The sequence below is a fragment of the Mobula birostris genome, chromosome 23 (genome assembly GCF_030028105.1).
Source record: "Mobula birostris isolate sMobBir1 chromosome 23, sMobBir1.hap1, whole genome shotgun sequence".
Taxonomy (NCBI): Eukaryota; Metazoa; Chordata; class Chondrichthyes; order Myliobatiformes; family Myliobatidae; genus Mobula; species Mobula birostris.
This window is the reverse complement of record NC_092392.1, coordinates 60,119,731-60,242,641: the sequence shown is the minus strand read 5'-3', so window position 1 is coordinate 60,242,641 and position 122,911 is coordinate 60,119,731. Positions and strand designations below refer to the sequence as shown.

Here is a 122,911-nt window from a genome sequence, read left to right as displayed (position 1 = left end):
GGGCAAAAAGGTGGCAGATGGAATACAGTGTTGGGAAATATATGATAATGCATTTCAGTAAAAGGAACAATAGTGCAGACTATTATCTAAATGGGGAGAAGATTCAAACATCAGAGGTGCAGAGGGACCTCATGCGAGACTCCCAGAGGGTTAATTTACAGGTTGAGTTTGTGGTAAAGAAGGGACATGCAATGATGTAATTTATTTCAAAGGGAATAGAATATAAAAGCAGAGAGATAGTGCTGAGGCTTTATAAGTCACTAGTCAGGCTGCACTTGGAGTATTGTCAACAGTTTTGGGCCCCATATCTCAGTAAGGATGTGTTGTCATTGGAGAGTCCAGAGGAGGCTCACAAGGATGATACCAGGAATGAAGGGGTTAACATATGAGGAGCATTAGGCAGCTTTGGGCACCACTGGAATTTAGGGGATCTCATTGACGGCTACCGAATGTTGAAAGGACTAGATAAGGTGGATGTGGAGAAGACGTTTCCTTCTGTGGGGGTATCCAGAACTAGAGGGCACAGCCTCAGAATTTAAGGGTGACCCTTTAGAACAGAGGTAAGGAGGTTTTTTTTTTAGCCAGAGGGTAGTAAATCTATGGAATGCTCTGCCACAGACTATGGTAGAGGCTAAGTCCATGTGTATATTTAAGGCAGAAGTTGATTATTTCCTGATTGGTCAGGGCATCAAAGGATATGGTGAGAAGGCAGATGTACAGAGTTGAATGGGATTTGGGATCAGCCATGATGGAATAGCGGAGCAGACTCGATGGGCTGAATGGCCAAATTCTGCTATGTCTTATGGTCTATAAGGAATTTGGTCGTTCTCCCATGACCATGTGGGTTTCTTCCAGGTGCACCAGTATCTTCTCATATTCCAAAGATCTACAGTTTGTGTTTAAGTTTTGGGCATACTATGTAGGCACCGGAAGCATGGGTTGTCACTGATCTGACTTGACACTAACCCACAAACCCAACTCTATGTTTTGAAGTATGTGTGACAAACATTCCTAATTTTTATGATCTTTATAAAAAGCCCAGCAGTGGACTATCTGTGCAGAGAGAAACAAAGTTAATATCTAAGTTTATGAACTTTCACTGAAAGCATTCCAATTTTCTTTGCACCTCTGAAGATTTAGCACCCTTTCTAAAGCTGGGTGCCCGGCATCAAGCACAATAATCTAATCAAGCCCTAAAGGATTTCTGGCGTTGTACTCCATTAAGACAACCCCCAACAGAGTTTTGATATTTGGATTTTCCAAAATTTCTCTGCACATACCTTCAATTTTCTATTGTCCTTTAAAATAACCACTCTTGATTAATATTATGTTATTTTTCTTTTTGAAATAAATCCCTTCTACCTCCTTCAGTGTAATCATTATCTGCCCGTTTCTATGTGGTTTACGCCTTTTCTCTAGCCTCTGAGCTCTGTATCGTTTGCAGGGTTTTACATTATGCCATGCAGGTATATCCAAATTCAGGTTATTAAAGAAAAAGTGCGCTGGTTTTAATAGTCATCCCCAGGGAAGTAAAATCGAGAAGTGGTGGCGTTGCGCCGGCCGAGAAGGAAACGGAGCCGGGCAGCTGCTCACCACAGGCGCTTCCGGGCCCACCCGTGACGTAAGCCACAGGTGGGAGCGCGGCCGATGACGCCATTGATCCCGCGGTTGACGCGGCTGGCGCGCGCGCGCGCGCGCGGGTTCCCTGTGAAAGATGGCGGCGTTGTGAGAGGAAGGTGGGTCGGGTTCTCACGGGGATTGGGAATTGCGTGGCTCGGGGGCTTGCGGCTAAGGAACGGCGGGGAGCTGGGCTTGGTGGCGGTCGTGGTCGGAGACAAGCGTGAGGAAAGGCTGTCCCTTCTCCTCCGCTTCCACCACCACCTTCTTCCGTGGGCCGTGGCACGCTGCTCGGGTCGTTGCCTCTTCTCCCACCCGTCGTGGGGCGATGAGAGGGATGGTGGGGAGGAGGCATGCAGTGATGGAGATGTTGGGCTTGGGGGTGTAGAGCTGGACCTACTTGCTCCGTGCGGGAATCCGGTCCAACCTTCCTCCCGCTGAAATCGGTTCCCGATTGTGTCTTGTGGTACTCCCGGCCCTACCAGCTCACTCTGTTTCATCGCCCCCTTCAACACTTGTTTATTCTCTCCCGCCTCTCCTACTAATCCCACACCGACCCCTCCACCGGTTCCCTATTCTCTCTTTGCACCTCTCCCTCACGGACATATTCTCTTCACCTCTCTCCCATCCACCTGATCAATCCTTCCCCATCGCCCTTCCACCTGCTGAATCTCCGTCTCCCACCCACCACCTCCGCACTGCCCCCGCAATCTCCCGCACCCCTACACTGGCTCATTTTCCTTACCCCACTGCACCAACTATTTCTCACCACCTGCCCCAAGGGATGAGTATGAGGACCATTTTGGGCTATTGTAACGGCTGGATATACCTGCATGGCAAAATTTAAAAGCCTGCACACTAAGAGGTGCAACAGCACGCTACTTTAAGGCTGGGGTTTAAGTCCTGCTGCTGTTGCTAAGAAGTTTATGCCCTGTTTGACCTGCTGCTGTCCAGCAAAAGGTTCAGGACACTAAAAGCCAGAATAAATAGACTGATGAACAGCTTCTATCCCAGAGCTGTGGCCTCCATCACACCACTCCCACAGAACAATGACTGAAACTGTGAGCACACACAAGGACTCAAATACTTGCACTAACGGCACTTTGTGCATTACTGTGATATTCTGGCGCTGCTGCAACTTATTTTCTGCTACTTATCTATTTAATACTGTTTTTCTATTACTGTCTTGTTTTTATCTACCGCTTTATTTAATTGCTTGAGAGGAAGCCAAACAGTTTCATTGTACGTAGTATAATGACAATAAAGATCATTCAATTTAATTGACTGGGTAGGCTTCCTCTGGCTGATCTGGTTTCCACCCACGTACCAAAGACGTGGTTAAAGTTGGTGAGTTGTGAGCATGCTGTGTTGGTACCAGAAGCATTGTGATACTTGAGAGCTGCCCAGAACAAACTGAATTGATGCAAAGGATGCATGCTTTGATGTTCGTGTGACAAATAAAGCTAATTATTTGTCTTTGCAAAAAGGATCAACTGGACGGATGAAATTTATGCTTTAAAGAATGTGACGTGATTTATTTAAAAACTACTAGTATAATATTAAATGGTACAATTTTAAAGTGGCTAAAGATGCACATAATAGAGGGCATCTGCACAGAAATCTGGGAAAATCCAAATGACAAAATATTACTTAAGGTTCTTAGCTTTATTAAACTGTGCTAGATTCTGGGAACCTAGCTTTAGGGGTATATTAAATCTTCAGAGTTCAGGGCCCACTCTAGACATACATTTGAAGCTGACTTCCCTGACTACTGGGGGAGTAGCCCGATCAGAGGTGCTGAGTTTGGACAGTATTGAAGTCACACTTGCTGTACTTTTTCAGTTGATTCCAGGGCACCTTTTAAAGTGTAGTAAAGTTCTGATCTTCCGCAGTACCAACCCTGTGACCAATATTGTCATGTCTTCAAGTGTTATTTGTGGAGTCTTGCCAAATGCAAATTGACCACTGTGCTTCTTTTCATTATAACTGATTTCACTTTGAAAATGCAATTGTTGAGCATAGCATTTTCACATGTTATGGTCTTGAAGTTCGTTAAATAAGCATTTACTGTCCCACATATTCCCACCACACACACACAATATTGCTGCAGTCACAATTTTACTGCATGAAGCAACTTCTCGATAACGTGCTGATTGTTGGTCAGTGTCTGTCATCAAGACATTTTTATTTGTCATTTCTCATTGCATTGCATAATAGCAATGTGTAGCCAAGTTTCCATCAAACTCAATATATAATTTTGCTGATGACACCACAATTGTAGGCTGTATCTCGGGTAATGATGAGTTTGAGTACAGAGAGGAAATTAAGAACCTGGTGGCATGGTGCGAAGACAATAACCTATCCCTGAACGTCAGTAAGACAAAGGAATTGGTTGTTGACTTCAGAAGGAGTAGCGGACCGCACGACCCAATTTACATCGGTGGTGCGCAAGTGGAAGAGGTCAAAAGCTTTAAGTTCCTCGGGGTCAATATCACAAATGACCTGTCTTGGTCCAACCAAGCAGAGTTTACTGCCAAGAAGGCCCACCAGCGCCTTTACTTCCTGAGAAAACTAAAGAAATTTGACTTGTCCCCTAAAACCCTCACTAATTTTTATAGATGCACCGTAGAAAGCATTCTTCTAGGGTGCATCACAACCTGGTATGAAAGTTGTCCTGTCCAAGACCGAAAGAAGCTGCAGAAGATCGTGAACATGGCGCAGCACATCACACAAACCAATCTTCCGTCCTTGGACTCACTTTACACCGCACGCTGTCAGAGCAGTGCTGCCAGGATAATCAAGGACACGACCCATCCAGCCACACACTTTTCGTCCCTCTTCCCTCCGGGAGAAGGCTCAGGAGCTTGAAGACTCGTACGGCCAGATTTGGGAACAGCTTCTTTCCAACTGTGATAAGACTGCTGAACAGATCCTGACCCAGATCTGGGCCGTATCCTCCAAATATCCAGAACTGCCTCTGGAATTTTTTTGCACTACCTTACTTTCCATTTTTCTATTTTCTATTTATTATTTATAATTTAATTTTTTAATATTCACTAATTTTTATTATTAATAATATTTTAAATATTTAATATTTGTAATCCAGGGAGCGGAAAGTGTAGAATCAAATATCGCTGTGATGATTGTACGTTCTAGTATCAATTGTTTGGTGACAATTAAGTATAAAGTATACCACAGAATGTGTATTTCATTTCCAAACTTGAAAATATTAACCTTTTTCAATTGAAAGCAAGTAGATCCTCTTGCCATAGGGGGATATAATTGGACATGTAACTGACCCAGTCAAACCTTACTAGCTTTTGTGTTATTTTGACCCACAAGCAATGATTTTTCTCAGTGCCTTATCTCAGTGTGATTTGCTTTTATCATATGACATTCCTTTTTACTTGTAACCTTTAAACTTTGTAGTGTTCTGGACAGTTTAACACAGCCTGTGAATTGTCATGATACTCTGTCAATCCCGAATGATCACTGAAGATCTTGAATTGGAAAAATTGGAAAAAATATATATAATTTTTTTTTCCCCAGTTTTTGCCTTGTTTTGAGATAAATAAAAGCACCTCAATTTATTTTTGCAACTCAAGCCATCTGGTTATTTTTCTTAAACAATTGACCCACAGTTTTTTGTAACAGTCCTGAATAATGGGAAGTTCACATCTACAGATGTGCTGGGCTGTCTGCATCACTGTCTGTAGAGTCCTGCGATTGAGGGAAGTACAGTACCCATACCAGACAGTGATGCAGCCAATTGTGTCCCCGTAGAAAGTTCGTAGAATTTGGGGGCCCATACCAAACTTCTTCAACCGTCTGAAGTGAAGCGTGCACTGTTGTGCTTTTCTCACCACACAGCCAGTATGTACAGACGATGTGAGATCCTCGGTGATGTGTATACTAAGGAACATAAAGTTGTTCACCCTCTCAGCCCCAGATCCAATAGGGGTTAGCCTGTCCCCATTCCTCCTGGAGTCCACGACCAGCTCCTTTGTTTTTGCAACATTGAGGGAGAGGTTTTTTTGACACCACTGTGTCAGGGTGATGACTTCTCTGTAAGCTGCCTTGTTATTGTTTGAGATTAGGCTAATCAGTGTAGTATCATCAGCGAATTTAATTAGCAGATTGGAACTGTGGATGGCAACACAGTCATGGGTATACAGGGAGTAAAGGAGGGAGCCTTGAGGGGCAGAGGTAAAGGAGTCCACTCTTACTACCTGCTGGCGATCTGACAGGAAGTCCAGGATCCAGCTGCACAAGGCAGGGTGAAGGCCGAGGTCTCTGAGCTTCTTGTTGAGCCTGGAGGGAATTGTGCCGAACTGTAGTCCAAGAACAGCATTCTTACATATGTGTAAGGAAGTAGATTGCCAGACTGCCCAGCTGGGTTTGAAGTCCAGTGCTGATGCCATTACACTACGAGCTTACCCATATGTAATGTCTTTAAAATAGTTGGCAGCCATGGGAATTCAGACTGGTTTAACATTTTGATGTTGAATCAAAAGGAATGAGTAGATCAGTGATCAAAGCTTTGTAAAGTTTAAGATTCTTTAATTGGAGAGCTGTGGAGATTTAGATAAGCGGTTTCGATGCTTGGGGCTGAGTGAGAAAAGGCATAGTTGATAGCACACACAAAATGCTGGAGGAATATCAGGACAGTCCTGCTGAAGGGTCTCAGCCCGAAGCATACTCTTTTTTTTTCCATAATGCTGCCTGGCCTGCTGAGTTCCTCCAGCATTTTGTGTTTGTGTGTTGCTTGGATTTCCAGCATCTGCAGATTTTCTTTTACTCATAGTTGTTAACAGTTGAGCTCTTGTTTTTAATTGAGAGTGTAGGGAAGTGGGAAGACAAAATTGGGGAAGTGCAGATGTCTCTGAGAGTATTTGGCCTGGAGGAGATTATGAAATCAGTATGAAACTATTTGATTGAGTCTATAAAAATCACTATTGTAGGTTACTAACACAGTAGATGAATGAATGTTACTTGGTGTGACAAGGACTGAGGTGGCAGCACTTTATGCTGTGGGTAACTGAAAGTGCACTGTGGGAGACCAAATGAGTACGTGAATGATATCTCTGGCTTCAGACTTATCATTCACCTTCTCATTTGGGACGTGAATAAATCTGGCTTCAGACTTTTATCTTGCAAGCATTGTGAAGTTATTTGGATCTGGGTATTGCTTACCTTTGCACTAAAGTCACAAATGTATTCTGAAAATTACTTAATTTCATAGATTCCTGGTTTCAAGTTCATTCATTCTTTTTTTGGTACACTTTGCGACCTGTTGATTCCCTTCTTTCTGCTCTGTCAGAAGGCGTACATTTTCATACTGCTGACATTTTTCCATGCAGTCTGAACTGACTGTCATTAGTTGGCTCGGAAAAAAGCACTCAATAAAGTGGCCTGGTTCACTCCTATCATTCTTTTGAATCCATTATCCACAGACAGTCTTGTGGTGCCAGTCAAACCAATTTTATTTGTTGCTGCTGTGGAAACTCCATCATATAACAATTATCTACCATTTCACTAACCTTGAATAAAATCAGTATTATTATACTCTTTGTTTACTTATTCTAGGCAAAGGAGTGTACCACAAATGTGTTTTGAATTTAATGTTAATTTTTAAGGATATCAAGGTAAACAAGGGAGCATAAGAAGGAGCCCACTATATCATTCAGTCAGCCATCATATCAAAAGTAGTCATTTCAATTAGTTCATCTCATCCAATGTTGGTAGTTTGTTAATATTAGGTCCACATAGACCTGAGTAAATAATCTCAGATGACACTTGGACATTCTGGTGAATACTGGTGAGATTAATAAAATTCCTGTCCAGTAATTTCAGCAATTCTTTCCTTGCCTGGATTATCTCCATATAACTGGTAGGCTTTGACTGTGCTGAAAGGAGTATTCCTCCCTTGATAGTAAGTCATCTGAGAACTGCTCACACTGGGGTGCCAGTTTAAAGCTACTGCAGGAATTAATTACAGAAAATCCAATGCTTGCTTAATTGACAGTACAATGGTGTCATCATATTTGTTAATAAATTATAATACATGCAAACAATCTATTAGTATGGGACTTTTTTCCACCTATCTTGACAGCTTTGCTAAAATAGCAAACAAATGAACCCAATGTGACGACACTGAAGCATTCATCTCGAAATGGTAGGTGTGTTTTCTGTTCAATGCTGTTTAACCATACTGCACAGGTGGGCAGCATTAACTAACATTTTAAGCATAAAAGTATTACAGGATTGTTTTCTGTTCAAAGCAGAGTTCAAAAGATTTTTCTGGAAAAAAAAACACATTTTATCTCAGTCAGCATGAACGTGGGGAGTGCAGTCAAACATGTGACAGCATTTAGTCGATGTACACACGTAGTGCTACATATTATGGAATGTTACTTTGCTATTAGTGTGAAGTTCTACATGTTACATCTTTTTGAGATGGTCCAAAGTGTAAGCAATTGGTTCTGTTGAGGAGAACACATTGAAAAGACTGAGCTCATCAGGCCACTTAATTTAGTGGATCTGGGTAGCATTGTATCTGATGCATTTATGGAAAAGGTGGAGTGGATCAGAGTATGGAGTGATTCCTTCAGAGTGCATAGAGGGAATTGAGATTAGATATGATACTATGCAGTAACTGGAATGCAGTTTGTTGGTCAGGAGGATGAGTGTAGTTATAGTAAAATGCCTTTATCTGGAGGCTGTGAATGAAGTTGAAGTAAATTGTTCTTTGTAAGAGCAAATCCATTCATGGACAGGGTATGATGATATGCTCAGGAAATCCCTGTGGTGCAGCATGGATGTAATAAAGGGATTTGACTATTAAATAAGGAAATTTGACACTTTTAAAATTGTAGTAAAATTAAATTTATTATCAAAGCATGTACATGTCACCATATACTGTAGATTTCAATTGGGACATATGGGGACCAGTATGTTTTAGTCCAATAAAGTGGCTGTCCCGATTAGCCATAGATTCATAGAAATAGTTAAAAAGGTATAAAAGAATAAACTACCATTTAACTAAGTAACAAATTATTTATTTAAATGAAATGAGGAACAAATTAGAACACTCCTAATACTACAGTACTATAAAATTGTGTTTTAGTTCCTAATAGTTAGGATTGCATCCTCTAAATCTTCACTTTCATTGTAACATTCAACATAGTTGTCAACCCTCAAATCCTTCGTAGTTCCTAACTTGAAGTAGCAATATCATTTTGACTCCCAGCCGTTTCTGGCATCTCCAAGCCCGAATGCTTGAAACCACGGTGAGCAAAACAGTTCTGAATTGTTGTACAGCTTGTTTCTTACCAACTACCAGTAACAAAAATCACGACTTTTTGAAAACAAACACATGCTCTGAGCATAGTGTTGTGCCTATCGGCCACACAAGTACACATGGCTAGTTAGAAACTGGCAAATGTCCTGCCCCAATTAGGCATCCTAGTGTCCCAAATGAATGAAGGGAATCCTGGCTATTTTCTCAATCAGTTTTTGTTCTTTAAGAGTTGGCCCAAATAAACAGCTGCCCTAATTAACCAGAATCCACTGTACTACCTTGAGATTCATTTGATTGCAGGCATTTACAGGAAAATAAAGGCATGAGTTGTAGAATCTGATGGTTGAAGGTTAATAATAGTTGCTAAACCTTGTGTTGTGGGACATAAGGCTCCTGTACCTCAGGTCCGATTGTAGTAGTGAGAAGAGGGCATGAACAACAGAAAATCTGCAGGGTGCTGGAAATCTAAGCAACACATGCAAAGTGCTGGAGGAGCTCAGCAGGCCAGGCAGCATCTATGGAAAAAAGTACAGTTGACATTTTGGGCCGAGACTCTTCAGCATCTGCAGATTTTCTCTTGTTTGTGAGAAGAAGATATGGCCTGGATAGTGAGACACCTTACTAATGGATGCTGCTTTCTTGTGGCTGTACTCCTTGTAAATACATGATTGTGTAGGGAGGAGAAGGTGGCGACACGACACAGTGTGCGCGGCCGTTCCGAATGATATCACGTGTAACTAGGGGCTGTGCACAATCCGGATTTGATGGAGACAGCTGTGAGAAGCGCAGAGGAACATCTGGAGTAACTTCTGAAATGCCTGCTTTGCTACCGCTGCTACTGTGCGATCGAGAATCTCCGGAGACGAAGACCCCAAATCCTCGGCTTTGCTTATCGCCTGTTGCCGGGGCCGGGGTCAAAGCGCTCAGCAGAGATGGTGCTCGGTACTCGGTGTCAAATAGGTGGTTTGAGGCTCGGAGTTTTTCGGACAGTTTTGGAGTCGGATGCTCCTGGGATGTTGCATCGGCAAGTTGGCGGCGCTGGAGGTTTACTGTCTGCGTGAGATGATGGGACTTTCGAGAGACTTTGAGACTTTTACTGTGCCATGGTCTGTTCTTATCAAATTACGGTATTACTTTGCACCGTTGTAACTATATGTTATAATTATGTGTTTTTTGTTTTTTAAGTCAGTTTGCCATGGGTTTTTCATGATATCATTCTGGAAAAACATTTTATCATTTCCTAATGCATGCATTACTAGATAACTATAAAAGGGGACTGCGTGTCCTCATAATCACAATAATAATGTGGGGAGGGTTTTGTCTCTGTTGGACTGGGCTGTATCCACCACTTTCAGTAGACTTTTCCATTCTTGGACATTGGTGTTTCCGTACCTCACCATGATACGACCGGTTATGATACTCTCCACTGTGCATCTATAGAAATTTGTCAGTTTTAGGTGATATGCTGAATCTACGCAAACTTTTAAAAGTAGATGCACTGCCGTGCTTTCTTGGTGATGTGCTTGTGTGCTGGTCTCAGGACAGATTCTCTGAAATTTTAAAGCCAAGGAATTTAAATTTACTGACTCCCTCCACCTCCATTCCCCTAATGAGGGCTAGCTCTTGAACCTCTGGTTTCCTCTTCCTGTAGTGGCTGCTCAGTTGTACTGATGTTGAGTGAGAGGTTGTTGTTATGGCACCAATGAACCAATGTCCAGTCTCCCTCCTGTATGCCGATTCATCATTATCTTTAATTCAGCCAACAACAGTGGTGTCATCAGCAAATTTAAATATGGAATTGGAGCTGTGCTTAGCCAGACCAAGCTAAAAGCTAGAGGAGTAGGACAGACTGTTACAGATGTCAGTGTGAATCAACTGGACTACACAGCAAAATAGATAAAGGACAGCAGTTCCATGGAGCAGGAAAAAGAATCGAGTGTATCAGTACCCTCCTTTTGGATGTTGGGAAGATAGAAACAAGTGGGAAATGGTTGGCTGGCATCTAGTTCTGGTCTACCAGATGGTAACAGAATTGGCTTTCTGCTTCTGCACAAAAGTTTTATTTCCTCAATAACAACAACTCCATCCTTGGTACCAGTTTAATGGCAGCTCACGATGAAACTGAAGGCTACGTTCAAAGAAATATATTTTAGAGGAAGTAAGCCAGGTAAAATTGTTCAGACAACTGTCTACATAGCAGTAAAAATATTTGAAAAGGTTGAGTCCAAAAGGAGATAATTGTGGAATGTGGTTTCTAAAGGTGGAACATATTCCAGTGCATAGAAATCCAAACTTTAAAATAGTCCCATGAAACACTCCTAATTCACAAATATCACTGGCATTGGACAGAGCTGGAGAAGAGAAGAGAAGATGGTGGCAGAATGGTACATTACCAAATTAAAAGAAAGAGATGATGAGCCTTTTTATTTTGTTGCATCTCTGAATTGAAGTTCTTTTGAAAGGGTGACAGTTCTTTTTCTCCAAATGCTACTTGATATTTCCTCTGATTTGAAAAGCAGTAGATTTCATTAGCAAAATGTTCAGATGATGATGAAAAAATGAACTAGGTTCCCAGAATTGTAGGTTTCCTGCCACATTTCCCAAATTTGTGGCATCTTGAAGTTGATTGCTTAGTTTACCAGTTTGGTAGTTGTGCTTTCCATTATTTGTTGCATTCCTATGTATAGCTATTGATGCACTGTAGAAAATCGTGATCATTTACTTTATACTAAGGAAAATCTAGTAAATTTAACATTGTTTTCTGTGTCCATATTTCTTGCTCTTAGGCATTGGTTTCCTGATCTGATGTAAGTTTTGGAAAGTAGTAGATAAAAGATCTTGGGATGTGGACATTATAATCATGTATAATTTATCCAGGGAATTCTTCAGTTTGTGTTTGGAAAGTTGATGGAAAAATGTTTAATAAAAGCAAGCTTACTTGTATTCCTTTATCACTTTTTAACTTCCAAAGTGATTAAGCTTAATTTCCAGTATGGTATTATAAAGTGCTTCTGTAAACACATTTAAAATTTTAGAGAATAAAATTAACTTTGAGTAGCAAAATAATAATTGGTTGCAATCTGTATTTTTATGCACTTTGACCCTTTTTATGCTTTTCTGGTGATCAAAATGACCACAAGATGATCAAAAATGTGTAGAACTTTTGACATTATTTCAGTTGGCCATGTTTAGTTGAATGAGGAAACTTGTAGATATGTGCCTAGTCGTTAAGCAGTGTCATTCTGGCCTTGCAGCTTTGCATGTATCTGAATTTGGTAAATGTTTATCTTTATCTGAAATATGATCTTTCCTCTTGCCTGGAATTGTAAATATTAATATCCCACATTGAACTGCACATTATGTTACATATCCTGCTTATTTGAAAGTTAATTTAATTTCATGTATGTTTTATGATTGTTACTCACGCTCAGCTTTTTGTGTATCTTTTGCAGTTTATCGTGTTGGATGTTTATCGTCGAACTTCCAGAATGGTGTTGCCTGTAATTGATGGATAAGTGCAAGCATGTAGGGCGGCTACGGCTTGCCCAGGATCATTCAATTTTAAATCCTCAAAAATGGCACTGTGTGGAATGCAATACCACAGAATCGATGTGGGCATGTCTCAGCTGTTCAAATGTTGCTTGTGGACGATACAATGAAGAACATGCACTCAAACATTTTCAGGAAAGTAAACACCCCGTGGCCTTGGAAGTAAATGAACTGTATGTGTTTTGTTATATATGTGATGACTATGTGTTAAATGATAATGCCACAGGTGATCTAAAATTATTGAGGAGCACATTAAGTGCAATTAAGAGCCAAAATTATGACCGTACAACTAGAAGTGGTAGGACTTTGCGGTCAATGGCAGGCGGCGATGACTCTTACCTTTCTCGGGGATGTACACAAGCACAGCTGCGAAATGAAGATAGGATGTTCACAGCACTTTGGCATCGGCGTAGATCGCTTTTGTCTAAAATTTTCCAGTCTTGGTTTGCGCTGACACCCACAGGCAAACTGAGACTTGTAGAAGAGCGACTAAAGGAGGAGGCTGAAATTAAAAGAGCAGATGCCAGAAAAAGACGACAAGAGCTGAAACGACGGCTGTGTGAAAAGTTTTCAAATTTGCCACCATGTAAGAGTTCACGTATAAAAGAACCCCCTCGTTCCAATGGCCAGTCAACTGAATATGCATCTGCAAAATCTCCAGCAGTAACAGCTGGCCTTCCTTCAGGTACAGTCAGATTGAAAAAAATTGGTGATTCTCCCATTAAACGGAGGCCAACCGTCACACCAGGTGTGACAGGACTGAGGAATTTGGGTAATACTTGCTATATGAACTCCATTCTACAGGTGCTTAGTCATCTGCAAGTGTTCTGTGAATGTTTCTTGGATCTTGATTTAAGTCATTCCCAAGACTTGCTGGCTGGTACAGCAAATGGGAAAACCAGGTCTTCTAGCAAGCAATATTTTGGTGACGTAAGTTCAAGTTCATCTCTGGATATGGAAAAGAGTCTGAGGCGACCCAGTTTTTCTGAAGGCTTAAGTGGGGGAGCATCTCAGAGCCAAAGTAGAGAGCTCATTCAACGAAAAGAGCCTAACTCAAAGCATATTTCTCTCTGCCATGAGCTCCATACACTTTTTCTGGTCATGTGGTCTGGCAAATGGGCATTGGTATCTCCCTTTTCTATGCTGCACTGTGTCTGGCGGCTTATTCCAACATTCCGTGGATATGCCCAGCAGGATGCTCAGGAGTTCCTCTGCGAGCTGTTGGATAAGGTTCAGCAGGAGTTGGAAGCTTCAAGAACAGTGTATACACCAACGATTCCTATATCACAGCGAAAACTAATCAAAAGAGTTCTGAATGTGATTAACACCATTTTCCATGGACAGCTACTCAGTCAGGTATTGATCATGTTAAGCTAAACTTTGTGTTGCTTTCTGAATATTTATTGGTAATATGGTGGTGCATTACCAAATAGATCAAAGCTATAATCTAAATTCTCTTTCCATTTTGGTTTCAGATTGAAGAAGATATTTTAATTTGCTATATTTTTTTTAGAGAGACCAAGATACACATGGTATTAACGTAATAAAGAGCTTAAGATCTTATGCATTTATCTTGTAATATTTGTGATTCATTGCATAATTACATTAGGAAGTTGAAATAACTCTAACTAAAACATGAAGTCCTGAGTAGCTAAGTGAGCTTAGCCACTTATTGCCCAGAGCTAATTGGAGCCTAGAAAACGTAGATTAATCCACTGTTATTGCTGAGTTGGGCAAGATTGGAATGAGCTTTGATGAAAACATCAGCCAGAGTTAGGCTCTGTATCATTGTCTAGTGACTGTGTGTTCTCGTCCCACTTACCTTTGCTCCCATCAGCAAAGGGCAACATTTAGGTGAAGTCTGAGGCTATACAATGCAGCATGATCAAATAACCTAGGAAGCTTTCTATTAAAGTTCAAGGATTATCTAAGGTGTGGCTGAAGTACTTGAGCATTAAGTATGAACACTTATAGAAGTCTTGGTATTTCAATTTTCTAAGTATGGAAAGTATTCTATAAGTAAAGATTATTGTTATTAATAATCTCTGCATTTGCCCTGTCCCTTCAGGGGGACAGACCCACCAGAAGGGATAACATGATAGTATATCAGCAGTAGACAGTAGTCCTGTGAATCTAGTATAGGGAAGTGCATGGACATGCACTTTGGTAGAAGGAATAAAGGCAAAGACTATTTTCTAAATGGGGAACAAATTCAGAAATCAGAGGTGCAGAGGGACTTGGAGTCTTCGTGCAGGATTCCCTAAAGGTTGGTTTGCAGGTTGAGTCTGGGTAGAGGAGGCAAATGCAATGTTAACACTCATTTCAAGAGCACTAGAATATAAAAAGATGAATCTCATTAAAACCCTTCGAATTTTGAAAGGCTATGATAGAGTGGATGTGGAGAGTATGTTTCTTATATTGGAGTTTAGGACCAGAGGACATAGAACAGGATATCCCTTTAGAACAGAGTTGAGGAAGAATTTCTTTAGCTAGAGGGTGCTGAATGTAAGTCATTCATTTCCACAGACAGCTCTGTAGGCCATGTCACTGGGTATATTTAAAGTGGAGGTTGATAGGTTTATATCAAAGGCAGGAGAATGGGATTGAGAGCAATTAATAAACCAGCCATGATGGAATGGCAGAACATCCACAATGGGCTGAAATCTGTTCCTATGTCTAATTTATTCTCCAAAGCTGCTTCTCGATTGGCTTGGGTCTCATGAAAGACTCAGTCCAGTTTGGGTATTGAGTCCATCAGATTTCTTCCTTGCATCCTTTTTTAGTGCCTCTCTATGCTGGTCAAAGTTTGGAGCAATACTGAACAAAGCAGGACCAGATGGGGTACATTGATGTCCAGTCAACAGGCTAGGTCAGGCACTGTTGACTAAGTCGCAAGGACTGTGGCCAGACTTGATTTGAGGAAGGTAGTGAATAAGCAAATCCTACTCTTCCAGTTTACCTGTGATAGATGCAACTGTTCATAATAATATTGTCAGAAGCAATGACTGCAGTCACAGGGGAGAACAAGCCCTTTTGCATTTATGGCACCTTCTGTCATATTATGTGGCACTATAAAAGTACTTAATAGGGTAGATTTAAAACAATCCAGAACTTAAAATCAGACTTTCCTGCTGTGGAGACAATCATATCTGGTAGCAGTAGTGTACGCACAGTCTGTAACCTTATGGATTGGCATGTTCCTCTGTCTTACAATGCTTATATGCCAGGTTTGATTAAGAAGTATTGAAAGGTATACTGGGAACCCTACCTGCAAACAGCTTTGAATTGTGAAGGAAGCTTAAACAGCTAAAGAGAGCAGGAAGTTCCAAAACCAGTGCTACCTCTGAAGGTGAAGTCTAGACATGAATATTAATGAAAAGGTTGAAACATTCATAAATTTGTTCAGCCATAGGTGTTGAGTACATCACCTCCAGAAATTTCCCTTAGTCTCTGAGGGAAAACAATAGGGCTGAGGCACTGTAGATCTGTCCTCTAGAGCTAATGGTATCTCGACCAGTAATTACAACACCAGCATCTACCTAACCAGATGGCACACTTCTCTGGAATGTCCTGTTCACTAAAAGCAGGGTGATTTCAATCTGGTTAATTACTATCCAGTCATTCTATTTTCACTTATCACTGAAGAAATGGAAACTGTCCTCAGTGCCATTGAAGGGCTCTTACTCGCCAGTGCCCTGTTTGGGTTTCACCAGCACCACTTGGCTCCAGGTGACATCACAGTCTTAGTACTACAGAACTATGTAAAAGTCTTAGCCACCCTAGCTATCTAAGACTTTTTGCACAGTGTTATATTTGTCAATGAGTTTGTAAATCTAGTGGGAGCAAAGATGCTGGGAATGGGGAGGGTGGATGCGGTGGGAAGGATGAGGAACAAGTGGTAGAGAAGTAGTGCCGGGGCAGGGAGTGGCATGGGTACAGACACAACCAGCCCTGAGACATTCTGCAAGGTCAGTTGGTTTATTGATCATTACAGAGTGTCTCTCTGGTGCTTCCTGCTCCTTCCCTGTTTCCCAACCATGATTCTTCCCACTCTCAGTCCATAATAGAGACTGTGTGTGTGTGTGTGTGTGTATATGTGTATATATATATATAGCACAGTACTGTATCTTGGAATTAAAAAAAAACAATTCCAGTGGTGTTAGTTAGTTTTGACATCAGGGCAGCATTTGACAGTTTGACTTTATGTAATTCTGGCATAACTGAAATTGGTGAGTATCCTGGAAAAGCACTACATTAGTTGAATTTGCACCTTGCACAAAAGGCAGCAGTTGTGGTTATTGGAAGTCAATCATTCCAGCCCTAAGACATCGCTGTAGGAATCACTGGTGCATTGTCCTGGACCTGACAGTTTTTGGGCTACTGCTTCAGGGCTCCTTATTCTTTCATTCATAGTGTCTGAAGGGGGATGTGCAGTTCTCGAGGAAATTCAGTTCTAAAGCAGTGTATGCCTGTTTGCAGCAAAGTGTAAACGTTATTCAGTCATGGACTAATACCATTTGTGACAAGAAAGTTCCAGGCAATGAAATCTAGGAACTTGTACTTGAGATTTTATAATAATAACAATGAACAACAGTGGTGAAAATGATAAAGCTTTTTGGCTACAATGAAGTGTACGTGGTGGGATACTGATATTAAAGATGGAAGAAAAAGAGGGACACTTCATGATCAAGTAACATTAATATGAGCTTAATGTGCTGAATGATCGGTGGATGCCCATGCTGATTGAGAAACCAATCTCACTCTTCTCCAGCAATCAATATCCAAGCTCAGTCAGGATGGCTGTTGCTACCAGCCCATTAGCAGGAGGACTGGGGGTCGGAAACACTGTCAGGGTGGCTTTGAAGGATCTCAGCCATGGGAGCCCTTTTAACAGGGACCACTTCGTTGGGAGTTCCTACTGGGGTGTTGCAGGTTTGAAGTGAAGGACATCTGCATCCCAGAATTCACCAGTAACCACTTCTTTGACCTCACCTGTAAGAATGCGTTGGATGGCAGAAGTTCTCAGCGCCGAACTGGCTTTGTGGTTGTGGACTCTGCTGTTAATGTTCTGTGTGTTATTTGTTTACTTTTTTATTGTTTGCATGATCTGTTCTTTCACATATTAGGTGTTTGATGGTCTTTGCTGTGTGTTTTTTAAATAGGTTCTGCTGTATTTCTTTGCTTTTTGGCTGCCTGCAAGAAGACAAATCTCATACACATTTTGATAATAAATGTACTTTAAACTTTGAAGTTGTTGATATCCAGGGAAATGCCATATCCCAGCAACAGTGCAAAGGCTGCTTCCAAGACAAACAGATTTGGACTGAGAAAAGGTCTCGAGCTCCAACAGCCATAAGAGCCCCTTCACAAGACTAGGGAGGGTAGGCTGAGGGCCAAGAAGAGGAATGATATGTGGTGAAAAGGAGTCCCTGAAGATACCATCCAAGAGACAATGGGTGTGGAGAGTGAAAGAAATGGGAAGTAAAAAGCAGAACAGCAGTCAGACGCTAGCATCCTCTCCTTGTTGGAGAATTAAGCGAACATGGGAAGCTGGCAAAGCAGGCAGGGGGAACACCAAACTGGAGAGCACATCCGCACAGGGCTGTTGATGAAAGCAGCATTCATCATCAAGAACCCCCACCACCCAGGCCATGCTCTCACTGCTGCCATCAGGAACAGGGTACAGGAGTCTCGGAACTCACACCAGCAGGTTCAGGAACAGTTATCCCTCGTTCCTTTTGGTTCAAGAACCTGATGGTTAACTTTACTCAACTTCACTTGCCCTATCTATGGACTCACTTTCAAGGACTCTTCATCTCATGTTCTCTATTTATTATTATTATTAATTTCTTTGTGCAGTTTGTTGTCTTTTGCACATCGGTTATTTGTCCACTCTGGTGTGGTTAATCTTGTGTTTCTTGGATTTACTGTATATGTCTGCAAGAAAATGAATCTCAGGGTTGTATATGGTGACACATATGTACTTACATAATAAATTTATTTTGAACCTTGACGCACTGCAGACTGAGAGTAAGACAGGAGCTATTAGGAATCCAGGAGCATAACAGTGTGCGATGCACTGCTGCTCAGAGAAGTGGAGGGTGCAGGTCGTCCAGAGGAAGACACTGGATCAGGAGCACAAACCAACCTCCTCCCCAGACACACCACCAATGTCACAACACTCAAGGGAGGACCACTCTCTGATCCCTCAAATAGTGAGGTAATTTACTAAGACTGGACATGATGGATTAGACTAACAATGGACAAGAACTGAGATTCCAGAATTCAGTTTTGGAAATAAAACTGGCATCCTTAAATATGCACAGTGTGAAGAGTGATATGTCAATGCCTTGCAATACCTTGTCAAGGTCAAGGCTAATGTGACCTTCTTAGAGGAGTGCAGGCTATCACTCCTCTGCAACTATCAGAGATGGTCATGATGGTGGTGTATCGAAAGTCTCCACACTGGCTACTTCATGTGCATGTCTTGCCCATGCAGAGTGAGTGGGTAGCCATCCTTGAGCAGTTCCCACTGCTGCTGGTGATATCCCAGCTGGTCATTTTGGTTAGTGACTTCAACTGCATCATTGATGTGGCTGGATGATCCACAGTGCCAGCACCAGACTGGACAGCATGTCCAGATTCCTGATGGAAATGCTGCACAACACCAACTCCCCTGCAGGAGGAGCACAGCTGAAAACCAGCTGAGGAGGAATTTCTTTTGTCAGGGGTGGTGAATCTGTGGAATTCATTGCCACAGGCAACTGTGGGACCAAGTCATTGGGTATATTTAAAGCGGAGGTTGGTAGGTTCTTTATTAGCTGGGTATCAAAGATTACATGGAGAAGGTAGGAGAATATTGTTGAGACGGATAATAAAGCAGCCATAATGGAGTGGCGAGTAGACGAGGGCCTAATTCTGCTTCTATGTCTTTTGGTTTTATGGTCACCATTAGACAAGTCAGCCCAGTCCTGGATCAACATTTTCATGATGTCAGATTCATCAATGCCATGCTGCTGTTCATATGACCACCGCCTCCTTCAAGCCTCCTGTCACTTAAAGAAGGACCAGATAGCAGGCAAGGAGTTGTGGAAGTTGAATGTCAAGCTGCTATCCCAGAGAATGATCATTTACTAAAGAGGGGGTACTCAGGTTGGAGAGTCCTGAAACTTCTCTTTGTTTCCCCTGTGCACTGGTGGGAAGCAGCTAAGGAGAATAGGTTCTTCATCTGCAGAGGGGTTCAGAAAGCAAGGCAGGGTGTGAGGGAACTGCCTAAACTCCACACAGAGTAGTAGCAACTCCTCCTGCAGTCGAAGGGGTTGGAAGTGAGGGACGAGTTATGAGATGTGACATTTTCACACCTCTTTTCAGAAGTTTCACTGGGGGAGCTCTGATTCATAACCTTAAAGAAGAGGACTTCTAAGTAGCATCCTCACAGGTTGATTAGTTCCCCCCCTCCCCCCCCTCCGCTCTTCTTGCTTTGGCTGTGACTAAGCTCCAATGCCATATTCAGATTTGCTGATAACACCACTATTGTAGGCCGAATCAAAGGTGGTGATGAGTCAGCATGTCGGAGGGAGATTAAAAATCTGGCTGAGTGCTGCTATAACAACCTCTTACTCAATGTCAGCAAAACCAAGGAGTTGATTATTGATTTCAGGAGAGGGAAACCGGAGGTCTGTGAGTCAGTCCTCATCCGAGGTGAAGAGGATCAGCAACTCTAAATTCCTTGATGTTCTCATTTTGGAGGACCTGTCCTGGGCCCAGCATCTAAGCACAATTACAATGAAAGCATGGCAGCGCCTCTATTCCTTAGCAGTTTGCAAAGATTTGGCATGATAAATAAAACTTTGACAAACTTCTATAGGTGTGTAGTGGAGGGTATATTGCCTACCTGCATCACAGCCTGGTATGGAAACACCAATGCCCTTGCATGGAAAATTCTACAAAAAGTCATGGATATGGCCCGGTCACCATGGGTAAAGCCCTCCCCACCACTGAGCACATCTATATGGCGCACTGTCACAGGAAAGCAGCATCCATCATCAGGGACCCCCATCACCCAGGACATGCTCTCTTATCACTGCTGCCATCAGGAACAGTTACTTACCCCTCAACCATCAGGCTCTTGAGCCATTCAATTTCACTTGTGGCATCATAGAAATGTTCCCACAACCAGTGGACTTACTTTCAAGGACTCATCTTGTATTCATTAATTGCTTATTTATTTATTATCATTATTTCTTTTGTTTTGTATTTGCAGTTTCTTGCCTTTTGCACACTAGTTGAATGCCCAAGTTGGTGCAGTCTTTCATTGATTCTATTATGGTTATTATTCTATAGATTTATTGGAGTATGCTCAAAGAAAATGAATCTCAGGGTTGTATACGGTGACATATATGTACTTTCATGATAGATTTATTTTGATCTTTGAATTTTTGAACTGGCCTGACTGGTCCATCAGGTCTGATTATGTGAAGGGGCTGGAGATCTGGTTCGGAGGGAACAAGACATGTAGCAGGAATAGGCTGGAACAGATTGGGAAGGAATTGGGGCTATGAGGACTGGATGTTACCTCTAAATGGGAACAATCTGCTGTTCAGGTGTATGGTGCCCAATTACCCAATGCCACCCTCACCTTGATAATCACCTTCATGTGTGGCTGCATCATGCTCTACATGGAACCTGGGTATGTGGCACCAAGTACCAGTACATGCTCAGGTTCTATCTATCCCCTCTGTTGCAAAGTACAAGTCTGGCTGTGTTGCCAAGCTGGACATTGCTGCACTATCTGCCCTTCATGGAAAAGTTCTTCCAGCCCAACACGTTTAACCACAAGTTCGTCAGGCAGTGGCTAGCATAGAAAATGCTGCAGACACTAGGAAAAGAGGTCAATGGATACAACAGGTTGTTTCTCTGAGCAGACTGCCCAGACCATCTGGCAGAATGCCTCATCACCAGATCTCACCAACAGGCACCAAGACCTGGCTAGCTGTGACAGACCCAGTGAGATCCTTCCTGCACGCTTGGAACATCACTCCCGCTGTGCGCTGCTTCTAAAATGACTGTAGTGTGGACATTTTCTTTGTGGACTGGGTTTGCTAAGAGATTGAGACAGATGCAAGTGTCTGTGTCATGGTTTATCCTGATAAAAAGCATGACAGAGTATTCTCTGATCTCAGACTGCAACTTAAGACATAGAGAAATGGACATCAGGTGTTGATGGAAGATCATCAACTCGGTGAAAGACGCCCTTTGGTCGAACAGAGACCTGTTGGTCTGCCAGCACATTGAGATATCCACGAAGGAAATCTGCCAACTGTCACATTCCAGGCTACAAGAGTATGTGCTGAGGGACTGTCACGAAACCTGTGATGGGTCAAAGATCCTGCAGAAATGGAAAACACTTTGGAGTCTGGTATTGCTATTCACTAATATTATTTATTAGTAACTGCGCAATACAGTAATGTAATGTCAGATATATTAAACAGGTTAACAAAGATTATATGTATATAAGTGTGGAAATATATGAAAACCAAGCTTCTTCAAGCCTAGGCGTAAATAGATAGTCTTACAATGATGAGTAAAGTTCAGTTCAGTTTGTGGTATTGAGTTGAGTAGTGATGGAGAGAGAGAGAGAGAGGTTTGAGTCTTCAGGTGAGCTGAGCCGTCGGTCTGGCAGTGTCCTTGCAAAAGTATAAACATGCTGTAGAGAAACCATAATACCATCTCAAAGCAGTCTTCGCCTCTCTCTCTTAATAACAAGGTGCTTGTATTGAACAACTCTCACTCTCTCCTTTTAAAGGTATAGTCCATTTAAAAAAATGACCCCTGGGGGTACATAACAGGACACAGTGAAGTTTGGCACAGCCACCGCAAGGGCTGGGTGGGGAGGGACCATTCTGTAGGGTTCTTCTGCCACTGGACAGGGAGGAGGCCATTTGAGTGAGGAAGCACCTCAGTTATTGTAGTAGTGTACCACCCCAGGCTGGTTTTGAGAAAAGTAATTGAACGTTAATGCATAATGCAAGAATGAAAATGATTTGCATGGTTGCATAATTTTTTTTTATCGTAAACAAACTTTATTTTGATTAAACTAACATGGACCATGCTATAAAAAGCTGGTTACATATTTATATGTCCTGAGTTCTTTAACCATAACTTGTAATAATCACTTTTAAAATAGCATGTTAGGGCACTGTTAAGTTTTGTTTCTTTTCTTGTGCTTCTCTCCAATTTGTGCTCAGAACACAGATTTCTTTCAGAAAATGGTTCCTTGTGGTGGTTGATGCTTATGCTCAGAGTACTTGTTATCATTTAAATAGTTTGGCTGGAAAGGAAGCAAGTCTGATTTAGAAAGAATATTAGAATACTTGCAAAATCTAATTTAAATGACTTGCATTTGCATGGGATATTTTATATAAACATCACAAGATGTGTAACACAATATACTACACAATCTTGTTACCTTGGTCAAAAAGCATACTTGAAGCATCAGACACTGAGATTGTTATTGATGTGGCTGGGGAATAAGATTTGTGATAGGGCTTCAGAAGAATTGGCTTTGATCTGTCTAGTAATCATTTGATTAAAGAAAAAATGGAGCTGAGGAAATACTGAGTTATGTTGGTACCTTGTCCCGGTTGGTGTTTTTTGATCATGTTGGTAGGGATTATCAGGAAACATGGAAGAAGGAAAAGCTATTTGAGATCCCAAGGGACAGGAAAAGAAAATGTTTTTACACCTTATTATATCTTGTATATTATATTATACAAAATGGAGGCTCCATCTAAATGGGTAGGAAGGAAGTTAAGTGAGGAAAGCTATGCTTCAAGCATGCTTTTTGACCAGAGTAATATGTTTATAGAGAAGATACCATGGTAAATAATCTATTTAAAGGGCATAAGGCAGGGGTCGGCAACCTTTTTGTCTCTGTGGGCCGGATCGCATATTAATAAGCAGATGGTGGGCCAGATAAATGCCTTAAAAAAAAGTGAAATATTGGAATTATCCATTTAAATATATCTGGTTATGTTTTGCCTCAAATTAATGAATAACATATGCTAGAAAATCATTTGTGCTTAAGGTTGACTACCCTGGCATAGTGTTAGGAGTTGGGACATTATGTTGCAGTTGTATAATTCATTGGTGAAACTGCCACACTTGGAGTACTGGAAAGAGTACGATACCAAGACTAGAGGGCTTGAGTCATGGGGAGAAGTTGACCAGGCTAAGCCTTTATTCTTTGGAACATGAGAGAATAAGGGGAGATCTTATAAAAGTATTTAAAATTGAGATAAAACAGATGGTAACAGTCTTCCCCGGGGTAGGGGAGTGCAAAACTAAGGGGCATAGACAAAGCCAGAGGAGAAAAATTTAAAGGGATCTGAGGGGTAACTTTTTTACTCTGAGGGTGGAGAGTTTATGGAAAGAGTTGCCAGAGGAAGGGGTTGAATCAAGCACAGAAGTATCATTTCAGAAGCACTTGGACGGGTACATGGAGGGATACAGACTGAATGCAGGAAATTGGAACTAGCTGGTTGGGCACCATGGTTGACGGCTGATTGGGCCAAAGGGCCTGTACCTGTGCTGTTGTATGTTAAGACTTTGTATCCATTCCAGCTGGAAACAGGAAAGACATTGTCCCTGTCTCTATTTTGGTAATGCCTGTTTCTGGCATAATAGGAATGGAAATGAGCCTGGAGTTAAGCAAAAAATGTACTACAAAGAATCAAATCTGTTTAAAATTTATGTAAAAGTATGATTTCCAGATTGTTTCCAAGGCAATTGTCTGTTATTGCAAAACTAAACATTGAATTTCTAAACAATTAAAATGGTGCACATAAATAGGAATGATGTGACCAATGGCAATGTCTTTCAGACATTTCACAGAACTACTTTTACTTTTTCTTTCAAATATGATTCCACTTCTAAGCTGGGTGCAATTAGAACCTGTGATTTACGTTTTGGTGTGTTTTTGGGCTGATTGAGCATCCTGGCGCTTTGCTGTCTTCGAGGGAGTTCGGTTGAGGTTTGAAGCAGAGTGTGCGGACTGGAGGTGGTTTGTGAGCCCATGATCAACTCCATTTCTCACCAATTGAAGTGTTGAGCACATTGAATTCAATGAGAATGAGAGTGGAAGGCGAGCAGGTACTCAGCACCATCTGCCTGTGTTTGACCGGTCTCTCCTTCTCGCTGGTCTTGGGCAAGGTTTAATCGATGAAGTCTATGCGCTGGACCCTACTATATCTTTGGTTGTCGTGTTTTATTCAATGCTTATTGCCAATTCTGACCTGATTTGTGGCCTAATATGGTTAGTTTATTATGTATGTATTTACTTTTTTCAAACTGTTTATTGACATCAAGGAAATTATAAAATAATCCTGGGGAACTACAGTATTAATCAATTATCATTTTTTCTCTGCCTAAACTGACATCATTGCTGCTTGTTTCCCTTTTTGATTGGCTATTATTGTGTATGGAAATTAGGATGCTGATTCCCTGCTTTATTCTTTTATGCTGCAGGGAGGCCACGACTAAATCATTCTTTTAAGCTCCATTGCTTAATCACTTCAGAGGTTTCAATCTGAGAGACTGTCTGTCATATAAATGAAGTACAAAGAAACATTTTGTTAAGCAAATTGCCTTATCGTGTCTGAGTTGTCAAAAGTTACAGTGCCATTTCAATCTGTAAACAGAACCAGGACTGATACCACAATGAAGGTTAAGACATGTGCTTAAGTCACATTGATTACAATAATAATGCTTGAGGCAGTATTAAGCCAAGTAATAACATTTGTCTGATATCCTTGTTTGATTGGCTTAAGTAGAATTCTTAATATTAATGTGTCAGTGTTGCATAAATTTGTGTGGTCAAGCCACAAAAATTCTGAAATAAAGAAATGAATAGAAGTGTAATTTTGTTTGTAATTCATCCAACATTTAAATTTAGCCTTTTATAGAATGGGAATTTTGATGGAATTTTGATGGCACTTGTCCATTCTGCAGATGTGCAACTTGACATGTAGGTTTCAAAACTCTTTTAACTTAGAACCTGTAAAATGTAAGTGGAGTTGCTTAAATAATGTAGTATAAAAAAACTTGTTACATCGAGCATTCTAATCAATAATTTTTCCTCAGCAGGATATCTTGTGGACCAATTGAGATTATTTTGTCATGTTCCCCTTTTCTGTTAAGAGTACCCCTGGCATTGTTTTACATTCTGTCATTGTATGAGAAATTGTCATTAAATTGTTATTTTATTTAGTGGCAATAAAATGTGAGCATAGCAGATCAAAAATCTAAGGGCGAAAGAATTTGTAATAGTTTACTACTGTGGAAAATTATATTGTTAAACAAATGGACAATAAAATGGCAAATGGAGAATAAAGTTGTTGTGTACCTTAGAAAGAATAAATACAGAATTTGTAAACTGAGAAAGAAATAATTATAATAGATAAAAGTGGCGTTCCTTAGTATGATTCGTTAAATACAGTGTAGATGCAAATACAGTAAACACTTAGGAAGACAAATGATGATCGGATGACAAAGATAACAAAGTTTTAGTGTTGTCTTAGCAAGGCACTACAACTTGGAGTAGCATATGTAGTGTTTTGCTTTAGTCCTTAAAGAAGATGTTTACCTTGGGAGTTGGTGCATTTTAGGCTTGCCAGATTGAGTTCTAGCATGAGGCACTGTCCCACATGGTGAGAGCAAAATGAATCTATACTGAATATTATTTTATAGAATAGCAGTTAATCTTATTGAAAAATAAGATTGAGAGTGAATCATTGGAGAGAGAACAAAAGACTACTTCCTCCAGCTGGTGCTGCACGATTAGAGGGTTAGTCATTTAGATTTGTGATGAAAGAAATTTCTTTGTATAGAGTTACAAATTTACGCTGCAACATAATTGTTTTCGATGTTCAGGAAATTGGACTTAGTGAATTGGGTTGCACTATGGTTAACGTGATGCTATTACAGCTCTGAAGTTTAGAGTTCAGTTCCCGCATCATCTCCTTGTGGAATCCATGGGTTTTCTCTCTCAGTCCGAAGATGTATCGGGTAGGTTAATTGGTCATTGTAAATTGTCCCATGATTAGGTTAGGGTTTACTCAGATTTATCAGGAGTTGCAGAGATGGCGTGGCTCAAAGAGCCTACTCTGCTCTGCATTGCTAAGATTGATCATGTTAGGGAATTGTAAATCATGCTCAAGAACCTTCAGTTTATTCTTGCTGTATTGTAAGAAAGTAGTGCAGTGTAGGCTTTTTCTCTGCACCAGTACTGCAAACTTTAGGTGTTTGGGAATTTTCATTTATTCAATATTTTCCTGTTTTCTGCATGCATTGATGTGTAGAAAAGTTCCCTCTGCTTTAAAAAAAACTTCCAAATTATAAATCTGAATCCCATAGAGACATGTAGATTCTCGTTAGTTTTTTTTCAATGATTACTCTAATCACTTAAGTTTATTGAGGCTGACTTCACTGATAAGTTACTTTGTTAGTAGGGTTTTCTATATATTCCAAGTGACTGGCTTTCAATTTAAAAATGGAGAAAATTTAAACTGCAAGAAATGCTCTCCTTTGTGTGACAGGAACTATGATGTGACAGATAAGAAATGTGCACATGTACCACTTCATTTGCCAGTCTCCTGAGTCTCTGCTTGGGTGAGTCTGTGAATATTACCTTGTATTGACAATTTCATCTGGGCATTTCCCAGCAGAAGGTACCATTTCTAGTGGAAAAGCTGTTCTTTCTTTTGATTAAGATGCAATTTTATGTACGGTGATTGGGGGGGTGGAGTGACTGGCGGTAGATTCACTGGAAATGCCAATATCAGAGCAAGCTTACTGATTCACCCAGTCTCTATTTCAGTATGCATACCTAAATGGTTTAATTTAACATCAGAGAATGTATACTGTATACAACCTGAATTTCTTACTCTTCAGACATCCACAAAACTTAAATTTCTATGTGTTGCGCTTGGATCAAAACCCGGGGCTAACCTCTATCAAAGTCTATCCAAATTTTCCTGAACTTATCCTACTTTCTTTATAGATAATCCTTATCGATGACTTGCTTGGCTGTAGCAAGCTGTCTATGGTCTTGGCTTTTAAGTTGAGGTAAATTTTTAAAGATGTGATCAGTTATAGTTCGTGCTGAATGATGAATTATTGTTGAATTATTTCAAACATTTTTCAGTTTGGCAGTTCAATAATTGAATTATTATTGAACTGCTGAGCTGAAAATGTTTGAAGCTTGTATTAAAATAAAGTGGAGGCTTCCAGGGTTTTGCTGAGAAAAGATAACAAAAAAGGCAGTTATTTTGTCTCTTGGATTCTGCTTTGCAACAAGAGCAACTAAACTGATCGCCTTTATTTTCCTTATAAGCAATTAGTTTTGGTCTTTGAGTCAGTTTCTTTGAAAGTGGCTTCCTTCCTTAAAAAGAAAACACCATTTTAGCAACACAGTAGTAGAACTATATATTGTAACTGTATGAGCTTTTACAAATTTAATATAAGAAAGTAATTTAAAATTTAGAAAATTGTTTTGTGGTTTTAAGTGTTTGTTTGTGATCAAGTATACAAGAATCGTTAGAGATCTGAGTTTTTGCTATCAACAGGTATTGATCCAGGCCTTAATCTTGAATTTCATTTTATAAAGCATAAACCATAAACCATAAAAGTCAGTAAATTGTTTCCCACCAACTCAGATGGGAGCAAGATCAACTATTGTTAGGAAAGCATCTTTGGTGTATGTAAGTTAACATTAACAATTGAGTTGGTTGGACATAGGGCAGCATTGAAATGGGGCCCATTGGTCTATGCGAGTCTATGATTAACCATCAAGCACCAATCCCATTTTATTTTCCCCATATTTCCTTTCACCCTTCCCAGATTCTACCAGTAGCACACTTAAGACAATTTACAGTAGCCAGTAAACCTTTGGAATATGGGAGGAAAATCATGTGACCAGAGGACACCCTGCAACACTACTCGGATGGCATTGGGTACCAGGATTGAATCAGAGTGGCTGAAGTTTTAAGGCAGCAGCTCTCTGAGTTGCGTCACTGCATTGGAAACAGGGTCAGATATAATTACATCAAAGTTGCTGGTGAACGCAGCAGGCCAGGCAGCATCTGTAGGAAGAGGTGCAGTCGACGTTTCAGGCTGAGACCCTTCGTCAGGACTAACTGAAGGAAGAGTGAGTAAGGGATTTGAAAGTTGGAGGGGGAGGGGGAGATCCAAAATGATAGGAGAAGACAGGAGTGGGAGGGATAGAGCCAAGAGCTGGACAGGTGATAGGCAAAAGGGGATACGAGAGGATCATGGAACAGGAGGTTCGGGAAGAAAGACGGGGGGGGGGGACCCAGAGAATGGGCAAGAGGTATATTCAGAGGGACAGAGGGAGAAAAAGGAGAGTGAGAGAAAGAATGTGTGCATAAAAATAAGTAACAGATGGGGTACGAGGGGGAGGTGGAGCCTTAGCGGAAGTTAGAGAAGTTGATGTTCATGCCATCAGGTTGGAGGCTACCCAGACGGAATATAAGGTGTTGTTCCTCCAACCTGAGTGTGGCTTCATCTTTACAGTAGAGGAGGCCATGGATAGACATGTCAGAATGGGAGTGGGATGTGGAATTAAAATGTGTGGCCACTGGGAGATCCTGCTTTCTCTGGCGGACCTCGACTTTCTCGACTGCACCTCTTCCTACAGATGCTGCCTGGTCTGCTGCGTTCACCAGCAACTTTGATCTGTGTTGCTTGAATTTCCAGCATCTGCAGAATTCCTGTTGTTTTCGGATATGATTACTACTGTTTTAAGGACTTAGTGATTGTCGCAGTGCATATGTTCACATAGTCATGACAGGCACAGAAGCAGACACTTCAGCCCACCAGGTCTGTGCTTGCTATCAACTACCTAGCTGTACTCATCCAGCCTTCTGTGTGGTGCTCATCTAAGTACAGGCTGAGTGCCTCTTATCCAAAATTCCAAAATTCGAAAACCTCCAAAATCTGAAATTTTTTTTTAGCACTGACATGATGTCACAAATGGAAGTTTTCACAAGCTGCTGGGAAGTTTCCCCGTCAATGCACGGGGCTCTGTGCACCACGGATAGTTCTGAGAAATGACCTCGTTTGTAATGAACAGAAGTTAATGACAATTAGAAAAAAAACACTACATAAAATGAGAAATGAAAATCTTCATGTGTTGAAAGAATGGATTCATCAACGTTGGAGTGGGCATGTTGCTTAACAGTATGCTGATCATGAAAAACAGCAAAGATATCACAATGAACTGGAAAATTGAAGGGAATTGTGAATATTCTGCAGAAATGTAACAAAAGGCATGACATTTAATTTTTAAAGAATTGTGGTGACAAAGCAACTGCTTATCATGAAGCAACAGAAAAATTCATTGAGTTTGCCAAGATTGTCACTAAATAGTTACAATTCTATCTCCTTTACCATAGCATTGGAGAAGGATAGGAACAGACAAGTTAGGAAAGTGTTTAATTGGCTATCAGGCAGGAACTTGGAAGCATAAATTGGGAACAGATGTTCTTAGGGAAACGTACAGAAGAAATGTGGGAAATGTTCAGGGGATATTTGTGTGGAGTTCTGCATAGGTACGTTCCAATGAGACAGGGAAAGGTTGGTAGGGTACGGGAACCGTGGTGTACAAAGGCTGTTGTAAATCTGGTCAAGAAGAAAAGAGTTTACAAAAGGTTCAAAAAAACTAGGCAATGATAGAGATCTAGAAGATTATAAGGCGAGCAGGAAGGAGTTTAAGAAAGAAATTAGGAGAGCCAGAAGGGGCCATGAGAAGGCCTTGGCGGACAGGATTAAGGAAAACCCCAAGCCATTCTACAAGTATGTGAAGAGCAAGAGGATAAGACGTGAGAGAATAGGACCAATCAAGTGTGACAGTGGAAAAGTGCGTATGGAACCAGAGGAGATAGCAGAGATACTCAATGAGTACTTTGCTTCAGTATTCACTATGGAAAAGGTTCTTGGCGATTGTAGGGATGACTTACAGCGGACTGAAAAGCTTGAACATGTAGACATCAAGAAAGAGGATGTTGCTGGAGCTTTTGGAAAGCATCAAGTTGGATAAGTCACCGGGACCGGACAAGATGTACCCCAGGCTACTGTGGGAGGTGAGGGAGGAGATTGCTGAGCCTCTGACGATGATCTTTGCATCATCAATGGGGATGGGAGAGGTTCTGGAGGATTGGAGGACTGTGGATGTTGTTTCATTATTCAGGAAAGGGAGTAGAGATAGCCCAGGAAATTATAGACCAGTGAGTCTTACTTCAGTGATTGTTAAGTTGATGGAGAAGATCCTGAGAGGCAGGATTTATGAACATTTGGAGAGGTATAATATGATTAGAAATAGCATGGCTTTGTCAAGGGCAGGTCATACCTTAAGAACCTGATTGAATTTTTTGAGGATGTGACTAAACACATTGATGAAGGTAGAGCAGTAGATGTCGTTTATATGGATTTCAGCAAGGCACTTGGCAAGGTACCCCAGGCAAGGCTTATTGAGAAAGTAAGGAGGCATGGGATCCAAGGGGACATTGTGGGTCCAGAACTGGCTTGCCCATAGAAGGCAGAGTGGTTGTAGATGGGTCATAGTCTGCAATGACCAGTGGTTTGCCTCAAGGTTCTGTTCTGGGACCCCTACTCTTTGTGATTTTTATAAATGACCTGGATGGAGGGCTGGGTTATTAAATTTGCTGATGACACAAAGGTTGGGGGGTGTTGTAGACAGTGTGGAGGGCTGTCAGAAGTTACAGCGGGACATTGATAGGGATGCAAAACTGGGCTGAGAAGTGGCAGATGGAGTTCAACCCAGATAAGTGTGAGGTGGTGCATTGTGGTAGGTCAAATATGATGACAGACTATAGTATTAATGGCAAGACTCTTGGCAGTGTGGAGGATCAGAGGGATCTTGGGGTCCGAATCCATAGGACACTCAAAACTGCTGTGCAGGTTGACTCTGTGGTTAAGAAAGCATACTGTGAAGAAAGGGTGCAGAGGAGATTTACAACAATGTTGCCTGGATTGGGGAGCATGCCTTATGAGAATAGGTTGAGTGAACTCGGCCTTTTTGCCTTGGAGTGACGGAGGATGAGAGGTGACCTGATAGAGGTGTATACAATGATGAGAGGCGATGATCGTGTAGATAGTCAGAGGCTTTTTCCCAGGGCTGAAATGGTTAGAATGAGAGAGCACAGTTTTAAGGTGCTTGGAAGTAGATACAGAGGAGATGTCAGGGTATGTTTTTTATGCAGAGAGTGGAGAGTGCGTGGAATGGGCTGCTGGCGACGGTGGTGGAGGTGGATACGATAGGGTCTTTTAAGCGACTTCTGGATGTGTACATGGAGCTCAGAAAAATAGACGACTATGGGTAACCCTAAGTAATTTCTAAGGTAAGGACATGTTCAGCACAGCTTTGTGGGCCTAAGGGTCTGTATCGTGCCGTAGGTTTTCTATGTTTCTATAAAAATCTTAACACGCTGCATAGCTGCATCAGTACATGAGTAACAAACAAGTGTAAGACAAAGCCTTCTTACCAGTAGCACATAAGTTCAAAGTCAGAAGTGACAGCAATCCCGAACTATCTCATATGTTCTAAAATCCCTAGCATTTCCTGTCGTAAACTTCTTTCGATCTACCCAATGCAAAGACACCACGTACTACGGTGATTGTAACTTTAACTCTTTATTAGCAAGTTACCAGAGAGAACCCTCCTTAAGCAATCTCTTGGACTGCTCCGGTGGTCTCTGGCTTCTGAAGCAAATACAGTGCTTTTTTTTTTTGATTATGAAGACACGCAGTCCTCTTTTATTGTCATTTAGTAATGCATGCATTAAGAAATTATACAATATTTCATACATATGTAATCACATACATAGATACAGGTGGGTTCACGCCCTTAGTTTCTGGACAGATGAGTATTGTTTTACTTATCAGCCATAAGTTGTTCGTGTAACAGCTTAACTACCCTTATGTCTGGGAACAGCCAGGCATAAGCTTACCCCTCAGAGCTTCCCACCCTTGAAACAGGCATTCCTTATAATGCTTATCTAGCAAGCGCTATGTTTCTTACAGCAGTTAATCAAACAATGGTACAAGTTGTTCTTAAGCAAGGACTGAAGTTACATGAGTCGCATACCAAGAATAATATCACCTGCTCAGCTTATCTTGTGAGAAACACTTGTGCTTCTATGATTTTTGTTAAGCTATGACCCTTACAAAATAGCCAGGGTGACAAGAGGCCTGTGAGATGCTAACTTCTTAACATTGTTATATTCCAACCCCAAGCATTTTGGATGAGCGGTACTCAACCTGTATTTTTTTTTAAATATTGCAGGGGTACCTGCTCTCATCACCTCAGGCAACTTGTTCTAGATTACGAAAAATTATTTATCAAACCTCTAAAATTCACTGCCCCTTAACTTGAACTCTGACTTTGCCCTTCACCATTATCAGAAAATAGCAGTTCTTTTTTGAATGACTCCCACTGAATCCCTGTAGACTTACCTGCAAGTGACCGCTCCAAGTTCCCTTCTAACAGGTCTTGTCATTTTATTACTGGAACAACATTTCAGCGTCCTGATTCAGGATATTCATTTCCAGTCCATCCTTGATCTTCTCCATGCTGACAACAAAATTTGAAGTGTATGGTCACCATCTCCAAAATGCTTACACTCCCTCCATTTGCCTACATGCCAAAAGGTTAGATCCAGTGCTGCCCCTTCCCTTTGAGCCATCTGAATTGGCTCAAAGCTTTCTTGCATGTGTTTTAACTAATCTGTCATAGTAAACTTTTCCCACCAAGGTAATCCCACATAATTTCGGGCAAGTTGAAAACACCTGTTATTAATTTTTAAGCACATGTACGGAAAGCTTACAAGTGAATGACAGTTTATAAAACTGTATCTTAACAACATAAGAATAGATTGCGAGCTCTTAAACTCTTCACAATTATTTCAAATATAAAGTTGCAGTTTATCAAAGGACCTGTAGTGAGCACTAATTGTGTACATACATTTGAAAATTGTCCTGTTTTAAGGAGGTTCATTAGAAAGTCAAATACTTGAGTATAGCAGTATTTTTAAGAGTAAAATAAAATTTCTATAAATTACATTACTTCATATCTTACAAAGTAAGGTTTGTCTTTTAAAGGTGAAGTGACATGTCATTGTAAGGCTGGAACATACAATGGATCATAAAAATTACACATCTTCATACTACTTGATGAAGGTGAAAAGCAATTGCTTTAAACCAAGGGAGGTGAATCAATGGAAATCAGAATCACTTTATTGCCAGCATATGAAACATACCAGGATTGGTTGTGGTTTGGTGTCAAGCATAAACACAGGAGTATTTCATAACAGACAACACAATAGCAACCAACAATTTCCAGGACGGTAGTGCAAACAGCCATGAGTGATGAACAATTAGCAGAACAGTCATGTGCAAATGTCAGTATTCAAACTTAAATGTGAACCTCTGAACAGACTCAATTATCAACTGAACAGGAAGAGCAGGAAAGGCCATTTTACAGATGCTGTGCAGGGACAGTTAAGATATTACACCTGAGTGAGTTTTGGTGATCAGACGAACACCTACGGGAAACAAGTTTTGGAGGTTACGTGTAGACCTGGTGGTGATAGACTTGTGGCAATTTTGTGGAGAAGTGACTGGTACGGTGGGTGGAGTCAGCAGTAATTTTCTCCACTCTTCTTCTCTCTGGCAATGAACGGGTCTTTTATTGTCAGTAGCTGACAGCCAAAGATCTTTACTGAGTGGATCACTTGCTGCAACCTGGACTTTGAGAGGGAGGAGACAGCAGGAAAAACGGTGATAGAAGTGGTCACAACACTCTCAGTGAGGGCTGAGTATAAATTCATCAGGATATGCCCTGAGATGTTATGTTTCCAAAGCTGGCGTAGGGAAAACAATCTCTGCTGGGCTTTCCTAGTGATGAGTGTAATGAGCTTGACCCACCTCAGTGTATTGATAATAATAGTTTGTTGGAATTTGAATGACTCAACCACAGACACAGCCTGACCATCATTTTCCAGCAGGGGACAGGTTGGGGGCTGTCGGCGGATGTCAATCCTAGTGTGCATTGTCTAGGTAGCATTAAGCTGCAAGCTGTTACAAGCACACCATGCTACAAGACTGTCTACCCCTCTCTGATAGCAGGTCACATCATTATTAGAGACGTGACCAACTACAGTTATGTCATCTGATTGTAATGGATTTGTCTGTGAAGATGGTCATTTGTATAATGTGAGAACAGGAGGGGTGTACGAACATAGCCCTGGAGATTCTGTGCTTATAGACACTGGATCAGACAAGTAGGAGTTCAGCCTTGTGTACTGCTTCTTTCCTGTCGGGAAATTCGTAATCCATTGGCATACTGTAGTGTACAGCTAGCATTGCCACAGCTGGGGAGACAAAGTTGTTGGGTACATTTAAAGCACAGTTTTTGATTAGTAAGGATGTTAAAGATTATGCGGAGAAGGCAGGACAATGGGGTTGAGAAGGGTAATAAATCAGCCAGGATGAAATGGTGGAACAGACTCGATGGGCCACGTGGCCTAATTCTGCTCCAATTCATTGTGGTCTGATGGTCTTTATTCACTTTGTCAAAGTTTGCAAATAGCAGCAATTAGTGAATATGCAGAAGCATTGGTTGAAGAAAATGAGTGAAACCAGTTTGAAAGTGCCTGTCACTTGTACATCCATTAACTGCACTTTGACGAATCTTTCAAATAATCCTCTTGGTATGCTGAAAGGAGAAAGTGTTCTTTATTCTAAAGCTCAGCCTGCCCCTGAGAGTTACGCATGTCCAGTTAACTGCAGTAGATGAAGCAAGTCTGCAGACAGGCCCCTCACCAGCCGTGGTATCAGTTTCCCATAGTGTTTTTTTACTGTGCTGAGGTATGCTAATGTGGTTGGGATTATTGGTATGGCCGTTCTGGTAGTATTCCTACAGATCTGTGCAGTAATGCCTACGGAACTTCTTGATGGTCTTTCTCATCCTGTAAAACATTAAAGTTACTTGAGGGTGTTTACACTGTCATGCAGCAGGGTGGTAAATAATGACTTGCTAAAGGGCACTGCTTTTTTTTCTTTAAGGCATTCCCTGTAATAGAATAAAGCGTATTCCATTACAGAGGCTCCCCTGGTATATTTACACGTATATCTTTAAGGAATTTCCTGTTACACACAACAGCTCAAGCAATAGCTGCTATTGATTTCCTTGTATGAATATAGGTACCACTACTTGTCATTATTTTAAGTATTTTCTATGCAGTCAACCCATAAATATTTTAAGTTTTTAACATCAGTTAGTTTCCTACATTTTCAAAACTGGGAAATATGTTGTCATTTCAGATATTAACCATAAAAAAATTATCTTTTGCCATTTTTAATTTACGTTCAGCCAGCTTCATGGTAATACTCTTTAAATGGATGGACTGCCAAGTTTCTGTTGACGCAAAATTTATTTCATCCATTTGGGATCCTCTTTTACTTAATTAACTGGGAGTGAATCAAGTGAGGTTGAAGTTGCCAATTAAATAATTAACTCATATCCTTTGAAACAGGTTACATGCCTTACTTGCGACAACAAATCCAACACAATTGAATCCTTCTGGGACCTTTCTCTAGAATTTCCTGAAAGATACCACTGCAATGGAAAAGAAGATGCTTCCCAATATCCTTGCTTGTTGACAGAAATGTTAGCAAAATTCACAGAGACTGAGGCCTTGGAAGGGAAAATTTATGCCTGTGACCAATGCAACAGTAAGTAAAGAATTGCAATGTGATTGCACATTGCACAAGGATTTAAGCATTGATTTAATATTAAAGAACAATGATTTTCTTTTAAATTTGCACCTCACTTGTATAAAAAATTGTTAATACACTCAGACTCCGCTTAATGCTGAGGATGCGGTCCTCAGAGGTGGAGTGCTATGTAAATCAGCGCTAAATGAGGTCATTATAATATTGCGTACATGGCCATGTGTGCCTCAAACCCAAGATGTATGATGTATTGTTTTATGTATACACAGTAACTCGTGGAGTAACAAACATGCATATAGGCCTAACCTGTGTATCAGTGGAGTAGCAAAATATCGCAGCAGCAGAGGGAAGTGGGTGGTGGTTACATCTTGGAGGAGGGATCAGGCTGGAGGTCTTCCTCTAACTTGGCTTCTTCTTCAAGTAAGCATCGAGATTTGAATGTTTTTTTCTTAAGTTTCCTCTCATGAAGCAGTTATCAGAAGCAGGAAATCACGTCGAGAACACTTCTCTTTGCCTTATTGCCTCACTCCCAGTCAGGGTCATTATCGATGATAATTGCAAATTTCAAAGAGGCAGCAACATCAACCTGACACTCACCAGCTTCCAAATGCCATATCACTTGCAGTTTCACATCCATGCTAATTTTTTTCTTGGACATCTTTGATGTACAACTCTCACTGGAAGTTGCAGGCTGTCTTCCAGACATCATGGGTAAAAAAAAAATTGGCAAGGAGCAAGAATGCTTACACACAAGGGAGAGGCAGAGCGTGAACTAATGTGATGGGCTGTGAGTGGCTTAGAGTGTATGTAAAGCGCTGCCATTGGTTGATTGAATGTTTACTGTAATGGCAGCCACTCGAAAAATTTTAAGTATTGTTTGGAATGAATTTTTGTCATTTTTAAAAATTTCAATAAAGAATTGGTTAACTGTGTTGCAATGAATCAGCACTATGCGGGGTATCGTTATGCTGGGTTTCTGTGTCTATGCCAAGAGCATTTTTTAAGCTTTGAACTTTGTTTAATTTACATTCTGATTTCTCTTATATTCCTCTTGCCTACCTGACTTTGTTGAAAAGCTGTCAAAATCTCGGATTTTCATTCTGATTGACAGTCTAATTGAAGGAAGTTACTGTTCAATAGTATAGTTGTCAACCCAATGTTGCTTGCATATCAAAGAATGTTTCACAGAAACTGAGTAAAAAGACCAACTGTCCATGTCTGTACTTCTACTCCTGCCTAATTCTTTCAAAATAATCCTATTTCTTATTCCCTTGTTTACTTATCCAAGCTTACTATTAAATTCATTCATACTCAGGTTTCACATTATACTGCAGTCTGTGTTTCTTTCTATTGATTCCTTGAAGGTATCTTCCATTCTCAGTTTTTGCACGCACTTGCTCCATTGAAACATGAACTAATTTTAAAGATCTCTTCAGGACAGCTCTCTGCCTTCTTTCTCCAACAGAATAGTGACCCAGGTTGTTTATATTGTTTTGTGCATGCATTTAATAAAACTATATTTGGAGGTTCTGGGTATAAAGACCAGCATTTATTGTTCATTCAGCCTGTTGTGTTTGCTCCACTATTAGGTCATGGCTGATTCTTTTCTTTCCCTCTCAACTCCGTTGTCCTTCCGTCTTCCTGTAATGTTTTGACACTTTTATTAGTCAAGAAATTATCAACCTTTGCTTTAAATATAGTAATGACATCTATGTCAATAAATCCAGTCATCTATGGCAATAAATTCCACAGATTCACCACCCTCTGGATAAAGAAATTACTCCTCATCTGTTCTAAAGGGTTGTCCTTCTATTTTGAGCCTGTGCCCTCTGGTCTTAGACTCTGCCACTATAGGAAACATCCTTTCCATGCCCACTCTATCTAGGCCTTGATTTGGTAGGTTTCAATGACATTTCTATGACATTTTTTTCCTTCTCTTCTCTCTCCCGCCCCCCCATTTCCGCTAAACTCCAGCGAGTACTGGGCCAGAACTATCAAACTGTCCTCCTACGTTAACCCCTTTGATTTCTGGGATCATTCTCATGAACCTCCTGGATGATCTCCAATTCCAGCACATCCTTTCTTAGATATGGAGCTCAAAACTGTTCACATTACTCCGAGTTGGTCTGACCTGTGCTTATAAAGTCTCAGCATTACATTCTTGCCTTTATATTCTCATCCTTTGCAATCAAATGCTAATTTACTTTCCTTACTACTGTCTAAATCTGTAAACTAACATTTAAGAAATCATGCCCTAGGACTCCCAAGTTCTTTTGCACTTCAGATTTCTGAATTTTCTCCCAGCTTCGAATATAGTCTACGCCTTTATTCCCTCTACCATATACTTTCCTCAACTGCATTTCATCTGCCTTTTCTTTTTGCCCGTTCTCCTTATCTGCCCAAGACTCTGTGCTTCATCAGCACTACCTGGCCCTTTCAGCTACCATTGTCTGCAGATTTGTTCACAAAGCCATCAATTCCGTCATCCAGATCATTAATATATAACCCGAAAACTCTGACCCCTGCAGAACACCACTAGTCCCCAGCAGCCAGCCAGAATAAGCCCTTTATTCCCACTCATTACTTTCTGCCAATCAGCCAACCTTCTATCCATCTAATATCTTTCTTGTAATAGCACTGGCTCTTGTTTAACTGCCTCATGTGCAGCATCTTGTCAAAGGCCTGTGAAAATTCAAGTAACCAACATCCACTGATTCTCTTGTTTATTTTGGTTGTTCTTTCCTCAAAGAATTCCAACAGATTTGTCAGACAAGGTTTCCCCTTTAAGGAAACTATGCTGACTTTAGTCTATTTTATTGTGTGCCTTGAAGTACCTCACAACCTTATCCTTCAGAATACATTTTCTTGCAAACATATTCAGTAAATCCAAGAACTATAATAGAATCAATGAAACAAGGCGGACAGACAACTATTGTGCAAAAGACAACAAACTGCAAATACAAAAGGGAGAAAAAAAGTAAGAAGTCAATATGGCAAACATGCGATGAAGAATCCTTGAAAGTGAGTCCATAGGTTGTGGTAACGGTTCAGTGTTGGAGCAAGTGAAATTCAATGAAGTTATCCCCACTGCTTCCAAAGCCTGATTTTTGAGGGATAGTAACTGTTCCTGAACCAGACAGTGAGAGTCCTGAGGCTTCTGTCCTTTCTTCCTGATGGCAGCAGCGAGAAGAGAACATCACCCTGGTGGTGGGGATCCCTGAATATGGATGCTGCTTTCCTGTGATAGTGCTCCATATAGCTGTGCTCAGTGGAGGGGAGGGCATTACCTGTGATGAACTGGCCCATATCCACTACATTTTGTAGAACACCCTCCACCATTGGTCCCCCAATGAAGACTGAATTATGCACCTCTGGTTTCGTCCTTCTGAAATCAATAATCAGCTCCTTGGTGTTGCTGACATTGAGTAAGAGGTTGTTGTTATGATACCACTCAGCCAACTTTTCATTCTCCCTCCTTTATGCTGATTCGTTGGCCAAATCAAAGGTGCTGACAAGAGTCAGAAAGTAAGCAAACTTAAATATAGCATTGGAGTTGTTCTTAGCCAAATGGTCATCAATATAAAGTGATTAGAGCAGGGGGCTAAATACGCAACCGTGTGCACTTGTACTGATAGAAATTGTGGAAGAGATTTTGTTGCCAATGCAAACTGTCTGGGGTTTGCAAGTAAGGAAATCGAGGATCCAATTGCACAAGGAGGTATTGAGGCCAAGGTCCCCCTTTAAATGTCACTCCACTCTTTAAGAAGGGGTGGAGCTTTCCTCCCTTAAAGAGAGGAGTGACATAGCATGGTGCTTTCCTGATCTACAGTCTTTCTAACAAAGTATCTTCCTCCGTGCAGATCGATAGTTTTCCAGCAGTTAACCCAATGATTGTAAAAGAACAGCAGGATACTTCCAAGTTTCTGAATGAGACCAATGTTTTAGAAATGTTTCAGTCAGTATTGGGGCAAAGCACAGAACAGACTCTGCCCTTACCAAAATTTTTTTTGTCTTGGGGACCATTTTTCTAAGAGATGCAATGTACTTTTTGGTGTTGCTCAGGGAAGTTGCCTTGGTTGCCTTCCCTTCTCCATATTCATACTCCTTTAGCAGACATCATTAGCCAGCATAAACTTGATTTCCACAGGTATGCAGATGACACAGAATTCTTTATCTCAATTGAAGCTGTCAATGATTACACCCTATCTTCTCTGAATTCTGGTATGGCTGTGATAAACAAATGGATGAACAATAATTTGTTAAAATTATTAACAAGTTTCACAACACATACCGGTGATAATAAACCTGATTCTGATTCTAAAAATAAATGCAGGAAAACTGAAATGCTTTCAGTTGGTCGTAAATCCAAAAGAGAGAAACCTCTTTATAAACTTGGGAAGTTATCGCCACCTGTAAAATCAGAAGTAATAAGCCTGGGTGCTATTGATTTAGATTTAAATTTTAAGTCCCAAATGAAGTGACCAAAGCAGCATTTTTACACTTAAAGAAATATGTTAAAGGTACGTCCCTTTCTATCACGCAATGATGCTGAAAAACTAATTCATGCCCTTTTATTGAACAGACTGGATTACTGGAGAGCACTTTTTGCTGGCTTTCCAAAGCAATCTATCGGCAGACTTCAATACATTCAGAATGCTGCTGTTAGACTTTTAACTAAAACCAGGATAAGGAAGCATGTCACTCCCATCCTAACTACTCTGCTTTAGCTTCCTGTATCTTTTAGAATTGATTTTAAAGTTCTTCTATTTGTTTTTAAAGCTCTGTGGTCTGGGACCGAGTGCATCACAGAATCACTTTTTTATAATCTTGCTGAAACTCCCAGGTCTTTTTTTGCTGGTCTCTTAAATTTAAACAATCTTCCTCAAAAGATAATTGGCAGATCAGTTTTTTTCAACTACATTGTTAAACTGTGGAACTCAGTACCTGAAACTATTAGGGGTGCCAACTCAGTTGGCACTTACACACCAGGTGAAAACCTATTTGTTTAACCTTGTGTTTTATTTTCATGTTAGCACCTTATCCCATTGTGAAGCACCTTGAACGACATGATTTGTGTGAGAAATTCTCTGTAATAAGATATTATGAAATTAGGATGGTATGTGAGTAGGAAGGAACTTGCAGCTATTAATGAGATATTATGAAGTTAGGATGGTATGTGAGTAGGAAGGAACTTGCAGTTATTACTGTAAAACAAACCCTGTGGCCCACCAACTGTAATCCTGCAGGAGCTCAAGGTGTCAGGCGGAACCTGTTGAGAGAAATGGACAGTTGATGTATTTCAGGTTGAGATCCTTCATTTAGAGCCAGACTTGTCTCTCCTTTAGCCCACCATTTTGTGTTGGCTATCAAGTATCTATCTTTACTAATTCCATTGTCCACTTTTTATGTCTTGGTGTTTCAATATCTAAATGCTGCTTTACTGCTGTGAGATCATTTGCCATCACCGCACCCTCTATCATTGTGTTCCACATTTCAAGGGAGGAAATATTCTTTTTCAGATCTCCTATAAAACTTCTACCCCTTGCTGTAAACCTATTATTATTCAGATTATAGCCATCTCTGTTAAGGGGAAAAAGTTATTGCTATTTATCCTATTTCTGCCCATGCTAATTGTATTACTTAGTCAAGTACTTCTTTTGCTTTCTCTGCATTAAGGAAAAGAATTCACTCTACCGTCATCCTGGTAAATCCTTTCTGTACCTTCTCCTGAGCAGTTGCATTATTGAAAAGTGCAGTGACCTGAGCTGTACTCAGTAGACTAGCTGTGATCTAAGTGTTTTGTAACCTCTCAGTTTTCCTTTAAGTTATTTGCTCTGACTAATGAAGGCAAGTATCTTGTATCTTGTTCTGCTATCTTCGGGGATCCTTGGACTTGTATGCCAAGATCTCTGTTTGTACTTTCAAGTTCTCTCTCTTCATACTTCCTATGGTTCTACTAGTCATACTTATTTAGCCCTTCTAGTCCTCCTAAAATTCATATTTTTCAGATTTAAATTCTGTCTGTGTCCATTTTATCAACTGATCGATATAGTTATGTAACCAAAGACAATCCTCACTATCACACACCATCAATCTCATGTCTTGCCCTGGATCCCATGAGCTGTTATCTTTTAGACCTGTCTCCCACATAGAAACTCACGAAGGCCTTGCGAAAGTCCATGCAGATTACATCAGCCAGTCCATACTCAAGTGACACAATTTGTCACTTCCTGGAAATATAATGATTGTCAAACAAGATTTCTCAGCATGACTTTGTGATACTTGATATATTTCTGCCTTCCAGAGTGCACATTAATCCTATACCTCAAGTTTTTGAGATACAGTAAGAGGTTTTTAAGAAGCTGTTAGATAGGTACATGAATATGATGAGAATAAAGGGTTGTGGACTACATGCAAACAGAATGGATTAGTTTATTTAATTCAGCAGAATATTGTGGACTGGAGAGACTGTTCCTGTACTGTTCTGTTTTTCAATAATTTCCCAACCACTGATGCTGAAAACAACTAGCTTGTGGTTCCTTGATTTATGCTTGCTGTCCTTATTACTATATACTCTGACTTCCAGAGTATAGGGATTTATCTGCCTTTTTAAGCCATCACAGCCCTTTTGATCCCTTCTCTGAATTTTTCAACTACATTATTCTCCATTATGAATAAACATGAGGAGTATTTCAGGTGACAACTAGATCCTGCTAATCTAGTTTGCCAGTGCTATTTTGTGCTCCTTCATTGCCCTATTAATTAGCTATATATTCAATCAGAAAAAATCATTTAATTTGGGATCCTGCTTAGCACAAACATTGTGGACCCATTTTTATTCGACTGCTCCTTTATAGGGCTCAAAGGACCAAAGAATGAAGCTCAAAGAAACAATTCTGCCATCAGTAAGCCTTTCACACCAAGGAGATTCTAGTTAATAACAGGGAACTTGAAATTCAAAACTACTATTACCCTGTTAGAATGCAAAATATTGAAGAGTACAGCACAGGAACAGGCCATATGGCCTACTATGTTATGCCAAACCAGCTAAAAAGTAAATCAAACACCCAAACATTAATCCTTCCTACCTACACCATGTCCATAGCCCATCATCTTCCTTACATCCAAACATCTCTTAAAAGCCTCTAAAGTATTTGCCGGTACTGCCATACCAGGCATCCACAACTCTGAGTGAAAAAAAAACTTACCCAGCACATCCCCCTTGAACCTCCTCCCTCTCACCTTCAATGCATACACTCTGGTATTAGACATTTCAACCCTGTCTGTCCACTCTGCATCTCATAATCTTCTAAACCTCTATCAGATCTCCCTTCAGCCTCCAGTGCCCCAGAGAAAACAACCCAAGTTTGTCCAGCTTCTCGTGATGGCACTTGCCTTCTAAACCAGGCAGCATCCTGGTAAACCCCTTCTGCACCCTCTCTAAGGCCTCAATATTCTTCCTATAGTGTGGCGATCAGAACTTTATGCAGTGCTCCAGATGTGGCCTAACCAGAGTTTTAGAAAGTCGCAGCATAACCTCCCTGACTTTCGTAGTCAATGGCTTGCCTAATGGAAGCAAGCATTCCATAAGCCGCCTTAACCACCTTAATCAACTTGTGCAGCTACTTTCAAGGAGCTATGAATTTGGATTTCAAAATCTCTGCTTAGCAATGCTATTAAGAACCTTGCCATTAACAGTGTACTGACTCCTTGCACTTGCCGTACCAGTGTGCAACACCACATTTATCTGGGTTAAACTTCATCTGCCATTTCTCAGCCCATATCTGCAACTGATCTACATCGCACTGTATTCTTTTCCAGTCTTCTACACTATCCACAACTCCACCAATCGTGGTATCATCCACAAATTTACTAACCCACTCATTGATATTTTCCTCCAGCTCATTTATATATGTCACAAACAGCAGAGGTCTGGGCACAGATCCCTGTGGAACTCCACTATTTACAGATCTCCAGCTTATGATATGATTATGAAGACACATGTCCTCTTTTATTGTCATTTAGTAATGCATGCATTAAGAAATGATACATTATTTCCTCCGGTGTGATATCACAAAACACAGGACAAACCAAGACTGAAAAAACTGTCAAAACCACATAATTATAACATATAGTTACAAACAGTGTAACAATACCACAACTTGATGAAGTCCGTAAGCACAGTAAAGTTCAAAGTTTCTCAAGTGTCCTACATCTCATGCAGACGGGAGAAGGAAGAAAAACTCTCCCTGCCATGCCGACCACAGTCCAACTCTGAGTCATCCGAAAACTTCAAGCTCTGATCAGGTCTCCGACACCGAGTACTGAGCGCCATCTCTGTCCGAGCGATTCGACCTCCATCTCGTTCGCCAAAAGCAGGCAAGGCCGGGGATTTTGAGGCCTACCCTCTGAAAGATTCACGACCACACAGTAACGACAGCAGCAAACGGGCGTTTCAGAAATGTCGGCAGATGTTCCTCTGTGCTTTCACGTCCATTCTCCATCAAATCAGAATTGTCCACGGCCCCTACTTAACAGATACGATATCATTTTTCACTGGAGGGCTGCGCACGCGCGGCGCGTTGCCATCTTCCCCTCCCGTCATAGAATAAGTCCCTTCAACCATTATCCTCTGTCTTCTATGCACAAGCCAGTTCTGCATCCAAACAGCCAATTCGCCGTGGGCCCTATGCATCTTAATCTTCTGGATGAGCCTCCCATGAGGGACTTAGTTAAACACTTTACTGAAATTCATATAGACAACACCAGTGCCCCGACCCTCATCAGTCTCTCTCGTTACCTTGTCAAAAAACTCAATCAGGTTGATAAGGCGCGACCTGCCACTCACAAAACCATGCTGTCTCTCCCTAATTAGGCCATAGGTTACCAAATGCTCACGTATCCTATCCCTAAGAATTTTATCCAGAAATTTCCCTACAACTGACACAAGACTCACTGGTCTATAGTTCCCAGGATTTCCCCTTGTTCCCTTCTTAAACAGAGGTACAATATTAGCCAGTCCTCCGGGACCTTGCCTGTGCCTACAGAGGACACAAAGATACTGGTCAAGGGCCCAGCAGTCTCGTCTCTTGCCCCTTTCAATAACCTGGGGTAAATCCCATCAGGCCCTGGGGACAGCCACCTTAATACTCCTTAGGAGGCCTAACACTTCCTCCAAATGCCCTAATGTATTTATACACTCAGCACTAATTTTCTGGTTCTCCATATCCTTTACCTTGGTAAGTACTGAAACAAAGTACTCATTAAATACCTCACTTGCATTCTCTGCATCCAAACAAATGTTCCCCCCTTTATCCTTAAGTGATCCCACCCTCTCCCTAGGTATCCTCTTGCTCTTGATGTGTGTATAGAATGTCCTGGGATTCACCTTAATCCTACTTGCCAAGGGCTATTCCTGACCCCTTCTGGCTTTCCTAATTGCCTTCTTTAGTTCTTTTCTGACTTATTTATATTCCTTGTGCTTCATTTAATCCTGACTTCCACAGCTTTACATTTTTTACTTTTTTCTTGACTGAATTCATCACCTCCGGACATCCAAGGTTCTCTTATCTTTCCATCCCTGTCCTTCCTTCTAACAGGAACATACCTTTCCTGTACTCTGTGCAATTGATCTTTAAACACCCTCCATATGTCTGATGTAGACTTGCCAGAGAAAAGGTCTTCCCAATTAATGTTTCTTAGTTCCTGCCTAATGCCCTCGTAATTTTCCTTACTCCAATTTAAAACTCTCCCACAGGACCATACCTATCCTTATCTATATCTGTTCTGAAAGTTAAGGAGTTGTGCTGACTGTTTCCTAACTCTTCACCTACTGAAGGGTTAGTAATCTGCCTCCCCCTGCCCCATAACCCAACACTTGGTCCGGAACGACCCCTTCTCTCATTAAATTACATATTGATTTAAGAAACCTTGGATACACTAAACAAATTTAGCCCTATCTAAACCCCCTTACAATAAGGAGGTCCCTGTTTATATTAGGAAGTTGAAATCCCTCATGATAACAACCTTATTATTTTTACACATTTCTGTAATCTGATTACATGACTGTTCCTCAATGTCCCCGTGTCTATTTGGGGGGGGAGGGTGTCTGTAGTACAATCCCATTAGTGTGATTGCACACTTCCTGTTCCTGAATTCCACCCAAATGGGGGGGGGGGGGTCTCAGTGTCTGACCCCTCCATTATGTCTCCTCTGAGTGCAGCTGTGATATTGTCTCTGATTTGTAGTGCAACTCCACCTCTTCCTCACTTTTATCTCCTCTTCTATCTTTTCTAAAACTTCAAAAACCTGGTACATTAATCACCCATTCCTGCCCCCCTCTCTACCAAGTTTCAATAATGTCTACCGCATCGTTGTTCCATGTATCGATCCATGCTCTAGGTTCATCACCCTTCCCCATAATACTCCTAACATTATATAATATGCACACTTCAAGCTGTTATACCTGTTATTTCGATTTTTGCCTTTCAATACTTTCCCTGACATCTATCTTCTGGTCTGATTCTTCCCTTACTGACCTGGGGCTCTGGTTCCCAGTCCCTTGCAAAACTAGTTTAAATGCTCCTGAGTAGCATGATATTGGTTCTCCTCCCGTTCGTGTATAGACCGCCCCTCTTGTTCCCCAGAAAAGGCTCCAATGATCCAAGAACTTGAAACCCTGTCCCCTGCACCATGTCTGCAGCTGCTCATTCATCAGTGCTGTCACCCAATTTCTACCTGCACTAGCCCGTGGCACAAATTGAATTGAATTGACTTTATTTCTTACATCCTTCACATACATTACGTCTCCGTCTAAATGTGCAATCATAGTAATTTATAATAATTAGAACAGTCAATGTAATATATAGAGTTCACTCAAGTCAGTGTGAGTTAATCAGTCTGATGGCCTGGTGGAAGAAGCTGTCCCGGAGCCCGTCGGTCCTGGAGATTACATCCTTGGAGGTCCTTCTCTTCAGCCTCTTTACTAACCCTATATACTCACTGTGTAGGACCTCTTCCCCTTTACTGCCTATGTCATTGGTGCCAATATGCACCATGACCTTTGGCTGTTTCCTCCTCCTTGAGAATATCCTGCAGCTGCTCCGATACATGATGGACCCTAGCACCCAGGAGGCAACAGACCATCCTGGTGTCGCTTTTGCTGCCACAGAATCTCCTTTTTGTACGCCTAACTATCGAGTTCCCTATCACAGGGGTCCCCAACCTTTTTTGCACTGCGGACCGGTTTGATATTGACAATATTCTTGCGGACTGGCCGACCCGGTTGGGGGGGGAGGGGGGGGTTGCCAACGGACAAGAGTAGCAGTCAAATACGTTGTGTTTACCCCGAGAAAGACTACAATGACCATGAAGCCTTGCACGGACACCAGTGCGCATGCGTGTACCTGCTGATTTTTTTTCTACAAATCGTTCTTGGCGATTCTGTTCGGGGGGGTGTTAATCACGACTGGAATATAGGTGATAAGTGGCTAATACACTCAATTTTGTTTCTAAAAGGGTTTATCTAACAAATTTAATATTAAACACACCGCATATTTTCCTCGCATGAATATAGTGATAAGTCAATTGTCAGGGGAGGACAGGGGAACTTGAAGTAAGTCTTGAACAAACTTCCAGTAGAAGTGGTAGAGGCAGGTTCGATATTATCATTTAAAGAAAAATTAGATAGGTATATGGACTGGAAAGGAATGGAGGGTTCTGGGCTGAGTGCAGGTCAGTGGGACTAGGTGAGAGTAGCGTTCGGCACAGACTAGAAGGGCCGAGATCGCCTATTTTCATGCTGTAATTGTTATATGGTTATATAAGTCAATAGCATCATGACGTTTTAAGTAAAGTTTGGATATTAAACACACAGCACCTATTTTCCCCGTATGAACATATAAAATCATTGCAACACACCAATATCGCTGAATCAGTGGGAGCCCTGGGCTTGTTTCCCTGCAACAACACGGTCCTATCGAAGGGTGATGGGAGACAGCGATACTCGAAGGGGGTTCCTTATGTCCAGTCTATTCCGCAATTTAGTTTTCATTGCAGAGATATGTTGGAAATGGAAGCAATGTTTTCAGTGCTTTCGTGGTTATCTCAGGATATTTAGCCTTGACTTTGATCCAGAATGCCGGCAGAGATATATCAAACATACTTTTCAGCCCGCCATCATTTGCAAGCTCGAGGAGTTGATCTTCTTCCCACGCTGACATGGATGACGCGTGGGTAATGACCTCACGTGCGTTCAAGTTCCAACAGTGGGCGTGACAGGGAATGAGGAAAGGTACAGCTGACTCATATCGCCAAATCGTATTGTTTCCTCGCGGCCTGGTAGCACAAGCTTTGCGGCCCGGCACTGGTCCGCAGCCCGGTGGTCAGGGACCACTGCCCTATAACTACCAGATTGCCTGTCTTTACCTTTCCCTATTGAGCCTCAGCTGGCCGCAGTGCCACCAGCCTGGCTGCTGCTACCATAAACTGATAGGTCATTTCCCCAGCAGTATCCCAGGGGGTATACTTGTTGCTGAAGGGAATGGCCATAGGGGAACCCTGCAATGACAACTTAATCCCCTTAGCTCTCCTGGTGTCGCCCATCTACTGTCTGAAGGCTGTACTCTGTGTGTGACTACCACTTCAAAAGTCTCGTCTTTCTCCTCAGCCCAATGATCCTGAGTACTTCCAACTCCTGGACCCCAATCAGTCAGGCACTGAAGTTGGGTGCACTTCCCGCAGATAGAGTCATGAGGGAAACCGTCAGTTATCCTGAATTCCCACATCTGACAGGAGGAGCATTCCATCCTGATTACTCTACACCAAAAAAGAAAAAAGATTGCCTCTCCTTAACTGTGCCTTCTCATATTCATGCTGAAGCTTGTTAAGCCAAAGCCTTCAAACGCTTATCACCGGCACACTCTGCCAATGACCGCTTCACTTGAGCCTACCCTCTTCTATTTGTAGCTGAGGTTAGGCCGCTGATGCCAACACTTCCTGTGCCTGCGTGGCCCAAATAGACTGGCCTTGCCCTAATCCGTTCCTTTTATCCTCCTCTCTCTCTCCCCTCTCCAATTTCCGTAGGGCCCTGACACTGACGTGTGCTCGTCTCACCCGAGCCGTTGAAAAAATTAATTTTATATTTCTGTGATTTACTTGTATATCTGCCCTCTGCCTCTTGTTGCCTGTTAGTAAGCCTTTAGTATGCCCCAGGAAAAGTGATTGCCCCCTTTGAAGAACCTGTTATATTTCTCCTGCATTCCTTAGTGCTGTAATGGAGTCATTGATTATTCCAATTTTTACATCAAATTAAGTTATGCCATGCCCCGTTTTTCTTTCTCCCACTGTTGTGCCTGAAAATTCTAACCCTGGAATACTGACTTTGCAGTCCTGCTTCTTTCACTCAAGTCTCTGTGGTAACAAGATCATATTCCAGTCTGGCATTCAATGCCGTCAGTTCATTTAACTTGCTTGTCAGAGTCCTTGTCTTAATGTAGACTCAGTTCAGCCTCACATTCATTCCATATGCCTTTTGAATCTATATCTGTTCTTCCCATTGGACTTATTTGGGTTTTCTACTACACTCATCCCCCACTGTACTCCTATTCTCTGTCCTCCTGCCAAGTTTTCTGACTTGCTGGTATTCCTGTGCAGCAGCTGTTCTCCTTGAATGGTGGAGGTTTGCAGGTTTGAGAGACGATTCTCGAGTAACTGCATTGCAATTTGTAAATAGTGCTATGTGCAGTAATGGTGGAGGGTATAAATATTCAGGGTGTGTGATAGCTTACCAACCAAGAGAGCTGCTTTCTCCTGATGATTTCTACCAGTTCCTCTATTTACCTTGAGGTTGTTCTGATAATTAGACTTTTGACAGACTATGACAGACTACCTTGCTGATATCTTCTGGAATTGTGGCTTCACCTCTGCCATAGTCAACAATCTCATCTATTGCCCACATCTCATCTATTTTCTTCACTTCTGGAAATAGAAGTGGCGAACCTCTCCCCTCCCAACACATCATCCTTTGCAGTTGCTGCTGCCTTAAATTCTACCACATATTTTTCCTTCCCTCTGCTCTAAGGATTTCAGATGTTTGCTTTTCATGGCTTTCTTATTTTATTTTTACGTATCTAGAGATATATCGCTGAATGGGCTCTTCCAGCCTTTTGAGCCACACCACCCCAGCAACTACAGACAACCCATTTAACCCTAACTGAATCACAGTACAATTTACAATGACCAGTTAACTTACCCAGTACCTCTTTGGTTTGTGAGAGGAAACCAGAGCACCTGAGGAAAACTGGGAGAGGCTACAGAGACTCCTTACAAAGGATATTGGAATCTGATACCCTGAGCTATTATAGTGTCACCCTAACCACCACACCCCGGTCCAGTCCTTCTGTTTGCTCCCCTCTCCTCTCCCAAGCCACTCCTTTTGTTATGTCACACAGGCCATGCCTATCGTTTTACCTGTTCCCTTCCCACCCTTCAGAGACTGAAACAGTGAAGCAGTGAATCTCTTGTACGTCTAATTTATATACTGCATTTGGTCTTCATGATTGTACAGTCTGTGTTCAATCTACAGGTTTGAATCAGTTCTCTCTTGCCTGTCACTTTAACTTCATCCCACTTAGACCAAGAGTAGACTCCTGCAGGTTATAGTAATGCCCACTGTAAGCTTGAGAAAGAATGCTTTTTCTATCTGGGCATGTTGCAGCATACTGATCACTGTCAAATTCTCCAACTTCAGATAACAAGATTTCACTTTCTTTATTGGAACTAGCCACTTCTGCTGTAAGTCGTCCTTTTGTGATATCGACTCAGTTTTCCTGTCTGTTAGCTGAGCCTAACCTGTCGGGTATGCCCTGCAGTCTTGCATTTCATATTTTCACGTTCCTTTCTCAGTTCCTTGCCCTATAATTGACCTCATTTCGTAGCATTTGCTGCTACTCTCCAACTGTCCCCATTATCCCATCAACCAGACGATCTTTACAAATTGCTGTATGTAAAGAGCAATCCTGTACTCACCCCTAATCTATCCGTCCCCTGTCATCTCTGTAATAAAGCAACATGTTTTGTTTTCCCCTCTCTCCCAGGCCTGAGGAAGTATTTTGAGGAAGTGATTTGAACTCTTAACTCCATTTCCCTTTCCACAGATGTTGCCTGACCTGCTGATTATTTCCAGCATTGTCTGATTTTGTTTCAGATTTCCTTCATCTGTAGTTTTCTGATTTTTCATTATTGGTTAGCAAAGCCCTTTGACAGTTATGACAGCACTGTATGTTACATAACTATTTTATGGAAGCTGACTAAGTACATGATAGAAAAGGAATTGAAGGATGCGATGAGAATGAAGTCAGAAGAGTTTGAAGCTATATTGTATTGAGCCTACTACTGAGCTTATTTGCACATTTTCTGTTAAGCAGGATTTCGCTTTCAGAAATCTTTATTTCAGCAACTGAGCTCTCATATATTTGATTATGAACTGTTTATGAAATTGTTTGGTGCAATTAAATTTTGAAGTACTTGTCCCTGAAATATCCAGTATTTTGTTTTATTAAAACCAATCTTAGTCTCGCAAACCCTGGGAGCCTAGAGTTTCAGCAATAGCTAAAAAAGCAGTGGTTAATGGCAACTGAGCAAAAGGAATTTTCTTCAGTGATTTTCAATGATTCCTACATGGCCTATCCTTGTCTGTTTTTGAAAGTGATCTTTTGCTATGGTTTACTTGTAGTCTCTGGGGAGCAAAACAGTAATAATTTTCAGTGAGAGTGTTTGGGCTCCAATACTTTTCATTGTCTCCCGTCCATCATTCCAGAAAACCATTCAAAACAGAGCTACTGAAACAGTCATCAGTTTTTGGGATATTGACACTGTCAAGGCCACAATTATCACCCACCCTTGATTGCCTAGAGTCAAAAAAGGCCTAGAATAAGAGAATAAGAAAGTAACATAGTAGGCTTTGTGGTTCTGTAATTTGCTCTGAGGTTCAGTACCATGAAGGTCCCAATATCTTTATCTGATCCCCATGTTTTCTATTTCTCTTTTGTTAAACTTAGTTTTGAATAGGTTTTGACTGAGTGGCTATAGTGCTGTTCTGTACATTCTAAATGCACGCAACAGTGTAATTCTCCCCCTTTCAGTCCTAAACGATGGCCCTTATTTTGACTCTGGTCCCTAGTTCTAGACTCCAGATGGTGGAAGTAGCCTTTTAAATCTCGTGCTTCAGTGGTATCACCTCTCTCTAGCTCCTGGGTTTAAAAACTGACAGAAGAGTAAGTTGTACTTAAGATAAATAAGTCACAGGTTCCAATGGAAACCATCCCAGGTTGCTCAGAGAGATGAGAAATTCTAGGGATATTACTGTAATCTTCCATTTGCGGGTGTCATTTGCACAAATTACACAGATCAGTTTGCCTTCAATAGTGGTGAAAGTACTAGAAAAATGTGATCTAGGATTGCATTGGTAAATGCATGAACAAGTGTAGATTAGTGAGAGAAAGGAATTATTTTGTTAAAGTCAAATTGTCTAACAGATGGAATTGAAATTGTGTGCATAGACTGGTTGGTAATGGGTTCTATTAATGTTGAAGGTGTGGAATAAAACAGGTCATGATAATATGAATAGAAATTGCTGAAACAAAGTAAAATCAAAAAAAACTACAGATAATTGAAATAGAAACTTCTGGAAATATTTGGCAGATTGGGTGGCATCTTGGAGAAATTCTGAACCAGGAAAGGTTGGGGGTAAAAATAGATATTTTCAGGGAAGGGATAGGATGGAGAGAACAGAAAGACAAAAGCTGAGAATCACGAGAGACTGACATGCATGATGTTAGAAGTGAATGAAAGCTTGTGAATTGCTGTGTGAATAGGAGGCAACAAATGAGAACAGGAACACAAAACTATGCTGGACCTGAGGTTGAGAATAGAGGAATTGCTGGAAATCTGAAATATGAGAATGCCAGAAAACTTTAGTGGATCAGGTCAAGCAGAGAGTGGATAGGTTCTGTTAATTTTCCCTGGAGTAGAGAAGCCTGAGAAGTGATCTGATGGAGGTAGAATAGATTGAGCAGGATCGGTTGGCCAATTAGTCAGAATCTCTTTCCCTTGATGGGGATGTCTAAAATGAGGCAAGGGTATATATAGGCTAGAGGCTTGGAGGACATCTGAGGAGGTTTTTTTTCACAAAGCGGTTGTAGTCTGGAATGCATTTCCTGAGGAGATGGAGGCAAGTATTCTCACATGTAAGAGGCATTTAGACAAGCCAATCGCCAAGTCTAAGAAGCAATAGACCAAATGTGGATAAATGGAATTGTTACAGCATAATGGTGAGTATGGGAATGATGTGTCAATGTCTGTGCTGCATGACTTTGATTCCAAATGAAATTTTGGTCTCATATTCTGTCCATCTAAAACCAAGTACTTAAATAGACCAAAACTGGGCATGTAAAATTTACAGGCACTCCCTGCACTAGTAGCAGCCCAAAGCTAGTATAATTGGTTGTTTTAAATCTGTGGCAGGTGCTGTTTATTGTTTGATTTGGGTTGGAGTGGGGATCTACTACCAGGACCAGCCTATTGGCTCAGGGTGTCTGACCCTCCAAGGGAGGAGTTGTAAAGTTTGATGGCCACAGGCAGGAATGACTTCCTATGACTCTCAGTGTTGCATCTCGGTAGAATGAGTCTCTGGCTGAATGTACTCCTGTGCCCAATCAGTCCATTATGTAGTGGATGGGAGACATTGTCCAAGATGGCATGCAACTTGGAGAGCATCCTGTTTTCCGACACCACAGTCAGAGAGTCCAGTTCCATCCCCACAACATCACTGGCCTTACAAATGAGTTTGTTATAAAAACCCAGCTATCTCACTAATGTTCTTCTGATTTGCCATTTCTGGCTTGTGTGACTCTAAGCCTATATTTGTAGTTAATTTCCACTCTTGTCTTCCACCTTAGTTCAGGGCAATTAGCAATAGGGAGATAGTGACTGGCATTATCAGTGGCATCCACATCCTGTTTCTAGTCTAAATCTTTTTCGCCTCAGTTCAGGTGCTGGTTGCCTGTCTTATTTTCTTTAGGTCACCAAAAGGAAAACAATGAAATAGTAATTTGTAGAATGGAAAGCAGTCAAGAATTCGTTCAGTTTAGATTCTGAAATCTTGGTTGAGGCCAAAATTTGAGACAAATTTTATTTAGGATCTGAGTCATGTAGCGTAGAACAGGCCCTTTAGCCTGCCTTGTCCATTCTGTCCACTAGGCTAATCTATAATGGTCTCACTGACACAGCTATTTTACCCATGCCTCATTTTAGACACTCCCATCAATTCGCACTCATAGTCTCAGTTGTTGCGTGGACCAAGGCCACCGTGCCACGGTGTCACATTTTACAGCTGCCCAGGGGAAGATTATGAGGTATTTTGTTTTGGCAGTTTTTACCATAGACCAGCTTGTATTGGCTTCACATGTGAACTCGGCTTCATTCATTTGGTGTTGAATATAGTGTGGAGTAGACTGTGCTACCAAACTCAAAGGTGGAGCAGAATTCCAATAAGCCAGCAGTGCGCTCAGTGGCACCGGCCTGTGGGTCCAAACAAAGGATACTTATATATCCTTTACAATTTTTACAATTGCAAAACACTGGATGTTAAGTATTGCAGCTCTACCACATCAGTGAGCTGGGCTTGTTATGTACTATGTTGCCTGCTACTGCCACCCAAGGAGGGAGGCATCAGAGGCGGTGCATATGATTGCCTTGTCATCACAAGACCCTGTTGAACATTGGTAATGTAGTCGGGTTCACTGGTTCATTGACGAGGCTAGCAGGGGAGCTGTATGGCCTCAGTTGTTGCGTGGGCCAGGCCCTCATGCCACACTGTCACTTGTAGCAGCCGCTCAGGAGGAGGTGCCAGAGGTGGTGGTGGAGGGAGCAGAGGTATGGCAGGCATACTTTGGCCCCCCTCATTAGTGCTGCTCTCCAGTGGAAGACAAGGTGAATTACATTAGTCTGCGGCTGCCCTAGCACATGATGAGGAACTGCTACGTGCTTGGTCTTCTAGAAATGTGGCTCCAGGACAACATCCCATGCACCATTAACTCTTGCTATGTCACTCAAGGACTTGGGCTATATTTATTTTTTTTTGTGACTATGTTTTACTGCTATCATAATTATATGTGCCTTGTACTGTGTGTGGTACTGTGTTTTGCACCTTGGCCCCAAAGGAACGCTATCTTATTTGGCTGTATTCTTGTGTGTGGTTGACAATTAAACTAGAACTTAAAAATCCAGTTATTAGCATTCAGACTCATTTTGTATGATGTAACACCTAATGGACTACGTTGGAAATTTTCTTTAAAGAGTAAGTTATTTAAAAGTTGCTTCTTTTTCTTAGGAAAGCGCAGGAAGTCCTCCTCTAAACCCTTGATCCTAACGGAAGCACAGAAACAGCTAATGATCCACAAGCTACCTCATGTTCTGCGTCTGCACCTCAAACGCTTTAGGTAATTGAGATCTTAATAGCTGAAAGAAGTTACATGTGTTCAAGTTTGTGATTCTGTATCTGGTGCTCCAATGATTCTTGTTGCAGGTGGTCAGGTCGCAATCACCGTGAGAAGATAGGAGTCCATGCCAGCTTCGACCAGGTATTAAATATGGAACCATACTGCTGCCGGGAGTCAACTGGAGTCCTTGGGGCCAATTGCTTCATGTACGATCTGGCTGCTGTGGTCATGCATCATGGAAAGGGCTTTGGCTCAGGACATTATACAGCATATTGCTACAATACAGATGGAGGTGTGTACTTTTATTGTGTTTAAAACTGCATGCATCCCAAATAGATCAGTCTGGGATGTGAAGGCAGTACTAAAAGATGTGAAAAAATTATTAAATGTTAATTTGCTTAAATATTGTGAGTTCTATATGCAGTGGCAGTCTGAGGGTTAACATTCAAATTGCATTAGAAGATCTATGTGCAGAAAGAGCTATTAGTGGTTTCTGTTTCCCCCTGCTGCCACCTTTCCCCTCTTGCCATGCAGTATCAGTTAGAATCTGACCTGATGCTGGGGCTTTTGTCGTTGCTGGAAGCTATAAGTGCAAGTCCCATTTCTAAAATTAATAGCTTTGCGTATAGGAGTGTAGGCATTGCACATGAAACACACTTTAGACCAAGGGATCGCTTTCCAAATATTTGCCTTAGTTCTGCTTCATCAGTAATTTGCACTGTCTGAAAATTTGAGCAGTAGTTGATTTAGAGTTAATTTACCCATATTAGTAAATTCAAGTTGTGTGATATTGACCTTTTCACTGTTTTGTTTAAGGTATGTTTACTAAGTTCTGTATTATTTCATACAAATCTTTCTTAAAGGGAATGATCCAATGTTTTATAATTGGCTGGTAAAAGTCAGAACTGCATTAATGGCTCACTTATATCTCATCCAGAGAACCTTGATTGGGTTAGTTGGTAGCTTTGGCTGGGTTTGAGGTCAGTGTTCCAAAAGTGACCAATACTGTGGACTGTATTTGATTTAATGAACTCTGAACTGAAGTAAGTTCAGAAGGTTTTCACTCTTGCGCTGTCCTGCTTGTAATATTCTTGTGCACATTTGTGTATTTTGACTTAAGGTTCTGCTCGCTCTACTCCAAAACAGTGGGCGCTCCTAAATTAAATTTAAAATGTAAAATAAGAATCCTTTGACCTTTCACCACCCAGTTTCAATCTGGAAGTAACTGGTATGTTCAGAGCAAATGGTGAAACACTGATCTTGGCTGACTGATACTGTCCTGCTGCAGTTGGCCTTTGCTCTGAGATCACTTCCGTCCTGGCTCATTACACAGGAGGGAATGTCACAGCCCTTTCTAGAGAGTGGGGTCTGGTGTTTCCCCGTGGTCAAGTACGCTGTCTTCCTTTTCGTTTACATGTAATGGTACCTGAGGAGCATGACAGATCACCTTTTTCACCTTCAAATAGCAGCATTATCTTTTAATATTATGTTTATATTATAATGAGTGTTTTGGTTTTTGTAGGATTGTGGGTCCACTGTAATGATTCAACGGTGACGATCTGTACTGTGGATGAAGTTTGCAAAGCTCAGGCCTACATCCTCTTTTATATCCGTCGACTCCCTCATGGCACTAAACTACCATCACCACCTGCCTCACCTGGTAATAACTGAACACCAGCAACACAATTGCAGCTTGTATACTCATTATAACTACTTTCTTAACACAGTCCTAGCCCAAGGATTTTGTGGATATGCATTTTATGGATGACTACACTGTCGGACTTTCCTTTTTGAAAAGGTGCATAGTTACTAGTTTTATAGTGTTTTTATCAAGTAATTATTTGGGTGTCGAAATAAATGCTTTCAATTGCTTTACATGAAATAATCATCCTATAATAATTATGTACATATAAGACAGCATTTGTAATTTTCATATCTGGTATGTGGAATTCAATGGATCACTAATGGATACCTCATACCGTTGGATAGTTTATTGTTCAGTGTAACAGTGTTAATATTCTATTTAGTCAGTCTTTTAGTTCCGTTCTCCATTGATCTGACACGTCTGCTTCAACAATGTTTACTGGTTACTTGTATTATAATGGTCTTTGTGGAATCTGCAGTGATCCTCAGTTTTAAATTTCTAATATTTTATCTGCAACATTAAGATCTCGTATTGAACATGCACCTTTATCCATTAATGTGACCCCTGCCCCAGACTTCAAAATGGAAAAGTAATGTTTAATTTTATTTCTAGATGAAATGAGGGTGATAGTTCTGCTTCAGCTCTGCACAGCTGTGGCGAAAATACTTTTGGAGGGTTATGTCAGTTTTGGATTCTGTAGCTTGTGAAGGCCTTGATAAAATGCAGCATAGACTTACTGTAGAAATTAAAAAACACAGGATAAACTGTTAATATCCCTTGTGCCAATGGGTCGTGAACACTTGCTCGAGACTGCCTTGTTGTTGGGTGTGGCACGGTTGACACGCAGGGCTTTTCAAGTGGGCACCCTCCTTCCTTGATGTTTCATCAGTTAAGACTGATTTATACTTGTGCGTCAAATTGACGCCGTAGTTACGGCATAGCCGCGAACCCTACGCAGATCCCTATACTGTAGCCTGACACACACCTCTCCCAAAATGTAACCACGCGTCGCGGCAACACAGACCGCAACAACTGTGATTGGTCTGCTTGGTAGCATTGCATTTCCTCCTACGCTGCAATAGCTTCCCATTGGGCAACTGAAGGGCAGGGAAGCTTTCCATAAAGCTTTACAGACCTCCGAAATTATGGAATTTCGCTTTTATGAAAAAAAATGTTTGCTTTAAACTTGTTTACCCCAAGAAGGACTACCATGGCCATGAAGCCTTACACAGGCAGGTGTGTGCACATGCATGATGTGTGCGAATTGCAGGGCGACACAGACACACCAACGCACAAGTATAAATGCTCACAACGGCCTAGCCCACTTAGGTAGGCTACGGAGTAAGCTGGTATGCACAAGTGTAAATCAGCCTTTAGGCCACTACATCTCCAGAGGTCTCAACAGTGACTTCTGAGTCCCAGAGTCACCCCTCATTGTGTCCTCCCACTCTTGATGCTATCTTGGAGCCCAGGGGAGGTCTTTTCACTTTACCCAAAGCTATTGACTACTTCTTTCTGCGGCCTCAGTGGCTCTGATGGTTTGCTGTAGAGTCTCACCATGGATCCCTAGCTCCTTCAGCAACTTGATGGTGGATGTGGCCATAAATCCCCGACAACCCACATCCATAGCACAAACTTTGGTTTCCCTGCCACTGAATCCTCCCACAGGACTGTGTTTCACGATGTAGATCATCTGTAATGTTGGTGGTAGCAATTTCTGGTGGAAAGGTGAGTTGTTTATTGACATCCTCCAGCATTTTCCAGTCATGGGCCATGTTCATCGGTCCTGTTTCTGACTTAGGGGAGAGATTAGTTGGTCTATTCCCTCCCTCCCGGATGAATGCTGCTGATGTCAGAGCGTTAGTTATCCTAGGGGGCAGTGAGGTCGTTGCTATCCTCTTGGTCTCAGTTGGTGTTGCCAGGCTCTTCAAGACCTGGTTCTGACGCCACATGTATCTGCCTTGTGTGAGGCTGGTTTTGCAGCTTGCCAGGATATGATTGAGGGTTGCCGGATTTGGGCACAGGGAACAAGTTAGGCTCTCACCGAACCACTAGTGAAGGTTTCTTGTGAGGGAAGCACATCAAATGTAGCTCTGATGAGAAAGCTAAGTCTGTTTGCTTCAATCTCCCATATGTCCTTCCAGGTGACTTCCCTCCTCTCAGTGTTTTCCCACTGCATCCATTGCCCCTGCTTAGCCAGGGAGGCAGCCTTTGCACTTTTGTCTGACTCCTCTTGTCACCACACTTCCTTGACAACCACTTTCCTTGCTCTGGAATTGTGGCTTTGTGCCAGGTGGGTCCACTTGCTGTCAGACCAAAGCCACCCCTGCCCTGTTGGACTTGCCCCACAATGTCTCTATCCCTCAGGGCTGCTGTTGCTGCATCACATCAACTGGGGTCCATTTCCACCCATTTGATAAGATCCGTGCAGTGTTACTGATGGTCTTGTCATGAGAGTCTTTGATTGTCATCTGCAGATAAACTTCAGAATACTTGGATTTCTCTAAGGCTGGTGAAAGGTAGTTCAAGGACTCCTTTACTATAGAGACTGATGTTACTGATGCACCTTGGAACACCGAACCACTTCTTTACAAATGACATGGTGGTTCGCTCGAGCTTTTTCACAGTTGATGGTGAGACTTCATAGGTAGTGAGTGGCCACATTACCTGGGGTAGGAGTCCAAATTGTAAGCACCAGAGCTTCAGTTTTCTTGGCAGCATGGTCTTGTCGATGTTATCCAGGCTGTTGGCAATGTGTTGCTTTAGTTGCAGTACCTGCTGTTTGGCTGTGAGGCTGGCATTGTACCACCTACCCAGGCTGTTCAGACACTGTTGGAATTAGGTCATTGCAGATGAAGAACTTTGTCTTTCAGCATTCCCTTGTCTATAGAGATGCTTTGTGACTTGCTGGGTTTGATTTTCATTCTGGCCCACTTGATGTTTTCCTGCAGCTTTCCAAGTAGTCACTTGGTGCATGCTGCAGTAGTGGTCAGTGTTGTTATATCATCCCTGTACGTCCTAGTAAGAAGACCAAGTCCAGCACTTGATCTTTTACTGCCTCTCACCTACTTTGAAGCCCTGATAATAACCTCCAGGGATGATAGAATGCAACCTGTCATAATGCCTACTTCCAGTTTCTGCCATGTTGTGGTAAAATCTGCTGTTGTGAGGCACAATTGCAGGTCTTGGAAGTACAAGTTCCCCAGTGTTGTGATGGGCTCTGGTATCTGGAAGAAGTCAAATGCTTCCCAGAGGAGTGCATGGGGAATTGAGTGGAGTGAACTGGTGAGGTCCAGGAAGATCACATAGAGATTTTTTTATGTCCTTCCTAGCTGCTTGGATCTGGTGCCATATCATGTTTGTATGTTCCAAACACCTGGAGAACCCTGAAATTCCTGCTTTCTGTACAGGTGTATCAATGTACTTGTTTCTCTCCAGGTAGCTGGCCAGCCTCTATGCCATTACAGTGAAGATGATGTTCCCCCCCTCAATGTTCAGAAGACAGATTGGTCAAAACTGACTGTTCTCTGCATCCTTTTCTTTTGGAATAAGGACACCACTAGACCTTCGCCACACTTCCGGTATTATTCACCTCTGCCACACTACCCTCCTGAGCCTCCAGAGAAACTGCAAGACGTCCGGTGTGTTTTTATAAAGTCCTTTAGGCCCGAGAGCAGATGCCGCTCCTGCCTGTCAGAATCCAGGTGATAAGTGGGGGGCTGAATTGGTGAGATGTCAGATGGAATGATCATATGTTCCTGCCTTTTCAAGTTGGTGTAAATTTTTTCCAGGTACTCTTCTAGTTCCTGCTTTGATGTTTTCATCAAAGTTCCACTTTTTTCTGGTGAGGAGTCCTTTAATGAGCTTGAAGGGTCTACTCCACGCTCTATTGCGAAAATAAATAAAATGTTATAAAACCTGGCCCACACATCTGTGCTGCATTCCTTGATGTAGCCACTGACTCTTCCTCTCTTGATGCTATGCCTGACCCCAGCTCCACCCCTCCGCTTTTAACTATCCTCCACTATCCGCTTTTAACTTTATTTTTTTATTACTTTATTTAACTTTAACTTTACTTCACTGGATCTGCACCCCCACCCCCATTGCTCAGCTGAGATCTCACCCTACAGTCCCTTTAGAACAGAAATATGGAGAAATTTCTATAGCCAGAGGGTGGTGAATCTCTGGAATTCATTGCCACAGATGGCCAAGTCATTGGGAATATTTAAAGCAAAGGTTGATGGGTTCTTGATTAGTAAGGGTGTCAAAGATTGCAGGGAGAAGGCAGGAGAATGAGGTTGGGGAGAAAATAAATTAACCACGATCAAATAGTGGAGTAGACTTGATGGGCTGATTCTGCTTCTCTGTCTTGTGATCTTTGTATCCCTGTTTTCACGGTTCAGAGAGGTCGAGATCCATCAGGTGTTGAGCTTTTCTGTAGCCTCTGTCTCCATGCCAGTTTCTTTGGTCAGAAATCGTACCAAAGGATTTAAGATCCTTTCTCCTATCTCCAACACTCCTTAGACATTCCCTTCTAGCCGCTTATCCCCCCTCAATTTTTTCATTTTCAGCTGCTCGCCTGACGTCAGCCATATTGACATCTCCAATCCCCTCACCCCATCCCACTCCCCTGAACATATTGCTGTCCACTCTCTGCCCTGATAGCAACCACAGCATCTACCCCACAATCGAGGATGGTGGTGTTGTAGTTTGGAGGACTGACCTTCACCTTACAGGGGTCACCAGGGGTCAGATGGCAGATCTCAGACACCGCTTCTTACTTACCCCTGGATCAGAACCTGGCCAACTAGCACCGGACCACCATCTCCCAAACCTTCACAGATTTATTACCTTTGGAAATCTTCCATCTACCACTTCCAACTTAATAGTTCCCTACCACATGATCCTGTTTTGTGTTCTGCCCTATCCACGTAAAGGGTCCTGTGAAGTGTTTTACTGCTTTAAGAATTTTTTGCACTTGCATCTGACCGTTCAGTCTGTATTACTCAATTACTAGAAACCTGCCTAACTCTTGTCCTGTCGAAGGGTCTCGGCCAAAACGTTAGCTGTACTCTTTTCCAAAGATGCTGACTGCTCCGAGTTCCTCCAGCATTTTGTGTGTGTTGCTTAGATTTCCAGCTTCTACAGATTCTCTTGTTTGAACTCTTGTATTGTTTGGGCTTGTGTTTATATTTTAAACTCTTCAGTTATAATTTGTTCTAAATGAACAAATACTTTTTAAAAATTGAATAATTCTTAATCAACATCTTGTTCTTTAGGTTGAATATATCATGCCATACTGTAAGTTTGGATAGGAGTTGACGCTGGTATGCTGTGGCCATGATTTGACAAATGCCCCGTTAGTCCTGACGAAGGGTCTTGGCCCAAAACGTCGACTGTACCTCTTCCTAGAGATGCTGCCTGGCCTGCTGCGTTCACCAGCAACTTTGATGTGTGTTGCTTGAATTTCCAGCATTTGCAGAATTCCTCGTGTGTACGTTCCTTGTTTCTATGTTGTTTCTACAGAGGAATTAACAGAGGGAATAACTGGGCTATTGTTCTGATGTAGTTTAATGTAGTCCTAGCTTTGCCTTGAAATACAAATCTATAGCTAAGTGAGAATAATTGAATCCTGGTGAAAATTCAGTGAGAAATTCAGAACTTGAATGCAATGTGCTGGAGTTATACTTTAAATGTTGAAATGTTGTGCTTTAATGTAGGAAATCATTTTGCATATGATTGTATAACAATTAAGAACTAATATAAAAACAGAATATGCATCACTGTGGAGATACAAGCAGAGTTAATGTTTCAAGCTGATTACATTTGAAACACCAGAAAATCTGCAGATGCTGGAAATCCGAAGCAAACACAAAATGCTGGAGGAACTCTGCAGGTCAGACATCCTGATGAAGGGTCTCAGACCGAAATATCGATTGTTTACTCTTTTCCATAGATGCTGCCTGGCCTGCTGAGTTCCTCCAGCATTCTGGTGTGTTGCTTTTGAAAGAATTTTCTGTTCTTATTGTAACTCTCCAGCGCTTAGTCATTGAATTTGTACAGTACAGAAACTGGCATTTTGGTACTTATCTTGCAGAAACCAGACAGCAGCTCTTGTAGACTGGTGACTGGGATCATTTTGGGAAACCAGGAGATCATTTGAGATGCCCAGTTTTTTAAGGTACCCTTCCACTCTTGAACTTTGTTCAAAGTACTGGCTTTATAGGAAAAAGGGAAGGTACATTGCATCCAGAGTTTCTCATGCCTCTCTGACGTAGTGGGGAACCGCGTACGAGGCAAGTTACAGCAGTGGTTTGCCATTGCCTTCTGCCGGGTGAGTTTCCAAAGAGATCACCAGCTGGTAACCCAGCACGGATGGAAAGCATGCAGGGGAGCCGGCTAGATTAGAACTCGGGACCTTTTGTCCCGAAGTCCAGCATTGATACCACTACGCCACCAGCTGGGTCTATAGAAGGGACTGAAATTCCATAAATCTTGTGCAAGTCTCCGACTGCATCAGTGAGCATTTGGGTAATTGTGTAATAAAGTGATTAGTGTCAGTGTGAAGTTAATAATGAAGGTAGTTTGTTCCTTGTTCCATGCTTTTCATGTGCAGGGTCCATCACAAAACACCAGTCCATTTACTGTTTCATCTTTTTGAATTTACATCTGAAAAGGAAACCAAATCATCATTTGAACTATTAAGAATCTGTTTTGGGTCACCTTTAATTGGGAAGGTTTTTAAGTCAGTGTGACATTATATATTTCAAGTAAGAACATGTGAAATTCACAGCGGAAAAAAATGGAGGTCTGTGTTTTCATATCAGGGTTCAAAAAAGTGCAACTTCATCCTTAGTAATATAACATTTAATGTTTCAACTGTGTTCTTGGTGTGATTTTTCACCTTTAAATGTCTGTTGATATCTTTTGTGTGCTTTGGATCAGTATTTCTGCACCATGCTTTCTCTCTCCAAGTCCTGCTCCAGATGCTGCTTGACTACTCATACTTTTGCCCAACTGATCTTTAAGCAGTCTGTTAATCCTTGATTACTTTCCCCTCTCTCTGCCTCATTGATCTTTACCTTCCACCCAAAGTGCCAAGCCTAGGTTTTTGAAGCAAATTCCGAATTGCTACAAAATTGCCTATTAAGGCATCAGGTTCATACTAATATTTTTACTTTTATTGAACACACTGGGAGTTCTAAAGCATCATGTTATATCAAATATTTGATCATCTTGTAAATAATTCATGACAACCTGTGAACTTATTTTTGAGGATTTTTGGTGGTATTTCATATCTTCTGCAGGCTTGGTAAAGGTCAGATTAGGTGTTTATAAAATTGCATCAACCATGCTAATTTCAGCTGTGCTTGTTGCTTAGGGCTGTAACTGTGCTACCGTTGGCCTGATCAGCTGTTGTTGAAACATCTCTTAAGAACCCATGTTCATATTTCTGTTATTTTTGTGTTTTATTATATAGAAAGCCATTTCACCCAGTCTGTGGCAGTTCAGTTCACACGCTGCAACTTCCCTATTCCCCGTTAACCAAGATTCAAGACTGTTTAATGTCATTTCCTTTACACAAGTGTAAGAACAAAATAATTTATTCTAGATCTGATGCAGCACAAAAAATTTAAAGATAAGGAACACAATATTAATAAAAACACAATAAATATAAATTACGTTATATACATAAATTGTATGCCCACCACCTACTTACACTATGGATATTTCATGGTGGCCAATCTGTCAACCAAATGTGTCTTAAAGGTAAATGCTGATTTATACTTGTGCGTCAAATGTACGCCGTAGCCTAACGCACACCTCTCCCAAAATGTAACTACGCGTTGCGGCGTCGCAGACTGCAATAACTGTGATTGGTCCAGTTGGTAGCATCGCATTTCCTCCTACACTGCAATAGCTTCCCATGGATGACTGAAGGGCAGGGAAGGAACTCTGACTGCGATGCTTTCCATAAAACTTTACAGACCTCTGAAATTATGGAGGACCCTGTGCTTGATGCCAGTTTGTAGCTAGCTGCTACAGCCTGTTGACTTCCACCTGAAGCTAAAACTCAAATCGTGATTGCCAGTCTCTGAGTATACTGTGCGTACACAGATGCGAAATAAATGGTTGGAGACGATGAAACAAATCGTCAATTCTACCTGCCAACGTCCGAAAATATTTGAAATGCATTTCCTCGTCCATGTCTCTCAGTGACTGGACAAGCACAGAAAATTCACCCTCCTTCAGTTTCAGTCGCCATTGTTTGAAGTTTGAGTTTCCTCGTGTTGAGTTTCAACACGAAGAAACTCAACACAGTGGCAGAGAAACCCCTCCACCAACTAGCATTTTGGCTGTGAATTGCAGAGCAAGGCAGATACAGGCGTAAACTAGTACACACAGGTATAAATCAGCCTTTAACCCACAGGGTCACAGTGAGAATTTTCAAACTTCACAAATAGCACTGGAGGTCAGGATTGAACCCTTGTCTCTGGAGCTGAGGCATCAGCATAATCTGCTATACCCGTGTTTTTTGCATTGATGCTTTCTAAAATTTTAAACAATGATCAAGAAGGGTCTTAATGTTTTCAGTTCTCATTAATGAGCTATTGAATTCTCTTTCTGAGACCATTGAATGATATGCCTGTTCCACTTCTGGTGAAATTTATTTTGGTCGAAATACAGTGAGAAATATTTTTCTAAAATGTGTATCAAAGAGATGAGAGTTTATCATAAATATGATTGTGACATAAAATGAGGGAGCAGGGAGTAGTTAAAATGGGAAAAGAATGTGTCTCAAATGTTTTCTACAATCAAGGTTTAGATCCAAAGTTCTATTTTTTGTAAGTGTGGCTCTAACTTGAATTTTTACAAATGTGCAACTAGCTTTAATTGACAAGTTGACCTATATCATAGCAGCATTTCATACAGTACAATAGAGGGAAAAAAAGCTTTTACCCAATTTTGTTAAAAGATGATTATTCATTTTGCTATATGAAAATTCTTGGTTGTTGTAAAGCAATGCTATGCAAAATTGTTACTTCAACTTTAGATACTTTACCTCAATAAAGTTTTTAAATAAACGACCTCCAAGTGTTACCTACACTTAAGTCTCCAGATTGAAATTTTTGGTTTTCTGAAGGTTCTGTTGTAATGTAAACACTAAGCTTTGGAGTGGAACACACTACTGTAAAATCAGTTAGTGGTCCATTCACAATATCTCACAACATACTTAAAATTATACAATTCTAAGAGTCTTTTGAGGTGGTTGGTGGTCTGTTGAAGACTGCATTGCCATTTCTTAAAGAGAAGCATTTCCATCTTGTTTAAAAGTAAATTGCTGCCAAACTGTTTCCCATGGATTGGTTCCTCAGTTCTGCCGAAGGGCTTCAGCCAGAAATGTCAACTATACTCTTTTCCATAGATGTTGCCTGGCCTGCTGAGTTCCTCCAGCATTTTGTGTGTCTTCCCCATGGATTGGAATGGGTATGTATTTGGCAAATGTGTTCTATTATGGATGAATGCAAGATATTGATTCTTTATCCATTGAGGAACATGTAAGTTGGAGAGTAACCAAGGTGGTCCAGAGGATTGATTATGGAATGATTAAAAAGAAAGTACATTGTACTGAGCTTTAGAACCAGCTAGACCAAAATTGAATGGCTCTCAGTAGTTGCTACAAAAGGGCATGTGAAGAAGAAAAACATAATTACATAGAAAAGATACCAAAAATGAAAAGCAAAGAGGGAACAGAATTGGATTCTTAATTTATTACAGAGAATAATTGTGTGTTTGACTGCGATTTTGCAAGAGTGGAAACTGAGATGTAGTCTTACATGCACATGAAAAGAACCAAGGACAAAATATATTCAGTGGTGCTGGAAAGTTGGTGAACCCTGTAAAATTTTCTCTATTTCTGCATAAATATGACTAAAATGTGATCAGATCTTCATACAAGTCTTTAAAACTAGATAAAGAGAACCCAGTTAAATAACACAAAAACATTATACTTGTTCATTTATTTATTGAGAAAAATGATCCAATACTACATGTACAAACGTTGTTGGGGGGGGGGGGGAGGGTGGAGTATGTGAACCTCTCCAAAAGCCATTTGGAGTTGGGTGTTCCGATCAATGGGATGAGATTGGAGGTGTGGGTTGTAGAGGTGCCCTGCCTTATTTATTTAAAAAAAAACACTGAGCCTGCTCTTCTCAAGAAAAATCTGTTTACATGCACCATGCCTCGATCAAAACAACTTTCAGAGGACCTTGGAAGATTTGTAGAGATGCATGAAGCTGGAAAAGGCTACAAAAGCATTTCTAAAGATCTGAATGTTCATCAGTCTACAGTAAGAGAAGTTGTCTACAAACGAAGGAATCTCAGTACTGTTGCTACTCTTCCTAGGAGTGGGCGTCCTGCAAAAATCACACGAAGCACAATGTGCAATGCTGGAGAAGGAAACCACTACTCTCCAAAAAAAAACATTGCTGCATGTCTCAAGGTGGCAATAGAACCCCAATGGTTACGGGACAATGTTCTGTGGACAGATGAGACAGAAGTTGAACTTTGACAGAAATGCACACTGCTATGTTTGGAAGAAAAAGGCCACTGCACACCAAAACCTCATCCCAGCTGTAAAGCATGGTGGAAGAAGCTTCATGGTTTGGGGCTGCTTTGCTGCCTCAGGACTTGGACAGCTTGCAATTGTTGAGGGAACAATGAATTCAAAATTATATCAAAACATTTTACAGAATATCAGGACAGTGATCTATCACCTGATGCTTAATAGAAGTTGGATAATGCAACAAGACAATGATCCAAAAGACAAGGGTAAATCAACAACAGAATGGTTTAAAAAGAAAATTCATGTTTTGGAATGGCCGAGTCAAAGTCTTGACCTTAATCCTATAGAAGTGTTGTGGAAAGACCTGAAGCAAGCAGTTTATGCAAGGAAACTCACCAACATCCTAGAGTTGAAGCAGTTTTGTAAGGAGAAATGGCCTAACATTCCTCCAAGCCGATGTGCAGGGCTGATCAACAGTCACTGGAAACATTTGGTTGATGTTATTGCTGTACAAGGGTATCACACACTTTTTCCAACAAATACGTGTAATATTGGATCATTTTTCTCAAATGCACAAGTATAATGTATTTTGTGTTATTTAACTGGATTCTCATTATCTAGTTTTGGGACTTGCATGAAGATCTGATCATATTTTAGGTCGTATTTATGCAGAAATAGAGAAAACTCTACAGGGTTCACAAATGTTCTAGCATCGCTAATTTATACTAAAGCATCCAGTGTGAATTCAGTAGAAGTGTAACCAGTGAGTCCTTGAGTAGTTGACAAAAACAGAATGATGGACTAGTAAGAAAATTAGTTAAGCAAAGGAGATAATTGTCTGGTCTTTGCAGCCTATCCATTGATTTGTGAACACCACATAAAATTTATTATATTTTCATTCCAAAGACAAATGGATATTACAAGTATTCCTGTAATTTTTATTGTTTCATTGCAGCTTCTATTTAGGGAAGCCACTGATTTAAAATGATCATTGTAACAACCCTTGTTCCTGCAGCAGATGACCAATGGGATGTTGTATTAATTGGAGTAGCAATTGGGTTCCAGCTGAATGTCCCACTTTAAGTACTAAAGATCTGCTTCAATTTAGTCGAAATTCACTTGAAGCTGTACTTCAATTTCATTTATAAGTGGCTTTCTACTCAAAGTTTAAATGCAATCTGTGAACAACCTTTTCCATTCCAATAACTAAGTCTTAACTATGAGAATTATAATGTTTTTTGGCTGTAGAAGGACAATATTAGCCTGCTTAACTGCATCAATTGAGATTTTCAAAAGCAGATGCCCATAAAAATTGATAAGGTAATTGTTTGTGACTGTTTCTTGTAGTATTACGCTCTAGAGTTTGAGAATAACTTTCCATTCTACAGAACATTCTGTTGGCTCTGACAGAATCTATCAACCTTTACCTTAAATATACAAAGACTTGGCCTCCATCACTGCCTTTGGCAATGAATTGCACAGAATCACCACTCTCTGGCTAAAGAAATTCCTCCTCAACTCTGTTCTAAAAGGATGCCCCTCTATTTTATACTGTCCCACTATAGGAAACATCCTCTCCATATCCACTCTATCAAGGCCTTTCACCATTAGGTTTCAATGAGGTCCCCCTCATTCTTCTGAATTCTAGTGAATACAGGCCCAGAGCCATCAAATGCTTTTCATATAACAAGCTGTTGTACCCTGGAATCATTTTTGTGAACCTCCTTTGAACCATCTCCAGTTTCAGCATGTCCTTTTTAAGATAAGGGGCACAATACTGTAAGTGAGGTCTCACCAGTGCTTCATAAAGTCTCAACATTACATCCTTGCTTTTACATTCTAGTCTTCTTGAAATGAATGTCACATTTGCCTTCCTCACTAACCTGCAAATCAACCTTTAGGGAATCCTGCACAAGGACTCTCAAGTCCCTTTGCGCCTCAGTTTTTTGTATTTTCTCTCCATTTAGAAAATAAGTCTACTCTTTCTTTTACAGAAGTGCATGACCATATACTTCCCAACACTCAATTTCATCTGTCACCTACTACTTTGCCCATTCTCCTAATTTGTCTGTCCTTGTGTAGCCTCTCTACTTGGAAACATAGAAAATCTACAGCACATTACTGGCCCTTCAGCCCACAATGTTGTGCTGACCACATAATCCATTCTAGAACCTGCCTAGAATTTCCCCACCATGTAGCCCTCTATTTTTCTAAGCTCCATATACCTATCTAAGAGTCTCTTAAAAGACCCTATTGTATCCGCCTCTACCACCTTTGCTGGCAGTGCATTCCACGCACCCACCACTCCCTGTGGAAAACTTGCCTCTGACATCCTCCCTGTACCTACTTCCAAGCACCTTAAAACTATGCCTCCTTTTGTTAGCCATATCAGCCTTGGGAAAAAGCCTCTGGCTCTCCACGCAATCAATGCCTCTCATCATGTTGTACACCTCTATCACGTCACCTGTCATCCTCCGTTGCTCCAAGAAGAAAAGACCAAGGTCATTCAACTATTCTCATAAGGCATGCTTGCCAATCCTTATAAATCTCCTCTGCACTCTCTGTAGTATCCACATCCGTACTGCAGTGAGGTGACCAGAACTGAACACAGTACTCCAAGTGGGGTCTTGCATAGCTGTAACATTACCTCATGGCTCTTGAACTCAATCCCACAGTTGATTGAGGCCAACACACCATACACCCTCTTAACAACACCGTCAACCTGTGCAGCAGCTTTGAGTGACCTAAGATCTCTCTGATCCTCCACACCGCCAAGAGTCTTACCATTAATATTATATTGTCTTCAAATTTGACTTACTGAAATGAACCACAATTATTATCTGGGTTGAACTCCATCTGCCACTTCTCAGCCCAGTTCTGCAACCTGTCAATGTCCTCTGTAACCTCTGACAATTCTCCAGACTTTCCAGAACTCCCCCAACTTTTGTGTCATCAGCAAATTTACTAACCTACCCTTCTACTTCCACATCCAAGTCATTTATAAAAATCACAAAGAGGAAGGATCCCTGCTGAACACCACTGATCACTGTCCTCCATGCAGGATATGAACCATCTACAACCATCCTTTGCCTTCTGTGGTCAAACCAATTCTGGATCCACAAAGCAATGTCTCCTTGGATCCCATGTCTTATTACTTTCTGAATGAGCCTTGCATGGGGAACCTTATTAAATGCTTTACTGAAATCCATATACACTACAGCCACTGCTCTGCCTTCAATAATTTGTTTTGTTACATCCTCAAAGAATTCAATCAGGTTCAGAAGGCACAACCTGCCCTTGACAAAGCTATGCTGACTATCCCTAATCAGATGATGCCTCTCCAAATGCTCATAAGTCCTGCCTCAGGATCTTCAACAACAACTTGCCCACCACTGAAGAAAGATTCAGTGGTCTACAATTTCCTGAGATATCTCAACTTCCTTTCTTGAACAAGGGAAACAACATTTGCAACCTTCCAATCCTCTGGTACTTCTCCTGTCCCTATGGATGATGCCCAGAGGCTTAACAATCTCCTACCTTGCTTCCCACAGTAGCCTGGGGTATATCTCGTCTGGGCCCGGCGACTTATCTTACCTTTCAAAAGCTCCAGCACATCCTCTTTCTTAATGTCTATAAACTTGTGTTTCAGACTGCTTGAAGTCATCCCCACATTTGCATTAGTCAAGTCAAGTTTATTGTCATTTCGACCATAAACTGCTGGTACAGTACACAGTAAAAATGAAACAATGTTCCTCCAGGACCGTGGTGCTACATGAAACAACACAAAACTACACTAGACTATGTGAGACAACACAAGGCTACACTAGACTACAGACCTGCACAGGACTACATAAAGTGCACAAAACAGTGCAGGGCATACAATAATTAATAAACAAGACAATAGGCACAGTAGAGGACAAATTACAATATAATAATAAATGATGTAGATGTCAGTCTAGACTCTGAGTATTGAGGAGTCTGATGGCTTGGAGGAAGAAACTGTTGCACAGCCTGGTTGTGAGAGCCTGAATACTTTGGTACCTTTTGCCAGATGGCAGGAGGGAGAAGAGTTTGTGAGGGGTGCGTGGGATTCTTCACTATACTGTTATTTTGATGTCATAGACCATTAAGCTAGGTGTCCATGGACCCCAAGTTGGAAACCCCTGATTTAAAAGATCTCTAACCACAAAGACATACCATCTAAGAACTGTACCATTTTAAAATGTAAACAGTAAAGGAAAGCAAAACTAACTTTTGTAAAAGGGGTGATTTTCAAAAGAAACATGCACTTCCAGAGGATAGAGAACCAGATAGTTAAGATGTGAGAGCATTTATGATTATCTCTGGGGGAAAGTTTGATGTGCTAGAAATTTGTTCAGCACTCTGTGAGACCATGTAGAACCCAACAATTGCAGTCATTTTACTGGTGCAGTGAATAGCTGAAGTTGTTCACAGGTGGACTAATTAAGGTGTAAACTGGCAACAGAACATGGAATCAAATCCCTTTGGTGATGTTTGCTGCTGAAGAATGTGTGGTGGTGTGTGTGGAGTTTAAAAATAAAACAAATGAACATCAGCTAGAGTTCTGGAACCTCCATCCTCAATGTCAGCTGAAGGTGTACAATTATTTTACATGAGCATCTGTAATATACTACATACAAGTTCTCTATTAATAAATGTTTGACTCAGCTCTACAAGTAGAAAGCTTCCATGAACACCCAGGCTGTAGATGACAGTGTGAACATTCACATATGGTGTAGATGAAGGTGTACATAGAAAACCTACAGCACGATACAGGCCCTTCAGCCCACAAAGCTGTGCCGAACATGTCCCTACCTTAGAAATTAACAAGGGTTATCCATAGCCCTCTATTTTTCCAAGCTCCATGTACATGTCCAGGATTCTCTTAAAAGACCTTATCGTATTCGCCTCCGCTACCGTCACCGGCAGCCAATTCAACACACTCTCCACTCTGCGTAAAAAAACTTATCCGACATCTCCTCTGTACCTACTTCCAAGCACCTTAAAACTGTGTCCTCTCATGCTAGTCATTTCAGCCCTGGGAAAAAGCCTCTGACTATCCACATGATCAATGCCTCTCATCATCTTATACACCTTTATCAGGTCACCTCTCATCCTCCATCTCTCCAAGGAGAAAAGGCCAAGTTCACTCAACCTATTCTCATAAGACATGCTCCCCAATCCAGGCAATATCCTTGTAAATCTCCTCTGCACCCTTTCCATGGTTTCCACATCATCCCTATAGTGAGCTGACCAGAACTGAGCACAGTACTCCAAGTGGGGTCTGACCAGGGTCCTGTATAACTGCAACATTACCTCTTGGCTCCTAAACTCAATCCCACAATTGATGAGGGCCAATGCACCATATGCATTCTTAGCCACAGAGTCAACCTGCACAGCTACTTTGAGCGTCCTACGGACTCGGACCCCAAGATCCCTCTGATCCCCACACTGCCAAGTGTCTTGCCATTAATACTATATTCTGCCATCCTACTTGACCTACCAAAATTAACCACCTCACACTTATCTGGGTTGAACTCCATCTGCCACTTCTCAGCCCAGTTTTGCATCCTATCAATGTCCTGCTGTAACCTCAGATAGCCCTATACACTATCCACAACACCTCCAACCTTTGTGTCATCAGCAAATTTACTAACCTATCCCTCCATTTCCTCATCCAGGTCATTTATAAAAATCACTAAGAGTAAGGGTCCCAGAACAGATCCCTGAGACACAACACTGGTCACCGACCTCCATGCAAAATATAACCTATCTACAACCACACTTCACCTTCTGTGGGCAAGCCAATTCTGGATCCACAAGGCAATGTCCCCTTGGATCCCATGTCTCCTTACTTTCTCAATAAGCCTTGCATGGGGTACCTTATCATATGCCTTGATGAAATCCATAACTACACCTACTGCTCTACCTTCATCAATGGGTTTAGTCACATTCTCAAAAAAAATCAATCAGGCTTGTAAGGCATGACCTGCCTTTGACAAAGCCACTCTGACTATTCCTAATCATATTATTCCTCTCCAAATGTTCATAAATCCTGCCTCTCAGGATCTTCTCCATCAACTTACCAACCACTGAAGTAAGACTCACTGGTCTATAATTTCCTGGGCTATCTCTACTCTTTCTTGAATAAGGGAATAACATCCGTAACCCTCCAATCCTCCGGAACCGCTTCTGTCCCCATTGATGATGTAAAGATCATCGCCAGAGGCTCAACAATCTCCTCCCTCACCTCCCACAGTAGCCTGGGGTGCATCTCATCCGGTACCGGTGACATATCCAACTTGATGCTTTCCAAAAGCAACAGCACATCCTCTTTCTTAATATCAACATGCTCAAGTTTTTCAGTCCACTGTAAGTCATCCCTACAATTGCCAAGATTTTTTCCATGGTGAATACTGAAGCAAAGTATTCATTAAATACCTCTGCTATCTCCTCTGGTTCCATACACTTTTCCACTGTCACACTTGATTGGTCCTATTCTCTCACGTCTTATCCTCTTGCTCTTCACATACTTGTAGAATGCCTTGGGCTTTTCCTTAATCCTATCCACCAAGGCCTTCTCATGGCCCCTTCTGGCTCTCCTAATTTCATTCTTAAGCTCCTTCCTGCGAGCCTGATAATCTTCCAGATCTCTGTCATAACCTAGTTCTTTGAACCTTTGGTTAAGCTTTTTTCTTTTCTTCTGGACTAGATTTACAACAGCCTTAGTACGCCACTGTGCCTGTATCCTACCATCCTTTCCCTGTCTCATTGGAACGTACCTAAGCAGAACTCCACACAAATATCCCCTGAACATTTGCCACATTTCTTCTGTACATTCCCCTAAGAACATCTGATCCCAATTTATGCTTCCAAATTTCTGCCTGATAGCCTCATATTTCCCCTTACTCCAATTAAATGCTTTTCTAAATTGTCTGTTCCTATCCCTCTCCAATGCTATTGTAGATAGAATTGTGATCACTATCTCCAAAATGCTCTCCCACTGAGAGATCTGACACCTGACCAAGTTCATTTCCCAATACCAGATCAAGTACAGCCTCTCCTCTTGTAGGCTTATCTACATATTGTGTCAAAAAACCTTACTGAACACACCTAACAAACTCTACCCCATCTAAACCCCTCACTCTCGGGAGATGCCAATCGATATTTAGGAAATTAAAGTCTCCCACCGTGACAACCCTGCTGTTATTACACCTTTTCAGAATCTGTTTCCCTATCAGCTCTTCACTGTCCCTGTTACTATGGGGTCGTCTATAAAAAAACACCCAGTAGAGTTATTGACCCCTTCCTGTTCCTAACTTCCACCCACAGAGACTCCGTAGACAATCCCTCCACGACTCCTCCTATTCTGCAGCCGTGACACTATCTCTGAGCAACAGTGCCACACCCCCAAATTAAATGATGTGAGGTTACCAACAAAAGTCAACCTGAGTGAGCCAGGAAGAGAAACTGGAACCGTAGCTAGTGGACCAGGAGAATATTTATGTGCATGGAGTTGCCTGACCATAACTAAATTCAGTTTATTACCTCTCCAGCTTCAGGCCACTGTGGTTCTGCACAATACTCAACGTTTTCAATACAGCAACTATGAAAATGTGAGTTGAACAAAATGTGATCATGCATACAATCTGGCTAGAGCCATTTGGTTAAAAACGATGGCAGTTTCCTCGGGAAGAGAACTCTATTAATACTCAAGAATGATGCAAATATTATTGCATCAACATGATAGCTACCCATATTTAACTGCAAGGCAACAGATTTCAGCACAAATCTCGATAATTTTGTGGTTATAAATCCCTGGTGCATATGATCTGAAATTTTGAAATCCAGGTTATGAGCGAGCTGGGGTCTTTTGCTTTGGAGAAGAGGAGAGGTGACTTGATATGGGGGTTCAAGGTGATTAAGAGGCATGGAACAAGAGGGTAGCCAGAGAAATTTTTCCTAGGGCAGAAAAGGCTAATAAGAGGAGGCATAATTTTAAGGTGATTGGAGGCAAGTATGTGGAGCAGGAATGATTGCTGAAAGTTCTGGGGTTCAGATGTTTCAAAAGGAACAGGACAAGAGGTAAAAGAGGTGGGGAGGTGGTATTGCTGATCAGATAACATCACAACTGCAGAAAGGGAGGACATCATGGAGGGCTTGTCTACTGTATGAGTGTGGGTGGAAATCAGAAACAGGAAGGGAGCTATCACTTCATTGGGAATATTCTGTTGACTACCCCAGAGGCACAGATCGGGAGGTAAATTTTGGAAAGGTGCAAAAATAAGTTGTTGTCATGTGTGACTTCAACTTCTCTAATATCGATTGGTACCTGCTTAATGCAAAAAGTTTAGATTGGATGGAATTTTTAGGCGTCCAGAAAGAGTTCCCAACTCAATATGTAGACAAGCTGACTAAAGGAGAGGCCATACTGAATATGGTACTAGGCAATGAAAGCTGTCAGGTCTCTCAGTGGCTGAGCATTTCAAAGATAGTGACCATAAACTTGTTGCCTGGGGGGAATAGAAGTAGATGGTGTGGGAAAGTACTTATTTGGGTGAAGGCAATTTTACAGTAAGGATGCTAGGCAGAGTAATTGAATGGTCCTCTTGCAGGATGTGGGAAAGCAGGGAGACCTCCAGTATGGGAAAGCAGGGAGACCTCCAGTATTGCTGATGAATTCATATGCAGAACCCACTGGAAGGTACTGCTTTTTCTGTCAGACCTCTGTAGGTGCTCGGCAAAGCAATCTCCTAATCAATGTTGGGTCTCACTGATATACACTGGGAGCCTCACCTGGAGGGACTGTTTGGGGCCCTGAATGGTAGGAGGTGGTGTAGGGGTAGGTGTAGCACGTGTTCCACTTGCAAGGATAAATGAAGCCTGGGTTCCAGAGAAACTTGGCTAGGTGGATACGGAATTGGTATGCATATAGAATGCAGAGGGTGGTAGTAGTTGGAGTATATTCTGCTGAAATATTGTCCCCAGGGCTGTTCTGGGACCTTGCCCCCACCCAACTCTGGTCTTTATAAATGAATTGGATGAGGACATTTACAGGATGCAGAGGTGGGCTGAGAAGTGGCAGTTCAACCTGGGAAAAGTATGAAGTGATTAACTTTGTAAAGTCAAATTTGAAGGCAAAATGCAGGGTTAATGGCAGGACTCCTGACAGTGTGGAGGAACAGGTGATCCACGGCCATAGATTCCTTAAAGTTGTCACGCAAGTTGATAGGATATATGGTTTGTTGATCTTCATTAGTTGGGAGATCGAGTTAGAGTCATGAGGAAATGTTGCAAATCTATAAAACCCTGGTTAGTCAACACTTGAGAGGATTGGGTACACTTCTGATTGTTTCATTATAGAAAGGATGTGAAGTTTTACTGAGGATGCAAAAATTTACCAGAATGTTGCCTGGATTAGGGAGCATGCCTTTTGGGGAAAAGGTCGAGTTAGCTTGGGCTTTTCTCTTTGGAGCAAAGGAGAATGAGAGATAACTTGATAGAGGTGTATAAGATGATAAGAGGCATAGATTGAGTGGAAAGCCAGGGTGAAATGGCTAAAAGGAGAAGGCATAATTTTGGGGTGATTGGAGGGAAGTTCAGGGACCAGAGGCAGGCACGATGATAAAAAATGGAAGGCTTAGATTGATCTTTAATTTAAAAGGTTGACACAACATTGTGGGCCAACTATGTTGTTAGGTTCTATGTTCAGCACTTTCAATAAAGTACATCCATACTTATATGAGACTAAAACCACACAAAATTCCTACCATCTTAAATGCTTCCATATTGTTCTCAATGAGGCAATCCACTAACAATTATCCACCCTAAACAGCATGACGTGTGGTTTATATTCTGAGTTCCCTGAGGAAAGGCTTGAACTTTGTCTTCTAAATTAGAGTCCACTATCTAATTGAGCAGCTGCTGGGATAGGTCCGAAAGATAATGAACAAAATGCAATCTTTTAATTTCCACATATTAATGCACTATTTGTAACACAAAAGTCCAATAAAAGATTAAGTGCACGAAAGCTACAAGGTAAATCTGTTCTTTTACTTCACTTACACCATTTAGTTAGACTTCCAAGTGCAGACTGCAATTTGCCACCGATCTGTAGAAGACCTGATGGCTATTTTCTCTACAAGTTGTCAAAGCTCACACAATCCACTCTGGAAAATTAGACACAAATGAAATTCTGCAGATGCTGGAAATCTTAAACAACACATACAAACTATAAGAGCTCAACAAGTCAGACAGCATCTATGGAGGGAAAAAAACAGTTGATGTTTTGGGCCATGACCTTTCATCAGGACTCTAGTTCTGATGAAAGGGCTCAGCACAAAACACCAACTGTTTATTTCCCTCCATAGATGCTGCTGACTTCCTCCAACATTGTGTTGCTTAAGTGTTAGGGCAGTTTGATTTTAATTGAGCTAGTGCTTATAAATATCAAACTCTCAGTACTTCGTAACTACATTATATCCAACTCAAAGCATTAGATTTGACCATTCTCAGTGGTCTGGAGCCTTGGCCATGGCACTACAGTCCAAACCCAGCCTTGAGTCAGTAAGAGTGAAATGACGAGCTAAACTTCTTCAAGTTAATAGGAATTGGACTGGTGAGTTACAAATCTCTTGTGCCGCATGAACAGGTTGTGAATTTGATAGGTGGTGCCAATCCAGCCCGAGGTCATGATTTGTCTTAGGGCAGTTGAACAAATGTTTATTAAAAATAAATGATCAATGACAAAACTAAGTTGCTCTGTTTCTTTATCTGGGTCACTTCACCTTCCACATAAGATGTTAAGCCGGCAAATGTCACTCACTATGGAAGTTAATCTTTATTTTTATTAAATTCTTTGCCAGGAAATTTAGAAGACAATTGAGTGTGCAGGTACTGACACAACAGTTAAATTATATTATAACAGCCTCTGGGAAATATTAGTAGAACTCTCTGCTAGAGTTGAGATTCTACAGCAAGCAGCATCCCACTCTCCTGAAATGCCAGTACCAAATTACAGTTTTAATCATTCTAGCAGCAGACAGTTTAATGGGGGAGATATCATATTCTGCTCCAATGCCTGTATTTCAATTGCATTCTATTAATCCATCAGTGTTAAGGAGAAGATCCCATCAATATAACAAAGTTCCTAGACATCAGAAATGTTTTATTAAAAATTTGTGTGATGGGTGGAAATACAAGCTGCTCCTTCTCCCTATTGCCACCCTCTCTAAAACATGGCAAACACCCAGTCCATTACTAAAACAAAGAGGTGGGAGAACTTTGAAGGTGAAACCATTCACACAGCCTCTCAGCACAACAAAGCCAGGTGATGTTCATGGTCAATAATCGTCCCCACGGCTCACGACTTCTTTACACGTTGGGCGAAGCAAGATTGTGTGTTCAAACTGTGCTGTGTACGAGCCTTTGATGTCGCACAGTGGAGGGTATGGATCTACTATCCCCAGATCACACAGGTTCTTCAAGGCCATGAGGTATTTGCTCTCACCCAAACGGTCTAGCCATCGACGGCAAAAGGCAAGTGTCCCAAAGTTCTCATTGATAACATTCAGGAGATGCTTTGCTCGTGGAAGTCTGAACAACAAAAAACAAACAATTCTGAATAATTTGCTTAATTTGCAAGTTTGTCAAATCAATTCAGAATCACTGGACAAAACTGAAGCAATTGTTCACCATCAAGCTGTAAGTCATTCAGTAACAAATTAACAGCAGAGATCATCAGCCAGCACTTCAAACTCTTCACTGTCAAATTCAAAGCTTTCTCTCTACAGCACAGTCTGAGATATAGGTGCAAATAGACTAGTTTTAATACTGTTATTCATTCAGCCCCAAAATTTCCACTTAAATTCCTATCTTGCTGAAAATTAAGCTGCCATAAAACCAACGTTATCGGGGATTTCTGAAATTTTTTTCAAGCATATTTTTTACATTGAGATTTGTGTTGAACTGTGATAACTTTCAGTTCATTATTTGTGATAATACAAAATTATCTAACAACCACAATTGTAATAACATGGATGAACTTATTAGCTTTCACCCATGCTCTTGCACCTTATTAACAGCCCCTTCCAAAGCCCAATGAAGTATATAATTATTGGAAAATTCAAAAGTGATTAATTCATTGGTCTCAGCCACTGTCAGCTGGAGTGGATAGAAGCTGGAGGTCAACCTGGATGCTTAACATTCCAGTCATTTGCAGTGACTGACCAATTTTGAGCAAATTGTGCTGGACCGCTCTGCAACTGAAAAATAGATTCTTTGGTTTATAAATCAAATCAGTATAAATCAAATCAGATGAACACGCTCATACTTTTAATATTTAATGATAAATCACCAGTTGATTATTACTGCACAGCCAACATTAGTAGGTCATTTCTAAACGATCCAACAGAAAAATGGAAGACTTAAGATAAATGTCAATGGCCTGACATGTAATTACAGTTCCATGGGATACAAAGATTTTGTTTTTGGAAGTCAATTAACCATGGTCAGCAATTAATTTTGTCTGTCAACACCAAAATTTAACAGCTGAGGATCCCTGCAATAAACAGTGAACCTGTGATCACTGTCTCGTAGGACAATGTCAGATCGTCTTTCGAGAGAGTGAGCTCGCAAGGTGACAGGCCTCGGTGGGGTACCTGGTAGGGCTTTGAAAACCTGTGCCAAACAAATGGCAAATATGCCCAAAGACATTTTCAATCTCTCATTGCTACTGTTGGAAGTTCCCACCTGCTTCAAAAGGGCAACAATCGTACCTGTGCCTACGAGCAGCAGGGCGAGCTGCCTCAACACTATCGTGCAGTAGCACTCACATCTACAGTGATGGCTTTGACAAGTTGGTTATGGCTAGAATGAACTCCCTTCTCAGCAAGGACCTGGAACCATTGCAATTTGCCTATTGCCACGGTACAGCAGATGCGACCTCATTGGCTCTTCATACAGCCTTGGTTCACCTGGACAACACTAATACTTACGTCAGGCTGCTGTCTATTGACTACAGCTCAGTATTTAATACAATCATTCCTACAGGTCTGATCAAAAAGCTCCAAAACCTGGCCTCTACCTCCCTCTGCAACTGGATCCTTGACTTCCTCAATGGAAGAACAGTCTGTGCAAATCCAAAATAACATCTCCACCTCAGATAATCAACACTGGTGCACCTTAGGGGTGTGTGCTTAGCCCACTGCTGTACTCCCTCTACACCCATGGCTGTGTGGCTAGGCATAGCTCAAATGCTATCTATAAAGTTGCTGACGACACAACTATTATCGGTAGAATTTCAGATGGAGATGAAAAGATGTACAGGATGTCACAGCAAAAACCTTGCACTCAATGTCACCAAGACCAAAGAATTGATTGTGGACTTCAGAAAGGGTAATACGAGTGAACACGCGCAGGTCCTTAGAGGGGTCGGAAATTGAAAGAGTGAACAATTTCAAGTTCATCTCTAAGGGTCTATCCTGGGCCCAACATATCAATGCAATTACAAAGAAGGCAAGAGAGCAGCTATATTTCATGAGGAGTTTAAGTATGCAAATTTCTACAGATTAACCGTGGAGAACATCTTAACTGGCTGCATGGCCCGGGGGGGGGGGGGGGGGGGGGGGGGGGGCAATGTACAAGATCAAAATAAGTTGCATGAAGTTCCATCGTAAGTACTGGCCTCCCCAGCATCCAGAATACCTTCAAGGAGTGATATCTATATACAGTATATTTACTTACTGTAATTCACAGCTTTTATGTATTCTAATGGATTACTGCTGCCGAACATTAAATTTCATGACATATGCTGGTGATATTAAAACCGATTCTGATTAACAGATTTACCTTATTGGTACATGGCCAACATCAAAGTTCTTCATATAATGTGAACAGTCCATGTCATCGTGAACAACTCCTTTCCCTGTGCTCCCAAATGTCTCTATTGCATATACTTCTCCTTCCTAAGTGAATAAAAACATAAGATATCTAAAATTTAAATCTCAATGACTACAGTCAAATGACAACTCTCACCAAGTTACGTGTGTGCACACTGCACAGCCATGTTTTTTCTGTTCTCTTTCTCTCTCTGTCCAGCTTTCCTGCCGAGCCGCCATAAATCTCAATTTAGAGCACTGCTGGACCTGCCTCCTGGTCAGGAGTGCTTCATTCGCAATTTGGAGAGCGTAATTTAAAGAAGCCGGCATCCCGGAAGCAAAAGAGAGTGCTGCTGGAGAGAATCAACAGTTCAAGAATCGCACTAGTTTCTGTATTAACAGACTTGTAGTCTCGGTGTTGACCTGTGTTTTCGTATTGTCGATTTTGGGTATTGGATTACTCCCTCGGATTTAGTTACCCTGAATCACTTCTGTAAGTACAGTAAATAGACAGCAAGTAGAACAGTCTGTGTCTGCCTTCTTTTCCCGTCACAAACACACACTAAAGGTGGACTTGTTTTTATGTTGCTTCCCCAACACCCCTAGATTAGAACCTACAGGGTTTCTCCAACACCCCACATGAATGTATGAATCCCAACCATGTGGACATTACTTATTTCAATTTAGAAAACCATAGAAACTACAGCACAGAAACAGGCTTTTTGGCCCTTCTTGGCTGTGCCGAACCATTTTCTGCCTAGTCCCACTGACCTGCACACGGACCATATCCCTCCATACACCTCCCATCCATGTATCTGTCCAATTTATTCTTAAATGTTAAAAAAGAACCCGCATTTACCACCTCGTCTGGCAGCTCATACCATATTCCCACCACTCTCTGTGTGAAGAAGCCCCCCCTAATGTTCCCTTTAAACTTTTCCCCCCTCACCCTTAACCCATGTCCTCTGGTTTTCTTCTCCCCTTGATGTCTATTTACATGTCTTGAACCATCAGTTTATGGGCATTTTAGGTGGGAGTTCTTCTGCCCGCTCACCAACACACTTGGTCCCTTGCTATAATGTGGCAGTAGAATCTAACAGTCTTTGTGTGGGGAAGCAGCCTTTTCCAGCAATATGCTTCAGTCCATGTGATACCCGAGAAGGCATGGGGTTCTGTCTCATATAAGTAACTTTGAGCTGGTGTTTTCTTAAAATACCCATGTCTCCCAGTAAACCTGGAAACAGAGCAAGCTGTGCACCCTTATGCACCCCTCTAATGCCATTCTTACAAAAAGAATTGGTATTAATTTGGCAAAATAGATGAAATTCATTCAAATTCTTATGGCAGTCAAGGAACACTTTGAGGTTGCCCGTGAGTGATAACCCAAAGAAACTATCAGGTGATACCTGTATGAAGCTTAAATACCTTTTTTTTTTAAAAAGAGCTTTACCAATGATTAAGTTGTTATTTAAAGATAAATACTAACATTCTAAACCTATACATGTTGATTTCTTGGTATTTAATGCTGGCTCTGCTTAACTGTCCATGACTTTCTTGTACAGATAGCTCAACTGTGACAAAACAGGTACACTCCTAAGAAACACCACATTATGGAAAGTAGCATTATAGGTTGTAGTAAAGGACAGATTTAAACAGGTTTTCCCAATAGCACTATAATCAATGCAGCCTGTGTGATTCAAGTAGAGCTTCCTAACCCATCAATCACATAACAAATTCACATTATGGAAATGCGCATTATAGCTGAACTACCTGCAATGCCTTAATAATGGTTTCCATGATTCTCACAATGACAGACATTAGGCTATAGTTTCCTACCTTCTTAAACAATGCTTTCGTATTTGCAGTTCTTATATTTGTAAATCCTCTGACTTCAGAACTAGGGAATCTTGACAAATGATAACCATGGTTGCAGTCACTTTCATTAGAACCCAGGACTTCAATCCACTGGTCCCAAGGATTTATTTACCTTCAACCCTATCAGTTTCCTAGTACTGTCTTCTACTGAAATAGTTCTTTCTTTTGATTTTTCATCCAACCCTTATTAATCTGTTATTGCTGGGAGGGTTTTGGGGGGTTTCGAGCCAAAGTAACAAAAAAGCAACAGTGCCAGTTTCACTCCAAAACCAAAGTCTCCTGCCAGAGACTATTCAACCCACAACTCATTTCAACGGAACATCCCATTTCACTTTTCAATGAAAAATCACATTTTTTCCCCGACGGCCTGTTCCAGCAGCTGGTACCATAACTCCAGGCTGCCCACCAATACATGGGTTGGATTGTTCTGCAGGGTTCTTAAGCCCACTTGCCTAGAAATAAAATAACCTTAAGGTGTAATGGGGGTAACTTATCAGATGATTACCAACTTAATCTAGTACGCTGAGAAAATGAATGAAGAATAAACTTGAACTTCACCTCCATTCTGGTTGCTTCACCACCTTTGACAATTGGAACTGTTTTCCCTGCATGTATTCTGTATTGTCCAATAGAATGTCCATTTAGGTTGCGGATTGGTTTTACTGTTAAGATAAAAAAAAAAGTGAGAATGAACTTCATAGAAGATGACGGTCTAAAGTACAAAATCTTTGCAAGGGTAATGCGATACACCTTTGAAAACAATATATTAGCCAAACATTAAGAACAATTCAAAACACTGAGAGGAGCTCAGAGTTGCTGAAGTACGATCCCATGGGTTGACACCTGCTCTAGTATAGTTGAAGGATTCAACTTGCCTCAATGCCACCAATTAGATGGTGGGAAAAAGGGTTCCTATGCTATTCTAAATACTCAGCCAATTTAACATAACTAAAACCAAGATGCTGGAAATCAGCACGTCAGGAAGCATCTGTGAAGAGAAGAACAGCATTAACATTTCAGGTTGGTGACCTTTCACGAGATCTGGGAATAATTTGAGAGAAATAGGTATAATGATGTAGAGAAAAAAAAGATACATTTGGTGCTGTGGGGACAGGAGGAGTGAGAGAAAATTGATGAAGGTAGGCTAGAAGGCAGGTGACGATGTTTTAAGAGAAAAAGGCCAGTGGGTAGATGACCTATTAAGATGGTATGACCATAATATATTGGAGCAGAAATCTGCCATTCAGTCCATCGAGTCTGCGGTGAAATCATCGGACAAAGTCAGCGTGGATTTGTGAAAGGAAAATCATGTCTGACGAATCTCATAGAATTTTTTGAGGATGTAACTAGTAGAGTGGATAGGGGAGAACCAGTGGATGTGGTATATTTGGATTTTCAAAAGGCTTTTGACAAGGTCCCACACAGGAGATTAGTGTGCAAACTTAAAGCACACGGTATTGATGTGGATAGAGAATTGGTTAGCAGACAGGAAGCAAAGAGTGGAAATAAACGGGACCTTTTCAGAATGGCAGGCAGTGACTAGTGGGGTACCGCAAGGCTCAGTGCTGGGACCCCAGTTGTTTACAATATATATTAATGACTTGGATGAGGGAATTAAATGCAGCATCTCCAAGTTTGCGGATGACACGAAGCTGGGTGGCAGTGTTAGCTGTTAGGAGAATGCTAAGAGGATGCAGAGTGACTTGGATAGGTTGGGTGACTGGGCAAATTCATGGCAGATGCAATTTAATGTGGATAAATGTGAATTTATCCACTTTGGTGGCAAAAATAGGAAAACAGATTATCTGAATGGTGGCCGATTAGGAAAAGGGGAGGTGCAACGAGACCTGGGTGTCATTATACACCAGTCATTGAAAGTGGGCATGCAGGTACAGCAGGCGGTGAAAAAGGCGAATGGTGTGCTGGCATTTATAGCGAGAGGATTCGAGTACAGGAGCAGGGAGGTACTACTGCAGTTGTACAAGGCCTTGGTGAGACCACACCTGGAGTATTGTGTGCAGTTTTGGTCCCCTAATCTGAGGAAAGACATCCTTGCCATAGAGGGAGTACAAAGAAGGTTCACCAGATTGATTCCTGGGATGGCAGGACTTTCATATGAAGAAAGACTGGATGAACTGGGCTTGTACTCGTTGGAATTTAGAAGATTGAGGGGGGGATCTGATTGAAACGTATAAAATCCTAAAGGGATTGGACAGGCTAGATGCAGGAAGATTGTTCCCGATGTTGGGGAAGTCCAGAACGAGGGGTCACAGTTTGAGGATAAAGGGGAAGCCTTTTAGGGCCGAGATTAGGAAAAACTTCTTCACACAGAGAGTGGTGAATCTGTGGAATTCTCTGCCACAGGAAACAGTTGAGGCCAGTTCATTAGCTATATTTAAGAGGGAGTTAGATATGGCCCTTGTGGCCACGGGGATCAGTGGGTATGGAGGGAAGGCTCGGGCAGGGTTCTGAGTTTGATGATCAGCCATGATCATAATAAATGGCGGTGCAGGCTTGAAGGGCCGAATGGCCTACTCCTGCACCTATTTTCTATGTTTTCTATTATTCAATCATTAATTTTTAATGAGCTTTTTAAAAACTCTGATCAGTTGCCTTCTCCTCGTAACCCTTAATTCCTTTACCAATCAAGAACCTATCAATCTCTAGCTTAAATACACCCAATGATTTTGCCACCAACAGCCTTCTGTGGCAACAAGTTCCACATTCACCTGCATACTTTGAAGTTTCATGTGAAGGTCCCATGGGAAATGGAAGAGTGGATCAAACCATCCTGGAGAAACAGTTTTGTAACGAGGGAGAGGAGGATGGGGAAGACATCACATTGAAGATGTTGGCAACTGCCGAATTCTGTTGCGATGGAAGGCAAATATGAACTACTATAGTTCTGAGAGCAGGATGAGAAGACAAGATGAGAAGAGCAGCAAATGGAGTTTGCAGCCTTGACAACCTCAGCAGATGGAATCTAATGTTGAGGAGAAAGACATTGGAAGAAGGCAGCAGAGAGAAACAAGAGATTGGGAAACAGGAGAATGAAATGGAATCCTTGCAGAATGGGAGGAAGCAGGCAGATAGCCCTTTGTTAGTGGGCTTCTAGTGAATATAAAAATAAAAAGGAGAATCCAAGGAAGGAAAGTATCAAAGTCAAACAGCCTAACATAGACAGTGACCTGATTGCAAACCCTGTCTATGTGGAGTATGCAGGTTCTCCATGATCATGCGAATTTCTTCCACATGCTCCCATTTCTTTCTACAGCTCAAGAATGTGTGGGCTGGTAATAACTGGGCACTACAAATTAGCATGTTGGTGAATGGTAGAACCTGGGAGTATGGGGCTGAGTTCATGGAGTGTGCAAGTTGCAGTAAGGCAAGGATAGATAGCCTGAGGCAGTTTTAGTCAAATGAGATGCTGGAGATACCTTTGCTTACTACAGATGAGACAGGCTGGACTGACTGCAGCAATCTGCACTCAGGCCAGGCGAGTGAGACCTTTGTGGTGAGACTTCTCAAGAAAGGTCTCTGAGGTGTAGCATCCCTTTACAATGGGGTGCCAGAGACATACGAGATTAAAGTAACTGAGGATGTGAAACATACCCAAAACTAAGGCTCTATTGTCTTCACTAACTTCAAAATATGATTGGCTAGCTTTTCAAAGTTTCGAATGAACACCTCTATTGTAAATAGCGATTGATCTTACGAGTAAGGAATTGAAACATATACAATGTACAATGATCAATATCTGTCACTGATAAACCAATTCTGTTCAGAGATGAGAACAGTGTGGGTGACAAGGGCCCATGCTGTACTCCTTTGCACAAGTAAAACAAAGACAATGTTTCAGTCAAGAGTGTGCATGTTATTATCAGCAACAAGTCACTTCAACAGAAGTATCAGAGGAACCAAATGGCAGGGTATTAAAAAAAAGTACTTGATGGTCAACACAGACTCAGTGGGCTAAAAGATATATTTCCATGCTCTACCTCTCCACAACTCTACACTCAAACCATATATTTAACCGATACCTTGGTATGTTTTGCCATCAATTTCTACTTCATAAGATTCCATGACTTCCTGAATGGATTCCCCAATGTCACACAGGCGAACATCAATTCCTGCATTCTAAAATAAAAGAATCATTCAGATTAATGGCAGATGAAAGCATCAGACTTCTATCAAATACAATGCTTGAATGGCTCAAGCTGTTTCAGAGAAGCTTGGCTGCAGATTCCTGGCACAATCCAGATTCCATAACAACTCCACCAATAACAGGATATCATTTGGGGGGGTGGAGGGGACCCACATCTGATAGAAATCTGAAATGCTGGAAACAGTAAACATGTCAGGTGACATGTGGGGAACTTTCTAATGCAGGCTCCTGACCCAAAACATTGACAATTCCTTCCCTTCCATCCCCTACAGAGCTTCAAAACCTAACCCCCCATCCAAGTTCCTCTAACAGTTGGTTTCTACTTCATATTCAAACATCTGTGGAATGTCTGATATTGAAGGATATAGGGATTATGCAAGAAAGTAACCCTAAAATAAAAGATTGTCCATGAACAACAGAGCAAGTGGAGGTGTGTTTTCACCTTTATTTCTTAGGTCCTATTTTCCAAATGGAGACTGTAAACTGTCTTTTTGATTTCTCATCAGTTCACTAATGACACTTGCCAATTATCTCCACAAATTAGGGGACTTTTCCCTTTCTGGGATTTGCACATGGTCTACACATCCTCAGGAATATGGAGAAGGACAAGGGGAAGATTTCCTGCCTTTAATCCATCAAATAGCCAAGGCAATGCCATAGGTAATTTAAATGGAACTGAATACCCCAGGGAAGCCAAGGTAGGTTGATGGATAAGACTTTAAAAGATTGGTCTGTGGAAAATATTTGCAGCACAAAAATATAGGAACAGAAAGAGGTCATTCGGCTCATCAGACCTGCTCCAGCATTCAGTGCAATCATGTTGACCATCTTTATCATTTCTTCCCCTTCACGAATTAAACTATCTACTCCCTATACTATATATAATGATAGCCTCCAATTCCTGTGATAGAGAATTCCATGGATTCATTACCCTTTGAATGAAAATAAATCTTTCCTGCTGGGGACTGGGTGACTCCTTGATCTTGACTCTCCAGCCACTGGGAACATACTCTATCTTATCTGTTTAAACCCATTAATTAAAAAAAGATAAAAGATTAGCTTTGTCACATGTACAATAAGTCACAGTGAAATGCATTATTTTGTGGTAACGACCAACATAGCCTGAGGATCGTGCTGGAAGTTGCCACGCTTCTTGTGCCAACTCAGTGTGCCCACAAAATTACTATCCTAACATGCATTCCCCTGGAGCACGGCAGGAAACCGGAGCACCTAAAGAAAACCCCCAGTCATGGGAAGAATGTCCAACTCCTTACAAATACTGGCAGGAATCGAACCCTGATCGGTGATGGCATGAGATCCCTCTAGTTCTGCTAGACTATGACTACAGACCTAACAGAGCTCATCTCTTCCCAGTCCTGCCATGTTTGGAATTAATCTCGAAGACCTACACTGCTCTTTCTCACAGCAAGAACATCCTTCCTCGGATAAGGAAACCAAAGCAAGATGGTACAACTGCAGCAAGGTGTCCTTGCTCCTGTACTCAAATCCTCTTCAAAGGACACAAGATTTTTAAAAATTATTTACATATAGTACAGTAACAGGTCCTTCCGACCCAACTAGCCCATGCCGCCCAATTACACCCACTACCCACATCTTTGATATGTTGGAGGAAACTGAAGCGCCTGGAGGAAATCCAAAAAGTCATGGGGATAATATATACTCCTAACAGACAGTGGCAGAACTGAACCCAAGTTATCGGCACTTTAACAGTATTATGTTAACTCCTCTACTACTGTGTAGCCTCAAATGTGAACACTATTATACCACTAGCTCACCTGACCTGTTGAACAGAACTTTTTTTTAAAATCACTTACCTTGATACCAGTATTAGTGGCATCTCTAACAGCTTCTATAAGCTTGTCGTATTTGGGGTTAAAAGCAACTGTGAAAGCGCAGTCAATAATATGGCCTGTAAAAGAGAAAGGTCAAATTAAGCATTTAGTGAAATCAAATCGCAGGAAACTCAAACATTTTAGAAAGTCCAGCTACAAGAAAACCAGACTAACCATTGATGTGGGTTCCAAAATCAATTTTGCACACATCATCATACTGTAGGACAGTTGGGTCTCCTGCATTCGGTGTGTAGTGGGCTGCACAGTTGTTCAGTGAGCAGCCTGTTGGAAACGCCAACCCAGCATTCAGTCCATCCTCTTTGATCAACTTACGGGAGCAATCTTCAAGCTTTTCACTGTAGAAATGAAAGCTTGCCATTAATATCATCTCCTGGTCTGCAAAAGATGTGCTACCCAACTTTGCAATGAATTACTAGTAGCTCGGCAAATTCAGGTTGAAAGATGTAAAGAAAAATATTGTGACTTATCCAGAAGATCAAACAGCCCAACAAATCTACTGTTCATCTAGTATGTTCTAATTTTGTCTGAATTTTAGGACATTTTTTTCTATTTAAATTGAAGGATAACAGTGTAAAGTGTACTTTAAAAATAAATAAAATGATTTTATAATGTTGTTTGCAGAGCCAGTCAAAATGGAAACAAAAGTCAGCTGCAGAAACCTAAACCCGGCTTCCAGTGAACAGCCAGTCAAGCGTAGTTTATGTCAACCTGATTAACTTCTTGTTCCACTATCATTTCAATCAAAATTTAAAGTGTAATCTAAATTGACAGCTCTTAGTTTAGGAAACAGAAGGGCATGGTAATGTAGTAATAAAGCTAATGAATCAATAACCAGAGCATGAACTATTGCTTCACATACACAATACCAACCCTATATATATCTGTGCGCCAAACCAGTATCAGAACCAGAACCAGATTTAATATCAGCAGCATGTTGTGGGATTTATTAACTTTCCAATACATGATAAATATAGAAATAAAACTGAATGACAGTAATCATGAATATTAATAGCTGTTGAAATAAGTAGTGCAAAAACAAATAAAAGCAGTGAGGTGGTGTTCATGGGTTCAATGCCCACTTAGAAGGGATGGCAGAGGAGAAGAAGCTGCTCCTGACTGTGTGCCATGAACAATGACCATAAAACTAATATATAGATGTCACAAATATGCTTCAAGAAAGGACATCTTTGGGGTCAAATTCAAATCTTCCCAGAGTGGCAGGATATGTAAACTTAAGTAATTCAAATCTGTAACAACCTAATATGATTAGGTTATACGTTAAATGTAATAATGAAAGTATCAGACACACGTCTCTGAAAAACGTCTGCCTTTCTTGGTCTGCTTCCCGCTCCAGACTCACATTTGAAGGCACCACCCTCTCTAGTGGTCTAGCAGCCAAAGCTTTGGGACTAATTAGGAATGAACAGCTCATGTCAGCCTTATCAGCAAGGTTCACATTGCTTGAACAAATTAGCTGCACCCACAGCTTATCAACAAGTTCATATGTGATGACATTTTACTCACCAGATCTCTATCATGGTCATCCCCGGCTTGAGCCAGCTCCTAACATATTTTCGAACTTGTCTGTGAGCTTCAGCTGCTTGTCTAAAATCATTCCAGATCTCCTCGCTGGCCTGATTTAATGCCTTCTTTTGCTCACTAGTCATGCGCCACGCAGAAGTACGCCTTAACGTTAGAAGTGAGAGGAGCAAAGGTTATCAATCTCACCAAAACAAAGTCAAGAAATACTAAGAGGCAAATCTAAGAGAACTTCCAAATCCTTATAAAAATAGACAAGTTGCTTCCAATATACTTGCATAGACCTTACGAATCAAAACACAAGTTTCCTGAATACTGCTCATTGCCCCACGTATGAGTTGGAATTTTTAATGCTTATCCTCATTTCTCTAAACACAGAAGAAATACAATGTATTTCTCAGATCGTGGAACGCTAATTCTGTACTGAGCAAGAAAAACACATCAAAATAATGTTAAGAATCTCCACTTCAGATACTAAATTTCCATATTACAATATAGTTGCCCAAATCCAAAGCATCTCTTTGGTCTCTTTATGGCCTCGTGAGTTTATCTCAGTGACATGTGCTCACGTACATACAGTATGGCATACTTGCTCCACTGCAAGCAAAATACAGTGCATGGCTGCAAATACAATTAAACACAATGAAGGTCTAAACAACCTAGACCTGACGATGATAATGTACCCAAATGGACTATTTGTCCGCTCGACAACACATTCTTTCCCAATTTTGGCAAATAATTCAATCTTCAAACAGGAACCTGTTTCAAAGGTTCAATAAGTTGGAGTGGTTTTCTGACTGATTGGTGTCTCTACCTCTAAATTTTGATGGGCAATGTTTATCTGAGAAGTGACAGTCAGGACCAGAATAAACGCTACTTGCCAATTACATAAAAAACCCCCAACCTCAGAATCTGCTGTATCCACAACAGTACCCTGTGTTTGTCATTAAGCAGTTATTTACAATTTGTTTCCAGAATATTTACAAATTGTTTTAGGGATGTGGAGCTTTATTTTTCAACATAATGAGTAATCTTAAAATAAGCATTTCCTTAACATATTCAGTTTCTGAAAACTCTACTTTCGATCTTCAATAACTGATAGATGTTCTGATGACCAAGAGACCAGCACCATCCCATTAAAGCTAGCAATGAGCTCAATTATGTGACAGTCCTTGGAGTGACCTAGTGACTGAAGTCTGATTGCAAGCTGAAGTTCAGGATGTAGAACAGAAGGTAGGACAACCACTGAGTACATCATAGTGCATTTACCTAAAACAGTGAGGCAAGTGCATGAGATATTACACACAAGGAGTAATTTGTCTAGTCAAATCCATCCCCACTCATCCTGATTCTCTGCACAGTAGTACCGCAGATAGTGCTGCTGCTTCAGGTCTTGGGACTAGGATTCAACCCTGTGACTGTGCGAGGCTCTTTCCACATCCCAAAGGCAAGCTACTTGATAGTATACTGTAAATTACATCTTGTTTAGGAGAAGGATAAGAAAAGTCAGGAGAAGTTGATTGGCATGCAAGAGACTAGGCTACAGGGTCACAGAGGAAAAGAATGATATTGATGAAAGCTGGCATATTCAATTCAATAAGCCATTAGAAGTACTACAGTCCCCACCACACTGTGACATTCATTTTTTCCCCATTTGCAAGAATCTGAGTATCAATTTTCGAGTTAATTAGTCCTTTTATGAGCTTCTTTCACTGATTTAAACCTGCATTCTTGCGTCCTATTTTTACAAATTTTTAAGGAAGTAGATTTTGGATTTACATTTGCATGTCCTTTATTCTTGTTCTGGGAATTAGATGTCAACAGCAGTAACAATTAGGTGGTTAAAAACAAAACCTCCAAGCATGAGCGACCACTAGAATCTCAAATATTTGAGAGTAGATTTCTTTGGAAATAGGGTGCTTAAAGGAAACTCGCATTATAAAGATGTTTAGGGCTGGTGAGTAAGGAAAACACTGAAGGAGATTAAATTGTATATAATAAGTGATACTCAACTTGGGAATGCAGAACACAAGTATTGTAAATAACCAAGCCTTATATACATTAATTAACATCCATCCTGATGGCCTTCAAAAATAGTACAAAATGTGGTGCTATTGAAATAATCAATACAACATACTAATGCAAAAGAACTTACCCATCCTGTAATGGTGGATATTCACATTCCTGTCCTTTAAGATATACACCAGAAGGAAACAACTCACAAATGGGAATGGAAGGAGGATCGGTCTGAACTTTTGCTGTCATTGATAAAAGCATTGAGGACAAGGATTAGTGACTATAACAAACACCGAATTATAGTAAAGTCCATCCCCATTATTTAGTTAGATCTTAGCCAATGTGTGTCACTTCAATGCCTACATTACCTCTGCACACATACAATCCCAAATAAATGTTGATTTCAGCTTTAAAATTTTGAATTGAACCTCAGCCTGAGCTGCCTTTTGAGAAGAGAGCTCCAAATATCTATTATGCTCTGCAGGAGATGCATCCCACATGCTGCAGAAAGTTGCACACTCAGCCAGCTCCATCCCCAGGAACTAGCCTCTCCAGTATCGAAGATACATTCAAAAAGTTTTGCCTCAAAAACGTGGCATCCATAATTAGGGCCCCATTACCCAGGACAGGCTCTCTTTTCAATACTACCATCAAGGTGGTGGTATAGGAGCCTGAAGACACACACACTCAACATTTCAGCTTCTTCCTCTCCGCCATTATGAATGGACAATGAACTCATGAACACTACTACCTCACTATTTTCCCCCCTTTTTTTTTGAACTAATTTTTTTGTAGTACTTATTGCAATTTGTAGCTTGATTATGTATCAAGATATTAAACTTGATTTTGACATCAAATATCTTAGTTCACATTTTAAATTTCTGTCATCTTGCTTTGTATTTCCACTCCCCCTTCCACCCGTGACAGTGGTGGAAGGGACCCCTGACAGGGACAGTGACTCAACGTTGACAGTGACATGGAAACAAAGGCTAAAAGTGCATAATCTCTAAATGAGAGTAACACACCGGAAACTCAGCAATATCCATGGTGTATTTAAGCAGGTTCTAAATACATTGGACTCTGGTTAATTGGGACACTCCAGGCCAGTACATTTTGGCCCAATTAAACGGCTTCCCAAATTAGCCAAAGTTTTATGGTGACAGTTAAAAAGGTATTAAAAAAAGACAAACTGAGTAACTGATTATGTATTTAAATAAAATCAGAACAAATAAGAATGCAATCAATACTACTACAGTACTATAAAATTGTACAGTTTTAGTTTCCTAATAGTTATTGAAGGAATTCAGCCAGTGTACACTGGCACATTCTTTTGATTGGCTGTAAATGAACAAAATCACTGCAGACATCTAGATAATGGACTGCCTTCATACAAAGCTGTTAATGATTGCATTCTCCTAATCTTCACTTTCCTTGTAACTTTGAAGATCATTGTTGATATCTTCAATTTATTTGTAGTTCCTAACTTATAGTAATGCAATCATTTCATTTTCACTGCCAGCCATTCTGGCATCTCCAAGCCTGAATGCTTGACACTGCAGTGAGCAAAGCAGTTCTGAATTGTCTTGATGCTTATTTCTCGCCAAGTGTCAATGACAAAAATCACTGCTTTTTGAATAAAATAAGCAACTGACACGACTTAAAAACTTAACTTTTAAGTATGGTCTAACATCCACACAAGTGCACATGCCTTATGCTAGTCAGAAACCATTCAGCAAGTCTCCTGTTGCAATTAAGCAGCATGGTGTGCCAAATAAGCAACTGGGAATCCCAGCTATTTGATTAGTCTTTTTCTGTTCCAAATAAGCAATGCCCCAATTAATTAATAGCCTAATTAACTTGAATCCACTGTATCTATTTAGGTAATTTCACCATCTCTACCAGTTTTTCTGTAGGAAAACAAAAGTAGCAATGTGAGTTAACTATACATCTTACCAAGGGCAAGGAATTACTTAGCAGGTTATAGAATAAAACTGCAGCTTAAATAACATGGGCTTCTCATTTAATATGATGCTATCTTTTTGGAGATAAAACATCCAATTCAAATATATTTTATTTTAACATAGACTGACAGCATACATTTAAATAGTACCTTTGACACAGAACTACACCGTACTCCTAAGACAGGTGGATGCCTAGCTAGAGTACGACAAATTAGTAAGATCAAAACACGGTCACAAATGTCAGTTTTAGGAAGAACTTCAAGGAATTAGAAATTGGGTGACAGCACTGCACAAGACCTGAAATAATCTTGGACAGGAAATAGAGTGGAAATCCAAGGAAAACTAGAAGTTAATTTAAAAGCAAGGGTGACCTTTTTAGAATTGGTTAAAAACTGGGAATTCAGTGTTATGACAGGTAGAGAGATAAGAAAGGTTTGACACAGAATAGGTTTGGACCATAATTCTGGCCAAATTATACTACCAAAATTTACCCAAGATTATAGATATGGTTTTTAGCAGTCATTTTTAATCAGAGTCAAGGCAACTATCCTGCAGCATTGAATTGAATTGACTTTATTACTTACATCCTTCATATACATGAGGAGAAAAAAATCTTTGTTACGTCTCCGTCTAAATGTGAAATGTGCGATTTATAGTAATTTGTAATAAACAGTATGTACAACAGGACAGTCAATATAACATAAAAATACAATTGTATCAGCATGAATTAATCAGTCTGATAGCCTGGTGGAAGAAGCTGTCCCGGAGCCTGTCGGTTCTTTTGCAAGCATTTAACTGTCTACAATAAATGTTCGCTTTGCTTCAGCAGAAAGGTTCTGTCAACCTGCCCATCTGCTGTTTAGTCTGACATGAACCAGAACGGAATTGCTTAGCAAACTCCACAGATATGTCCATCTGCATCACAAATTAATTATGAATTTCAACAAGCTTTTAACTACGACAAGATAGTTAGTTTTAACCTTTTTTTACAAAGTTGGAACAACTCTTGTGGAAAAAGACACAAATCAGAAACAATACTTAGCTGAAACAGGCCACTTTCAGTGTCTACCCTCCAAGGGATCAGTACTCTATCTCCTTTTTCCTAGTTCTTTCAACATCTATTTAAAATTGACTTCAATCTCAGATCATCTTTGCTGCAGTTCCAAACTCTGCTCATGCCTTCCTCTGTGAAAGTCCTCTAAATACTTCACGCCCTATGTGAGCTGTACAACCAGAGGGGAGAGGACTCTGCATTTGATGTACGCTAACGTTAAGGATGCATACAGCTCCTCTCCCCACGCCCCCCCCCCCCACTGGGAAGGTCAGATCACAACCTGGTGCATCTAGAACCCTGCTACATGCCTCTGGTGAAGAGTAAACCTGCAACCTCGAGGACAGTGAGGAAATGGTCGGAGGAGGCTTATGAGGTGCTCCAGGGTTGTTTTGAGGTGACAGACTGGCAGGCAGTCTGTGAGCCACATGGAGAGGATATTGATGGGCTCACAGAGTGCATCACTGATTACATCAACTTCTGTGTGGGCTGCAATGTTCCGACAAGAACTGTCCCTTGTTATTCAAATGACAAGCCATGGGTAACAAAGGACATTAAGGACATCCTGAACGCTAAAAAGAGGGCGTTTAGAGATGGAAATAGGGAGGAGCTGAGGGCAATACAGAGGACCCTGAAAGCCAGGGTCAGGGAGGCTAAAGACAGATACAGGAGGAAGCCTGAGTGGAAACTCCAGCAGAACAACATGACAGAGGTCTGGAGGGGGATGAGGAACATCACTGGGTTTCCGCAAACTAGCAAGAGGAGCTGAAGGCAGAGTGGACAGGGCCAATGAACTTAACCTGTTCTTTAACAGATTTGACATTGTGGCCCCTGCCCATCCCCCACGAGCCATCTGTTGTCGGCCCCCAACCAACACATATTCCACTCTCCCCTCCTACCCCTCCTCACAGTCCCCCACCCTGCTCTCATGACTATACCTCTTCCACACACGAAACCACCACGGTGGGCTTCACAGCTGAACAGGTGAGAAAACAGCTGAAACATCTCAACCCAAGCAAGGCTGCAGGACCGGATGGTGTCAGTATCAGGGTGCTCAAAGCCTGTGCCCCTCAGCTATGTGGAGTACTTCACCATGTCTTCAACCTAAGCCTGAGGCTCCGGAGGGTTCCTGTACTGTGGAAGATGTCCTGCCTCGTCCCTGTGCCGAAGATGCCGCGCCCCAGTGGCCTCAATGACTACAGACCGGTGGCATTGACCTCCCACATCATGTAGACCCTGGAAAGACTTGTTCTGGAGCTGCTCCGGCCTATGGTCAGGCCACACTTAGATCCCCTCCAGTTCGCCTACCAGCCCTGACTAGGAGTTGAGGATGCCATCATCTACCTGCTGAACCGTGTCTACGCCCACCTGGACAAGCCAGCGAGCACTGTGAGGGTCATGTTTTTTGACTCCTCCAGTGCGTTCAACACCATCCGCCCTGCTCTGCTGGGGGAGAAGCTGACAGCGATGCAGGTGGATGCTTCCCTGGTATCATGGATTCTTGATTACCTGACTGGCAGACCACAGTACGTGTGCTTGCAACACTGTGTGTCCGACAGAGTGATCAGCAGCACTGGGGCTCCACAGGGGACTGTCTTGTCTCCCTTTCTCTTCACCATTTACACCTCGGACTTCAACTACTGCACAGAGTCTTGTCATCTTCAGAAGTTTTCGGATGACTCTGCCATAGTTGGATGCGTCAGCAAGGGAGATGAGGCTGAGTACAGGGCTACGGTAGGAAACTTTGTCACATGGTGTGAGCAGAATTATCTGCAGCTTAATGTGAAAAAGACTAAGACGCTGGTGGTAGACCCAAGGACAGCTGAGGTACCGGTGACCCGTTTCCATCCAGGGGGTCAGTGTGGACATGGTGGAGGATTACAAATACCTGGGGATACGAACTGACAATAAACTGAACTGGTCAAAGAACACTGAGGCTGTCTACAAGAAGGGTCAGAGCCGTCTCTATTTCCTGAGGAGACTGAGGTCCTTTAACATCTGCCAGACGATGCTGAGGATGTTCTACAAGTCTGTGGTGGCCAGTGCTATCATGTTTGCTGTTGTGTGCTGGGGCAGCAGGCTGAGGGTAGCAGACACCAACAGAAACAACAAACTCATTCGTAAGGCCAGTGATGTTGTGGGGATGGAAATGGACTCTCTCACTGTGGTGTCTGAAAAGAGGATGCTGTCTAAGTTGCATGCCATCTTGGTCAATGTCTCCCATCCACTACATAATGTACTGGGTGGGCACAGGAGTACATTCAACCAGAGACTCATTCCACCGAGATGCAGCACAGAGCGTCATAGGAAGTCATTCCTGCCTGTGGCCATCAAACTTTACAACTCCTCCCTTGGAGGGTCAGACACCCTGAGCCGATAGGCTGGTCCTGGACTTATTTCATAATTTACTGGCATAATTTACATATTACTATTTAACTATTTATGGTTCTATTATTATTTATGGTGCAACTGTAACGAAAACCAATTTCCCCCGGGATCAATAAAGTATGACTATGACTAAATAATGTCCCCGATGCAAACAGAATCTTAGATGAAAGATGTTTTAGTCCTTTTGATTACAGCATAAAGTCCTTTTCCTATATACACATTCTCATAATTTTAACCATGTTTTGAAGTCACTAGAAACTCCTGTTCAACGAGAAGCTCTCATTTAATATTTCCAGGCAATATTCTAGTAAATAAGCATTGCCCAATCGCTATTGTACAAACTTCCCGTTTGGACTTGAACTTTTGAACCGCCCGTACGACCTGGCATTTTTGTGGTGTGAATTGAAATCTCAAAGGTGCAGGACAGTTGCAGCACGGCGTGTACGACCAAACTGAGGTGACAGGGTCCATGCCCGAGAGCAGGGAACTAGCTAGTATTTTGGCTATTTCTAGAGCAGACTTGGAGGTGATTCAAAGTGTCAGAACTGAGGCAAGGCCCAGGCCCAAGAGTAAGGAACAAGCCATTGTTTGACCAATTTAAGAATGTTTAGGGTGTCGGGGCCAGAGGCAAGGGACAGGCCAGTATTCAGCTTGCTACTAGGCGAAGTTTACTCATCTGTGCCAAATTGAGGGTGTGGCCTGCAACTAACAGGCCATAGGTACTCTTTTCCATAGATGCTACCCGGCCTGCTGAGTTCCTCCCGCATTTTGTGTGTTGCTTCAACCTGAAATGTTAATTCAGTTTCTCTCTCCACAGACTGACGTGCAGAGTGTTCTGCAATTTAAGTGTGCAGCCAATGCAGTTTTGTTTTTCACATACACAGGCAAAGGGGAAGAGGAGTTTCTCAAGTTAGATAAAGGAGGGAGTAGAGCAAAATGCTTGGCCTGCTCAGATAAAATGGACTTTGTACTGTATGTGCAATGTATATCTCATCCAGTTGATAGTACTGCTGCAGCAACATGTCAGATTCATCAAAAATCCACTTACGTCCTTTCTTCTTTTTCTTCTTTTTCTTTTTCTTGGCTGTGGAACTTTCACCTTCACCATCTCCTTCTGTTGGGTAAATTAACAGGTGCGCTCCACTTTAGTGTAATATATTAAACAAGCAATCACAGTTAAGTTCCTTTCCTTCCACAGCTTACTTGCCTTCTTCGCCTTCTTCTTCTTTCTCCTTGTCTTCAAGCATCTGCTTTTCCAGCTGTTTTGTTGCATCATCAACTCCCACAGATTCCTTTTCGTATTCATTTTGGCCTCCTTCAAAAAAAGCAAATTTCTTAGTTATAGTACAACATAGATGAAGTCCCTTCAGCCCATTGTGCCTATGCCAATCACCATGCGTATCTATAGCACAGTCATTTCATATGCCTCTATGCTCTACTTCGTTACCAGCTTGAGGAGATTTGGAAATTTCTCTTATATAAAAGCAGGATCATAAATTGCAGAGGGCAAAAGCTGAGGAACCTTACAAGGAAAACACTGCGGAATTGCGGAATGATGCTAGGAAATCTCCAGTGGACCCTGACATCAGGTTTGGGAGTTTCCATCTAGCCCTGAACCTGTTGATACTTACAAGTGCAAATGCTGGCACTTTACAGAGAACCAAAAGCTTCAGAAGAAATTTAAGACATTTCATTGTTTGGAAACAGGTTTCAGTAAACCATTTTAAAAATTTCAATGCTTACTGCAGTTCCATGATGAGAATGAACTAGAACTCCAGTGAGTTACAATTTCAGATCATGTCCCATATAAAATACAGTAATCTATAGCAACAATAACCCCTTTTAGAATTTGAAATAGGACAGAAAAAATGTACTGGTTTATAGTTTATTTCATACGATCTTATACTTTGCAGATTTTATGCTCTGAAACAAAAGCACTCAATATTCCAATTAATACTGTAAAATCTTACTAGGAAAATACAATTAAAAACACTAAGCTTCATTACAACCATCTTTATAGGTAAGATCAGATGTAGTTCAGAGAACAGAGATGTAGTTCACTTTCCTTGAAAGCTACAGTATGTTAAGACTTACATCTACTTGAGAGGCAATGATTGAAACAAAATTGAGAGGCATGGGAAGGGTGAATATGAAGAGTATATTTTCTCTTGCAAGTAAATCTAGACGTGTATTCCCAGATAAAGGCAAATGAGGCATCTTTGGTAATTCCCTATTAAAATGGCATTCTTAACAGAGATGGAATATTACTATTACAGTGGTAAAAGAGCACTTGATGAAGCTGGGATGAAAGGTTACTGTGGGTAAATGGGAGTAGTAAACAACACAACCATCATCTCATTAAATGATAGAAGAAGCTTGGAGAGGGAGGGGTCACATCCACTTTAAAATTGAATGATTGTAATATTGCAGCAAACTACAGCACCCCTGCTCTGAAAGTAAACTAGCTGGCACAAACTTGGCTTTTGAATCTGAAATTTTCCAACCATATAAGGAAGTGAGCACAGCAGACTATGAAAGTCCTGTCTTATTCTTCCCCGAGTTTCCATTGCAACAAAAAAATTGCTCTTGCCACTTCTACAAGGAGAGGGAAATTGTAGTATGTATTTAGTGGTCTGTTTCGAATAAGAAGAGAAAGTAAAAGAAGTAATTGATTAATTGTGTACTTAGATATATAAATGTGTAAACTGCAAGTGCCTTTTCTATTCACCCTGTTGCATATGACTCACTTCGACTGGCTGTTTTCTATTATAGAATTCCAACATGTGCAGAAATTATTTCATTTTTGTTCAGCTTTATTGACATTTTTAAAGCTCTCTTCAAAAGTAGCAAGCCTTTAAAACCGGCCCTGCCATATCTGAACGTGGTTTCTGAACATGAAATTGACTCAACTATGTCAGCTTTAAAGCAACCTAGCCTATACACTACAATTTTATTTTAACTGACAAAGATTAGATGAAATAGAGGGTTTTAGTTATAAATCTTTTTACCAGAGACGTACTCTGAAAATCGCAGTAAATGGTCAGTAGCGTAAAAAACGAGAGCTTTCAGCTTATTCCATCTTTTACTTAATACCTACAACACAGACAAGAGGCCCAGCTGCGCCGAGGCAATATTCACGCACCACGAACCTTCAACCACCCCGCCCATCTAAACTTATACACTGTTTAAGAACGTCCCTACTTTTCTCAAAAGAGCTCCCACGTCGTAAAGCTTTTTATCGGTGGCAACTTCCACATTTAAAGAGTGGGTAGATTGAAAAGACGAGACGGGGGAGGGAAGGAGGGGAAGTGCTGTGAGTGTGCACTAGGGTAGGATTTCACATACTGGGCACAGAAGCGTAAGGACACTACGGCTACAGGGCCCACTGCGACATCAGGGAAAGGGCAGAGCAGTACAGTAGTGCCGCTCGGCTCCGAGTGCCTCACATGCCGGCAGGGCCTACACCCCTTCCGCGCCATGCCTTACCACCCTTGCCCTTCTTTTTCTTCTTCTTTTTCTTTTTGATGCTTTCCTCAGCCACCTCGTCGTCCTTCTCCAACGGGCCGCCGTTCACTAAGTGCAGAGCTTCGGCCACCTTCTGGCCTCCTCCCTCCCCGCCTCCTCCACTCTCAGCCTTCGCCGCCTGTTCCGCCATGATGGGGTGGAGAGCCACAGCGCAGGCGTGGGCGTCGTGACGTAGCAGCCACGATACAGTATAGGCGTGGGGGGGGAGACACGTGGGCTTGGGGCTGACGTCACCCGGGCAGTGTCAGCCGGGGACCCGGGACCTACCGGGTACGGATAGTAACCGGTCGGTGCTGGCAGACACAATAAATACACGGTTGGTAAGTAAGGAGCAGAAGTCCCAGGCAGGGTCAAGGCAAGGGTCAGTTTAATGATGGGGAAAGGTAGCAGAGTTGGAGGTTGATGTAGGGTGAGGAAGGGATCATCAAAAGAAAAGTACATTTGAATTTGACCTATTATATGCCTGTATTATTTTCACCCAGTAGAACTGCTAAATATGCAATGAATGGCCAACCCGAGGTACCTTATTCCCCGGAGATACATTCTGTCACAGATTCCGTGTTTCACTACGTTCAAAGCAGAGGCACAAGTGGCTGTAGAAGCTGGCATCTGGATCAACAAACTAGAAGCTGCAAAAAACTCAGCAGATCAGGCAGCACCTGTGGAATGACATGACCATTCATCAGGACTTGGAATGTTCGTTACATTCAATTCCTTTTTGGAGACATTAAGAAATTCCTGAACACAATGGAGAAAGCAAATGGAGAAGGCCTTAATAAAGCCCAGGTTGTAATCCCAAAGACTTGTGTTGTGGCACAGTGCAGCTAACTCCAAAACATAAAACTAAGTAAAGGTCACACATGGAGACAGGATAACCATATCTACTTTGCTTTTACTTTTAGTGAGGCATGTGGCATAATGACGTATGCCATTTACATACTTTTATATATAACCTGTAATTAATTATTTAAAAAACAAAGAATATTTAATGAAATAATATACTTACAATATTACTCAAATATTACTGAACTATTAAATATGCAACAATAAGCTCAAACTCCGTATAGGATGCATTTCAATGTAGGAATAAGCTCAAGTGGTGGAGCGCAGTAGCAAGTTTGGCAAGAACCTGTTATAGTAATTGACAAATCCTAAAAAGGACCACAACTGTGACACGTCCTATGGCCTTGGAGCATCCACCACTGCTTAAATTTTCTCAGCACACTGTGTACTCCTTGTGTGTCAGTGGTGTAAGTGATGCTTGGTTTAAAGAATTTACACACGTTGCGTCTTGCTCTGAGCCCATAATCTTCTAATCTTTTTTACTACCATCTTGAGATTTTGGAAATGTTCTTTGTCATCCATACTGATAACAATGATGTCATCCGGGTAGCACTGAGTGCGTGGGCAGACTTGCAGCACCTGCCCATGGCCTTTTGCCAGAGCGCCAGTACAGATGCCACTTCAAAACAGCCTATTATAGCAATAAAGCCATTTGTGTGTTTATGACCAGAAACACTTGGTACACTTTCTCCATCTCCATCTGTAGGTAGGCCTCAGCTAAGTACACTTTGCTGAAGTGCTTTCCTCCAAAAAGGTTTGCAAAGTTATCCTCTGTTCTGGGCAAAGGGTATTGATCTATATTCAGTACTGGATTGGTGATGACCTTAAAACCACCACAGATCCTGACAGACCCCTTCTCCTTACCTACTGGAACCACTGGTGTTGCTCTTGGGCTCCAGTCAATCCTGGAAAGAAATCCTGTTTCCACGTGAGCTAGCTCATTGGCTACTTTATCACAAATGGCATAAGGAGCTGGACGGGCTTCATAAAACTTGGGTGTGGCATTTCATTTAACACTGTTTTATCTTTGATATGTTTTAAGTTTTCCAATGCATTCCTTGAACACTGCTGTAGCATCATCCAGTACCTTTCTTAATTTGCTTTCAGCTGACTCTACTGCGGGGATGTGGCATGCAAATGGTGGATGGGTTTCTAATCAAGTTCTGGTTTTCTCAGCCAATCACAGCCCCCACAATACTGGCCCTCCTGTTTTTACCATATAGATTTTGGAAAGGTGCAAAAATAATAGGGTTGTTATCATGGGTGACTTTAACTTCCCTAATATTGATTGGCACCTGATTAGTTCCAAGGGTTTAGATGGGGCAGAGTTTGTTAAGTGTGTCCAGGACGGATTCCTGTCACAGTATGTGGACAGGCCAACCAGGGGAAACGCCATACTAGATCTAGTACTAGGTAATGAACCGGGTCAGGTCACAGATCTCTCAGTGGATGAGCATCTGGGGGACAGTGACCACCGCTCCCTGGCCTTTAGCATTATCATGGAAAAGAATAGAATCATAGAGGACAGGAAAATTTTTAATTAGGGAAGGGCAAATTATCAGGCTATAAGGCTAGAACTTGTGGGTGTGAATTGGGATGATGTTTTTGCAAGGAAATGTACTATGGACACGTGGTCGATGTTCAGGGATCTCTTGCAGGATGTTAGGGATAAATTTGTCCCAGTGAGGAAGATAAAGAATGGTAGGGTGAAGGAACCATGGGTGACAAGTGAGGTGGAAAATCTAGTCAGGTGGAAGAAGGCAGGATACATGAGGTTTAGGAAGCAAGGATCAGATGGGTCTATTGAGGAATATAGGGAAGCAAGAAAGGAGTTTAAGAAGGGGCTGAGAAGAGCAAGAAGGGGGCAAGAGAAGGCCTTGGCGAGTAGGGTAAAGGAAAAACCCAAGGCACTCTTCAATTATGTGAAGAACAAAAGGATGACAGGAGTGAAGGTGGGACCGATTAGAGATAAAGGTGGAAAGATGTGCCTGGAGGTTGTGGAAGTGAGCGAGGTCCTCCATGAATACTTCTCTTCGGTATTCACCAATGAGAGGGAACGTGATGACAGTGAGGACAATATGAGTGAGGTTGATGTTCTGGAGCATGTTGATATTAAAGGAGAGAAGGTGTTGGAGTTGTTAAAATACATTAGGACGGATAGGTCCCCAGGGCCTGAGGGAATATTCCCCAGTCTGCTCCACAAGGTGAGGGAAGAGATTGCTGAGCCTCTGGCTAAGATCTTTATGGTACCAGAGGATTCAAGGGAGGTGAATGTTGTCCCCCTGTTCAAAAAAGGTAGTAGGGATAGTCCAGGTAATTATAGACCAGTGAGCCTTACGTCTGTGGTGGGAAAGCTGTTGGAAAAGATTCTTAGAGATAGGATCTATGGGCATTTAGAGAATCATGGTCTGATCAGGGACAGTCAGCATGGCTTTGTTAAGGGCAGATCGTGTCTAACAAGCCTAATAGAGTTCTTTGAGGAGGTGACCAGGCATATAGATGAGGGTAGTGCTGTGGATGTGATCTACATGGATTTTAGTAAGGCATTTGACAAGGTTCCACAGGGTAGGCTTATTCAGAAAGTCAGAAGGCATGGGATCCAGGGAAGTTTAGCCAGGTGGATTCAGAATTGGCTTGCCTGCAGAAGGCAGAGGGTCGTGGTGGAGGGAGTGCATTTGAATTGGAGGGTTGTGACTATTTGTGTCCCACAAGGATCTGTTCTGGGACCTCTAATTTTCATGATTTTTATTAACAACCTGGATGTGGGGGTAGAAGGGTGGGTCAGCAAGTTTGCAGACGACACAAAGGTTGGCGGTGTTGTAGATAGTGTAGAGGATTGTCAAAGATTGCAGAGAGACATTGATAGGATGCAGAAGTGGGCTGAGAAGTGGCAGATGGAGTTCAACACGGAGAAGTGTGAGGTGGTACACTTTGGAAGGACAAACTCCAAGGCAGAGTACAAAGTAAATGGCAGGATACTTGGTAATGTGGAGGAGCAGAGGGATCTCGGGGTACATGTCCACAGATCCCTGAAAGTTGCCTCACAGGTAGATAGGGTAGTTAAGAAAGCTTATGGGGTGTTGGCTTTCATAAGCCGAGGGATAGATTTTAAGAGTCGCGGGGTAATGATGCAGCTCTATAAAACTCTGGTTAGGCCACACTTGGAGTACTGTGTCCAGTTCTGGTCGCCTCACTATAGGAAGGATGTGGAAGCATTGGAAAGGGTACAGAGTGGATTTATCAGGATGCTGCCTGGTTTAGAGAGTATGCATTATGATCAGAGATTAAGGGAGCTAGGGCTTTACTCTTTGGAGAGACGGAGGATAAGAGGAGACATGATAGAGGTGTACAAGATATTAAGAGGAGTAGATAGAGTGGATAGCCAGAGCCTCTTCCCCAGGGCACCACTGCTCAATACAAGAGGACATGGCTTTAAGGTAAGTGGTGGGAAGTTCAAGGGGGATATTAGAGGAAGGTTTTTTACTTAGAGACTGGTTGGTGCGTGGAATGCACTGCCTGAGTCAGTGGTGGAGGCAGATACACTAGTGAAATTTAGGAGACTACTAGACAGATATATGGAGGAATTTAAGGTGGGGGGGGTTATATGGGAGGCAGGGTTTGAGAGTTGGCACAACATTGTGGGCCGAAGGGCCTGTACAGTGCTGTACTATTCTATGTTCTGTACAAGCCCAATATGCCTTGTTGGTTATTTCACTGTTAGGTATGTCATTCCCATAGGAGTTATCTTTTCTCCAGTATAAGTTCTTAGTTGGATATCAGCAGGCTTCAGTTCAATATCTTTGAAATGGTATTCAGACTCACTTTGTGGAACGACTGAAACAACCGACCCAGTGTCCAATTCCATTTTAATTAATTTGCTGTTCACTTCTGGTGTAAGCCTTATTGCTTGTCTTCCAGTGTAAGATGGCGCTATCAAAGACGTGCGACAGCTAACTGGTAGTTCAAAAGCAAAGAAATTCAATTAAAAACATTACTAATAGTCACTTTTTTAAAAAAGTAAATTGTGGTAAACTATCACTGCAAACAAAGAAGAGGAAAACAAAGGCAAAGCAAATTCAAGAGATTTGCCATGCTGGTGTGCTGCAAAGTTGACACGCTTAGAGTTGGAGCCATGTTAATTGGGGTGAATGATTCAGAGTGGAGAAGTTGAGGCAGTGGAGTTCCGATGCCCATCCAACTAACTCAGATGCGAGGGTGGATCGCTCTACATGCCAAGCCGATTTGGAACAGCTTCTTCAGCAGCATAATCAAGGTCCGGAGCGATTCGCTGCGGCAGAGCCCAGGTGCTAATGCGAGGCACAACCACAGTTTGGACAATTTAACGCCTGTCCGGATAGACTGGAAAGGATGGGTGTTGAGAGTTGGGCAAAGTTAGATTGCTCTAAGCGCTGAGCCAATTTGGAGACGTTGAGTATGACTTCTTCAGCAGCGAAACCTAAGCCCAAAGCAAATCACCGGGCAGTGTGTTCCAGGCCCAGAGCAATTTGCCACGGTGGAACCTGGGTCCTAATGCGAGGTATTTTCATTGTTCAGACAATTTCAACGCCGGGCCAGATAGACTGGGGCTCCTCTCCCCATGACGCCGAGGTTGTGAGACTGGGGCTCCTCTCTCCATGACGCCGAGGTTGTGAGACTGGGGCTCCTCTCTCCATGACGCCGAGGTTGTGAGACTGGGGCTCCTCTCTCCATGACGCCGAGGTTGTGAGACTGGGGCTCCTTGCTCCATGACGCCGAGGTTGTGAGACTGGGGCTTCTCTCTCCATGACGCCGAGGTTGTGAGACTGGGGCTCCTCTCTCCATGACGCCGAGGTTGTGAGACTGGGGCTCCTCTCTCCATGACGCTGAGGTTGTGAGACTGCCTGGCTACTGTGCTTCGTCTCTGTGAACCTTGCAGCAATTTGCCCTGCCACCCCAGAAATTCAGATCTAAGGACTCAGTTTGGTTCCGAAAGCAGTTGCTGTTGCTCATTTCTATTGCATGCTTTATATTGTGTTGAAATTGTCAGAACAATGATCATACCTTGCATTAGGACCCAGCACATCGTTATTCCCGTCAAAGCAGAGAATTTGACTGGCATCCGATCCAACTCTCTAGATATTCATTTACTCCATCGTTGGCACATCTTGTCTAGAGTGAGTAATATCGACAAAATGTACTTGCCTAGCCTACTCAGAAAGTTGTATGACTGCCTGGCTATGCCTCTCAAAGCTGCATTTGCTATCGTCAAAAAGGACAAGAATTTCAGATGCTTGTAAATGTCTTTGTGTTTTGGTTTTCCATCAAGTTACAAACTATACTGATCTGAAAATATATCACTGTCCTTTCACCATTACTGAATTTAAATCCTGGAATATCTTATCCAACAGTATTTTCATCTGAAGGACTGCATTGATTCAAGATAGCTCTCACCATTTATTGCTTGATAGAAGTTAGAAATGGGGAATAAATACTTGTCTTGCTAGCCACACACGTATCTTGCAAAAAAAATTAAGAGTGAAAATGCCATATTGTGGCTACGACTGAGTTCATGAGAGACTGAAGTTGGCAGATATAAAAGGTTCATCACTTGCAGGTCTTTCTGAGAACGTACATCTCCTCTCCCAACACTCAACACTAAACACAAGGACAATAAATAATTATAATTTCAATAGTTATAATTATCTACTTGAACATTTTGAATGTAGCCAGACAACCTTTTATAGGTTACAACAGGGGCATATCCCAAATGGTAGAACTCCTTTGACTATTTATATACCCAAAATACCAGACAACCAAAACATGCTAAAGTGTTGAGGAATGGCTCGCTGGATGTACAAACAATCAGAATATTAAGTGCCAACACAAGCATGTCCTGAACTCCGTGCCTAGGAGCTTCATTCAGAAAAGAAAACTTTTCACAAATTCACGTTCCAATAGTAAACTTCAGGGGGTTGAGCAGAGATGCTACCAAATCCAAAGGCTCAGTAATGTTGAAGTAGGAACATGAACAATTGTGAGCTTGTGGTTAATAGTGAATTGTTGATCACTGTGCTTGATGTTGTGCTCATATCTAATGCTACTCGCACTCAGCTCTCCTCACCCATTGTTTACTTCTGTTATAACATTAGCATTATAGACAATAGACAATAGGTGCAGGAGTAGGCCATTCGGCCCTTCGAGCCAGCACCGCCATTCACTGTGATCATGGCTGATCATCCACAATCAGTATCCAGTTCCTGCCTTATCCCCATAACCTTTGATTCCACTATCTTTAAGAGCTCTATCCATCTCTTTCTTGAAAACATCCAGAGACTTGGCCTCCACAGCCTTCTGGGGCAGAGCATTCCACATATCCACCACTCTCTGGGTGAAAAAGTTTTTCCTCAACTCCGTTCTAAATGGCCTACCCCTAATTCTTAAACTGTGGCCTCTGGTTCTGGACTCACCCATCAGTGGGAATATGCTTCCTGCCTCCAGCGTGTCCAATCCCTTAATAATCTTATATGTTTTAATAAGATCCCCTCTCAGCCTTCTAAATTCCAGAGTATACAAGCCCAGTCGCTCCAATCTTTCAACATATGACAGTCCCGCCATCCCGGGACTGTCATATTAACCTTGTGAACCTATGCTGCACTCCCTCAATAGCAAGAATGTCCTTCCTCAAATTTGGAGACCAAAACTGCACACAGTACTCCAGGTGTGGTCTCACCAGGGCCCTGTACAGCTGCAGAAGGACCTCTTTGCTCTTATACTCAATTCCCCTTGTTATGAAGGCCAGCATGCCATTAGCTCTCTTCACAGTCTGCTGTACTTGCATGCTTGCTTTCAGTGACTGATGTACAAGAACACCTAGATCTCATTGTGCTTCCCCTTTTCCTAACTTGACTCCATTTAGATAATAATCTGCCTTCCTGTTCTTACCACCAAAGTGGATAACCTCACATTTATCCACATTAAACTGCATCTGCCATGCATCTGCCCACTCACCCAGCCTGTCCAAGGGACCCTGCATTCTCATAACATCCTCCTCACATTTCACACTGCCACCCAGCTTTGTGTCATCGGCAAATTTGCTAATGTTACTTTTAATTCCCTCATCTAAATCGTTAATATATTTTGTAAACACCTGCGGTCCCAGCACTGAACCCTGTGGTACCCCACTGGTCACCGCCTGCCATTCCGAAAGGGACCCATTAATCGCTACTCTTTGTTTTCTGTCAGCCAGCCAATTTTCAATCCATGTCAGTACTCTGCCCCCAATACCATGTGCCCTAATTTTGCCCACTAATCTCCTATGTGGGACTTTATCAAAGGCTTTCTGAAAGTCCAGGTACACTACATCCACTGGCTCTCCCTTGTCCATTTTCATAGTTACATCCTCAAAAAATTCCAGAAGATTAGTCAAGCATGATTTCCCCTTTGTAAATCCATGCTGACTCGAACCGATCCCGTTACTACTATCCAGATGTGTCGTAATTTCATCTTTTATAATTGACTCCAGCATCTTTCCCACCACTGACGTCAGGCTAACCAGTCTATAATTCCCTGTTTTCTCTCTTCCTCCCTTCTTGAAGAGAGGGACAACATTAGCCACCCTCCAATCCACAGGAACTGATCCTGAATCTATTGGAAAATGATTACCAATGCATCCACGATTTCTAAAGCCACCTCCTTAAGTACCCTGGGATGCAGACCATCAGGCCCTGGGGATTTATCAGCCGTCCGTCCCATCAGTCTATCCAACACCATTTCCTGCCTAATATAAATTTCCTTCAGTTCATCTATTATGCTAGGTCCTTTGGCCACTATTATGTCTGGGAGATTGTTTGTGTCTTCCCTAGTGAAGACAGATCCAAAGTACCTGTTCAACTTGTCTGCCATTTCCTTGTTCCCCATAATAAATTCACCCGTTTCTGTCTTCAAGGGCCCAATTTTGGTCTTAACTATTTTTTTCCTTTTCACATACCTAAAGAAGCATTTACTATCCTCCGTTATATTCTTGGCTAATTTACCTTCGTACCTCATTTTTTCTCCGCGTATTGCCCTTTTAGTTACCTTCTGTTGCTCTTTAAAAGTTTCCCAATCCTCCGGCTTCCCACTCGTCTTTGCTATGTTACACTTCTTCTCTTTTATTTTTATACTGTCCATTACTTCCCTTGTCAACCACAGCTTCCCCTTACTCCCTTTAGGATCTTTCTTCCTCTTTGGAATGAACTGATCCTGCACCTTCCGCATTATTCTCAGAAACACTTGCCATTGTTGTTCTACTGTCATCCCTGCTAGGGTATTTTTCCATTGAACTTTGGCCAGCTCCTCCCTCATAGCACCATAGTTCCCTTTTTTCAACTGTAATACTGACACTTCCGAGTTTCCCTTCTCCCTCTCAAATTGTAGATGGAAACTTATCATATTATGGTCACTGCCTCCTAATGGCTCCTTTACCTCAAGGTCCCTGATCAAATCCGGTTCATTGCACAACACTAAATCTAGAATTGCGTTCTCTCTGGTAGGCTCCAGTACAAGCTGTTCTAAGAATCCATCTCGGAGGGACACCACAAACTCCCTTTCTTGGGGTCCAGTACCAACCTGATTCCTCCAGTCTACCTGCATGTTGAAATCCCCCATAACAACTGTAGCATTACCTTTGCGACATGCCAATTTAACTCTTGATACAACTTACACCCAACATCCAGACTACTGTTTGGGGGCCTGTAGATAACTCCCATTAGGGTCTTTCTACCCTTAGAATTTCTCAGTTCTATCCATACTGACTCTACGTCTCCTGATTCTATGTCCCCCCCTCACAAGGGACTGAATATCATTCCTCACCAACAGAGCCACCCCACCCTCTCTGCCCATCAGTCTGTCCTTTTGATAGACTGTGACTGCACCCTTGAGCTTTTCTAATTTCACAGTTGTTGAAAGAGTTATAGAATCAATACAACTCAAAAGGTTACTTGTTCTATCCAGCCCATGTGGAGTAATCGAGTTAACTGTTCTGTTCGCACATCTCAGCAAGACTATTTCCATTCAGGCACAAGGGACTGCAGATGATTACTGATTGTTTCCATTTCCATCATTCATATAGGAAATACACTAGAGGTCATAAACAGTTCTTCACATCATACTTCATGTTTCCATAAAACAACTAACTATAGAAAGGGGCCATTTAGTTCAGAGTCAATTCTGGTTTAAAGAACAATTCTCAAATTAATTTTCCCAGTAACCTATTCTCCCCCATCTTGTTAACTCTCCCAAGATTCTACCATTTGAAGAATACACACGTGAGAGGCAGTTTACTTATCGTGCATTCATTTATCATGCTGGGAATAACTGGACTACTGCGGTAACACCACACTGTCATAAAACAATATGCATGCTCCCCACAGACAACACCAGAGCTCAGGGTCAGATCTGGGCCGCTGCACTTGTAAGGAAGCTGAAGATCTACTAGCTGTACACTCTCTGGTACATCCCCACTGCATTGCTTACTCAAAGCCCCCAGATCTTATATCAACAGAAAAAGGGGAAAACTTTACTCTGCCTGCACTATCTAAACTTGTCCCAAACGTGTAACATCTACTACCAAAGAACAAGGGCAGCAGACATATAGGAATATCCTGTTCTTGTAGTCTTTATCAGATGTGATAGATGCTTCACAGAAACTTCGATAGATGTCGGGTGGAGAGCATTCTGACAGGCTGCATCACTGTCTGGAATGTGGTGGCCACTGCACGGTACAGAAAGAAGCTACAAAGGGTTGTAAGTTTTGGGTACTAGCCTACAAAGTACCCAGAACATCTTCAAGGAGCCAAAAGGCAGCGTCTATTATTAAGGACCCCCAGCACCCAGGGCATGCCCTTTTCCCACTGTTAGCATCAGGTAGGAGGTACAGAAACCTGAAGGCACACACTCAGCGATTCAGGAACAACTTGTTCCCCTCTGTCATCCAATCCTGAAATGGATATTGAACCCATGAGCACTACCATATTTTTAAATACATATTATTTCTGTTTTTGCACAATTTTTAATCTATTCAATATACATATACTGTAATTGATTTACTTACTTATTTTTCCTTTTTTTCTTCTATATTATGTACTATATTCATTGAACTGCTGCTGCTAAGTAACAAATTTCACATCACATGCCGGTGATAATAAACCTGATTCTGATGTTGATGTACATGTTGATCATCAGGTTCCCCATCAATACCAATGTCACAATGGGGGCGTTGGGAACGGACACAAATGCAAGACACAGACACTGAAGTACAAGGAACAGGGCTTGACTAGAGTAGGGATGTAACAGGATACAGACAAGGAGCAGGGACAAGAATGCAGTCTTGGGCTAGGACATGGACAAGACAGGGAACCCAGACAGGGAACTCTGCACTAGGAGTCTGGGCTTGGGCTCTGAGCCAGAGACTGGACAACGACCCAGAACCTGGGTCTTGCCTCGGGCTCAGGCCCCAGAACCAGGCAAGGACATGACATGACTACAGAACAGGACGTGGCTGGGGTCTAGAGGCTTGGGGCTGCAGGCTGTGGTCTTGTTCTTGAGGCTTGAGGCTGGGGTCTTGGTCTTGAGGCTTGAGGCTGGAGACAGGCTGGGGTCTTGATGCTGGAGGCTGCAGGCTGGGGTCTTGAGTCTTGGAATGTAGAGGCTGATAACTCGGAGGCTGGAGCTCGGAGACAGACTGGGAACTGTACATCAACATAGAACCGGAACTTATCCTTCGTAAAGCTGGGACTCATCTTTAATACAACACCAACTTGAGACAGGACAGTACATAGACAGGACTTATACTTAGACAAGCCGGGACTCAACTTCCTCTCCACACCAAGGTGGGACAGGACCATCCGTCGGGTAACGGCAGAATGGCCAGACTTACCCAGCGGAGGCAAAGACAAGACAAGACAGGTCCCCCTGCAGGGCAATGGCAGAACGGCCTGACTTACCCCATGGAGGCGAGGACAAGACAGATCCCCTGCAGGGCAACGGCAGAACGGCCTGACTTACCCCACGGAGGCGAGGACAAGAAGGGACAAACACCAAAGAACGACAGACAATTCCATCTCTGCATCGGGGTTGCTCCGAGTAGCAGTTACAGCCAGCAACCTCGGCTGGCTACGGAAACAGCCAGATCCCTACCTAGCTCAGAGTAGCTGGCAGCTACTCAGCTGGCCCAGGAAACAGCCAAATCCATACCACAAAGGCAGCTCTGACTACTGACAGCAAGGCTCCATGAGGGGATGCTTCCCCAACATGGCCTAGAGATGGCAAGTGGCCACTCTAGCCTTCCACCAGCAGGTTGCTCCCAGGGGATCTTGACAAGACAAACCAGCAGCCCACAGTCGTCCCCAAAGCTACATAATCCAAGCCCCAAGATGGGAATCAGGTGCCTATGATTAACTCATTCCAGGTCCCACCCATCCTCTAAACATGCCAAACCTCATCTTAATTCTATGCCCTCTGACTTTATTTATCTCTGCTGTTGGGAAAAGCTTCTTACTATCTGTGCTCTATATGTCCTACGTAATTTTGTGTGACCTAATCTGGTCCCCGTTCAGCCCGCTCTGCTCCTTGGGGATCAAATCCAGCCTACCCATACTCTCCCCTTGCTTCATTCCAGGCACGATTGAAGTTCCTCTGAACTCTCTCCAGCGTAACCATGCCCTATAGTGTAGCAAACCAAACTGTGCACTGCACTTCATTTGAACCATATGCTGCCTGGTCTTATATCCCTATCCCAGATTACTGAAGGCAAGTATCTCATTTACGTTCTCTATCACTTTATCTATCTTTGCTGTCAACTCCAAGGATCTTTGGGGTAGTTGGATCCTGATGCTTTTGTGATCCAAAGGTTCTTTGGAAGTCAAGAATGAGGCATAAAACTTATTGTTAGCAATTTTATTAAGTGTTACAAGAACCAAACAAGATAAAAGAAAAAGCGGTTCTGACCATCTCATACTCAGACTAGAGATAACACAAATTATAATGATAACAATTAACTTATTAAATAGCCAGACTCAAGTGGTGTGACACCTGCTACAGAAAACTACAAAACTTATATAAAAATATCCATCCTGTAATTACTGGAAATTCAATAAATGATTACATGTATATACAGTAGGTATTATATTAAAATGTAAGCATGCATAGGAATGTTAAACTACAAGAAAAATAATACTGTATTTCAATACAGTCTAATCCAGCAGAATTGTACACAAATGTCACTGTTCCTCGATACATCTTTGGCAATACTGTCCAATTCGTATGTTCTGGTTCTCCCAATGCACAACTGTACATTTATCAGGATCAAGTACCTTTCTTTGCTCTACCCATCTGACCAACTAAAACAGTTCAAGATGGTGAGTCATTTCAGAAGCAGATAGGGATGGGCAACAACTCTGGCAACTTATAGCTAACCTTTTAGCCAAAGTTTTCCATCCCTGATTGACACTCATTTCTCCACCATCACTGTTTGTTCCTCTACCAACAATTGTATTACAAAATGCATTCTGCAACTCAGCAGTGGCCCCTCAGGAGCATCTTGCAAATCATCAACCCCTACCACTTTGATTCATGATGGCAGCAGCTGGATTGGAATGCCACTGGCTAAATAAAAATATCCTTAAAATCACACACCCTCCTGACTTAGAAATATACTGCCTTTCCTTCAATATCAGTGCATCTAAATCCTGAAAACTATGTACCCAACAACAATTGTGAATGCCTTCACCACAGGGACTGCTGTGGGAGCATTTACCACCATCTTCTTGAGAGTAATTTGAGATGGGCGATAAATGCCAGGCTTGCTACCTATACCCACATCTTGTAAATGAAGAAGCTGCAGGTCATGTATTTCAACCATATTCCACTCTAGCACAAAATTCTGGCATCTGAGTTAGTGGACATGACTGTCAGCTACAGAAATGCAATGGTTTTCTTTGCCAATTAAAGCTCCACTGGGATTTATGAATGCAGTGAATGCTTCCATATGGATCTTAAGGAAGTGTTTGGCAAGTTACTCTTCATCGACAACCCTCATGATTGAGAATAGCTTGCTTCCATTCTGTATGATCTGAGGTAAGTGAGAGGCCAGTGTAAAAACTGTAGCTTCTTCCAAGATGGAACAGGAGCATGCCAGGGTAGGCAATTTGTAGGGTAGGAAATCTTTCTGCACTTTGTGCAGGGTGTCCATGTTATCTTGATTAATGGATTCAAGGGTTTTCAATATTAATCCAAATGTGCTTTTTCCACCTTGAGTAGTCAAGAATCAGCGATTCCCAGAAGGTGGAAATGTCACATTGTTTCAAGGTACCTTTGAACACATCTTGAAACTTTTCCCCTGTCGTGGTAATCTTTTCCTGTGACAGACCTTACAATAGAGTTTTTTTTTAGGTGTCAGGTATTGCATGATATAGCCTGCACGCAGATCTGAATGGATAGAGACTGACATTGGTTCATTTATTCCATGGATTATTTTGCAGAAACAGAGCTGGTGGTACATTTGCATTGTTCTGGGATGCTTGCTGTAAATAGTGCATGTTCCAACACTAATAGGGGAACAGGCATACTGCTGCCCAATAGACCAGAAATGTTCCATTTCTGAGGTCTTCATTCAAACATCACCTTCCTCAATAAGTCAAACAAAAGTACTACAGACAAAGCTGGTTAACAAAAATGAGGGTCTTGGAAATGAGGATCAGTTCCAACTTAGATGAAGAAATAGGGTTAAGGACAGACAACAGGACATCATAAGAACATGGGTGTAATGACAGTCATCAACGGCAAATGGTTTAATGATAAAGTTAAATTATTCGGACATTGAAGAGTTTAAATTTCTGGATTTGCTAATGACACCGAACATGCAAAAGAGGCAAACAATGAGGATAAAGCTAATGAAATACAACTGACCATGGACAGCTTAGTAGGGCGGAGATGATGCCATCCAGTCTTGATCATCACTGTGGGCCACCCAGAACCCCCACTCCACACACATCATCAGCCTCCAATCACCTTCTGGGCTGCTCCCCCAGCTGGAGTTCTGCAGCGGGCAGGTTGCTCTTCTGGCGGGAGGTCTGGGTGAGCCACTCCCGTGGTGAGAACATAGGTGTGGACCCCCATCTGTCCTCAGGAACACTATAATCTGCAGTGATCATGAATAATGTTCCCAGTGATTGTTAATTAATATTTTCTCATTACTCCTGACTAGACACAAGGAGGTCAGGATAACTGGATGGTTTATTGTTCTGTGAAACTACACTTTACGGGCCCACATGGACTAGTTTTGCTGGTTGATTTCTCCAAGCTCTGCGAATTCGCCCACAATTATTGCAGTGATTTTCCTGAAAGCCCCGATATTTTCTTTATACTCTGTCATGTAACATTAGTACTGTTTATGGAATTTATAGACTACTCCCCCTTGGGCGAAGTTTTTCATTTTCAATGTAACTCTATAATTCTCAATGTAAATTTGATTTTTAAATGGAACAGTAAGATTAATGCCATATTCTTGCCCAGACGGCCATTGATCTTTAATTGTATCTGTCCCGTGGTTGAATTGTGTCAGGATTTTAACCCTTCGCAAGCCTGCTTCAGATGTCGTTACCAAGGACATTGTGAAGTGTGGCAGCGTCAGCTACCGTTGCTCTGTTGAAAAGGCAGCGTAACAATTGTGTCCTGGTCCCGTCTGGGTCCCCTCACTGTTTCTCATGACAGGGCATCTTATCTTTGTCGTTGCTGTCCTCAGTAAACTCAGCTTAGCTCGATTCCCACTTCTAACTCAACTCTTGGCCCACTCGGGAACCACAGCACACACAATTCAAGCCAGCCTAGCCTAACACGTTTGTGTTTTCGAGAAAGGGAGAGTCGTTCCAACAGCCGTGTAGAGCACGGTCTGAACGGCATCCGGCTCCTGACACCGCGATGAAGAAAGGTGGACCTGGAACCCGGAGTCAAGATCGGTGTCGTCCTTTTAAAACGGTGCCAAAAGTGTGAGAAACCGTTAAGATCAATTTATCCTGGAACAGCGAGTGAGAGGTGAGTCCTGACTGGATGTAAACGTCAGACTATCTATGGAAGGGAGTAAACAGTCGACGTTTCGGGCCGAGACCTGATGAAGGGTCTCTGCCCAAAACGTCGACTGTATACTCTTTTCCATGGATGCTCCCTGACCCACTGAGTTCCTCCAGCATTGTGGGTGTATTACTTCGATTTCCAGCACCTGCAGATTTTCTCTTGTTTATAATCGTCAGAGCAGTGTGTTTACAATTGATTATACAAACGTGTGTGTGTTTTGTTTGAAGCAGCGCGTCAGTCTGCTGTGCGCTTGTGAATTGTGTAAATGAGTGGGGCAGTCTGCTGTGCGCTTGTGAATTGTGTAAATGAGTGTGTCAGTCTGCTGTGCGTTTGTGAATTGTGTAAATGAGTGTGTCAGTCTGCTGTGCGCTTGTGAATTGTGTAAATGAGTGTGTCAGTCTGCTGTGCGCTTGTGAATTGTGTAAATGAGTGTGTCAGTCTGCTGTGCGCTTGTGAATTGTGTAAATGAATGTGTCAGTCTGCGGCACTGTGCGAGTGCCCTGTCTGGGAGGGTGCAGAAGCGAACAGAAACAACCCGCTGGAAGAACTCAGCGGGTCATGCAGCATCTATGGGGCAGATGCTACATCAGGACAGAATGTTGAGTATCTAAGAACACTAGCAGGAGTAGGCAGTTCCTTCTCGTGCCCACTTATCTCTCTCAGACACCAAGATCGTTGCTGATGGTTTGTTTCAGCGGCATTTCCGGTGGTAAACCCATACCTTTTGTTCTCTGAATAGTTAAAAACTATTGAGCCTTCTTAGTTGAGGCCCTCCGTGGTCAGAGTCGACTATGGATGTTGCGTCCTAACTGTCCACGTGATGTGCAAGCCAGAGCAGTGTGATATGGAGCGCAAGATACTGCCCATGCCGCAGGCGCCCCCTCTCCCCGCGGCTGATGAATCGGAAGGAGCGGCAGGGACCGGTACAGTTTGGCACCAGTGGCGTTCCAGGTTAGCGCTGAACTCCAGCTCCGGAATTTTTTTTTCTCGGGGTTTACTCGCGGAGCCTTCCCCATGAGTAGGTATAGCCGTATAGGCATTGGAGGTTTGAGATTAGAGTTTTCCGTCTAGATGAACTGCCTACCCTTCTCCCTGGATGGTCTCCTTGTGGTGGAGAAGCTTGTGTGGTCCTGTGATCCCGAGAGCGATGCCGTCTGGAGCTATGCTCCTGGTAGGGTCACCCATGGCGGTAAGGTCGAGGGTGAGGTCCCTGACAAAGAACAAGACCTCAACGGTGGAACAGGAGGACTAAGTTACTTCGAACTCAACGGCTGTGAAGGTAGATGAAGGCTGCAACAAATCCATCAGCTCTAATCGTCGTGGTTTCAATGCCACTGGAATCAGTTGGTTGATTTGTGAAATATCGTGTGCTTCTTGGAGTGTATCATCAAGTACACGTTAAACAAATACACGCACAGGCGTCTTCACTCTGTGGGCCACTTCTTCAGAATGAAGACCATCATCCTCGACCTCGAGGGATAGCCACGACGACGACTGCCTACCACGGGCGACGAGCCCCATCTGACTGGTTTCAAAGCACTTTGCCCCTTTCTCTGTCAGTAGCTAAGCCACACTTGAAGGCCTGGGGCTGGACTTGGTTGTCAGGTGCAATTTGAAAGGCAGCCATTGGGAGCATTTAATGGGTAGTAGGAGCTTATCCCCACTGCACCTACCGTCCCCGCCCGCCATAACAACCTTCTTAGTTTCAGAATGCACTGCAGTTCTAAGAACTGTTCCCTCTAGGCTGCGCAGCCGCGCACTGACTGAAATGCTCCCAATTGTTGCCACGCAGCTGGAATTACGTTTTATATAATGTGCTGCGCAGTTTTCCTGCTCAGAGCAATGGTTGATCCGCGCAGCATTAACTAAAAGATAGAGGGAAGGTTGATTCTAAATGGAAAAAAAATCTCATCCCTGTCCTGAATAGCTCACCCCTTCACCTCCCTTCTGAACCCATGACTCCTGATTCTAGACATCCCAGCCAGTGGAAATATTCACTCAGCCTCAACCTATTATGTACTTTAATTTTGTATCTTCCAATGTATCATTTCTAAACTCATGTGAGTGCAGTCCCAAACTGTATATAGATGACTCCATGAATTGGGAGGGATTGTGTTCCTAGAAAATGGGCCATATGGCAACTTTCTGTAATGTAAAGCCACATCATCTGTACATTTTTCAAGAAATGTGAGCTGAAAAAAGTTGTGTTAATGTATCCACCTCTTCACACAAAAATTCTATGGAATTAATTTTATTCAAAATTTTGTTGCTTTTGTGAATTCTTTTAAGGGTGAATATCTGTAACCTAAATGACTGTATCATAGGGATTTCTATAATCTCATCTCTTATGACAAACCTAACATCCCAGTAATCTATCTGGTGAACTTTTGCTGTGCTCTCTGCATCACAAGTGCATCCTTCCTTAGGTAAGGAGACCAGACCTGTAACACTGTTGTTCCATATACTCTCCTTCCAGAGTGCTGTCTAATTAAAGCAGTAGATCTTTATTCTTGCACTCTAAAGCTTGTTGATTTTGACTTGGAACTCAGTCACCTCGGAGCTTTGGTCTTGAGCACGGGAAACACAGAGCCTTGGACTTGAACAGAGGAACATGGAACACAGAGCCAGGACCCCTCCTCGGGATCAGGACATAGGACCGGGATTCGTACACAGCACAGAGAGCCAGGACCTTCTCCTTGGGAACAGAACCAAGGGCCAGGGCTCTTTCTATACACAGTACACTGAACACGAAGAGACAGTTCTCCACTCAGGGTAGTGGCAAACGGCCGGATCTACACAATGGAGGCGAGGACACAAGAGACGGTTCCCAACACAAGGTAGCAGCAAATGGCTGGACCTACCTAGCGAAGGCGAGGACACAGAGACAGTTCCCAACTCAAGGTAGCAGCAAACGGCTGAATCTTCCTAGCAAAGGCGAGGACACAAAGAGACAATTCCAAACAACAACAGACTGTCCCTTATCTTGACACAACAAGGCCCCAGTCTTGCTCTGGCGGTAGAACCTGACGGCGCTTCAGGCAAGGTTTCAGGCGAAGGCTTCAGAAGGAAGGGGAGGGGAAGGGAAGGGAACAGTCCAGCCACTGAAGCTGAACCCAGGAGCTATTTATGTAGCCCAAAATGAGAATCAGGTGCCTCAATTGAGGCACCCCAACAGAACAAGGGAAAACCAGAATACCTGGAATAAGGATCGATGGACCGGACTGTGAACCGGAATGCGGACTTTACGGACTGGACCATGACAGCTAAGGGCAAAACCTTTAACCAATTAAGCCCCGTTTCCTCTGCAAGTTTTGCCAGTTTGGTTTTTAATGTAGCATTTGCCCTTTCCACTATACCTGCAGCCTGGGGGTGGTGAGAGCAATGGAATTGTTATTTAATGGATAAAGCATTGCAGATTTCTTCATTTATCTTGGTTACAAAGTGGGGACCATTATCTGAATTCAATATTTCTGGTAGCCCATACCGAGTGATTACTTCTTGCGACAGTATTTTAGCTGCTGTCAGGGCTGTAGTATTCGTGGCAGGGATTGCCTCGATCCATTTATATCTATGATAAATAAGCGATATTTATAACAATGCACTCTAGGTAGTTCAATAAAATCAATTTGTAAACATGAAAAGGGGCCTCCAGGTAGGGGAGTGGTGCCCGACACACTGGGTATCACATTGTCCTTACGGCACATTAAACACGCTCTTGCCCTCTTTGCTGCCGCTTGCTGCAATTTCAGACGCCACCATGTTTGCAGCAAACTGTTTACCCTTCCCTCCTTTCCGAGGTGAGTACGAGTATGAATATAATCAAGGAGGATTGGTAGAAATTGGGTAGGGACGCAGACCCGTCCCGCAGAGGTGAACCAGAGGCCCGTCACCGGACCCTCCTTACAGCCCACCTGTGACCATAGTCTGAGTTCCTCCTCTGGGGCGTCCCCCTGATAACTACGTACGGCTTGCATGTCTGGCACACCCGTGCTGTCTGAGAGGCGCAGGGAGTTTTGGCGGGGCCCCAATGGGACTATAAATTCGAGTGTTTGGGCTGAGGCTTTGGCAGCGTCATCAGCCATGGCGTTACTAGTGGAGATTTCATCAGTCTGGCTGGTATGAGCGGAGCCTTTGATAATGGCCAATGTTTTTGGAAGTGAGGAGATTCTGCACATAGCATTGCTAATAGGATGTCCTGAGGAGGTGAGGAAACCCCGGCATTCCCAAAACGCTCCGTAGTCATGACCTTCCCCAGAGGCGTATCGAGAATCAGTGTAGATGTTTGCACGTTTGTTGGCGGCGAGGATGCAGGCACGAGTGAGGGCAAATAACTCAGCTTTTTGTGCTGTCACGGCTGGTTGAAAGGCTGCCGGCTCAAGCACCAGGACATCTGTGACCGCAGCATAGCCGGAACATCTCTGGCCTTGAGGGCCCATGAAAGGACTACCATCGACATACAAGGTTATGTCGGGGTCCTGTAGGGTTTGGTCCGTGAGGTCTTCGTGGGCTGTGGCGAGGAGTTGATTTCGCAGCACGCAATCATGTTCAGAATCGTCTGTAACCTGGGGTGGCAACGTTAGGGAAGTGGCCAGGTTTAAAGTGGAGCAGAGAGGAAATGTCAGCAGCGGGTTGCTCAGTAAGGCTGTCTCATAGCGATTTTGTCGTGCCCGAGTGAGGTGCTGT

General features: G+C 42.0%; 2 protein-coding genes across 4 annotated transcripts; one reads left to right on the top strand and one right to left on the bottom strand.

Moving 5' to 3' along the window:
* The first annotated feature begins 1,672 nt into the window (after positions 1 to 1,672).
* usp44 (ubiquitin specific peptidase 44) lies at positions 1,673 to 66,928 on the top strand. 2 transcript variants are annotated; one of them, XR_011882989.1, is made up of 7 exons: positions 1,673 to 1,736; positions 12,370 to 13,822; positions 36,097 to 36,295; positions 55,686 to 55,794; positions 55,881 to 56,086; positions 57,317 to 57,592; positions 66,867 to 66,928. XR_011882989.1 is itself a non-coding variant. In XM_072241856.1 (6 exons), the coding sequence occupies exons 2-6, from the start codon at positions 12,425 to 12,427 to the stop codon at positions 57,463 to 57,465; spliced, it is 2,061 nt and encodes a 686-aa protein (XP_072097957.1). In that variant the 5' UTR covers positions 1,673 to 1,736; positions 12,370 to 12,424; the 3' UTR covers positions 57,466 to 66,537. The 2 variants fall into 2 exon arrangements, 1 of the variants encoding a protein (XP_072097957.1); XM_072241856.1 differs by lacking the exon at positions 66,867 to 66,928 and having other exon boundaries at positions 57,317 to 66,537.
* Positions 66,929 to 79,177: 12,249 nt separating this feature from the next.
* metap2a (methionyl aminopeptidase 2a) lies at positions 79,178 to 102,457 on the bottom strand. 2 transcript variants are annotated; one of them, XM_072241675.1, is made up of 11 exons: positions 102,260 to 102,457; positions 99,981 to 100,088; positions 99,822 to 99,887; positions 93,513 to 93,615; positions 91,343 to 91,504; positions 89,972 to 90,153; positions 89,780 to 89,874; positions 87,820 to 87,916; positions 84,338 to 84,441; positions 81,876 to 81,991; positions 79,178 to 79,622 (listed from the first exon to the last, which is right to left on the bottom strand). In XM_072241675.1, the coding sequence occupies exons 1-11, from the start codon at positions 102,426 to 102,428 to the stop codon at positions 79,370 to 79,372; spliced, it is 1,455 nt and encodes a 484-aa protein (XP_072097776.1). In that variant the 5' UTR covers positions 102,429 to 102,457; the 3' UTR covers positions 79,178 to 79,369. The 2 variants fall into 2 exon arrangements, with proteins under 2 accessions (XP_072097776.1, XP_072097777.1); XM_072241676.1 differs by having other exon boundaries at positions 102,263 to 102,457.
* Between the last annotated feature and the right edge of the window lie 20,454 nt (positions 102,458 to 122,911).

Bases quoted from the DNA above. Each gene is read 5' to 3' on its own strand.
- usp44 (XM_072241856.1), top strand. From the start codon at position 12,425: ATGGATAAGTGCAAGCATGTAGGGCGGCTACGGCTTGCCCAGGATCAT. The intron at 55,795-55,880 runs GTAATTGAGATC...TTCTTGTTGCAG, and splicing joins CTGCACCTCAAACGCTTTAG to GTGGTCAGGTCGCAATCACC. The intron at 56,087-57,316 runs GTGTGTACTTTT...TGGTTTTTGTAG, and splicing joins TTGCTACAATACAGATGGAG to GATTGTGGGTCCACTGTAAT.
- metap2a (XM_072241675.1), bottom strand. From the start codon at position 102,428: ATGGCGGAACAGGCGGCGAAGGCTGAGAGTGGAGGAGGCGGGGAGGGA. The intron at 84,442-87,819 runs GTATCGGTTAAA...TTATCTTAACAG, and splicing joins TGATGGCAAAACATACCAAG to TAAAACCAATCCGCAACCTA. The intron at 81,992-84,337 runs GTGAAGTTCAAG...TTATTCACTTAG, and splicing joins GTGAAGCAACCAGAATGGAG to GAAGGAGAAGTATATGCAAT.